At 41.9% G+C, this 144,179-nt stretch overlaps 8 protein-coding genes and 2 long non-coding RNA genes across 20 annotated transcripts in view; 6 read left to right on the top strand and 4 right to left on the bottom strand.

Moving 5' to 3' along the window:
- Window positions 1–10,059: 10,059 nt before the first annotated feature.
- Window positions 10,060–14,200, top strand: LOC118217938 (E3 ubiquitin-protein ligase TRIM21-like). The gene is made up of 4 exons (XM_035400187.1): window positions 10,060–10,431; window positions 11,725–11,820; window positions 11,987–12,217; window positions 14,168–14,200. Exons 1-3 carry the CDS (start codon window positions 10,198–10,200, stop codon window positions 12,212–12,214), a joined length of 558 nt encoding a protein of 185 aa, XP_035256078.1. The 5' UTR covers window positions 10,060–10,197; the 3' UTR covers window positions 12,215–12,217; window positions 14,168–14,200.
- Window positions 14,201–15,945: 1,745 nt separating this feature from the next.
- On the top strand, window positions 15,946–20,163 carry LOC118217087 (zinc-binding protein A33-like). Its single transcript, XM_035398889.1, has 2 exons — window positions 15,946–15,967; window positions 18,520–20,163. The coding sequence occupies exons 1-2, from the start codon at window positions 15,946–15,948 to the stop codon at window positions 19,131–19,133; spliced, it is 636 nt and encodes a 211-aa protein (XP_035254780.1). The 3' UTR covers window positions 19,134–20,163.
- Window positions 20,164–24,205: 4,042 nt separating this feature from the next.
- gpam (glycerol-3-phosphate acyltransferase, mitochondrial) lies at window positions 24,206–59,188 on the bottom strand. The gene is made up of 21 exons (XM_035400028.1): window positions 58,774–59,188; window positions 50,077–50,209; window positions 48,681–48,800; window positions 48,146–48,219; window positions 47,092–47,205; window positions 46,188–46,337; window positions 45,961–46,060; window positions 42,912–43,048; window positions 42,089–42,188; window positions 41,525–41,737; window positions 39,824–39,937; window positions 38,871–38,956; window positions 38,493–38,605; window positions 37,387–37,457; window positions 36,308–36,572; window positions 34,884–35,026; window positions 34,110–34,187; window positions 33,437–33,568; window positions 31,765–31,954; window positions 29,321–29,379; window positions 24,206–29,119 (listed from the first exon to the last, which is right to left on the bottom strand). The coding sequence occupies exons 2-21, from the start codon at window positions 50,173–50,175 to the stop codon at window positions 29,003–29,005; spliced, it is 2,475 nt and encodes an 824-aa protein (XP_035255919.1). The 5' UTR covers window positions 50,176–50,209; window positions 58,774–59,188; the 3' UTR covers window positions 24,206–29,002.
- On the bottom strand, window positions 44,472–45,751 carry LOC118217967. 2 transcript variants are annotated; one of them, XR_004763339.1, is made up of 5 exons: window positions 45,588–45,751; window positions 45,407–45,534; window positions 45,162–45,353; window positions 44,654–44,909; window positions 44,472–44,536 (listed from the first exon to the last, which is right to left on the bottom strand). It is a non-coding gene; the product is annotated as an uncharacterized LOC118217967 (long non-coding RNA). The 2 variants fall into 2 exon arrangements; XR_004763338.1 differs by having other exon boundaries at window positions 45,407–45,751.
- An 8,920-nt stretch (window positions 59,189–68,108) lies between the features above and the next one.
- Window positions 68,109–74,533, top strand: tectb (tectorin beta). Of its 3 annotated transcripts, none has more exons than XM_035402243.1 (11): window positions 68,109–68,217; window positions 68,786–68,860; window positions 69,652–69,842; window positions 70,476–70,627; window positions 70,708–70,810; window positions 71,174–71,277; window positions 71,596–71,679; window positions 71,880–72,042; window positions 73,012–73,090; window positions 74,027–74,059; window positions 74,217–74,533. In XM_035402243.1, exons 2-11 carry the CDS (start codon window positions 68,794–68,796, stop codon window positions 74,288–74,290), a joined length of 1,050 nt encoding a protein of 349 aa, XP_035258134.1. In that variant the 5' UTR covers window positions 68,109–68,217; window positions 68,786–68,793; the 3' UTR covers window positions 74,291–74,533. The 3 variants fall into 3 exon arrangements, with proteins under 3 accessions (XP_035258134.1, XP_035258143.1, XP_035258152.1); XM_035402252.1 differs by having other exon boundaries at window positions 70,738–70,810; XM_035402261.1 differs by lacking the exon at window positions 68,786–68,860 and having other exon boundaries at window positions 68,122–68,217.
- A 430-nt stretch (window positions 74,534–74,963) lies between these two features.
- gucy2g (guanylate cyclase 2g) lies at window positions 74,964–100,276 on the bottom strand. Its single transcript, XM_035402233.1, has 22 exons — window positions 99,812–100,276; window positions 99,020–99,368; window positions 96,451–96,560; window positions 95,058–95,243; window positions 94,087–94,231; window positions 92,182–92,317; window positions 91,536–91,639; window positions 91,172–91,338; window positions 90,925–91,071; window positions 90,296–90,379; window positions 88,573–88,677; window positions 85,500–85,571; window positions 84,613–84,778; window positions 83,024–83,179; window positions 82,465–82,642; window positions 82,044–82,184; window positions 81,241–81,433; window positions 80,448–80,622; window positions 79,376–79,474; window positions 78,594–78,685; window positions 78,181–78,282; window positions 74,964–76,862 (listed from the first exon to the last, which is right to left on the bottom strand). The coding sequence occupies exons 1-22, from the start codon at window positions 100,256–100,258 to the stop codon at window positions 76,743–76,745; spliced, it is 3,474 nt and encodes a 1,157-aa protein (XP_035258124.1). The 5' UTR covers window positions 100,259–100,276; the 3' UTR covers window positions 74,964–76,742.
- On the top strand, window positions 96,207–99,896 carry LOC118219254. Its single transcript, XR_004763676.1, has 3 exons — window positions 96,207–96,318; window positions 98,517–98,736; window positions 99,809–99,896. It is a non-coding gene; the product is annotated as an uncharacterized LOC118219254 (long non-coding RNA).
- A 3,709-nt stretch (window positions 100,277–103,985) lies between the features above and the next one.
- On the top strand, window positions 103,986–123,133 carry acsl5 (acyl-CoA synthetase long chain family member 5). The gene is made up of 21 exons (XM_035403242.1): window positions 103,986–104,068; window positions 105,882–106,050; window positions 107,059–107,167; window positions 108,955–109,019; window positions 109,468–109,569; window positions 110,691–110,790; window positions 112,117–112,295; window positions 112,789–112,821; window positions 112,910–112,961; window positions 113,464–113,537; window positions 113,943–114,020; window positions 114,395–114,529; window positions 115,428–115,562; window positions 115,954–116,049; window positions 117,393–117,465; window positions 117,946–118,034; window positions 118,744–118,860; window positions 120,115–120,258; window positions 121,280–121,381; window positions 121,934–122,005; window positions 122,127–123,133. Exons 2-21 carry the CDS (start codon window positions 105,892–105,894, stop codon window positions 122,262–122,264), a joined length of 2,052 nt encoding a protein of 683 aa, XP_035259133.1. The 5' UTR covers window positions 103,986–104,068; window positions 105,882–105,891; the 3' UTR covers window positions 122,265–123,133.
- An 849-nt stretch (window positions 123,134–123,982) lies between these two features.
- On the bottom strand, window positions 123,983–134,009 carry zdhhc6 (zinc finger DHHC-type palmitoyltransferase 6). Of its 5 annotated transcripts, none has more exons than XM_035404567.1 (11): window positions 133,864–134,009; window positions 130,410–130,960; window positions 129,412–129,503; window positions 129,005–129,164; window positions 128,494–128,655; window positions 128,302–128,355; window positions 127,520–127,687; window positions 126,936–126,977; window positions 126,453–126,598; window positions 125,975–126,021; window positions 123,983–124,871 (listed from the first exon to the last, which is right to left on the bottom strand). In XM_035404567.1, the coding sequence occupies exons 2-11, from the start codon at window positions 130,674–130,676 to the stop codon at window positions 124,768–124,770; spliced, it is 1,242 nt and encodes a 413-aa protein (XP_035260458.1). In that variant the 5' UTR covers window positions 130,677–130,960; window positions 133,864–134,009; the 3' UTR covers window positions 123,983–124,767. The 5 variants fall into 5 exon arrangements, with proteins under 5 accessions (XP_035260458.1, XP_035260460.1, XP_035260459.1 ...); XM_035404569.1 differs by having other exon boundaries at window positions 133,860–133,914; XM_035404568.1 differs by lacking the exon at window positions 133,864–134,009 and adding an exon at window positions 133,666–133,853.
- Window positions 134,010–134,340: 331 nt separating this feature from the next.
- The window catches only part of vti1a (vesicle transport through interaction with t-SNAREs 1A), a 190,297-nt gene continuing 180,458 nt past the window's right edge, over window positions 134,341–144,179 (top strand). The window contains exons 1-2 of one of the 4 annotated variants that reach the window (XM_035404572.1): window positions 134,341–134,555; window positions 144,161–144,179. The exon at window positions 144,161–144,179 is cut by the window's right edge and continues 40 nt beyond it. In XM_035404572.1, coding sequence (XP_035260463.1) covers window positions 134,462–134,555; window positions 144,161–144,179 — 113 coding nt within the window. In that variant the 5' untranslated portion in view covers window positions 134,341–134,461. The remainder of the gene's footprint in view (window positions 134,556–144,160) is intronic. The other 3 variants (XM_035404574.1, XM_035404573.1, XM_035404576.1) reach the window with 3 other exon arrangements.

The following is a 144,179-nucleotide window of genomic DNA, read 5'->3' on the forward strand; positions in this document are numbered from 1 at the left end:
TTCCCCCCTTGTCTGTGTGGGTTTCCTCCCACTGTCCAAAGCAGGGGTCCTCAATCTTATCCAAAAAGGGCCGGTGTGGGTGCAGGCTTTTGTTCCAACCAAGCAGTTACACACCTGATTCTGCTAATCAAACGCTAGAGTCCTCTTTGCAAAGGATCTTGATTAGCAGAATCAGGTGTGTAACTGCTTGGTTGGAACAAAAGCCTGCACCCACACCGGCCCTTTCTGGATAAGATTGAGGACCCCTGGTCCAAAGTAATGCAGGTAGACCTATTTTGGAGACTCTAAATTTCCCATAGGTATGAGTGCATGAATGGTGTGTGTGAATGGTGTGTTTGCCCTGCGATAGATTGATAGCCTGTCCAGGGTTTATTCCGGCCTCTCGTGCAATGCATGCTGGGATAGGCTCCAGAACCCCCCTGTGACCCTTCCCAGGATAAGCGGGTATAGAAAATGGATGGATGTATACTACTGTTCAAAAGTTTGGAATCACAGAGAAATGTTTATGTTTTCATAACTTTTATAGAAGTGATATTATTCACCAAGGTAGAATTACATTGGTCACAAAATACAGCCAAGAGATTGATAATATATATTTTAAAAAATATTGTTTGAAAGAACTGTTTTTTAATTCAGTCTTTACAGATGATTGCAAATCCCCATTTTCAGCAGCCATTACTCCAGTGTATTGGCAGCACACTGTGTTGCCTCATTCTTAAGTATTTATGCTCATGTGCTAATATGGTATGAAAGAAAGTGCAGCTGAAAACAATTGTGCTGTTTAATTAAGCTAATAAATATATTTCAGAATCAGAATCAGAATCAGGTTTTATTCCCAAGTAGGTTTACACATACAAGGAATTTGTTTTGATCTGTTGGTGCATAACAGTGAACATAAAATAAAATAAATAAAATGAAATAAAATAAAATAAACGTAGTGCAATAACATAACATAAACATAACATAAACATAGTGCAAATGTAAACAGTAAACAATAAACAATAGTGCAAGGGGACAACGTGTTTCTTTAAGTTACTACAGTATCTAGTACACTGGCATTTCTAAAGTTCAATTTTGGTTTAAAAAATGGCCAAAAAAGCAACAACTTGTCAGTCAATTGTTGTTTTGAGACATGTAAGCTATTCCACTGAGATGGCCAAGAAACTGAAGATTTCATACAATAATGTGCACTACTGTCTTGAAAGAAGAGAGCAAACTGGATCTAAGCAGGACAGATAGAGGAGTGGAAGGTCCAGATGCACAACTGTGCAAGAGGGCAAGTACATCAGAGTCTCTAGTCTGAGAAATAGACACCTCACAGGTCCTCAGCTGGTAGCTTCATTGAATAGTACTCGTCAAACATCTGCAACAGTGAAGAGACGACTCCAGGATGCCACCCAAAATACTCTTTTCCGATCATCTACCATCCAATCTTTGTGTTATTTTGCTCATTTTAAGCTCTTCTTGTTGGGAAGTTTCAGAAGTGTTTTTTTCTTTGAAACTGCATCCTGTAGTCATCTCTTCACTGCTACAGATGTTCTGGAAGATTATAAATTCTACCAAGCAATATAATACCACATCATTGCCTGTCCATGACAAGTCTGGCACTACTAGTATCTAGTCAAAAGGAGATATGCACAGCTTCTAATAAGCACTTTGCAGCTGCCAGTCACCTCATTTATAATGTGTTCACAACTGACATGCCGGGGCCCTCTTCCTTTTGTGATCAGGACTCTTTTGTCTTGTACTCTTTGAGAAGGTATCAAATATATCATTTTTTTTAATATGAAAAAATGATGGACTGAAACTTCAAGGCTCATATAGTAAGTTCTCATGAGGATCTCATTATGTATTCCATAGTATATTTTAAATTATTTCCATTTAAATATTATATAAATATAATAGAACACAATCGAATATGCCTGTAATGTTATTTGACCGGTCGCTGTAGTTTAACACATTTGAAGAGGTGACTCACAGCATTAGCTGTGGAAACGCAAGCTAATGTAAGGTGCCAGGAGCAGTAACATTAGAGTAATGTAACATATAACATTATAGATTGAGCTTCAGAATAAATATTAGTGAACAGAAACAGAAATAAACTCTGGCGCTCAGGTGGTTCCTTCAAAACTGCCCACATCTACAATTGTCTTCTATTGTCTATTCACACACAACCACGCACGCACGCACACACACTACTATAGCAATGCAAATATAAATTGGGTCTACATACAAATGTATATTTACCAGAGGGACGTAAAGATCCACTGGATCTATCTGGATGTCTGTCTTTAAACTGCAAGAAACCCCTCACATACACCAAACGGCGCATGGAGGTCACCAGCTGTAAGAAACCAAAAATTGTCACATCAAAGTCACTACTGGAATGGGATTAATTTTATGTTATCTTGATTATCTGACTCACAGTGACAACACAGTGTTTTAACCTTTCCTCTGTGCTAGCAGTTATGCCCAGACGGTGGAGACTACTGCCCACCAGTAGAGTGGCCCCAGTTTCGTGCGTCTAACTTGGTAGACGTGAATAGTGTAGCCTGCATAAATACAATTGTGTATCCTGCTACAACACTAGTGTATAGGTGAGTGACTACGGGGTGCAGATATCCTGAGTCCCATGTGTATGTTAGGTGTGCAGTGTCAACGAGGAATGACAGGTTAAAATGAATGCAGTTTATTGTTCAGTGTGTTCAGTAATAATGACAATATACAATGGTGCAAAATGTGAGTGGTGAAATGGCTATACTCGTGATGCGTACGAGACTGGGCTGCCAAGTCTCTTGGAACCTGCAACTCTCTCCTTATATATACAGGCGCAGACAAAATAGTACAACAATGAATCCCACACTGGGCTAACCTTTGCATCCGAGACACCCAACTTGTTCCCCATGACATTGGCTTCACAACAACAGAAAACATGATTACACTGTATTATGAAGAACCTAACCTTAAGTTTTACATAATGCTGACCCAAAAGTCTCCTAGTCACTATTGCTGACTCCCTGTCAGCACAGAAAACAGTCTGTTTTCCTTTGGGGTGTGATAAGAGGCAGACTTCTGTGAATTTCCCGACGAAATCAACACGGTGTCCTAAAAATAATACAGTGGAAGAAAGTCACAGCCAGGCCTTGTTGTCTCTCCAACATTAATTTATTTAAAAACAAAACAATCCTCATAAGTGTGCTAAAACATTGCGTTAAACTACAACTGGTGAAAATGACAATGAAGAAATGCATTTACAGTAAACAAAACCTGGAGATAAATTAATAAACCTATTTAAAACAAAACCAAACAAAAACATACATGTGCGTCACCATGATTCTGTAATCAGAGGTACAGCTCTTTTTGTTTCAGGGTTACCTTACAGCGCATTGTTTTAACCATGCAGAGAAAAGGAAACATTGACACAGCAGTTAATTTTCTGAAGATTAAAATAATAGAATGTAATGTAACAACAATTGACTGAATGAATGAACACATCATTGTTTTCGGGGCGACTCGCGTTCACTGTGACCAGAGCTCTTTACATGACGAGAGACTGGATTGGTCACGTGCTGCCAGAGAATGCCATTTAGCACACACTAACCTTTCAGCTCAAAATTAGAATGACTTTTTCAACTTACTAACTACATCATACATTATTTGCCTACAGTTTAGAGTGTGTTCAGTGAGTGCATGTGCATGTGTGTTTGCTATTTAATTTGTGTGTGTGTGTGTGTGTGTGTGTGTGTGTGTGCATAATATGCCGAAAGCATGTGTATGCATGATGCGTTTGGAGTGTGTGCTATAAGAAGAGGACACAGTTCATTATTGCTTTGTCTTTTTAATTTTAAGTGCAAGAATAATTACATAAGGAAACAAGATGAGCACTGCAGTTGTTTTTTTTGTGCCTACTGACAAGAAAGGTCCCTTCAGCAAATACGCAGATGAGTGTATTTCTTTTCCAAAGTTTGTGTTTAATTGAACGCCCCCCCCCCACCCCCCGTGCCTGATCAGCAATATCACACCCCTCTGCCGAGTGTTCAACTCACTCCATCAATCCAGCTCTCAGCCAGCCAGTATGGGCCTGACTTACTGAAACCTTCAGCAAGTGCAAAACATTTTAGCACTCGCAAAATTAATAACACAACCATTGATTGGCGCAAAACAAATGCCATGACCAATCACTGGTTGCGTTGTTGGTTTTGCTAAAGGTGTCAATAAATCAGGCCGTATGTCCGTGAGGGGAAATAAACCTGCCCTGTTCAAAGTTTCAAGGATGTGGTGAAGTTCTTCTGCGGAGCTGGATTTGTTAGTTTGGTTTTCGGCCGGATCGGCGAGCTTCTCAGGGACCGTTCGTCTGCGCTGCCGGATGTTCGTAAAAGCGGCTTCAGAGACGCGGCGGCAGAAGCCCGTTTCTGACTCGGTGGCTCAAGCGCAAAGAGAGCGCGTCTCTTTCATCGTTCAGCAGGAACGGCTTCAGTGCTATGCTGCTAGCTATGCTCACACACATTTTTTAAAATTAAATGCACGGGAGTTCCTCTGCCCTCTTCTTCCTGGAACTGGTGTGGTTAGTTTAACCCTGATAATGTCCCAAACCCGAGTTTAATAGATTCAGTGGCATTCGGTACTGCAGTGAACTGGACAGTAAAAACAACGGCTGTTTGCGGACGACTAGAAACCGCAACTGGTCATCTATCTAGTCTCTACCTAGCATCCATCCAGTCTACACCCAGGATCCACACAACAGTTCCATACGTTAACAGCAGACTATGCTAGAAGTCAAGAGGAGGCGCACGCTCATCATTTTGCTGAGATAAGATGGACTAGTTCGCAGAAATGATTTGCGTGATGGATATAGGTTGCATAGCATCAGTACCTTGAGTACCATTCATCAAACCAAAACCAACCCTTTCTTTAGACAACAATGCAAGTATGGGATAACACATTGCTACAGTAAGCTCATGCTCTCCAGGCATACCAATTATCAGAAGCCCTCCCACACAGACCAATTTTACTCCCAGTTTCAATCTGTAATCAATTTCCAGTTGTGCCCCCCGACCTTGTGCGGTCACCTGTACCCCTAGCAAGAACAACTGCAGTTGAAGCTTTTGCTCTCCTCAAACGCACAAGTCAGAGATTTTGCCACACACTACAGGTGTACTCCATGCACTACCTCCAACTAGAGGATTAGCATGGCTCTCACTGGTGACAACAGGTAGCATTTGGGCACTTGGTGCAGTGGAACTAAATTGGTAGCCTTTGGAAACCTAATGGACTTACTCGCACAACATCTTCAGGGACAAGACCAAGTGGCGAAAGCTAACAAGTTTATAGTTTTTGTTGCACTATGGTTTGGTGTAAATTCTAAGGTGTGAGATCAAAAACATTCTATAGCTGATGTAACAACTGTTAGTGGTTCTTGAAAGCAATGGAGTTCTAGAACACTGTTTTATAATTCTGCAGAAAGCATTCCAAAAACCTACTCTTCTATCTAAAGGTAAAATATGGAAGAATGGGTTCCTGTTTTACAAACACAAACATGTTTGTAACCCAGGTGGGGGCTTATTGGGTATTGTGCTCAAGGAATCACTATTGTGAGGTCCAGATTTTAGTGACTTCCAATCAGGCCCACTTCAATGACAAAGTAAGTCCTTTGTAAATGTAAATGCGGGCTATTGTCAACGAAGGACATCAGTACTGAAAACTCTTTTTGAATATTTAATGGATTTCACAGTACTAAACATAAATGCAGGCATATGTCATAGGACAAACCTCACTCAATCACAATTTTTTTTTCTTGCAGGATCCTATGGGCATTGTATTCCTACAGTTTATTGTGTTTAAAAAAAAAAAAAAAAATCAAACATTAAACCAACCAAAAGCCTATCACAGCCTTCCTACTGAAGCAAGCTGGGAAACGGGGGGGGAAAAATCTATTTTCACATCTCTTTTTGCAACTGAGAGTCAACATGTGGTTAAACATATTATGTGTAATAATTTTCATTATTATCATTATGCATAACAATTATCGTTATTGAAACTACAAGTTTCCATGTTGCCTCAAACCTTTACTGACATAATTTAGTGAAATAGATGTAAGGGGGAAAAAAACAGTATTTTCACAGATCACTAATGACTACACAGGCACATCTACGACATTCAAATGTACACTTCATCCAATCCAATTATTCTAATGATTTACTACCTATTTTCAAGTTAGGGTTAGCTGAGGGTAACCTAGGTTTACCATAGCTTACACGGTTGTGCCGATAACTGAAACGTAATTGCAACAGCAATGTTACAAAATATAACACATAACTTTGTTTTTTTTGGACACGAAACGGGGGCCATATTTTTAAATTTTGACCACCTGGCTCCTCACTGTGTGGCGCTGATGACAAGTTGTACTTATGTGGACAATGTGCATCTTCAAACTTCACATTCATGGGAGTTTTAGCCCGCCTTAAGCAACACAAGGCTATGCCAATTTTATCAAATGACTTGCTTCAGTTCGCCTTATGGGTGTAGCTCTCCTGTAGTCTTCCCTTTCACACTTCAACCAATCAAAGAGTACTACACTTAACTCGTAGTATACAGTGCAAAATGGAAAGACAGAAAGCTGTGGGTTAAGTTTAGACTTTTGTCAGGGATTCCATCCATCTTCAGGAGCTACAGAATGTTTAATGCAACAGTGAAGCGCAGTAAGGCTACTCTGACACATTTAAAACTGGAAAAGAAATCCCAACGCTGCTAACACGCTCTTCTCAAACATACAAAGGAACCACAACATTGACTGTTCAATGGAAACCTACACATTTTGCACTTGCTGAGAAATGCTAACAGGTCACACCCAACGGCATTGTACAACTGTTTGGGTGGTTACATAGCATTGTAGCAAAGCTGACAGAATATAAATCTGATCTGCACACTTACATTGTTTAGGTAACATTGTAGCAACATTGACAGAATGCACCACCATATAACAAACTCACATTGTTTTTGTACTGCTGTACCACTGATAGAAAGTACACCCAAACAACACACATTGTTTATGTAACACTGTGGCAAGGTTGACTGAATGTAATGCATTATTTGGGCGTTAACTATAATGACATCACTCGACAGACGGGTAGAAATAATTGGATAGCGCAGTCAAACTTGAATGTTTTCTTCAATGGACAATTCTACAGATCACTGAGAATACCATATTAGAGAGAATACCTCCGAGGAGGCGTTTATAAGAGGTGGGCTCACCGAACACGGCCACCTTCTTCTCCGTGCGGGTCAGCAGGTATCTGAACAGCTGCTGCGTGTACTCGCTCTCGGCCACGGGGCGGTGGAGGCCGTGCACGAAGATCGCGGCCCCGCTGTACGCCTCCAGGACCGGGCTCAGCAACCGCTGCAGGAACGTGAAGAACTCCTGGTGCTCCGCAGACATGCTGACCTGCAGCGATCGGGAAACGGTCGCGGTTAGGAGCGAGGTCGGGTGTCGGTCACCTGGGGCGGTCGGAAGACAGCAAGGTTTCCGGTCGTGTGTAGAAGGCCGGGGGCACAGTGCTCGGCTGGGCTCCTCTCAGAGATATAAGTGCAGTGGTTCTCATTAAACTACTGAGCCAGAGCCTTGAACATGACATGCAGGGTTTTACAGTGAAGCAGCCAGCTGAACCTAATCAGTACCCAATGGTACATACACAGTGCATAACTAAAACTAGAAATACCGCCACGCGGTTGTATGCCTCCGCCAACCAGTAGCCAGTTTGGATGTAAAATGTCATCACTTCATCATTTTATCCTATTAGACATTTTTGTGAAACTTTGTCATAATTAGCATATGAACTCTTGACTTATAGCCAAAAACATGATTTGTGAGGTTACAGTGACCTTGACCTTTGTCCTTTGACCACCAAAATCTAATCAGTTCGTCCTTGAATCCAAGTGGATGTTTGTGCTAAATTTGAAGAAATTCCCTCCAGGCGTTCCTGAGATTCACAAGAGAATGGGATGGACGTGAGTTCACAGTGACCTTGACCTTTGACCACCAAAATCTAATCCGTTCATCCTTGAGTCCAAGTGGATGTTTACAATCTACACATAAAACCCCAACCCCAGCTTTTTTTTCTGAACACTGTGAATTCTTATGTGCCAGTCTTGCCTGGTTCAACCCTCAAGGGGAGAGATGACCTCACACCAAATTTAGTGGGGCATTTATGAGTTCCTTTTGGCTTCCTCCTGCATCCATGTGTGGTCAGGAACTATAAGAGCCAGCAAAAAAACTAAATGATGCTGGTGTTTCATATCCTTGTCACTTTTAGAGCACAGGGCAGGGGCATAACTGTCACTCCAGAGGGTAATGTGCTTGTGTGACATGTAAGCAGTACACTCAAGAACAAAAATGCATATAAATGCAGGTAATTTTGTCCCCTCGTACAGCAGCAGCCATTTCCTATTTGTGTTTGCAATGAAATGAACACTGTTGAAAACAGAAATGTTTTTTTCACCAATTCAACAACTACCTAATTTCAAATGCCCATTTTTACAACTTTCAATGTGGAATTAGGCTCCATCGTACAGTAGCACTGAGACAGCCCTTATTAGGATTCTTAGTGAAATTCATAAAAACACATATTTAGGAAATATTGCCATATTTGAACATATGGATCCGAGTGCTGCATTTGAAACTGCTGATTACACAATATCATTAGACAGACTATTGGATTGGCAGATTATTGGTCATTTTGTCTCTGAAAGAGCCAGACTGTCATGTGTCATAATCAGTGCAAACTGAAGTAAGATGCTTTGAGTTATTATGTATGGATTTAGGACCCTCACTGCAGGAATAAAAAAGGAGGCTAAAAATTAAAATACACCTTGATTCCCTGTCTCTGAAGACCAGGATGGGAAATTTGGTGTTATTATATATTCTAATCTCACCTTTAACACCCACAGCAATAGCATTACAATTTCAGTTTTTATCATCTCAAAAATATAATGAGTAATAAGAGACTTCATGTCCAAATCTGACTTTTAAAAGCTGATATCATCCCTTTATTGCAACTAGGCTAGACTACTGCAATGGTTACTACAGCTGATCCAGAATGCTGCTGCCAGAGTACGACTAAGAGAGCAGAACACATTATACCAGTCCTTAGATCACTGCATTGGCTTACAGAATAGATTTTAAAATCCTTCTGTTTGTCTATAAAGAAAAAAATGACTTAGCACAGTACATCACTGACTTACATTTTGGGTATGAACCATCCAGGCCGTTCAGTACATCAGGGAAGGGTCTGACAATTGTTACCAAGGTGAAACAAAAACTGGCAAAGATGCTTTGAGTTATTATGTATGGATTTAGGACCCTCACTGCAGGAATAAACTTCTGGATGACCTGAGACATACCCTAACGCTCACTTATTTTTAAAAGCAGGCTCAGGACAGTCCTATTCTCCATGACATGGCACTAATTTATTTGAATTTATTATCTATTGATTTTTATTATGTTGTTTTAAAATCACCTGTATTTATTTTTTGATCATTACTGCAAATGTTTTTAAAATTTTAATTTTATCTAATTTCATTTAGTCTTATTTCTATGTCACCTTTTCTTTTCCTCTATATGCTTTTGTGGGGAATGAGTTGTTTATTTGTCCTGTAAGGACTTTCTTAGAGGGCAGCAGTTTATTCTTTCTTTTAATGTTTTTTTTTTTTTTTTGTGAAGCACATAGAATTTTTCTTTTGCATGAAATGTGTTATATTAACAAAATTAGCCTTTACCAGTGGTACACTACTGCATCCCGTAAATGCCTCCAGAGCAGTCAGTTCAGGTGCATTATCATCTCTGAATGTAAGAGAGGACAAACACTGTCAAGGATTTCCTATTGACTGACAACAGCAACAAGTATGTTCAGCCAGTTTATTCCAGTTTTGAATGCCATGGCAACGCCCCATAGGGTGTGTTCTGTGCTCTTTTGTCTGTTCAAAAAAACTGAAAGTAAAAATATCAGAGTGAGGGACTGTGTCTGTAAAATGGCAGCAAAACCTTTGATTCCTGAGGATGATCTCTGTTGCTCTGTATGTTGTGATATTTTTAAAGAGCCTGTTCTCCTGAAATGCAGCCACAGCTTCTGTAAAATATGTCTGCAGCAGTACTGGGAAGAGAAGAGCTCTCGAGTATGTCCTATCTGCAGGAGAAATGCCTCTATGGAGGATCCTCCTGTAAACCTGGCTTTAAAAAACATTGTGGAGTCCTACTTAATGCAGAAGTCTATAAGGGAAGCTGCAGGCAAGAGTGATGATCACTGCAGTCTTCATGGGGAGAAACGTTTATTCTTCTGCGAACATGACCAAGAGCCTCTTTGTGTCGTCTGTCAGACTTCAAAAAAACACAGAAACCACCCAGTCTGTCCAGTGGAAGAGGCTGCGTTGGATCTGAAGGTAATTTATTTTAAATGACATCTATTTCATATTCTCAAGACACAATCAAATATGTGTAAAATGTCTCTGTGTAAAACATTCAGTTCTGACAGACGGCTGTGGTATGAGGTCTTGTAAATACAGTCAGTCTGGCCTCCACTTCCACTCGCAAAGACAGCAACAGGAACAAACCTGCTGATCAGGCAAAAGCAGGAAGAGGCAGCACTGTACCTAAAAGTGTCGTTTCAGCCATTAAAACATCACATATTTCACACTTTCAGTAGAAGGCTTTATAAGTAAAATGCTAGCATGCTTAAATTTTGACAGACAGTTGTGCTTGGAGGCCTTTTTCAGAGAATATGGCTCCAAACATGAACACTGAAATACGCAGAGCCATTTTAGAAATATGCAATAATGATGTGTCAAATTATTTGTACTGACAGCACAAATAGAGATATCACGTTACCTTTAATGTAATAAAGGTCCAGACCTAATAAAACTATTGTTATATACATTGTAATGTGCTGGGGGAGAGAACTGAGGAACAACCAGGAAGTACAGAAGTCCACAATGACTGTGGTGGAGACGAGCTACACATATGCGCAAGAGAATCTTGTACTAAAAAGTTAAATCAATTTTATAAATTTTATGCATAAACATTTCTTGCAGTCTGCTATAAATTATATGAAGTACAACCCAGTAAAAGTTATTTTGTAATAATCCTGTACATGCTGAAAAATTGATGAAAGACTGGTTTACTGAACACGCATAACATAAAATGGTGTGTGTGGCAAACAAGCCTGCCACAGGCCACCAAAGTAGCTTTCCAAGGGGCCCTCCAGCACAGAGACACAGGGTGATGATGTTCAAACTGTCCACGTTTATTTACGAGGGTGGCAAGATGTTACAGCCAACTGAGCAGATGTAAAAACTGTCATGACAGAGGCTTTCCTCGTGTGAGTGGGGATGGCAGATTTAACCTGTGCGCACTGATTGCCTCACTATGCACAGGTGCAGCCACTCCTGTTCCCGGGTCCAATTAGCCTAGCCAATTATCTAATTCTTAACCAATTATCCAATTGGCCAGGTCCAATTAGCTTGACCCAGGGCAGGTGTGGCTGCTTAAACCAGCCATCCCCACCCCACAGTGTGCTATAAGTATGTTTCACTGACTTTGACTTGAGTTGTAGAAGGCTGTTTTCCCTGCCACATTTCTCATGTACTAAATAAGTTATGCTGACCATTTCTTGAATTAAAGCATTACCGTGCCAGTTGTGTCTTTCTGTGAGTGATAACTGATTAATTTAACTCCAGGAGAAACTCAAGCCTGCACTTAATCTCATTAAAGAAAAACTGAAGAGGTTTACTGATGTTGAAGAAGAATGTAAGAAAGCAGCAGAACACATCAGGGTGAGTAAAGCATTTAGGAATACTTTACTGCAACACAAAAACACAAAAACATTATTTTTTGGTTACTACTGCATGTGACAGGCATATCAAACACACTGGCTCCCATACATAAATAACAAAACATAATTCCACTATTCATGTTTACAAACGTGTGTTTGAATTGCAGAGTCAGGTCCAGCACACAGAGAGGCAGATAAAGGCAGAGTTTAAGAAGCTCCGCCAGTTCCTGCGAGAGGAAGAGGAGGCCAGACTAACTGTACTGAGGGAGGAAGAGCAGCAGAAGAGTCAAATCATGAAGGAGAAGACTGAAAACATCACAGGACACATCTCCACCCTCACAGACAAAATCACAGCTATAGAGAAGGCCATGGATACTGAAGACACCTCCTTTTAAAAGGTAGGCGCTTGATTCACTGTCATTAAAACTCAACAAACAGTTATTTTAATGTGCTGGTTCTTGGTTTTTGACAGTATTTGGCTGCATTCCAAAGTTCCCTTGTTCCGCACAAATGCAGCAGTGGCCTAATATAACAGTGTTAGACTCGGAGTACAGGAGTTCATAGAGATGCATCTGCTCATTTAAAAATGTCGTCATGCATGTTTCTGTGTGACAAAATCAGACTTGGTGTGAATTAAGCATTTAGTCTATCAGAAGCAAGAATGAATAATTTGTGAATTGTTAATGTGATTCAGTTTGGGCGCGTTTGGTGGGATTAGTGTTGGTGAAATCAATCGTAATGTTGTGTGAAGATGCAGATCTTTGCACATTTTAGTTGAAAAGTATCAACACTGCATGGGAAGACATGTCCTGTATAATTTACAGAAAGCTTCATTTTCACCACAGATCTATCTTTGACCATTCTTTTCTCTGTAATAGTAATTGGGGTGTCAGGTTGGGATGGCAGGTATGCCATCCCGCCAAGTTACGCCTTGGCGGGGGCATGCCCCATACGTATACAGCACCGAGAGTTTGGCACTTTTCAGGGTTCCCCACAGAAATAACCACAACAGCCACAGACACTCAGCCCTTAAAAAACATTAAATTCTGTACATTCTGACCCCATTTCAACAAACAGATTTCATAAACAACTTCACATGTCCACACAATAAAGCCCCAAACTAAGAGGATTTTGCGTTTTCTCCTTCTTCTTATTTTTCCTGCCGCCTATCCCACTAACAACATGTCTCCCCATTGGACACTTTACCGACACCAGCCAAATCTTCACCTACACGGCCCAATCAAAAACTCGCATACACACGCAAAATACCCATACCTTTTTATTCTGAAACATTTCTGGTTTAAACAGCTAGTCTGCTAGTGGCCTTGTGGGCAAGGTTGCAGTCTTGGGAACATGGGGTCCTAGGTTCAAGCCCAACTAGGAACATGTTTCTGTAACCTGTTTTTACCCTCACTAATAATTGTCTACTACTTCTCAATCATTGCTTTTGCACCATATCTACCCACCGTTCACCGAACGTATACACTGCATTATGACCTGCCGTCTGCACATTCAGTTATTATCTGGCTACAATGTTGCAAAGCCATATGGACTCAACGGGAGCTCTTCTATGCTTATTGGCCTGTGTTCTTCTTTAAAACCACGGACAGGTTTGCTAATGATATTTCACGCATTGCATAGCTATGTCATGGTGCTGCAGGATGCAGCAGCAGAATCCTCCGGTTGAAGGATTGAATCCCGCCTCGTCCTCAAGCAGATTATTTCTTCTTTTACACTAACGTTTTCTTACGCTTTTATATTTTCTTTACCAAAACTCACCCACGGCCACCCATATGCATTTCTTGACGGCAAATGTATTCCTTTTATTAAAAAGTTACACCAGTTCACCGCTGTGCCATTTCTACTAACTATATTTCTTCACTTGGCTACCATACAAAACCTTTTTATCAGCAAATGCCACATTTCTACATTCATGTTACCTTGCCCTGTTGTCTGTCTAGCCACATACAAACAATTACTACGTATCTACGTTCTGCAACTCCCCATTGAAACATTACATTTAAAATCATGACTCACTCATTATAACTACTACTACTGAACACGAGAAGAGCACATCAGTGCAATAGATTTCACACATTACTTAACCCTCAACTTTAACAATTAATGCTTTATAGAGACTGTTATATATACGGTTCGATTAGGAAACTAAGCTTGCTCATGGTCACTTCATTTACTTCGCTCTATAGTCTGTGATCATGTCATCCTTCACCTACATGCCCATTCTGCTAAAAACATATTGTTTCAACTGCGCAATTTCATCATTTCATCCTAATTTCTCTCACACTGTTGTTATTTTCTCATATTCAATGCCTCTTTTCCGGTTCTAGCTTCGCAAAACAGCAAAGAGGATTCCCACCTGCAGATAAGCCTATCAAAATGCCTTATAAACCTTACAAACACTAAAAGTGCATCGCCACGAAATAACAGACAACGGAGCAGGGCAGCAGGGTACACAAATTGCGACCTAGGGAGCTCTAATTCTATGGATTTGCTGATTTTTTTCTCAATCAAGGCTCGTTGGATGGCATCAAATCCGTGAGTACATACACTGCCCATATTTCACCTGCGTTTCTGATGCGTTTACACTTACGCCACCACACCCTTTGTCACAGCCACTGTTTTACATATATAGCAAACTGAAACTGCTAAACAGTACACGCTCATCAGACTGTACAAATTCACACAAGAATAGCCATAATCCACAACCGTTTCTTACAGGGTCACTTCGCATTTCTCATTCTCATAATAAAACGCTTTGCAAAAAGAAGTGATATCTCATATCACTTGGCATTTTCAATGTACAAAAATGCCAAGTTACTCACACATACAAGACCAGTCCAGGCCTGCCATTAAAAGTATTGATATCAAAATGAGGCCAAGTTACGGTACTACAAACAATATAGGCTATCTTGCCTCACCGAAATTAAATAAGATGTATTCCAAAGCAATGCTACCCAATATTTCCTCAATTCTTTCAAGTCACTTGGCCCTGTGTTTTGTAATCTTACCATTTTACAATGTCATGCAAACTTTGTGTCAGATCAAAGTGTCAAATATTTCGAATTGCCTCATGAAACACATTGAAATTAATGTACAAAACTGCTGGTGAGTAATTACAGGAAGCATATTTCTCCAGAAAACATATGTTTATACTTGCTTCTGAACTGAATTTGAGTACATGGACAAGTTATTGTATATTTGCTATGTACAATAAAAACTGCATGTAAAAATATTGTACATACATACATAGAGAACTTCTTTATCCCCATGGGGACATTTCCCTCGCAGCATGTTACATTCACATTTACAAACACACACTTATACCAAGAAACATACTATCATTCACGCAACAGAAAGACTGGGCAGCGAAATACATACATACCAATACAAATTGGACATATACACGCCTATTCAATCAATCTTGACTGTGAGAAAGCCATCCACACATATGTTTGGCCTGTCCATGTAGTTCATGCTTATACACACAGGGCCAAGTGACTTGAAAGAATTGAGGAAATATTGGGTAGCATGCTGATGTTCATTGTTTTAATAAACCAGGAATCACACCTATGTGGAAGTTTCTTATTTCAAAATGCTTTATATGTCCCTCATTTACCCAAGTTCAATGCAATTCAACATTATTTGTATAGCGGGTTTTACAGAAGAATGTCACAAAGATGCTTTACAGAGTAGCAAGGCAAGAGACGGATTGTTTCCTTAATTTTTAGTTATCTGTACATTACAGTACCTTCATTTATGTGTGTATACTGTTCAAATCTGCATCATGTTCATTAGCATGTTTCTTGTTTTTCACATTGTTACTTTTCTCTCATAATGGTTTCTACTGAATACTTTTATACATGCATCTTATCACAATTATGCTGTTATTGTGTTTTTTCAGAGCTACAAGAACATCAAGGAAAGGTATGTAGACACTCACCTTTTCATCTTTTTTGTTTAAGTCACTTCAAACCCCAAATCTTGAGTGACTCCTGCTTGTCATTACAGAGCCCAGTGCACACTGCAGGATCCAGAGCTGCTCTCAGGGGCCCTGATAGATGTGGCCAAACACCTGGGAAACCTGAAGTTCAGAGTCTGGGAGAATATGCAGATGGTGGTGCAGTACAGTGAGTATCTGGGGCAGCCGGTGAAATTATGTTTTTTGCATGTATTTAATGAACAGAGGAATCTGAAGAAACAAGCTGTATTCTGAAATGGTGCTAAAGATAAACAATACGGAGTCACCCAGTCTCAGTTCCCTCCAAGTTTAGGAAGGTCTCATTGCTCTTCTCTCAATTTGAAATTAGAACCCAGGCAAACACAGAATTAGTATTATATATAAAACCTAATTAATAATATGAATATAATATAAATTTTTTTAGCTGTGTGAATTGAATTTTGAAATGTGTTAGTTGATTTATTCATTTTCATATTCATTTCAAGTATGAATCACTTTAACTACAGTATATATGAATCTGAATAAAGACATGTTTTCAATGTACAAAAATGCCAAGTTACTCACACATACACAGCACTATAAGTCATTAAGACTTGCAAAATCTAGGCCTGCCATTAAAAGTAATGATATCAAAATTAGGCCAAGTTACAATAAACAATGTTTATATTTATCTTAGCTAAGACAAATTAAACATTTTTTATGTGATACTTTAATGTGACACTTAAAAGTTTGAATGACCACATTCCCTTCAAATGGTAATATGAAATAATGCAGGGCCAAGTTACTTAAATAATTTAGGTGGTCCTGTGGGTAGCACTGTCGCCTCACAGCAGGAAGGTTCTGGGTTCGAATCTCTGCTTGGAGTTTGCATGTTCTTCATCGCGTCCATGTGGGTTTCCTCCCGTAGTTCAAACACATGCAGGTAGGCCGATTGGAGACCATAAATTTCCCATAAGTGTGAGTGAATGGTGTGTCCCCCCTGCGATAGATTGGTAGCCTGACCAGGGTGTATTCCTGCCTCTCGACCAATGCATGCTGGGATAGGCTCCAGCAACTCTCGCGACCCTGCTCAGGATAAGCAAATGTAGATAATGGATGGATGGATAGGTAGCAGCATTGCTTTGGAATACAGCTTAATTTGTGTGAGCTAAAATGACCAATATTGTTTCTTGTAACTTGGTGCAATTTTGATGCCAATAATGATAGGTATAGATTTGAATGATGACTTATAGACAGTGCTTTGTATGTGAGTAACTGGGCATTTTTTGTATGTTGAAAGTGTGTTTTTCTTCAGATATCATTTCTTTTGTACTGTGTTTGTTATGAGTTAGTGATAATAGTAATTCATGTAAATGTTGGTTGAGAGACATGCATACACATACACATGCATTTAAACACACATTCTAGCTGACAGAAACGCATATGGATTCAATCATTTTCCCTTTAAAATGAATGACAAATAAATGAAAGTGTATTTCATATTTTTCAATGGAAGCGTTTGTAATGGGCTATTGTACATAACTTACAATTTTTTGTATGTCGGTAGAGGATATATAGAGCTAGCTAACTTGAAAATTAAAAAAGTGGCGTTGCAGTGTAGTCATGGTAGCCTAGTTAAAAACTATTGAACAGTAGATATGGCAGAGCGATGTATTTGACATTGTCACTTTTTAAGAAAATAGATATACATGCCGTGAAGAAGTCATTATCCTGTGTCAGTTTCTATACGACCGGTAACATTACCTACCGGACCGCAATGCAGCGCTGATAGGTAGCTAACATTACACTCAGTCAAAATACCGAAGGCGGAACTGTGTAAAGCGTGGGTATATTTATTCTGTAGTTGTATACATAATAATATAAATTACTTTCCCACAAAGATTATTGAGATGCAAAAATATAGTTTCAGTGTTTTATTTTTAGTTTGAGTGAGAGGTTTTTATGAGTCCGAGGTGGGGTTTGAACGCAGCCTGTTGCTCATCCAAAAGTGTCCCCGAGAAGCTACTAGTGAAGAATATATAGATAGATAGATAGATAGATATACTTTATTGAACCCCGTGGGGTAATTTGTCCTCTGCATTTTGACCCATCCTAGTTACTTAGGAGCAATGGGCACCCACATTGCAGCGTCCGGGGACCAACTCCAGTTCTGAGGCCAGTGCCTTGGTCAAGGGCAACTGCAGGAGTGCACCTAACATGCATGTCTTTGAGCGTGGGAGGAAACCGGAGTACCCGGAGTAAACCCACGCGAACACGGGGAGAACATGAAACTCCGCACAGAAAGGCCCCAAGCGGAGATTCGAACACATAACCTTTTTGCTGTGAGGCGACAGTGCTAACCACTGTGCCACCGTGTCCGCCTCTGTTGCTGTTTTAAATGAGTGCACTGTTATATATGTCCAATAGGGAGACATATATTCTTTTTGGGCCTGGAGTATTTGGGATGATGTAATCAGGCAGGAAAAAGAAGGAAAAAACGCAAAATCCTCTAGGTTTGGGTGTTAGAAGTTACAGAAATGAAAGTTTTTAAGGGCTGAGAGTTTGTGGTCATTGTGGTTATTTCTTTAGGGAGCCCTGCAAAGTGCCAAACTCTCAGTGCTGTATTTGTATGGGGCACGCTGCCCTGCCAAGGTGTGACTTAGCAGGATGGCATACCTGCCATCCAAATTCATAATTCTTATTATTTGTATATTTCCTTTGTATGTGACCTAATCTAAATAGAGTATTTGAAATGTTTCTCTTTTCTCAGACTTTTGAATATCTTTCCTCTTGAAATTTCAGCTCCTGTGTTTCTGGACCCCAATACTGCATGCCCCTGGCTTTCTCTCTCTGATGATCTGACCACTCTGAGATTAGGTACATACCAGAAATATCCTGACAACCCAGAGAGGTTGAGCTACCATATGAATGTGCTGGGATCTGAGGGGTTTATCTCAGGAAAACACCACTGGGAGGTGAAGGTTGGGAATATATCTAAGTGGGATATAGGAGTGGTGAAAGAGTCCATCAATAGGAAGGGACAGATGACACTCAGCCCAGAGAGTGGATTCTGGGTCTTAACGCTGAGGAATGGTAATAAGTACGTTGCATCTGGAGCTGCTGGCCTCACACTGAAGAGGAAGCCCCAGAGCATCAGAGTGCAGCTGGACTATGACAGGGGTGAGGTGTCCTTCTTCGACTCCAGTGACATGTCACTCATTTACACTTTTAAAGACACATTTACTGAGAGAGTGTTCCCATTCTTCTCATCCTATGTGAACAAAGATGGTAGGAACGAAGGATCTCTGCAAATATGCCCAGTTAAAGTTTCCATAACAGTGATGTCATCCCAGTGAGCATTTTCTTTTCTTTCTTTTTTTTTGGAAGAAGAGGTGTAGGAATTTTGGTTGTTTCTAATCTGCTTCAGCATGCCTGGTTATTGACTTGATCTGGGGCAGACTAGACATGTGAACTGATCAAAGGGTTGATGGCCTACCAGAACCAAATGGGAGGCACACGCACAGAGGCCTATCGCATTTGGTCAGTGTGATTGGCCTCAGTATGCATGAATGTTGATTTAGGATGGACCAGCTGGAGATGTGGAAGTACAAAGGGGGGTGTTTTAATAGCCTATCAGAAGAGAGCAGGCATGCATACAGATGTAACAATAACCGTTTGGTTACCTTGTCGGTACATTTTGTTCTGGTAGAGGAGTATAAAGCTGGTGCTTGAACAGCACTCTGTTGTAATTGACCAGCCTTGCTTTGACCTGTATGTTTCCTGCAGTAACAGAGACTATTTTTGTTCTTAATATAAAATGTTATTGATCAAAACTTTGGAACTATAAATGTAACTTTACAAAGAACCACATTTCTTCACACAGATAGGGTACTATAGGGGAAATTCACTTAATAATTGTAATCATTTTTTCTTCATTATTATTTTATGAACTGAACATGCATTTGTTTTAAGTACAGGCAAGCAATATCTTTTTGGTTATCCTTTGATCTGAATCATTAGACAAACCTTAATTTCATATGTTTATGCATAAAACAGATGCACTCTTGTGGTTAAATCAAAGGCATGATTGATGTCAATCAAATACCGGATTGATGTCATTCCTGTCTAGTTGGGTTTTTAAGGTTATGTACAGACTTGAAATGTCAGCATCATGAGCTCTTGTTAGTTTTAATCCATCAGTCTCCTGTGATATTTTCAGATTTTACTTTGCAATTCACCCTGTCAGCTCCATGCTGCAGGATTTACATCTGAGCCATCAGTAGCCTCACCTGCAAACCTGCTGTTGTTCTAAAACTCTTTTCATCCCTTTTCCTTGATTGATAATTATCACATGAGAATTATTACAATAATAAAGCATAATGAAATAATTGGCATTAGCAAGTAATCACAAAGCTTTCTCTGATTGTATCTCTCATAGCATCACTATGTGTCCCACTCAGGGAGTTTTTCTTTGCCACCTTCTCTCTAGGTTTGCTCTTGTGGGTGTTTAGGCCAGGGTTTACTGTGAAGTTTATTGTGACAAATGTGGATTTGATAGAATTCTCTTTCATCATACCGTGTTAGAGAATTTAAATCACAAAAAAGGATTCCAATGTGTCAAAACAACATAATTATTTTAAAGAATAAAGTATTTTCAAATAAAATTTTCAAAATAAAAATATGAATATTTTTCTTTAAAATAATATTTCAGTATTTTCTCAATTCTGGCATGAATTCAAATTGTTGGAACATTATCATCTCTGTGCACCCAGTGCCTTTTCTGGAGTTCATTCTGTGAGAACGTTCACTCACACATTTGATTTTTTGTTAATTAAATGAATCTTGGGAAATAGAAAACAACTAAAACATGTTGCTATTTGTGTTAGTCTGTATTATTTGAATAAATATATAAATCACTGCTTTTGCATAATGTGTCTAGGTTCTGTATTGGTGTGCTGGGGGATACTTGGGGAAGGTGGGGAGTCAAGTGGGCAGTGTGGTAGTTTTCCCTGGGCGACATACTGTATATTCATAGAAGACTTTTCAGCAACATATTCTGAAAGAAATATGACATTTACGATGTATGATATTTAGGGTGACAAACACTGTAACAAAAACATTTATGTACAAGCAACATACCTTAAATTTCACATCTACCAGGTGGTACAGTGGGTAGCACTGTCGCCTCACAGCAAGAAGGTCCTGAGTTCAAAGCCTTAACCTTTCTGTGTGGAGTTTGTATGTTCCCCCTTTGTCTGTGTGGCTTTCCTCCCACTGTCCAAAGACATGCAGGTAGACCTATTTTGGAGACTCTAATTTGCCCACAGGTATGAGTGCGTGAATGGTGTGTTTGAGAAGGCCCAGAAAGCAAATGAATCACCTTCAGTCCAAAAACCCCTTAACTGCATCTATTAAATTACAATAAATTGACAGCTCTTTCAAAATTAAATAAATCTTAAATCTTAATGAGGAGATAACAAATCAGCCGTGTTTCTATGACATTTGTGTCAGTTATATTATATGAATAAGTGTACTAATCACTGCTTTCACATACTTTGTGCAGGTGCTGTATTGGTGGGCTGGAGGATATGGGTTTCACAGGGACCGTTTGTGAGCTCCGCTGGATATTCGCACAGCGGTTTCATAGACGCGGTGGGGAAGGTGGGTTTTCAAGGGGACAGTGAAGCAGTTTTCGCTCTGCGACATATACTCATAGATATAGGCACATATTCTGGAAGAATATGAAAACATTATTTATATTTAGGGTGTGACATACACTGTAAAAAATACCATAAAACCTTTTTGTGTGTCTACCCGTAATTTTTTGGTTTCGATGGATTTAGTGACATCTGTGGTCACAACAGTTTGTTTTCATACTTCAAATTATAGAGTTACATTACATTACATTACATTACAGGCATTTAGCAGACGCTCTTATCCAGAGCGACTTACACAACTTTTACATAGCATTTTTACATTGTATCCATTTATACAGCTGGATATATACTGAAGCAATGCAGGTTAAGTACCTTGCTCAAGGGCACAACGGCAGTGTCCTTACCCGGGAATCGAACCTGCGACCTTTCGGTTACAAGTCTAGTTCCTTACCCACTCTGCTACACTCCGTTAAATTATAAATGAAGCTACACCTCCAAACAAAGTGGCATGGCTTGCTTGGGTGTGCAAGCCTAGAAACAGTGAGCAATGTCATCCAACACAGAAATATTGAGCAACATACCAAACCTAATTTTAAAGTGTCAACACGTGGTCACATTTGATCATTTTTTGGCAAACTGTGAGAGACAACAACTGCGACAAATAAGGGAGCTATAGTAAGTATAAGTATGATGTATGTAGATACACTCACTTTCACATTTTTTTTTATCCACAACTCCGTAAAAGCAAGAAAAGGAGGAGGTTACATTCGGTACTGATGTTAGGCTGTTAGAACTGTGCCTTCTGATTGTTGGGGGTATCCATTTTTTTTAGTCACTTCAGCTGGTGGGTTATTATCTGAAGATGGTGTTCTTTCCATTGATTTTTCAGCCATTTTGAATGTGTAGGCCTATGCAACCCCAGCCAGCTTTGTTTAAAAACTTTGCACTGCCGGTGCCTCTCTTTCTCAGTCTTCTCCTTTGAACAGATAGCATCGATCCTGGGGGAGGGTCCCCGATTTTAAGCACATGCACGTTCTGCGGATGCATCATCAAATCTGTATACGTAGCGAGAATTTTGCACCTGACACAACCAGTGGAAAACAGCATACAGAAGAGCAATTTACAAACGCAAACACACTGAATCGATATTGCTACAAAAATGCCACTTGAGAAGGTATCAAATATATCATTTTTTTAAATAAGAAAAAATGATGGACTGAAACTTTAAGGCTCATATAGTTCTCATGAGGATCTCATTATGTATTCCATAGTATATTTTAAATAATTTCCATTTAAATATTATATAAATATAATAGAACACAATAGAATATGCTTGTAATGTTATTTGACCCGTCGCTGTAGTTTAACACATTTGAAGAAGCAGAGGTGGGTAACCCGACTTCAAAGAGTAAAAAGACTGACCATGTATTTGCTCCACCAACATGCACTAAACCAGCTGATTACAATCATTAGTTCTCCTATCATGCTGTAAAGTTGTGCTAATTAGAATCAGCTGGTTTAGTGCATGGTGGTGGAGCAAATACATGGTCAGTCTTTTTACTCTTTGAAGCCGGGTTACCCACCTCTGTGAAGAGGTGACTCACCACATTAGCTGTGGAAACGCAAGCTAATGTAAGGTGCCAGGAGCAGTAACATTAGAGTAATGTAACGTATAACATTATAGATTGAGCTTCAGAATAAATATTAGTTAACAGAAACAGAAATAAACTCTGGCGCTCAGGTGGTTCCTTCAAAACTGCCCACATCTACAATTGTCTTCTATTGTCTATTCACACACAACCACGCACGCACGCACACACACTACTATAGTAATGTAAATATAAATTAGGTCTACATACAAATGTATATTTACCAGAGGGACGTAAAGATCCACTGGATCTATCTGGATGTCTGTCTTTAAACTGCAAGAAACCCCGCACATACACCAAACGGCGCATGGAGGTCACCAGCCGTAAGAAACCAAAAATTGTCACATCAAAGTCACTACTGGAATGGGATTCATTTTATGTTATCTTGATTATCTGACTCACAGTGACAACACAGTGTTTTAACCTTTCCTCTGTGCTAGCAGTTATGCCCAGACGGTGGAGACTACTGCCCATCAGTAGTGGCACCAGTTTCATGCGTTTAACTTGGTAGACGTGAATAGTGTAGCCTGCATAAATACAATTGTGTATCCTGCTACAACACTAGTGTATAGGTGAGTGACTACGGGGTGCAGATATCCTGAGTCCCATGTGTATGTTAGGTGTGCAGTGTCAACGAGGAATGCCGGGTTAAAATGAATGCAGTTTATTGTTCAGTGTGTTCAGTAATAATGACAATATACAATGGTGCAAAATGTGAGTGGTGAAATGGCTATGCCCGTGATGCGTACGAGACTGAGCTGCCAAGTCTCCTGGAACCTGCACCTCTCTCCTTATATATAGACACAGACAAAATAGTACAACAATGAATCCCACATTGGGTTAACCTTTGCAGCCGAGACACCCAACTTTTTCCCCATGACATCGGCTTTACAACAACAGAAAACATGATTACACTGTATTATGAAGAACCTAACCTTAAGTTTTACATAATGCTGACCCAAAAGTCTCCTAGTCATTATTGCTGACTCCCAGTCAGCACAGTAAACAGCCTGTTTTCCTTTGGGGTCTGATAAGAGGCAGACTTCTGTGAATTTCCCGACGAAATCAACACGGTGTCCTAAAAATAATACAGTGGAAGAAAGTCACAGCCAGGCCTTGTTGTCTCTCCAACATTAATTTATTTAAAAACAAAACAATCCTCATAAGTGTGCTAAAACATTGCGTTAAACTACAACTGGTGAAAATGAAGCAATGCATTTACAGTAAACAAAACCTGGAGATAAATTAATAAACCTATTTAAAACAAAACCAAACAAAAACATACATGTGCGTCACCATGATTCTGTAATCAGAGGTACAGCTCTTTTTGTTTCAGGGTTACCTTACAGCGCATTTTTCTAACCATGCAGAGAAAAGGAAACATTGACACAGCAGTTAATTTTCTGAAGATTAAAATAATAGAATGTAATGTAACAACAATTGACTGCATGAATGAACACATCATTGTTTTCGGGGCGACTCACGTTCACTGTGACCAGAGCTCTTTACATGACGAGAGACCGGATTGGTCACATGTGCTGCCAGAGAATGCCATTTAGCACACACTAACCTTTCAGCTCAAAATTAGAATGACTTTTTCAACTTACTAACTACATCATACATTATTTGCCTACAGTTTAGAGTGTGTTCAGTGAGTGCATGTGCATGTGTGTGCGCTATTTAATTTGTGTGTGTGTGTGTGTGCATAATATGCCGAAAGCATGTGTATGCATGATGCGTTTGGAGTGTGTGCTATAAGAAAAGGACACGGTTCATTATTGCTTTGTCTTTTTAATTTTAAGTGCAAGAATAATTACATAAGGAAACAAAATGAGCACTGCAGTTGTTTTTTTTTTCGTGCCTGTTGACAAGAACAGCAAATACGCAGACGAGTGTATTTTTTTCCAAAGTTTAATTGACCGCTCCCCCATGCTTGATCAGTAATATCACACCCCTCTGCCGAGTGTTCAACTCACTCCATCAATCCAGCTCTCAGCCAGCCAGTACGGGCCTGACTTACTGAAACCTTCAGCACGTGCAAAACATTTTAGCACTCGCAAAATGAATAACACAACCATTGATTGGCGCAAAACAAATGCCATGACCAATCACTGGTTGCGTTGTTGGTTTTGCTAAAGGTGTCAATAAATCAGGCCGTATGTCCGTGAGGGGAAATAAACCTGCCCTGTTCAAAGTTTCAAGGATGTGGTGAAGTTCTTCTGCGGAGCTGGATTTGTTAGTTTGGTTTTCGGCCGGATCGGCGAGCTTCACAGGGACCGTTCGTCTGCGCTGCCGGATGTTCGTAAAAGCGGCTTCAGAGACGCGGCGGCAGAAGCCCGTTTCTGACTCGGTGGCTCAAGCGCAAAGAGAGCGCGTCTCTTTCATCGTTCAGCAGGAACGGCTTTAGTGCTCTGCTGCTAGCTATGCTCACGCACATTTTTTTAAAATTAAATGCACAGGAGTTCCTCTGCCCTCTACTTCCTGGAACTGGTGTGGTTAGTTTAACCCTGATAATGTCCCAAACCCCATTCAGTGGCATTCGGTACTGCAGTGAACTGGACACAACGGCTGTTTGTGGAGGACTAGAAACCGCAACTGGTCATCTATCCGGTCTCTACCTAGCATCCATCCAGTCTACACCCAGGATCCACACAACAGTTCCATACGTTAACAGCAGACTATGCTAGAAGTCAAGAGGACGCGCACGCTCATCATTTTGCTGAGATGAGATGGATTAGTTCGCAGAAATGATTTGCGTGATGGATATAGGTTGCATAGCATCAGTATCTTGAGTACCATTCATCAAACCAAAACCAACCCTTTCTTTAGACAACAATGCGAGTATGGGATAACATATTGCTATGGTAAGCTCATGCTCTCCAGGCATACCAATTATCAGAAACCCTCCCACACAGACCCAATTTTACTCCCAGTTTCAATCTGTAATCAATTTCCAGTTGTGCCCCCCGACCATGTGCGGTCACCTGTACCCCTAGCAAGAACAACTGCGGTTGAAGCTTTTGCTCTCCTCAAATGCACAAGCCAGAGATTTTGCCACACACTACAGGTGTACTCCATGCACTACCTCCAACTAGAGGATTAGCATGGCTCTCACTGGTGACAACAGGTAGCATTTGGGCACTTGGTGCAGTGGAACTAAATTGGTAGCCTTTGGAAACCTAATGGACTTACTCGCACAACATCTTCAGGGACAAGACCAAGTGGCGAAAGCTAACGAGTTTATAGTTTTTGTTGCACTATGGCTTGGTGTAAATTCTAAGGTGTGAGATCAAAAACATTCTATAGCTGATGTAACAACTGTTAGTGGTTATTGAAAGCAATGGAGTTCTAGAACACTGTTTTATAATTCTGCAGAAAGCATTCCAAAAACCTACTCTTCTATCTAAGGGTAAAATATGGAAGAATGGGTTCCTGTTTTACAAACACAAACATGTTTGTAACCCAGGTGGGGGCTTATTGGGTATTGTGCTCAAGGAATCACTATTGTGAGGTCCAGATTTTAGTGACTTCCAATCAGGCCCACTTCAATGACAAAGTAAGTCCTTTGTAAATGTAAATGTAAATGCGGGCTATTGTCAACGAAGGACATCAGTACTGAAAACTCTTTTTGAATATTTAATGGATTTCACAGTACTAAACATAAATGCAGGCATATGTCATAGGACAAACCTCACTCAATCACAATTTTTTTTTCCTGCAGGATCCTATGGGCATTGTATTCCTACAGTTTATTGTGTTTAAAAAAAAAAAATAAATCAAACATTAAACCAACCAAAAGCCTATCACAGCCTTCCTACTGAAGCAAGCTGGGAAACGGGGGGGGGGGAATCTATTTTCACATCTCTTTTTGCAACCGAGAGTCAACATGTGGTTAAACATATTATGTGTAATAATTTTCATTATTATCATTATGCATAACAATTATCGTTATTGAAACTGCAAGTTTCCATGTTGCCTCAAACCTTTACTGACATAATTTAGTGAAATAGATGTAAGGGGGGAAAAAAACAGTATTTTCACAGATCACTAATGACTACACAGGCACATCTACGACATTCAAATGTACACTTCATCCAATCCAATTATTCTAATGATTTACTACCTATTTTCAAGTTAGGGTTAGCTGAGGGTAACCTAGGTTTACCATAGCTTACACGGTTGTGCCGATAATTGAAATGTAATTGCAACAGCAATGTTACAAAATATAACACATAACTTTTTTTTTTTTGGACACGAAACGGGGGCCATATTTTTAAATTTTGACCACCTGGCTCCTCACTGTGTGGCGCTGATGACAAGTTGTACTTATGTGGACAATGTGCATCTTCAAACTTCACATTCATGGGAGTTTTAGCCCGCCTTAAGCAACACGAGGCTATGCCAAGTTTATCAAATGACTTGCTTCAGTCCGCCTTATGGGTGTAGCTCTCCTGTAGTCTTCCCGTTCACACTTCAACCAATCAAAGAGTACTACACTTAACTCGTAGTATACAGTACAAAATGAAAAGACAGAAAGCTGTGGGTTAAGTTTAGACTTTTCTCAGCGATTCCATCCATCTTCAGGAGTTACAGAATGTTTAATGCAACAGTGAAGCGCAGTAAGGCTACTCTGACACATTTAAAACTGGAAAAGAAATCCCAACGCTGCTAACACGCTCTTCTCAAACATACAAAGGAACCACAACATTGACTGTTCAATGGAAACCTACACATTTTGCACTTGCTGAGAAATGCTAACAGGTCACACCCAACGGCATTGTACAACTGTTTGGGTGGTTACATAGCATTGTAGCAAAGCTGACAGAATATAAATCTGATCTGCACACTCACATTGTTTAGGTAACATTGTAGCAACATTGACAGAATGCACCACCATATAACAAACTCACATTGTTTTTGTACTGCTGTACCACTGATAGAAAGTACACCCAAACAACACACATTGTTTATGTAACACTGTGGCAAGGTTGACTGAATGTAATGCGTTATTTGGGTGTTAACTATAATGACATCACTCGACAGACGGGTAGAAATAATGGGATAGCGCAGTCAAACTCGAATGTTTTCTTCAATGGACAATTCTACAGATCACTGAGAATACCATATTTGCTCTGCAGCTGATGTCACCACATTAATATCCCAGCCACAAACTGAATCTAATACCACTTGGGCAAGCACAATATCTAGAACTCTGAATCTAATTCTCAGAAAGCAAAACTAGTCTCTCACAAGACACAATGTAGCGTCTCAGAGAGTGAGATGACCTCAAATTTAGCGTCTGCCTTACAGTTCCTGGAGTTTCCACGATACTGGAAATCCTTAAGCCTTAAGCACTTTGTTTTACTCCCCTAGACACATGCTTCAAAAGCAAACAGAATAAAATGCCCTTGATAATCGCCGTTCATTATCACCATTCGTAACCGTCACGATCATCTCCCGACGGTGGTGTATGTTCGGTCTCACCTCACTTTTTTGACACCTGAAACCTGCTGGGTGCCAAGCATGACATTCGTGCCCTATTGAGCGAGGACAAACAGCGGAGATGAATAAAACCCCATTCTCATGGTTAAAACAAAAAAAAGTGATTAAAAGCTAGGGCTTTCACTGGCGAAAACGCTCAAATGTACATTCAGGGATTACGGGTGGTGCGCAAGCACTGCTCTGAGCGATTAGCTGCACGTCACGTGTTAAATGTCTAATCCGGAGGAAGACTGAAGAGAAGCCTATTATCCCGTAAGTTCATTTTATGAAGGCACTTCCTGGTAAAGCTTTGCCATAGAATAGCACCTTTTTTTAACTAGCCAGCAAAAGCCCTTTTTGCAGAGTATCTGTGTGTTTGTGTACTTGCATGTGCGCATATTTGCGTGTGTGCGCGTGCGTGTGTGTGTGTGTCACGCTTTACAAGAGGCTGAAACCCAGGATGTACTGAAGGAGCTTTGTTCTGTTTGCTTGAGGTAGGAAGGTGCTGCTGACCTCCAGCAGCGTGACTTTCTTCTCGCGGCTCTCTTTCAGGACCTGCAGGACAGGGGGTGGGGTTACGCTAGTCTCCTCCTCCTTCACAGGGCTCAACAACCACATAAGGAATGGTTAACTCCCATCTGCTTAGCTCAGCTGAGGGGGGTAAACTTGTTTGACAAGTTTCATAAAAACGGGGCCAGCAGAAGAATAGACTGGCGGAAAAGTTCAGCGAAGGCTAGGCAGACACGTTTATCTTACCCCCAGTTCCTTGAAGGTTCTTATTGTGTTCTTCACGAGGTAGTGTGTCGCACTTTCCCCTGTGAGAGGGAGACAGCGAGAGAGAATTATCAATATCACTATTATACCTGCTAATCAAATGTCCTTTTTGAACACATAAATGATTACCAATTTGTATTGTATGGCAGGCTTATGGTAGTTCTTATACAGAGCAGCCGGTCATAGAAAGATGGAAGGACACAAACATAACACAGAAGCAAGCACAAAGCTGACAGATGTACAGAAATGAAAAATAATCACTACAATATGTAAATACAGTCAGCTCCGTTATGTTTCTTAATCTGGCTCTGTACTCCACCAGAATTCTATGTTTGTAATCAAATTTCCATGTGATTAAAGTGTACATTCTCCGCATTAATTTAACAGTATTTTTATACACTTGTTTCACCATATAGAAATTACAGCACTTAATATACATAGCCCCCCATTTCAGAGTACCATGATGTTTGGAACATATTTGTGGCATTCGGTCCGCCGGAGAGGCGGATTGGTCTCGGCTGTGCCGGCTGGTGGAGAAAGCACACACACCTGGGTTGCGTTAGCTAATCAGCCCAGGTGCTTAAAGGTGTGCTGCTCTCCTCAGTTCGGGGCAGAGACCGGGAGTTCACACTGAGACCGGGAGCTCACACCGAGAGCGTGTTTATGATTTTTGTTTCGTTTTTGTTTGAGCACAAAAGTCCAGAAAAGTAATCCTAAACTGGGATGCTGGAGGAGGTGGGACCTGGCCGGGAAGGCGGGTCAGCTACGGGCGGTGCATGGGAAAGTGGCACACCGTTTTACTTAATTTTGTCTTCGTTGTTTTAGCTTGTTGTTTTAGTTTATTGTTTTTCGCCCGGAACCCGTGAGGGGTTGGAGTCCTGATCGATGTGGTCACTTCTGGCACTACGATCCTTACTTCACTCTAGTGTGTTTCTTTTGCACCTCTGCACCGTGAACTAATGCACTTGTTGTACGTCGCTCTGGATAAGAGCGTCTGCTAAATGCCTGTAATGTAATGTAATGAAGAGGATTGTTTATTTTATTTCATGTTTGTGTGGGAGCGCTCTCTCTCCATGCAGCAACCAACAGCACCTGCCGCATCTCCCTCCCAGGGGTGTCAAGCTGGCGTGTGACAATATTAATGTTACGTAAATGAAAGCAGTCATGTTTAGTACTTTGGCACATATCAATGACTGCTTGAAATCTGTGACCCACAGACATCACCAAGTACTGAGCATCTTCTCTCATGATGCTCTGCCAGGCCTGTACTGCAGCCAACTTCAGCTTGTTTTGGGGGACAGTTGCCAAACATTTTCTCTTCAGAATATGAAACACATGTTCAATTGGAAACAGATCGGGTAAATGACTTGGCAAATAAAGCATTTTTCTAGTTTTCTAATCATTATCTTGCTGTAAGATGAAGCACCGTCCAATGAATTTGGAGGCATAGGGTTGAACCTGAGCAGGTACGGTGCTTCTGAATTAATTCAGAATTAATTCTGCTATCAGCAGTTACTGTACATAATCAATAAAAACAAGTGAGCCAGCACCTGTGGCAGCCATACGTGCCTAAACCCTAAAATCCCACCAGGTTTCACAAATGAAAGGGAGTGAATTGGGTCTTTGGCAGTTACTTTGGGCCTCCACACTTGCTCTTGCCATCACTCTGATACAAGTGAATCCTGGTCTCATCTGTCAATAAGACCTTTGTCCATAACTTTGCAGGCTGTTTTATGTACTTTTTAGCAGACTGTAACCTAAGTTTGTGAGGTCTTCTCCGGACAGTAGTCACTGCCACATGCACACCTGCCTCCTGAAGAATGTTTCTGATCTACTGAACAGGTTTGTAGGGGTTTTTCTTCATTATGAGAGCCAGATCAAGTAAAAAATATGCCTTGGAGTCAAGCATTGTGGAGATGACTGTATATACTGTAGTAATATAAACATATAATATTAAATATCTTACATTATATTGCAAAGACTACTCAAACTGATTGTCACCAAAACTGAAGTAGGGGGGTGAAAACTCATCTTTGTTTAAAATGGTAACACACGCACAGTTAAGTGCACACACCTACATGCAACGCCCCGCTATGCAGGCCTGCACGCATTATCATGCACTCACTCACTTTTCTCCATCTAGGGCATAAGGATAGTGACTCACTGGGCAACGGCTACGAGTTCCCCAAGCGCCAGCTGTCGGCTAAATGGCCGTGTATAGACATATAGTTAAGGTTTGCTAATTAATTCAGTTAAAACTGTCTATGTACGTACAGCTCCGGTTCATTACACTGTACACACATACACAGTACGTCACTAAATCTCCATTGCCACCCCAATATGACCCCGGTTGAATGTATCCAGCCAGCACCAACGCAAGGCTTGAGGAACGCCTCCGAGGAGGCGTTTATAAGAGGTGAGCTCACCGAACACGGCCACCTTCTTCTCCGTGCGGGTCAGCAGGTATCTGAACAGCTGCTGCGTGTACTCGCTCTCGGCCACGGGGCGGTGGAGGCCGTGCACGAAGATCGCGGCCCCGCTGTACGCCTCCAGGACCGGGCTCAGCAACCGCTGCAGGAACGTGAAGAACTCCTGGTGCTCCGCAGACACGCTGACCTGCAGCGATCGGGAAACGGTCGCGGTTAGGAGCGAGGTCGGGTGTCGGTCACCTGCGGCGGTCGGAAGACGGCGAGGTTTCCGGTCGTGTGTAGAAGGCCGGGGCACAGTGCTCGGCTGGTCTCCTCTCAGAGATATAAGTGCAGTGGTTCTCATTTGGTCTTGGGGTGATTTTGTAGGAGTCCATTACACTACTGAGCCAGAGCCTTGAACATGACATGCAGGGTTTAACAGTGAAGCAGCCAGCTGAACCTAATCAGTACCCAATGGTACATTCTCAGTGCGTAACTAAAACTAGAAATACCGCCACGCGGTTGTATGCCTCCGCCAACCAGTAGCCAGTTTGGATGTAAAATGTCATCACTTCATCATTTTATCCTATTAGACATTTGTGTGAAACTTTGTCATAATTAGCACATGAACTCTTGAGTTATAGCCAAAAACATGATTTGTGAGGTCACAGTGACCTTGACCTTTGTCCTTTGATCACCAAAATCGAATCAGTTCATCCTTGAAGCCAAGTGGATGTCTGTGCTAAATTTGAAGAAATTCCCTCAAGGCGTTCCTGAGATATCGCGTTCACGAGAGAACGGGATGGACGTGAGTTCACAGTGACCTTGACCTTTGACCACCAAAATCTAATCAGTTCATCCTTGAGTCCAAGTGGACGTTTACAATCTACACATAAAACCCCAACCCCAGCTTTTTTTTCTGAACACTGTGAATTCTTATGTGCCAGTCTTGCCTGGTTCAACCCTCAACGGGAGAGATGACCTCATACCCAATGTAGTGGGGCATTTATGAGTTCCTTTTGGCTTCTTCCTGTATCCTTGTGTGGTCAGGAACTATAACACTCAAAGAGGTCTGGGTGAAGCTTATAAGAGCCAGCAAAAAAACTAAATGATGCTGGTGTTTCATATCCTTGTCACTTTTAGAGCTCAGGGCAGGGGCATAACTGTCACTCCAGAGGGTAATGTGCTTGTGACATGTAAGCACTACACTTAATAACAAAAATATATATAAATGCAGGTAATTTTGTCCTCTCGCACAGCAGCAACCATTTCCTATGTGTGTTTGCAATGAAATGAACACTGTTGAAAACAATACTGTCATTGGGCTTTGCATTCAAACTGAGACAGCAACTTGGGGAATTTCTGAATGAAAGTCAATGGAAGGGGCCTTATTCAGTTTATCTGTAAGGGGTTGTTCATACATTAAAAATCCCCAAGGTATGAAACGCCTTTAGAGGGCTCTGGAGTTGGATTAGAGATTCAGATTACTACAGAGATCTTCATTAGTCATCTACACTAGAAACTGTGCCAGATTAGGACAGTTGAAAATGAATCTGAATAGCAATAATCTGCGTGGAACAGGGAAGGAATGTACACCTCCGCTGATTGAGGGGCGTTATAAGACTGGTTGCTTCATTCTTGCTGGAGTGCTAAAGCTCTGACATGTTAACAGTCACAGGACTTGGCCTACCTTCAGGTAGCGGTCTCTCTGCTCCTCGCCGAAGTCGCTGTCTTCGTCTTCCTCATCGCTGCGCCAGGACAGGGGCTCCCCAAACTTCTTGGGCCAGGGCTCCTCAGTGGGGCTGAGCTCCTCCTGGTCCTCCTGAAGCAGGGGTAAAATCACACGCTCAGCAGAGCACAGTGACATGACCGTATGGTCATCAGGGCACAGAGGAACCGTGTTCAAATTAGGGCACAGACCACACCACCATTAACACTGAGACCACAGGGTTATTATAGGACTGACATGACCACACAGTCATTACAGCACAGGTATGACCACATGGTCATTACAGCACAGACATGACCACATGGTCATTACAGCACAGACATGACCACACGGCCAATACAGCACAGACATGACCACACGGTCCTGACAGCACAGACACGACCACAAGGTCAATACAGCACAGACATGACCACACGGTCATTAAGGCATAGACACGACCACACGGTCATCACAGCACAGACATGACCACATGGCCAATACAGCACAGACATGACCACACGGTCCTGACAGCACAGACACGACCACAAGGTCAATACAGCACAGATATGACCACATGGTCATCACAGCACAGACATGACTACAGGAGAGCGAATTTGTGGCAGAAGGAGCAGTAGTAAAAGAGTGGGCTCTGTACCTCTGCCACGTACAGGACTCCATACTGGATCAGCCGGGTCACCGCATCATGGAACACCTGATATATCATCTGACAGGGCTGCAATCAGGAGAGAAATCAGACATTACGCATACTGAACACGCAATACACAAACACACAGGACACCCTACATGCACACACGCACTGAAAACACTATGCACACTGAGCACACACACACACACTCATACAGGACATTTTACACACACATATTCATACTGAACACACTATTCACAAACACACAGGACACCCTACACACACTGAACACATGCACGCACACACTCACACACATGCACATTAAACATACACACTCATGCTGGACATATTTTACTCACATAATCATACTGAACACACTATGCACAAACACACAGGACACCCTACATGCACTGAACGCACGCACACACACACTCACACAATGTACATCTGGACATATTTTACACACATATTACCATATTGAACACACTGCACCTGCTCGATCACGTGCACACACACACCCTGAAAAACTATCCACACTGAACATACACACTCATACGGGACACATTTTACACACACATAATCACGCTGAACACACTGCACATGCACAATATTTTTGTGTGTATGAACTGAACACATTGGACACACACCAAAAATATTTATCAATAAATAATAAAAGTGTTGTGATATTGCTCGATTTGTACCAGTGAGGCTGCAGTTACACACAGTGCCAATAGGGGGAGAAGGAGCTGCACAGTAAGTCTTAAGCAGTGAAGCTGCACTCACTAACGCCACAGCGACTTCGTTGGACAGGAAGTGGGAGAGCCCCGCTGCCTTTCTGACGAGCTGCTCCTGACTGACCAGGGTCCGCAGCGAGCCCTGCTCCGCCTCCCCAGCCGGCTCTCTCAACAACGCCAGCACACTGCATGCTGGGAAAAAAACAAAACAAAAAGGCAAACAAAACGCAATGAGACCGTAAATATGTGGTGAAAAAAAAGACTAGGGCCAGACAACACGACCTCAGCTCATTTTGTAAGAGAAACATTTCGGAAGCGTTGTGTAATTAAGATTGTGACCAGTCCACCCATTGTTTGCAGAATTCCACCATTTTACTGCTTACCTCCCATGATGTAGTTCCTGCCTTCCCAGTTCAGATGCACAGCAAAGGCTAAAACTGCATAATGCAACTCTCAAGGATCACCATTCTGGTGCTTTGTGTTAGCATGATACATGCTAATCCTCCCTAAACTGCCAGCTATTTAGTAATATGATGACTAACACAATAAGATAATAACTGTGGTTTGGTGGTGCTGCTCAACCAGCTACTCCTGCAGGTTTACGTTCTAGCCATTTTCTCAGCATAATGCTTATTTACGGCTACTGGTCACTCAAACATATATTCTGACCTACAGCTACAGTGGATCAGTGGAAGCACTTCAGGCATAACTGACCTACAGCTACGGTGGGTCAGTGGAAACTCTTCAGGTATAACTGACTGGACGGAGTGTGGCACAGTGGGTAAGGAACTGCGCTTGTAACCGAAAGGTTGCAGGTTCGATTCCCGGGTAAGGACACTGCCGTTGTACCCTTGAGCAAGGTACTTAACCTGCATTGCTTCAGTATATATCCAGCTGTATAAATGGATACAATGTAAAGTGCTATGTAAAAAAAGTTGTGTAAGTCGCTCTGGATAAGAGCGTCTGCTAAATGCCTGTAATGTAATGTAATGTAATGTAATGACCTACAGCTACGGTGGATCACTGGAAGCACTTCAGGTATAACTGAGCTATAGCTAAGGTGGGTCAGTGGAAACTTCAGATATAACTGACCTACAGCTAAGGTGGGTCAGTGGAAACTCTTCACGTATAACTGATCTATAGCTAAGGTGGGTCAGTGGAAACTCTTCGGGTATAACTGATCTATAGCTAAGGTGGGTCAGTGGAAACTCTTCAGGTATAACTGATCTATAGCTAAGGTGGGTCAGTGGAAACTCTTCAGGTATAACTGATCTATAGCTAAGGTGGGTCAGTGGAAACTCTTCAGTTATAACTGATCTACAGCTAAGGTGGGTCAGTGGAAACTCTTCAGGTATAACTGATCTATAGGTAAAGGTGGATCGGTGGAATATGCTTCACGTATAACTGATCTACAGCTAAGGTGGGTGAATGGGCATGCAGACAATGCTGCTGCTGCAATGCGGACGCTGGTACCAATGATGGCGTCGGCGATGAAGACGTGGAACAGGCCGTTGCTGTAGAAGTTGAGCTCGAACAGGGCGTTGACGGTGGCGTTGGGCGCGATGATGAACTCGGTGTTGCGGTTGGCGCTCGTCACGTTGACGCAGTTGCCCAGGAGCTGCAGCGCGTGCATGACCACGTCCTCCGAGTTTCCCGAGAAGCCGAGGTCAAAGTCCCGGGACAGGATTTCCTCCTTCATGTTGAAGAAGTCCTCCACCAGCTTCGACAGCACCACGCCCTGCAGCGAAGCCACGCCTTTAGCCACACCCCACAGGGCTCAAATTTTACCTACTCTGGCTAAAAAAAAATACCTGTGTGACAAAAACTATGACCCACAACAATACCACAAAATTTTCTAAATATGCAAACATTCTGGAAAGTATCAGGGTTAATATATTTCACAGCAGTGTAATATATTGCAATACATTTAAGCGGGAATAATGTCTATATTTGCCTTTTTACTGTGAAGTTTTGCAATACATTGAAAATATATCTATTCCATTCCTGCAAGGTCCACATGTGTAATGCATGGCGTAAGGCATATAAACAAATAGATGCAACCATGCAGTGTTTGGTGTGACTGAGCTGGGGACAGCCCACAGCCCATAGATGCCAGGCTGGTAACTACCCACAATGCTCCTGGGGCCAGATAAAAGCGCATATACCCAGCAGGACAGCATGGGCCTCCGAGGAAACTACAGCTACATGAAAACACACGCAAAGCCTCCGGCGGCACGGCAACAAAATACGTGGAACAAAATACTGCGGAGGACTTTCACTTCTGAACCTGAAAGATGAAAATCTATGAACGCTATTCCATAGTAAGGGCAATATGCAAAGATGATTTGTCTCATTAAGCATTTTAAGAACAAAAATCTGAACTACAATGCATTAGAGAAGTGAATAATTGTGTACATTTAAGTAACTAAGCGATCAAAATGCATATTCATGTAATAATGCTTGGGGAATTTCTGTGCAGGTCCAATGTTTCTACACACAGTGGACAGGACAGACAGAGCGTATGGGGAGACAGGCAGATGAGAAGAACTTGCCTGTCTGTGCCTGTACAGGAGGAGGCAGGCCACGATGTGTGTAGACATGACGGCCGAGGACTTGTTCGCGGCTGAAAGGACAGAGCAGGAGATCATTGTTTCAAGATAAGAGGCGGAATAAATTTAAATGATTAATCACAAATATCACAGAAAACGTGTTTCCCAAGCATGTAAACCAATTTCTCAAGCACGTAAAAGGAATGTCAAAAGTTGCATGCATTTCACACCCAGTTCTGTTTACAAACAGTACCCTGTGTTTCCATATGCAGCACTCAACCAATCAAATTGAAAATACAGCTTTAGTCCCACAGTGAAACGGAGGATGAGATCACAGCTTTAGTCCCACAGTGAAACAGAGGATGAGATCACAGCTTTAGTCCCACAGTGAAACAGAGGATGAGATCACAGCTTTAGTCCCACAGTGAAACAGAGGATGAGACCACAGCTTTAGTCTCACAGTGAAACACAGAATGAGATCATAGCTTTAGTCCCACAGTGAAACAGAGAATGAGTTCACAGCTTTAGTCTCACAGTGAAACAGAGGATGAGATCACAGCTTTAGTCTCACAGTGAAACACAGAATGAGATCATAGCTTTAGTCCCACAGTGAAACAGAGAATGAGTTCACAGCTTTAGTCTCACAGTGAAACAGAGGATGAGATCACAGCTTTAGTCTCACAGTGAAACAGAGCTGTGATGATAAACGGACACAGAGAGAATACTCCAGCAAAGTGTCCTAACAGGCCGAGCTGTTCTATTAATCTTTTACAACCAACGTCACTGATACTGCAATTCCACCCTTGCCCTATGGATCCTGCTCCGGTTCACTTTGTGCCTGAATGAGACTCGTCCTACATTCTGGAGAATGAAAAGACAGCCTGTGATTCGTCAAAAAGTAACAGACCATCTCAGCCAAGCACGTGATTGGCTGTAAATATGTCAATGTGAACTAGACCCACTGAAGAACACGCAGCTGGCGGTACAGAGATTGTGTCTGAAGTGGCAGGCTCAAGATGCAAATACACCATGTAAAAGAAACTGTGACTGGCTGAGTGAGAATGATGTGTCACGATGAAGTCTGATTGGCCCAAGAAAGAAGTTCTTACTGAAGAGCACGTGCTTGGCCAGGTTGTTGATGACCAGCCTTCTCCAGTGCTCGTCCGACAGGTCTCTGGACCCATGCTCCTCTTCCTCACCGTTGAAGAGAGCCTGGTCAGGCCTGGGCACAGACATTAGTCAACCTCAGTTGCAAGCAGCCAGCAGCAAACCAGTTACAATGTCAGTTGAATAATTATTAATTAGACTGCCTGTAATGACCTAATTTATTAACCACATTGAATTCTATGGTCTAACCATGTGACCTATGGGTGTGCATTGGGCCAGAAGAAGCTTGATGCCCTCTAGAAACCTCCTGAGGCAACGGGAAAATCGTGTGCTGCCAAAAGATACTGGGGTTGCGGTGTACTGCAGTGAGGGGGACGTACTGTGCGGCGATGATGGTGGGAACCAGGATATTCTCCAGAGAGAGGGGAGCTGGGAGCTGCCGACATCGCTGCGTGTCCAGGTACTCCTGCAATCAATCAATCAATCAGTAAAATGTACGATGTATAAATTAAACCATAATCTAACTGTAAAGGGAACAGTGACATTTAAGCAGTGTAAAAGGAACAGTAAAATGGATGCACTGTAAAAGGAACAATAAAGTATAAAAAGTGCAAAAGGAACAGCAACACGTGAGTAGTGTAAAAGGAACAGTAAAATGTGAGCAGTGTAAAATGAACAATAGCGTGTGAGCAACGTAAACGGAACAGTAAATGGGAGCACTGTAAAAGGAACAGTAAAGTATAAGAAGTGTAAAAGGAATAGCAACATGTGAGCAGTCTAACAGGAATAGTAAAATATGAGCAGTGTAAAATGAATAGTAAAATATGCAGAAGTGTAAAAGGAACAGTAATATGTGAATAGTGTAACAGAAAAATAAAAATATGAGACGTGTAAACGGAACAGAAAAATATGAGCAGTAAAAAGATCAGTGAAAATATTAGCAGTGTAAAAAGATCTGTATAAATGTGAGCAGCATAAAATAATCAGGAAAATGTAAGGACCATGCAAGGAACAGTAACGTGAGCTGTGTAAAATCTGAAATATGACTGTTAAAAAAAAAATGGTACAATTTGAGATGCATAAAAGGAACCGTAACATGTAAGCAGCCTAAAAGAAACAGTAACGTGAGCAGTGCCAAAGTGTCAGTAAAATATGAAAATCATAAAAGGAACAGAAACCTGTGAGCAGCGTAAAAGGAACAGCAACATATGAGCAGTGTAAAGGGAACAGTAAAATGTGAAAAGTGTAAAAAGGATCGTTACATATGATGTCCATGTTGACCAGCAGAGCAGGTTTCCGTCTAGAGAGAGCCGTAATGCGTTGTTTCTCTCACCTTGAGGGAGAAAGGCTGGGTGAAGTCAACCCGGACACACCCATAGTTCTTCCGAAGCATCCGGAACACTCCGCAGGCCACGCCCCACAGGCTCTCATTCTTTTTGGGCTTGCCCTGGGAACGGGGGGCAGATGATTTGAATTCACAAAAGACTCTAGTCAATTTTGGGCTGGACCAGCACTAAATAGAACCAATTAAACTGTTTTAGGGATGCAGCAGTTGTGATTTGTACCGGTCACCTTTGTATGTACAAGTGCACGTGTGAATCATTCAAGCGTGCGCATGCGTGTGTGTGTGTGTGTGTGTGAGTGCCTGCTTGCATGTGTGTGTGTGATCTCACAATGCCACAAATAGGTTTTCCTTCAGTGAGGTTGTAAATGTCAACCGTCATAAAATATCTGATACTCCGCTGCGCCAGGAAGATCACCCATCTTTCACTGTCTGCCCCCATACACTGAACAGTAAGTCTTTGGACCCAGCTGACAAAACAAAGATTAAATGAGGAACAGATTTTCTGAATGTGGTTTATGGTCGTTTGCTTCCTGTTGTTTTATTGACCGCACCGGCCTGCCCAAGTCATATTCATTGACACAGCATTGCCTCCAGCTCACCGCAGGAGCAGTGACTATGTATCCTTACGGAACGACAATAAGGTAATTTCATCTGTGTGATCAGCTCGGTTCTGCAGTCGCACCGCCCTGCAGCCTTCTCAGGCCTGGTGTCTAAAGCTAAGCAGGGCTTTGCCCTTGGAGGGGATTACGAGCAAAACCAAGCTGCCGCAGGAAGTGGTGTTTGTGGGCTAGCGGAGCACCACGCGCCACCAGAGTGGGTGCCACACATCGGGCACGGTTGATGTGGGGTTTCTCCCCCCCCCATGCTATAAAGCGCTTTGTGATCGTGGAAGGTACAATATAAATACAACCCATTACTACTGTAAATCTGTTACTATGAAGACTTCAGGGGGCAAATAATTTTTTTGGCGTTATAGTTATAGAAATGAATATGAAATACGTTCAGTTTTTCACCGAAAATGAGACTTTGAATAAACTGGAAATGCAATGTCATGTCGGCAAATGCAGTACGAATACGGCTAAAGACAACTGTGTGAAGTGCTCACACAAAGAACCAAAGCTGTGCATTTCTGTGGACTTCATGAGTAAGAGGAGAGGCAGTGCGTGTGCGAAAGCGCACTCCAAACAGTGGAAGTAGGGGAAGGGAGAAGCATAGCCTACAGAACTTTTTTTATGGTGGAAGAAATTACTTATTTTAAAATATTACACTTTGTATTACTTTACCCATGTTTTTCACATTTTATGTATTGTCTTGTTTTGCATAGTTTAGCGCTTTTCTCAGTGTGCCTGTAGCCTAATATGCCCAGATATGTTTTTCTCTTGCCTATATAACAAAACCACTGTATTTTAGAAATAAAAATGTTGGCATTGACTCATCTGTGTCCTTTATTTCAAAAAAATAGTTTTGCAACATATGGTTTCATAATCTTTATGGAATTTGGTCGCTGAGGGTGCCGTAACAAAGGTTAAGTAACCGGAATTTTTTTTAAAGATGGCCTTTCTTGTGTTAAGTGTAACGCTCTTTCGGTTTGAGAAGACAACAGTGTTTGTGTTAGGACTAGATGTGTGGCTGAGGTTGCTGTACGCCGTTAGCGTCGTTAGCACTAGCTCGGGAGCGCGCGTTCCGTACCAGCTGCTCACTGTTGTAGTTCCCCTCGATGATGCGGTCGTAGGAGATGCCGATGGGGACGATGAGGACGTCGGGGATGGTGCTGCTGCAGAGCGAGTCCACCACGAAGGACAGCATGCCGGCCCGCGCCGGGGAGGGCTTCCCGCTCCGAGACCGCGTCCCCTCCAGGTACACCTCCAGGAACTGCTGCTGCCGGAGCAGCTCCTCTGTGTACTGAGAGGGAGAAAGGGTGGGGTACAGAGAGAGAGAGAGAGAGAGAGTGAGAGAGAGAGAGGGGGGAGAGAGAGAGAGAGGAGGAGAGAGAGAATGAGGGGGAGAAAGATAGAGAGAATGAGAGGGGGAGAAAGAGAGAGAGAGTGAGAGAGAGAGAGGGAGGGAGAGAGACAGAGAGAGAGAGGGAGAAAAATTGTAGGAAAGAAAAAGGGTAAATGGGTATGTGAGGTACAAAGAGAGATATAGAGGGAGAGAGATTGAGAAAGAGAAAGAGTAAGTGAGAAGAGAGATAAGTCGATACATACACACAGAGAAGCATATAAAGCATGTTTGCGTGTACACAGCACCTACCGCATGTATCAGAGATCTGTACAGCACATCCTTCTTGCCATCAGCAGGGTCGTCCAGCTTACGACGTATGAAGAAGCCCCCGAGTTTCCTTATCAATGTGCTGAAAAGACAAAGGAACGATTTGGACTCAGAAGTTGCAAGTTCAGGGCATTACTGCAGGCCAAGGTGCTTGAAAAGAGTTATTTCAGGAAATATTCAGCTGTTAAAACAGATTATGTCTGACCCATCCAAGCTGTGCGACCCATTTTGGGTGTGTGTGTCTGCAAAGTGACTAAGTAGCATCCAGTATCATACTGTACACGCCTTAAAAAAATAAATATATCTTGTCATGTAACTGAGTAATCTTCCAAAAATGAGGAACCACAGTTCCTCATGCCAAGTTAATCCCTACTGACATATCAGGTACCACAACATATGAAACCTAATGAGGACGACACAGAAAACTAAATTAAGTAAATGCAGTGTGGTCTGGTTCAAACCCAACCAATCAGGAACATTACAGTGTGGTCTGGCTCTCACCCAACCAATCAGGAACATTACAGTGTGGTCTGGCTCTCACCCAACCAATCAGGAACATTACAGTGTGGTCTGGCTTTCATCCAACCAAACAGGAATATTACAATACGGACTGGCTCTGATCCAACCAATCAGGAATATTAGTATATGGTCTAGTCCACTTATATACGTACAGTTACATGGCGATAGCTCAGGAAATCTGTGCTCGACCGAAAGGTCAGTTTTTGTTCAATGAGCAGAAGACCACAGAACTCTCATCTAGTACATTTAAAAACTCATTATCTGATCCCGGCACAGGCACCCTCACCTGAAGATGGGGATGTTGAGGTTGTTGCCGGCAGCGATGTGTGGCGCTTTGATGTTGTGGCAGAAGAGGATGAATGTGATGAGCAGGTAGTCTATGTGGGATTTGTGCACGGGCAGGAAGACTAGGGGGGCATTGTGCTGAAAGAGAAGAAACGTTCCTCCATCACACTGTACGCTGAGTGTACAACCGTGCCAAACTGAACAACCAGGGACCACATCCTACTGTACTAGATTGCATTAGAGTGTACAGAAGTGTACCACCACTATTCACCCCCCAACTGTGCTATTAGACTGTACAGAACTGCACCACCAATAATCACACCCAACTGTACAACACAAACCAAGGTCCCTGCACCATCAGGGACCACACCCAACTGGACCCCCAGAACTGTACCGTTTTTTTGGCCACATGTCCTCACGAACATTCAAAACGGAACGGGAAATCGTGGCACTTCAGTAACGGCACAGAATTCTGAACCACACCACGCTCGGTATCTACCCGGCCTCCCCGGCAACAGGGCTGCGTTCGCCCGCCCTTGTAGAGGCGCAAGACGCTCGCAACTCAGAGCACAACGAGGCTCAGAGGAAGCCCGGAAAGCCAAAATGAGGACTCCCTATTCCCCAGCTAGCAGGATTAGCATCCCTCCGCTGCTGTCGAGAGGGTAACGAAAGGCAGACAAAGCTGTCAGGGGTCCGGGGAGAATGAAGCTGACGCAACATTAGCGTCGTGTTTAAATCAAAGCGTTCGACGGCAGGGTTCCACCGGCGTGATTAGACACCAGCACCAGATGCATTTTGCCCGGATTCCGGGCCCAGCAGGCAATGGCTACAAACCATTTAGATAGAAATATCCAGCAGTCTCGACGGGCGATGAAGTACAACCAAAAGAATAAGTGCGGGCGAAGAAGCTGTGGCTTGACGTCGTACTATTCAGAGGAAACCGTACGACGTCATGCAGCAATGAGCGCAGCCAGCGATCAAGACTGGGATTGAAAATTAGGAAAAAGATTTCACTTTCCTTATTTCACCGCTTTTTATCAGTTCTTCTACTTTATTGTGAAGCACTTTGTGTTGCGCTAAGACATGTGAAATTGATTGATTGATTGATTTATTGAAAGGCAAAACATTTTTTTATGATTTAAAAACATTAATAATCAAATAGATCTGTCAACCGTTCTTTTAAAATTAAACTATAACTGATTTTTAGTAAGTCAAGGCAGCAGCCTGCAGCCAGACAGAGCTCTACTTGCTCTCCTCCTGCACATTCTGTATTGGAGCAGGCTGGTTACACGCTATGCGCCGCGGTCTGTGCGCTGCCCTGGGGCAGCAGCTGTGGCTCAGGGCCCCTCGCCCCTGCAGAGAACAGCAGGAAACCCTGTTGGGCGCCGAGAGAACTCGGTTCAGAAGTTCAGGGGAACGGGATTGGCTGCGAAGCAGCTGCACGTAACGAACACGACAGCAAGGGAGGCAGGGAGATCCGAACTGGCCGCACGGCTCTCCGGTGAACTGTCACTGCTTCACCCTGTAAGGAGCCTGTTACAAGTTACAAATCAATAACATACCTGTCAGTCCATCAACACTTCACCCTGCTACAAGCCTGTTACAAGTTACAAATCAATAACGTACCTGTCAAACCAGCAACACTTCACCCTGCTACAAGCCTGCTGCAAGTTACAAATCAATAACGTACCTATCAAACCATCAACACTTCACCCTGTTACAAGTTACAAATCTATAACGTACCTATCAAACCATCAACACTTCACCCTGCTGCAAGCCTGTTACAAGTTACAAATCAATAACGTACCTATCAAACCATCAACACTTCACCCTGCTGCAAGCCTGTTACAAGTTACAAATCAATAACGTACCTGTCAAGCCATCAACACTTCACCCTGCTACAAGCCTGTTACAAGTTACAAATCAATAACATACCTATCAAACCATCAACACTTCACCCTGCTACAAGCCTGTTACAAGTTACAAATCAATAACGTACCTGTCAGTCCATCAACACTTCACCCTGCTACAAGCCTGTTACGTTACAAATCAATAACGTACCTGTCAGTCCATCAACACTTCACCCTGCTACAAGCCTGTTACGTTACAAATCAATAACATACCTATCAAACCATCAACACTTCACCCTGCTACAAGCCTGCTACAAGTTCCAAATCAATAACGTACCTATCAGTCCATGAACATGTCACCCTGCTACAAGCCTGTTACAAGTTACAAATCAATAACATACCTGTCAAACCATCAACACTTCACCCTGCTACAAGCCTGTTACAAGTTACAAATCAATAACGTACCTGTCAAACCATCAACACTTCACCCTCCTACAAGCCTGTTACAAGTTACAAATCAATAACGTACCTGTCAAACCATCAACACTTCACCCTGCTACAAGCCTGTTACAAGTTACAAATCAATAACGTACCTATCAAACCATCAACACTTCACCCTGCTACAAGCTCCAAATCAATAACGTACCTATCAAACCATCAACACTTCACCCTGCTACAAGCCTGTTACAAGTTACAAATCAATAACATACCTGTCAAACCATCAACACTTCACCCTGCTGCAAGCCTGTTACAAGTTACAAATCAATAACGTACCTATCAAACCATCAACACTTCACCCTGCTACAAGCTCCAAATCAATAACGTACCTATCAAACCATCAACACTTCACCCTGCTACAAGCCTGTTACAAGTTACAAATCAATAACGTACCTGTCAAACCATCAACACTTCACCCTGCTACAAGCCTGTTACAAGTTACAAATCAATAACGTACCTATCAAACCATCAACACTTCACCCTGCTACAAGCTCCAAATCAATAACGTACCTATCAAACCATCAACACTTCACCCTGCTACAAGCCTGTTACAAGTCAATAAAGCACCTGACAATCAACACCTCACTCTGTTACAAGCCAATATTGTACCAAATGTACCTGGCAAACAGTCAACGTCACGCCATTACAAGCCTGTCATAAGCAAATAATGTACCGTCAACATTTCACCCTGGGGAGACTCACCTCTATGGCTGCCTTCTTCACCATCTCTAGCTGACCTTTGTGGATCTGGATGCTACAGAAGAAACCATTAAAAAGTTTCAGCAGCACCCATCCGGTCAACCTGAGAGAAGGGAGAAAACCGAGGTTCAACCATGGTGCCGAAACGTATGCTTGGAACGAAGACAGGTTCTATTTTAAGTTGGCTCACACCCATTTGCAAGATGCAGATGCTGAGCTATGTGGGGTACCTGATGAACGCAGGGGATATATTGGCCACCATTTCCTGCAGGATCCCTCTGGCCTTTTGCCGCACTTTGCCGACAGCCTTTTGTTCCGCCCCCGACTCCATGGCAACCGGGTTGTCTCCTGAAGCAACCATCGTGGTGGCGCTCTCCACCCTGCACGTGCACGGACAGGGGGCGGGGTTAGACCCGAGAGCTGCGCCCTTTTTCTTCAGCCCGTGAACAATGAGTAAGGGCTGCTTCAACTGTGTAAACCTCTGGCCGCCACCAGTGAAATCTAAAACTAAATCTAAAGTTACATGCTAGAGAATAAATAAGAGAAATGTATGTATGTTTTTTTTTTTTTTATTTGTATGTGAGATTCGCCCTGCATAAGAGTGTCTACCAAATTCGTAAATGTAATACAACCCTGGGAAAATTTGTACCACACACTGAGGTCTAACCCTTTCAGGGTGTTAAATGTCCTTGTTGCTTTTTTAAAAATTTAGTTTGACGAATGACTCGCTCAGTTGTTTCTGTACTACTGAGAACAATACTGATGAGAAAAGGACTGAATGGAAACCGTGAACAGTGTCAACAGAGACAGGTGTTATTGTGAACGGTACTCATGGGGAATAGTGTTATTGTGAATAGTGCTGATGGGGAACTGCATTACTGGGAACCATACTTATGGGGACTAGTGTTTCTGTGAACAGTGCTGATGGGAAACAGTACTTACGGGGACTAGTGTTTCTGGTAACACTGCTAACAGAGACAGGTGTAATTGTGAACTGCACTAATGGGGACTAGTGTTTCTGTGAACAGTGTTAAAAGAGACAGGTGTTATTGTGAACCATACTTATGAGGACTAGTGTTTCAGTGAACAGTGCTTATGGGAAACAGCATTACCAGGAACCATGCTCTCTCCTACCTGCTGTTGTTGAGAACATTCTCCACCACATTCCTGGCAAACATGTCCTTTCGTACATCACGTTCCAGGACAAACAGCACATAGCTCAGCCGCCTAGCCAGCCAGCCCCGATGCCTGCGGTACAGAAATGCACAAAGTGTAAAACACACACACGCACACTCTCACACACTCATGCACACTCACACTCATACACACACTCACTCACAGTCACACCCATACCCACACTCACACTCACACTCATATGCTTACACACATGCTATCTGCTACCCGTCTAGTTCATGTAACTCAAACGGGATCAATACCATGCGCATCTGACTTATTCACCGATTTTGTGGATTTAATCACTAATTAAAATTTGACAATAACTTACTTTTCCATGATCAACGGCTGGATCTGAAAGCCAAGATCACGGGACCTGCACACAGTAATCCCCCAAAAGAATTCCTGGCTAATTTAAACCATGTAGGTTCTAATGTATTAGCTAATGTTTTGAGGGAAAGCCCTTCCCTGGGTATTACACTGGGAGATCAGTAACTGAAATGTGGGAATGTCCATATACGTCTCAATAGATCCACCGTGACCTCTCACGAGCCAAAAACAGGAGTAAGAATAACTGTACGTTTATCTCAGCAAACATTTGACTCCACGAGGGGAGGCTTTAAAAACAGGCAGGGTTTTTACTGCGGTGGCTATAGAAGACAAAGCAGAGGTCAGTCACAGGATACAGGCAGAAGGGTGTCCCCTAACAAACACGCTCAATAATTCAGCCGCTTCAGGTTACCAGAGCTTCACACAGGTACAAGCACCAGGGTAGACTGCGGCCTGTTCGCTTGCTCAGATCCACACAAACACACACACACACACACACACACACAAACACACAAACATATAGACACGCAAGCACACACATACACTTGCACGTGTGGACCCTCTCACCGGCATGCACACACGCACACACGCACACAGACACGCAAGCACGCACATACATTCGCACGTGTAGACACTCTCACAGGCTTGCACGCACACACACACACGCGCACGCGCAGACACCTACCTGGTGTGCGTTTCATTAATGTAAATCACGTTACGCAGGCCAAGGGAGGGGATGCTAGGGTTGAAGAGCCTTTCCTGCAACAACAAGAAAAAGTCAAGCCGCGAGGAGACTGTGTTCAGTAAGGAAGATACAGAAGGTCGGTACAGAAGAAAGCGTGTAAAATATCAAGGGGATCGTGTTCAGTATGGAAAAGAGCGTGTTAAGAATGCAGTGGAGTATGGTCATATGAATGCACGAGTCTGTCATTGAACTGTAATAAACATGCTCCAGTTATCAAATGTAATGAATTACCAATCTCAGTAAAACTCAGAGCAGAGATTTACTGCAGATTGAGCACCTGTGTGAGCATCTCTTTAAGCCAAGGCAAAACTGCACAGCCGTTTCCTCTTCAATCTTATCAAGACAACCACTTTATTTCAGTAACAGCTTTACTTTGATGAAATTAATAGCATAATGAATTTTTGGGAAAGGGTTCAGGGTGCCTCCCCGTGTGATGCAACATGCCGATTGGCGGAGGAGTAGGGGTGGGAGTTACCTGACTCTGAGGCGTGCATGAGTGACAGCACCTGCCCACGAATGGCCGCTTCCTGTTCAGAAGGCCCTCCTTCCAGGTGGTAGCAACAGAGCGAAGGACATAAGGACTGGAGCTGCGATCCTGCTGGGCGCACGCGAGCATGCACGTACGCACGCACACACAGACATACACACACAAATTATGGCATTAGCTATTAAAAACAGCCAGCGCTGCAAGCTCGTGTGGGCGGATCAGTTTTTTAGTTTGGGGTCAAGATTACGGTTCTTTCACGCCTTCAGAGAGAACCTGCTTCCGTTTCCACAGCCTCACTCGCGGGTGAGAAAGTCTATGTGCCCGCCTCCGAGAATCATAGCCAATGACGATGAAAACAGCTGCCGTCACAGTTGACACGCCCCTCGTGGACCCTTGCTGAACATACATGTCAGCTGAAGCAGCACGGAACTTGCCAGAAATATCCCCACAGTCAGACAGCATGGAACTCGCATTCCGGGACAGATATGTCTTTACACAGCCGACCGAGATAAATTTGCATTACAGAAGAGAGGATTCTTTTCAGAGTATGAAAAAAATCTGTGACTTTCTGTTTCAAGATAACGGAGTTAAGACCGGTTCCAATCTAGAAAGCCAATGGCAATCACAGTGTGCAAGCACACTGTGTATGTCAAAGCAAGGCCACCATGTGCGTCCTCATATTTCTCAAGGCCATTCATGGTGGTCCTCTCACAGTTCAAGCACACAAACTGACTGATTCAACCGGTATTGGGAAAAAGTTACATCTGCATTTACATTTTGGGGGGAAGGGGGAAACCAGTCCAGCAACCCTGGTCTCAACAGCTCTCTTATCACAGGAAGCGCAACTGCTGCTACATTAGTGTTGTTTTTGCCACCAGTTTTTGATTTAGTCATAGTCTTAGTCTTTTGACTAAAATGCATTTTAGTTTTATTTTTACATTTTAGTCATGCCTTCTTCATTAATTTTAGTCAGACAAGACAAGAATGACTAAAATCATATTTATTTTAGTTTACGGAAATAACACAAGTATTTTAGTCACAGTTTAGCCCTACTTAATTTTTGTCACGTACTTTCCAGCCTCCAGTAGTTAAATGTCTACAAAGGTAATGACTGGTACTCACAGATTACCCAACTAATTTGGAAACAACCTGTTATGACAGGAGCGTCTGCCCCTTTAACACAAGTGAACTCTGCTTCAAATGCACATGCGGCATTGTCTGCCTGCAGTGTGTCGCTCTGTAACAAAGCAGCTTTACTTTTTAAAAAGACAATAAAGACATCAGCTATCATGTAAATCATGATAGCTAAGAGCATGCTACTAATAAATATGTAAAAATGGCCATTTCCTCCAAGCGTATTCGTGATGATGATAAATGTACTTACGGAATCTTCCCCCGGGTGCTTCCATCGGTTGGCCCCCTGCTCCGAGCTGTTGGCCAGCAGAACGTTGTCCTGTGCTCCGAAGGACACCACAACCTCCATCCCTGCTTTTCTATATGACGCACCAGCAACGGACCTGAAAGCAAAATTAGAATTTCAGATTTCAGTGCAACCGCACGAAGACACTGTGGATCCAGAAAAAAATCAAACACGTCTGCAGTACAATCAGACCATTTCCACTCTAGGGTCAGAAGGCAGAAAGAGACCCTCAGTCGCATGTGCTTGCAGTAACACGGTTGACAACAGAGGCATGACTTAGAACTGCTTAGCTTTGGAAAAGGGCTGTCGGCCAATTACTTGAGTTGTGTTTGTGTAGTATTAGTCTGAACCCATAACAGCCATGTATTTATTCCACTCATAATATCAAGACAAGATGAGATGCTTAGCTCATTCCTCACTAATTCCATCCAACCCTTCCAAACAATTAGTTATATTATGCTCAGGCAGTCAATTAATGAAGAGTCAGTGTGTCCCTCACTGGTCTTGGGACACAGTGAACTGAAATGAAATTAAAGTTACTGACAAAGTAACATACCAACATAAACTGATCAGATATAGTAGCCATATCCGTTCTTTTCTTCCCACGTTGTCACACCTGACTGAACCACTGAAAAGCCACGATGCTCAGAGCATTCTGAACTGACCAGAAGTCTTGATGTGCGCAACCCCAGAGAAACGTGGCATCTTCCTCATAATGAACAAGCTCATTCCTCCAAACTCGACAAAAGAAAAGCAAAACAGGCTAGCAGCCAGAGACTGACATTTTTTCATCAGTTTCGGCATGGTTTACTCATTTCTTCCAAACTGGAAGGCCAAGCCATATTGTGTCTTGTCGTATAGTGTATGCGAGCATGCAGCCTTCTGCAAGGTGTCACGTGGCGCAAGGTCTCCTCCAAAGCAGCTAGCCTCGGCTAGCATGCAGTCTCTTCAGGAGCAGCTAGCCTCGGCTACCGTGCAGTCTCTTCAGGAGCAGCTAACGTTGGCTAGTGTGCAGTTTCCTCCAAAGGTGGCTAGTGTCAGGCAGCGCACGGTCTCATCCGAAGCAGCTAGCCTCAGCTAGCATGCATTCTCTTCAGAAGCAGCTAGAATGCAGTCTCCTCCAAAGCGGCTAGTGTCACCTAGCACACAATGTCCTCCCAAGTGTCCAGCGTCCGGTAGCGGCCGGTCTCCTCTGAAGCAGGCGTTCCCCAGTGACTGTGGGGGAAGAGCACACTTCATGCAAGGCACCCACAGCCTGACTGCAGGCGGCCAGTGGGCAGAGGAAGCAGCTGCATGATGAAGCGAGACCGGCAGACTGAAACCCTCCCTTAGCCATGCCTCAGGAATCTATACGCCAGGATTCTCACCGCGCAATTGTTAGGCTTTGCCATTCATTATTTTTAGTCTCTAGTTTTCACTATTATATGAAGAATTTTATTTTTTAAAGCAATCTCATCTCCCATTCAAGTAATATTCTTATCATTATTATTATTATGCAATCTCTTTTGTCTCCCAGTCAGTTCTCCCTAGTGCTGCAGTACCACAGACAATGCAGGTCACATGACGCACAGATCTCTAATGCTGCTCCGGCCTGCTCAGTCACTCTGGGCAGACACACTGAAGGAAGTGACCTCTTTTTTTTCCTCCACACTCCTCCTAATGCTGTCGGTTAATTCCCTGACCTTTCTCTGCGCCAGACGTCGTCTTCCGTTACGGGCAGTGCCCTGCAGTCTTGCAGAGCGCACACTGAGCCCTTTTCGGATCCCTCCCACCGCACCCCGGCCCCCACCTGACCATCCCCCCCTGTCCCCGTCACCCTGTGTGAGCAGCTGTTCAGTGCAAAACCTGCGTTCTGCGGGGCATGCAGACAGAGACGGGGGGGGATGGGCGCAGAATGAAGGATTAGCCAGTGAGGTGACGGAGCTGTAATCCGCAAATGTCGCCTGCGTAGCATTCCTGCTCTTAGCGAGAGGAATATTTATAGCGCCCGTTCCCTCTGCGTCGTGCCCACCCGATTTGGGGGGCGATGTTGGCCAGATAACTTCTGAAGTTACTGAAGACCATATCATAACTTCACAATGCCAACATCAAGCACTCCATCATTAAACCTGACACTCCTGCCCTCCCCCAATTATATGATGTGAAAATGAAACTGTCTAGTACAGAAAATTGTACTGGGTTGCATTTCTCTTTATTCCTTCCTATCTCTCTCTGTCTTCAGCGTCCCTTGTGCCCCGCCCCCTGGTTGCCCGCTTCAAGAAGCTGCCACGTCCCTTCTTGCCACCTGGTCACTTCTGGACATTAAGCTGGAGGCGGGGCTTGATGACACAGGGATATTTACCCCTCGCGACGCGATGGCCTTGCAGACAGAAATGCTACGCATCTCTCCTGTGTTGCATAATGACGGACAAAAGCTTGTGGCTTTTGCCTTCTAAAGGCAAAGCAGACCCCAGAAGCGACTGCCACCAAAATGACCTTCATCTAATAGTAATATGAGTCCACTGGGAAAAATATGGAAAACAAAGAGGCTGTGATGAACTGCTGCGTTCTGACAGTGGAGAAGTAATTTCTCACTGTAACACCTTCCTGCAGCTGAGTTTATCTTGGAGCATGAGGGTACCAGCGTGTGCTGAACAAGCATAAAGTCACACCGATGAACTTCCACACCTAGGGTTGGGTTCCAAATTGGAGCCGGTTCTAAAATGGTCATCTGAACCGAGGAATTGATAAGCACCACGCCTTTTAGTTCCGTGTGTTTATTTTGTTTTGCTGATTCAGTAAGAATCATCATTATTAAACTTTATTTATACAGGGTAGGGTGACTGAGCATGCATGCTCTTTTGCAGCAGTCCTACTATCAGCATACCATTCCTATTAACTTACAGCTGCTGAAGCATTTCATGATTCAAACAAAGAATGACAATTTGGAGCCGCCCGTTAATTAGCCTCTCTCTTCCTCACCATGTCTGTTTCCTGCATATAACTAGCTGCCATTACATCTGGCGGACGCTTTTATCCAAAGCAAAGTACAATAAGCCTTGAACACGTTAAGTCCCATTCACACGGTAAGCATAGGCTAGGTTAGAAAGTTATGAGAAGTCAAACTAGGAGACATGACGACAAGCTGCACCACCAAGACAACGACACAAGAGCAATATAAGTGCTGGATGTAGATACAGGTGTAACACGAAAGTGCTACAGGAACAAATTAGAAGGATACAAGTGATGAGAGTGGTCCTAGATTGGGCAGAGTAGTGATAGTTAGTCCAGGTACAGTCTGAAAATATGCGTCTTCAGACCACAACAGAAGATGGGCAAAGACAGAGTGGATCATAGGGGAGTTGTGCCGGCCCACCCGGCCCATACCTCCTCCTTCTTGGCTTATCACCACCGTTCGCAATACCCCCCGCCCCCGCCCCACCACAATCAAGGCCCCCTCCACAGGGGGGCCACAAATACAATTCTGCATAGACCGCCCCCCCCTCCCCCCCCCCGACAGCTCAGGGGCGCCTGCGTGGCTCAGAGAACTGAACGCTCCGAAGCCCGCGCTCGTTTCAGCCGAGCTGGCGGGACGCGGCCCAATGGAATGCAAGGAGAAGCCGCGACCAGCGAGGTAAAAAATGTGCAGCGGCAGCACCGCATTCATTCAGAACAATGCGCCGCGTTTAAAGGCGACGACCGCGCCTCCAACGGCCGCCAGCGCCCGAGCTGGTTCGCCGTCATCAGGTGGTGCGTCACTGTGAGCCGACAACCTGTACTCTTTTTGGTAAGCCCTGAAATACACAAAAATAAATACATTTGGAAACTGTGTGGCCTATTTTTCACAACAATGGCTGAATAACCAGTAAAATTACTACAACTCCTTGCTGGCTTACCCTTATAATGCTGTCAAGCAGTAGAACCATTTGTAACGACATTTACGCACGATAGAGATGCTATCTTCTCTACCTTCGGTAAACTGGCTGACGACAATGGCTTTCAATTCAAATGAAAAAAAAACAAAACAAAAAGGGCAAAACAAAAATGTTCACTTCACTATATTAAAATCTGCACAACATTTACTGCAAATCTATCTCCCCAATACAAAGAAAAAACAGGCTCATCTTCCAATCCGTTACACACATTGATAAAACCAAAACTACACTGTAAATGTGGGTGGGATCAGGGCCAGATTGGTTCATATGATAGGCCTAATTCTTATAACACAAGCAAAAGAACATTTCATAGCAGGAACTAACTTATTTGCCCTTCTAACAACTTTACCCAGAGCTTCTGCATCTTCCTTACAGTGTGATGACATGGACTGCACGCAATACACTAAGCGTGTGCCTCTCCCAGGAAAAGGAATTCAGTGTGGAATTCAAAGGCAAATAATCCTTTGGGTGAACCACGATTATCACGAAGTGAGAAGAGATGGCAATACACCCAAGAATGGTCCACACAGGCACGCACACGCGTACACACAAACACAAGCACACACAAACACACACACACCCACACACACACACGCACACAGGCAGGTTCAATGTGGATATCGCATGTCTGAAGCTCCCCAAATGGGCGGGGCATCACCTGAGGAGCAGGCAGAGTAGGTCACGGGGGTGGACGGTACAGAACGGACGAATCAGCTGCACTTAATCACCGGTCATTTTATTCAGCTGGGAGGAATCAAAATAGTGTCCAAAATAAATTCCTTGGATCGGATTTGCTGGCATCTCCAGCTTGGACCAATTGCAGCTGCCAAAGCCAGCCACCAGAGCTCCACTTTGCATCAGCTCCGTATGCTGAGCACAACATGATTTTTGTGCTAAATTACCAACAGTTTTGAGAGTTCTTATTTTTCAGCTGCCCGTGACAGGTAAATAGTGCAGAACTTGTGAAGTAGTCATAATACTTTTTCTATACATAATCTCCTGTTTTTGAATCCCAGAAATCATTATGCAAATGAAAAATGAAATATGTATCAAATGCAAAGACACTGACCGAATGCAACGGTTCATCAGCTGTGGTTTTCACTTACATGTCCAAATGTGAGATTTAATCCTGGGTATAAAGGTTTGTGTGCTGTTACCTCCTCACAACAACAAAAAGAAGCAGGCACATTATAACGATAATCATTATCATACCGTCAGCATAATTACTATTCAGCATGAGGTCGTGAAAAAAACTGGGCGTCTAAAAATATTGTGCGGCTTGGCTTGCTCGGTTCTTCCAAAGTCAGCAGCAAACAAGGTAACTAAGCAACTGAGAGAGAGAGAGAGAGAGAGACAGAGAGAGAGAGGGAGAAAAATTGTAGGAAAGAAAAAGGGTAAATGGGTATGTGAGGTACAAAGAGAGATACAGAGGGAGAGAGATTGAGAAGGAGTAAGTGAGAAGAGAGAGATAAGCCGATACATACACACAGAGAGACTATATCCGCTAGTCTATGTTCATGGGAATTCTGTATTTTGTCTCTTAAAGGTAATGCAAAATTTAACTCATTTTTGTTGCATTTCATGAATTGGCCACAGATTACCCAGGGCTTTACAGACTCCTTAGCCTGTCATAGCTAAGGAAATTAGGCATACTGACTGGAACATTATGAAACAAAGCAGGAAAATCAACACAGTCCAACTGTCATTTCTAAGACCAGCTTTGAATATTTTTTTTTTTTTTTTTTTTGTTCGTGATCTTAGAAGACAACGTTGATAGTGAATAGAATTCTGAAGTTTTCCCTGTATGCTTTACAGCTTGCACACAATAACTCCATGCTGAACTAATACGTCCTCTGAGGGCACCCTAGATACATAAATTTCAAATGTTTCTGGGAAATGGAACAAGGAAACTATACAGTAAACTTAGGACTTAAGACAAGCATTACTGAAACAGCAACTGCATTTTAACACCATCCACTCCCAATGAGATTTCAACAACATAATTTTATCTGCTCCAAATGAGACCCCTGCAACATAATGTCCTCCATTCCCAATTCCTGCACCCCAATGCCCTTCATTTCTAATACGACCCCTGGAACATAAGGCTATCCACCCCCAAACACATACCTGCAACATAATGTCCTCCATTTACAATGAGACTCCTTCAGCCCAAAACCTTCCAGCCCCAATGTGTGTTGAGGAAAATATAGGGGTGGGAGGGGGGCTTTAACCATGCTAAATGTGTCTGGGGTCACTAAGCATCATGCTGCTTAATATGAATTTACTATTGTCTATTTCAGGGCGCAGACTGTTACTAACTGAATTTAGGTCACAGACTGCTACTGACTGCTAGACAATATGGTGTGGTATTGTCTGTAGCAATTATAATACGGTAGTGCAGCTAGTGCTTTGTGTAAAAGAATGGAGCACATTATTTTTCCAGGTCCTCATGAGAAGCTTTGCAGTTGTTTTTGACCAATTTTATTTTTCATCACACAACCATAATCCATAAAGTCTAAATACAACAATGAATGCATGCAGTGAACATGACATAAAACTGTCCAATCAGTTGTACTCATAAGACCTGAAAGGATATATTTGTGAAATTTAACTCTATTCTGTGAAAATTATGTAATCTCACATTTTCAGTTCTGATGAATAGCAGAGGCCTACAGACTAGATGACCTGGGTAATGTGCATAAACTGTTTTACACTTAATTCATACATATATACATTACTGTAGTTATGCTAATGCTAATAGTTTTTGATAAACAGTTAAACAGTTAATGAGTAATAGTTTCACATGAAGATTAAAAGAAACAAAAATCAAATCTTATTTAAAACGGGTACACACACAGAGACAGGCAGCATCAATATTTAAATACACCTCATGGTGAGCCTGAATTGATTACAGACCAGGTCAGTCACGTGCAAGAGGCATGTATTACAACTGGCTTCTGCTCATAATTATTTGACCAGATAAAACTTTCGCTGTATTATTATTATTATTATTATTATTATTATTATTATTATTATTAGTATTATTTGCAGTTCAATCGCACGGGTGTAAATGCACACTGAGCTTATTGCACCAGCTAAACTGCTGAAACAGCGCAGTATTGCAAAAATTGCATCACCTGTCATACACACGTGCAGCTTTAATACTACGAAGAAAAAACAGTAAAATGAAGAAGTGTTCATGCAAAGTGCTTGCTGCAGTGGGTATACGCAAATAGTGTTACTTCCGCAACTAATTGCGTGTCCTGGTTTTGTAGCTGCTTTGCAATATTCCAAACTTACCTAAATCACATTTAACGTTACTGCTCATATGCTGCGTGGTACTGAAATTATACGAAGGAGTTCGGCTACAGCTGTCTGTAGTTGTGTTTTACACAAGACATCTAAATAACCATTTAAAATTTTTATTTTCATGTTCACTGTATTCACGCATACTGACTGAACACACTAAAATGTCAATATCAACAGTAATGGATCTTTTCCATAGATCTGAATGATCAAAACAGGACTCTACACAAACATCTGAAAATTGTAGGCGTACACAAATGAATCACAATTAGTAGACGTGCTCCTACATTATTTTCTCAGTTAATACCAATTTTCATGAGCACATGCCCCTAAAATGGGAATGTTGTCAGAGTCCTGACAAAACGGATTTTCCTCTAAAGAAATCACGTTATCTGGCTGGCTGTCAGACACAACTGTCTGTTCAAATTTCTGGTGCTTGCCTCGCAGTAATGCGCTAGCTTGCGGAGTTAAGCCGTCTCACAAGCGGCCCAAATTTAGCAGACAACAATGCAAAGCCAGGCTTGACAGATGGAGCAGTTGTAACGTTAGTAGATTAGCTACGGTGAAGTCACCAAGATAAATCTGGCCAAATAGATGAACCGCGTCTTTTCAAGAATACTAGCTAGCTAGTAGTAGTAATGCTTGCAAAACAAACTGCACATCGTCTTATAGTTTTAGTCACCTCTGACGCTTAATGAACGCAAACTGGTTCCTGATTAGCCGGAGCTGAGTCGCTACCTACGCTCACTGGTTCGATACTGAAGGCTAGTACATTCTCGAGTCCGACGGCTTTTTGTTCGTTGAGTTGGCTAGCATGCTAAGTGCACTTGCTGACGTTAATTCACATTTCTTAGCCAGTAGCGAGCTAACGTACATTGTTGCAGTTGCATTTGTTGTTTTAACTGCAAAAACATGACAGCGTGTTAGGCATAACCGGAATAAACAAACGAATTGATAATGCTAATTGAATAACAGTTGTAGTGTATAAACGTAGCTAGCCATGTCGTTTGGTGTCGATTGCAGGTTGTTTTGCAGCCGTGTCAAGGGCAGCGTTTCTGTTAATGTGCAATTCGTAGCCAACTAGCTTGCTAGAATGCCTAGTTCGGCAAGCAAGTTCATGTACTAGACAGGTAACTTAACGTCAGCATTTAACGATATGTTGCTAGCTTGTTGTCTATCGTTACATTAATTCAGTTCACGATTAACGGTGCCAAACTAACATATAATTTTATTACAACTTTATCAGAGTTGTCACCTTGATCTGTTGGCACATGCACATCGGTTCTGACTAGGGTGTGTGTCAAAGCACGCGGAAGGGCCACTGCCGTCTAACCTCCAGCTAGCTATAAACTGACGGACACGTTTTTATGAATTCAGATTATTAGCTGGGCACATTACACAACTACTACTTAAATGTTACTTTACGAGTTAAAATCCTTACCTTTGTGAAAACGTCTGGTTGCACCATGTCTGATGAATTTACAGAGGATGTCACCGGTTTTCGTCCTTGAAGACACAGTATGCTGCTCGCTAGCTCACACAGCTAACAACAATTCAACATCAGCACTGCCGCAGCAGCTCTACACCGCATGCTTTCACTGACGTCCGCGTCGCTGCAATTTACCAACGCCCGACGGCGCTGTTTCAGTTGGTGACTGTGGTTGCTGCATGCAATTTCATTGCCTTTATTTCGGCACCTTCCTTCGTCTGCTCGAAGCTTTGCGTATGCATTTACCTATTTGTTATTTTAAAAAAATCTAAACTGCCCAATCACTATTTCTGTTCCTCTCTCGGCCTGCCAAGCACAGTGCCGCCTGGACTAGTGGTGCTTTCGTGGCCAGTTACCAGAGACCGTTGTCCCCAGTATTTCTTTGTTCAGGCGACTGGAACCACATGATCTGCGAAAGGAAACCATGATGCTTGCCAGACCGTGTACAAAAAAGCTGTCAGATGTGAAGACTCACAAAAGAGACTGAAGTGATCAGTATTCAGTACACTTTCATTGCCTAAACTGAAGTAACCCTCTTCACACACACACATATGCACCTCACACATACACACAGAGGACCAGTGTATTTGCATATAATCATTACATTATCCACCTGTGCATTAGGTGTGTGTGCGTGTGTGTGATTATACTTACTCACAGTATGTATCAATATCATTCTTGTTGCTTTATTTGTTCTTGCCGTTTGCAGAGACAAAGAATGTGGTGAAATCAAAACAACACAATCTTGAAATTAATCCTTATATCAACACTATCACACATTATACAACAAATATACAAATACAGTGAAAACATAGTGCACATACAGTTAAAAGCAAATCATGTAAAAAAAAAAAACAATCTGCATAAAAGGGTGTCACATTTAGATGCTTGGTGCATACCTTAGACCTCAGACAAAAAGAAGTGGCTGATGGCAGGCTGTTCTTCCCCTCAACAGAATGTTATATATAGAACTCATTTATCGCAATGACTACGTTGTTCAGTAATCTGCCATAAGCACCTGACCAAATTAGCAAATGCAGCAAAATAAAACAGTAATTTTAATTAATTGAATGAGTGAATACAGAACATTGGGAGAATCTGTTTATTAGTGAGGGAACCCTATCAAAGGGTCTGAACTGCATCCTTTTTTGACCACACAAGTCCCCCCCCCCCCCCCCCCCCAAATTTCCAAGAAGTGCCACACACATCTTTGTTGGGGGTATGTGGTTGGCAGAGTTGAGAAGCCCTTTGCAGCAAGTTTTCACAGTGCATCACCAAACAGCAGGTTTCCTAGACCTAGACAGCCACTCTAACCCAGTGTTATACATTTGGTAATGTATTTTATTCAAACTTGGAGTACACAAGTGCAGTGCTGCCAAATCTCGTACAAAGGCACACTGTGCAAAAACTGTTTTATTTGTTAAGGTGTGCATTCCATCTTGTTTGTATTTTGTGCAGACACTCACATGTCCCTAAACCACTGCAACCAATGCTAAAATCTTGCATAATCATCAGATGTTATAAAAAAGTTATTTATTACATTTTCTATTTGTTCAGCTGTTGCTCCTAACCCTTACATTACCTATTCTCATGGCAATTATTCAGCAGTAAATGAAAGTAACTCAGGTTAAATACATTTCTGAAGGGCTCAAAAAGAGCCATGTCACAGATGGGGATTCTGGGTGGAATCTTACGAGAATTAATCATGAATCATGAATCATCATGAATCTAGCTTCATGTCTAGCTAGACCAATTTATTTCCATGAATTCTGTTTGACATACAAAGGACTTCAGTCTGCCCCAAGTGGTCAAAGTAAAAATAGCTGGGTTTTGGTTACACTGCATCAGTGGTACTATGAAACTCCAGGGATGCACTTTGCCAATAAAACAGTGATCTGTGACATCTGATTAATAATGGTGCTAATATATTGGTGGTGCCAGAAAATTCTCAGCTGTAGCATGATTAAATACACTCTGATTGGCTGATGAGAATGCTGGTGAAACTAACAGTGCTAGGCAAGGACAGTCCATACTAGAACATCAGCACAGAGAAATCTTAGACTGGAAACAGTAACAGCCCAGCAGACTGCTCTACTCACCATTAAATAATGTACGAATATATTTCAAGCAGGGGTTCAAATCGTGACAAATACCTGAATACGGATTCTTCTAAACAGCAGCCTTAAAATATCTGTATAAATGACCCATGAACATTCAGCCAGATGTTAATGCACAGGTTATGGAGTAATAGATGTATAATAGTACATGTAGTCGACTTGTTTGAGATGTCTGCTCTCCAATGCCCACCTGTCAGTGAGGGCATGTTTCATCAAAGTAATTATGTTCTCTAAATTCATTATTATTCTTCTTATTATTATTATTATTTTATTTATGATGTACCCCTGCTCCTTCACACAAATAGCCTGCACCTCCAAACAGTAAATCATGTGGCTGCAACTGTTGGATGGTTTACAGTTGTGTTCCCATTATCAGACCCCCAAAGGACAACAGACTGAGTTTACAGTGCTGACAGGGAGTCAGCAGGGTTTGATAAAAACACAGTGCCACAGTGATGGCAGTTCCTAAACATTCTACTAGATCAGCATTATGCAAACCTTAAGTGGGTGTCTTTGATGGTGTTGTACAGTGGGCGCTGACTAAAGAACACCATTCAAAAGTGAACAGTTATGAGTCAGCAGCCAACTACAAAGGTTACCTCGGTGTGATAGGCTTACAGAAATAGTGCAAGCAGGATCAATAATGTTTTGTTATGATTGTTTCTTACTTTGATGACTTGGGTTTTTCCTTCGATTCTTGAGTATATAGGGGGAAAAGTGGAATGATTCAAGGAGACTCCTCAGTATGGTCTCCTGCGTGCCATTTACGTGTAGCCATGGCACTACATACACATTTTGCAACATTGTGTATTGCCAGTATTCACTTTAACCTGGCATTTGTCTTTGAGTCTTTCTACTGCACACCTAACCGTTTTAAGCTCCTTACATACACTTAGAACTCAGATTATCAGCACCCCTTAGTCACTCACCTATGCACTAATGCCATAGCAAGATACACAATTGTATCTATACAGGCTACACAAACCAGAGGCATCTCTGCATAACAGTCTGTATTGAGGCACACTACTAGCAGATCATTTGCAGTCTCTTTCTATGTAAAACTGTTAGTATAGAGGAATGGTTAAAACATTATTTTGGTGTCAGACAACCGAGATATCATTAAATTAATCCTGTTGCAGTACTGCCGGGTAAGGCTACATTTGTTCCTTCGCCACTCAGATACTTTGCTACACTGTTTGGTGTATCTGAGGGGTTTCTTACACAACTCAGTATATAAAGCATGAAGACATGGTGAAGAGGTTTAGCTGTTGTTCAACCAAATATTATACTGGGCAAGACACGTGATCTTAGCAACTTTGACCGCAGTATGATTGCTAGTGCCACACATGGTCGTTCCAGCATCCAGCAGCTGCCCACACACTGTGTGATAAACAAAGAAATGAGACAAACAATCCTGTGAGTGGCAGTTTGGTGGGTGAGAACCGCAAATGCTCAAATAACAGTTGTTTACAACAGTGGTGTGCAGAAGGCCATCTCTGAACGTACTGAATGTTGAACCTTGAAGCAAGTGGGCTACAGCAGCAGCTAAGAACAGGAAGATGAGGCCACAATGGGTAAGTGATCACCAAAATCAGACAACAGAAGATTAGAAAAACGTTGCCTTGTCTGATGGTAGGGTCAAAATTCTGCATAAATAGCATGACTCCATGGATCCATCCTGCTAGGTGTCAATGATGCAAGCTGGTGGTCATGGTGTTATGGCAAGGGAAATGTTTTTTTGCCGCACATTAGGGCCTTTAACATCATCTGAATGTCATAGCATACCTAAGCATGGTTGCTGACCATTGGCATCCCTTTATGGCCACAGTGTGCCCTTTTTCTAATGGAGTCACATTATCTCAGGCTGGTTCGGCAAGCATGACAGTGATTTTAGTTTGCTCCATTGGCCTTCCCAGTCCCCCCGATTTCAGTCCAACAGAGCACCTTTCGGATGCGGTAGTATGAGAAGTTTGCAACATGCGTGTGTGGCTGAAAAATCAGCAGGAACTGCATAATGCTGTTTCCACCACCTTATTGAATCAATGCTGCAAATAATTCAGGATGTTCTGGGGGCAAAAGGGAGTCCTATCCTTGTCTAGAAAAATGAACCTAATAAAGTGGCCACTGAGTGTATATCATCATTCAAGATTGCAAGTTATAAAACATGGCTACAGCTAAAAAGAAAAACATTGTAACAGCTGAAATATAATTATGCCCTCAAATAAGTGTACGCACTAATGGACCAATTCACTTCACCCCCTACAAATATACTCTTTTGTAGTAATCTTGTTACAGGTCACAGACTCAATTCCCAAGTGGGACACTGCCATTGTGTAGTTAAACCTGCATTGCTCCAGTATATATCTAGCTGTATAAATGGATACAAAGTAAAAGTTACGTAAAAAGTTGTGTAAGTCGCTTTGGATAAGAGTGTCTGCTAAATCCTGTAATGTAATGTAATTTTGGATTTTTAGGTTAAAAGTATTTACCACTATTGCCTTCTGTTGCTGGAAACAGCTGTAGGGTTCACAAAGGTTTGTTGGTCATGCACCTCAAGATTCCTCTTGCGGAAGACAAACATTTCAATAATTAAATTGGGTTAATTTTTTATGACTTTCACAATATTGTGCATTTTATAGAGGCTTAGATTGCACATTGAGGAACACTTCTTTAGTAACGTTCACACATTTTATTGATTTCCCAATATGTCAACTCAACATAAATTCTTAATTCTGTCCCAGTTGACTTCTGGAACAGCTCAGAACCTCTGAACTGTATATTAGAAATCCAGTGTTAAATTATGATTATATAAAAATAAATGCGCAAATATGATAAATCAAGAAAATAAAAATAGCCAGAATTGTTATTCTTTATCTCATTGGCCTACACACTAAAATCCTTATAGTTAAATTAACTCTTAGAGAGTACATATGGTACCTATTGGATGAACACTGGCCATTTTCCTGTGTTTTGTGATGTACTTCTTTTTTATTTGAGACATATTGCAAACATGAATACATGCATTCACACTGTGTGAACAAGTTCTCTTGACACATGGACATGGGTCCTATACGCTAAATGCCTTCCACCAGACTGACCTTTATGATGCAGATTCCACCAGTTTTGTTTGCTGTCACTACAAGGCAGGGGTGGACAACTCCAGTCCTAGAAATTCAGTCTGCATGCTTATTTTTGTTCCAACCAGTTACCATTTTAGTTTTCTGACTGCTCTATACCCTATTCTGGCTTGTGGCTATACTTGAGCACAGTGAAATCTTTAGGATACGCTTGCAGTCTGTGGCTGTAGCTGGGGCTTTTATTTCAAATGTCAGATCAAGACATGATTAAGTAAATGAAATATTTAAGAGGAGAAGTTGGCACAATATCCTGAAATGGATCAGCCCTTGTTGTGCACCGTTTCTATAAGAATTCCATGTTTGTTTAATTAGGTAAGGACCTCTCCTCAGGCACAGTGAATTAACATCTAAGACATGTGATTGGTTAAGAAACTGGAGCTTTTTTATTTTCTAGAAATGGTTGTCATCAGGAACAGTTCTTCATAATAGTGTTTGTGTGGATTTGCATGGATATATTGAGTCAAAGGTAAAAAAAAAAATGAAGCTAAAAAATTTGAACGAGCATTATTATCAATCATCGTGTTCGTTTGGAGCACCTCCCACAGAGATCATCACCTCTGACACGATAAATTTGAATGACCTTTATTATCAATCATCATGTTTGTTTGGAGCACCTCCCACAGAGATCATCACCTCTGACACGATAAGACCGAATGCGTAGCCAAAAGCACCGTGCTCAGATAAAGTACGGGGGGGAGCGCAGGCTCTTAGGACACGCACCCCCTCTGTGGACAATACCCACCTCTCACTCACTGTGGCACAGCGGGGATGGGGGTGTAACTGAATCTCTGTGAATTTTGTGAGATTAAGAATCTCAGCCAGTCCCACAGGCTGAGGTGGGGACAGGGGGGAGGATCAGAGGTGTGGGGGCTTGAATTCTGCCGTCACGGCTTTATCGAAGCGTCAGTCTTGGTTCGTAGGCAGCCGTACCTGCTGTTACCTGCCCTTGTCACTTCCTCATACAGGAGAAGATCCTCCTTTATCTCTAATTCAGTCCCTTCACCCTGTCTGCTCATCTCAGTTTCCATGTGGAGATATCCATCTAGGTGTCTGTACTCTCTGAACCTTTACTGAAAGACAACTCTGAATGAACCAGCTGTGAGTTTGGTGTTTAATGCCAAAATGGAAAATGATCCAGAAGTTAATTTTCCAGTTTGAAGTCTGTGTGTGTGTGTGTGTGTGTGTGTGTGCGTGTGTGAAAGAGAGAAAGACAGAGAGAGAGAGAGAGAGAGAGTGTGTGTGTGTGTCTGTGTGTGAGAGAGAGATCCATCTGTGTGTCTCCACTCACTTAACCATCACTGAAAGACCTCTCTGATCATGACAGCCTTGTTTTTAATGTCAAAATAGATAATTACCCAGAAGTTTGTATGTGCATGCGTATGTGCATCCTCCACCTGGGTGATAACATCCATTTCACTCAGAGCTCCTCAGCACATAATTAGCTTAAAGAAAAGTCAGCAACCTGTACCAGTTACTGAATACAACTGCACGGAGACCAGCCAGCCTTACACCAGGATTACCACCTCAGTTCATCCCTCCCCTACCAATGAAGTAAATCATTTTGCACAAAACACTTGGAAAGTGGTGCCTTTGGTTTAGTATGATTCAGAAACAGTTCATTAATTAACAAAATCATCTTACTGGACTGAGACTGTCAGCAAGTGTATCGAAACAACTAGAGAGAGCAGGGAAAACTTTGTGGAAAAAGCAGAATAAATATTCTGGAAGGCAGTGAAAATCTTGAAACTCTGATCTTAGATTTTTGCACCCTTGTGTCCAGTAACCTAAAACATCTCATGTAAAAACAAGAGTAACTACATGCAATAGAACAACATAGGCAGTAGCACAACGGGAATTAGGAACAAAGGTAATAATAATAATAATAATAATAATAATAATAATTGTTATTATTATTATTATTATTATAATAATAATCCATCCATCCATTCATTATCTATACCCTCTTATCCTGAGCAGGATCGCGGGGGGTGCTGGAGCCTATCCCAGTGTGCACATGGGCGAGATCAGGAATACACCCTGGACAGGCCACCAATCAATCGCAGGGCACACACACCATTCACTCACACACTCAGGGGCGACATAGCTCAGGAGGTAAGACCGATTGTCTGGCAGTCGGAGGGTTGCCGGTTCAAACCCCGCCCTGGGCATGTCGAAGTGTCCTTGAGCAAGACACCTAACCCCTAATCCCTAACTGCTCTGGTGAATGAGAGGCATCAATTGTAAAGCGCTTTGGATAAAAGCGCTATATAAATGCAGTCCATTTACCATTTACCATCATACCTATGGGCAATTTTAGATTCTCCAATTAGCCTACCTGCATGTCTTTGGACTGTGGAAGGAAACCGGAGTATCCGGAGGAAACCCACGGAGACATGGGGAGAACATGCAAACTCCACACAGAAAGGCCCCAAGCCAAGATTCGAACCCAAACCTTCTTGCTGTGAACCGACAGTGCTACCCACTGCACCACCGTGCCGCCAATAATAATAATAATAATAATAATGACTTGTATTTTTATAGTGCTTTTCTCACTCTAAAAGCGCTTCACAGTGATGAGGCGGAAACTCTCCTCAACTGCCACCAATGTGTAGTACTCACCTGGGTAATGCACGGCAGCCATTTTGCGTCCGAATGATCAACACATCAGCTGAGGTGGAGAGGGAAAGAACGATTTTTAGCCAATTAAACTAGTGACGATTAAGTGACAGGCTAAGTGAGCCAGGCTAGAAATTTAGCCAGGCTAACGGGGAACCCCCTACTCACTGCGATAACTGTTGTGGGATCTTTAATGACCACAGCAAGTCAGGACCTCAAACTAATGTCTCATTCAATGGACAGTTGGTTTAGTATGATTCAAGGGTGATAGAACCCAGCCACAATGCACAAAAATAAATAAGATTTCTCATTCCAACCAATATTGGAATAATACAGAGTTAACCTAAATGAAATAAGTTAATAAATACTTCTTATACTATAACTGCAGAACTGAGGTTTCCGAGGCCTTGAGGAATGCTTACATCACATAAAAGGGAAAGAATGTCTTTCCGCTCTTTAATTCGCTCAGAGGTGGCTTCTTGATGAGGGCCAGCCAGGACTCTTCATATATGTTTGTAATGGCTGCTCTGGACTACAATATGTTTTTTTCACTTTCAACCCATGAAGCAGACCAGGTTCTTTGGGGGTTTTTTTAACAGGCCGTATTGTGGGGCATAGTCCTTTTCTATCTTGGCCTTTAGGCGTACTGAGGACGGCAAAGTAACATAAAACCAGATTCCTAATCCATTTTATCATGGCCGTCCTCAATGGTTAAAGAAATCTCTTTGTCCTCATCTTCTACTGTGATGAGATGAATACCTGGTCCGGGGACTGCATTAAATTGGCCGTACCTTTTGAAAGGTGGACAAAGGCAAGCTTAATGACATGCACTGAACTTACTTAACCACCCCATTGGTTGTGAAGTCCTGGGTGGGTGGGAATGGGCTGCAATAGCAGTTTAAACCCTGTGACACTGTTCAGTAGACCCTGTAGACTTGTGACTCACCTGGGGGGGGGGGGTTATATATCCTGAGGTTTGAAAAACGACACTCTCTTTTCAAGGGTTGGACATTTGGACTTTCTGACTCACTGAATTTGATTATTCCCCCACCCCTCCACCGCCCACCACTCAGGCTGTGAGCATTTTGTGTGTCATCTCAATTCGTTTTCATGCTTTCAGAAATAATGGGAATTAAAATTTTGTGGGTGATATGAAAGTAACGCCCAAACAACATTGAGAGCAGAAAAATGGGAAGAGTGAGATAAAAGCGCAAAAAAGCAGTTTGCCAGTAATGTACGGCCTAAGTGGTGCCATCTTCCCTGGAGAGCATTGTAATTTGAATGTCAATGACTGACAAGCACAGAAACCTTTTGTGCAATGACCCACAATGCCACTCTCTAAGAGTAACCACACAGGGGCTAGATTTATCCAGCAGGCTATAAAAGCCTCACAGTGATGCGCACAGATCTCAGTGCTAAGGTGGGCCAGCTGTGGACAAGGGTGCTGTCACAGGGTCACCGAAGACATGCGTCTCTGCCACTAGACAAATCCAATTGCCGAGGCTTCTCTTCGTGTGAAGCAGCTGGTAAAGTATAACAAGCTTTTATTCTGAATGTTAAAGTCTGTAGTTATGAATGTTTATTACATGTTATACCTCACGGCTGTCGACCTTGTTCCTGGAGATCTACCGTCTTGCAGGATAACTGTAACCTAACTGTAATTTGTCACACTAATTATTAGCTCTTTGATATCTCTAGCTGTTGAATGAGATGTGCTTCGTGCTGAGTTGGAGTGAAAACCTCCAGCACAGCCCTGTTATACATAATATGTATCTGAATATCTGTCTTGATTCATGTTGCCACTCATCAGTCTTATATTGTTGTTAGTAACTATGTTATCTGTGTGTAAATATGCAAAACATGGTGCTGATATTTTTCTGTCTCTTTTAATGAGCCAGCCATGTGGAGTAGCTGATAGAGTGCTGAACTCTGAATGAGGGTTGGGTGTTGGTTGAACTGGTCTTGAAGTGTTGAGTAAGTTATTGCAGCTGTTAATACAGTTCTTTGCGTGAGTTTCAGGGCAGTAGTGTGAGAAGCACCAGGCATCGTAAAGTTTTCAGAATACAATAATCTTGGACTTGTGCTCCTTTGCAGGGTAGAAAATGGCTGCCATCAGTGTATTAATGGTACTCCTGCCTGTTGTGTGGGCCTGTTCTCCACAGAAAGCAGGCGAGTACTATGACAGCAAAAAAACTTGTGCACTCATCTTCCTTTTAATCTGTTAAGGCATTTTTTAAAAATCAGCTCAGATGTTCAGAAGAGATTGCTGATTGTTGAATACTGCAGGTGCATGGGGATAACAATCAGCAGTAAATGAAGAAGCAGGTCTGTCAGGACCAGTACTATTTCTTCATGAAGATCTCAATTAAATGCATACCTTTTAATGCATCAACTCATTTTACACCCTCTCCCCACCACTCGGTTTACTGTGCTGCTCATAGTAATGGTTGTATTGTATTTACTCACATGTTTTGTATGTATATGTATATGCATCTATGAGCATTGCTATACTGCCTGTGAAGTGACCTTAAGGATGAGATATTAACAAAAATTCTTCAAATATATATATGAATTTACAAATAAAAATGATGACGGTGGTGACGTTGATGTGAAGCAGCTGATAAAGCATAACAAACTTTTATTCTGAAACAATGGTAGTCCACTCAGGTAAGTCCTGACCTTTTTGCTGTTTTTGTTATTGTTGTCATTGTTATTACTGCTATTCGTACACTGAAAAAAACATCCAGATATAACAAGAATTTTGTTCAGGAGGTTGTCTTCCTGGGTAACATGAAGATCGAGTAACACCATTTAAGTAGATTCAGCTCTTACATCATTTATGCAAATATTTCCTTTAATTGGTCTCCAGAGACAGTGAAAGCATTCTGGCCGTGTCACACGCGAGGCATTATTAAGCCACGTTCAAATTAACTCCAGGCTTTCTGTTTGTTTCTTTTCAGATTACGTTATGATCTCCTGTTTTCCCAACACCATTATCGCCAACGTGCCCGAGTGTCCGTACGGCTGGGAGGTAGAACATCTGTCTCTAGGGGGGGTGTGCTACAGCGGCGTCAACATTCTGGGGTATTACCGCTTCACCATTCCTGACCTGACCCCCAAAAACCACTCCTACTGCGGGACATTGTCAGAGGTGAGAGACTTCTATTTTGGGATACAGTCAAAGGTTGTGTAGCTGACCCGCCAGAACTGTACAGTATCTCACTGTCAGAGATGCGATAATCCTTGCAGTGTGATATAGATAGCTGCTGGAAGATCTCATTGACTTAAACCATAAACGCAAATGGAAGGCAGATTTGTTTCACTAAATACATGTTCTTGCTTTTGGTTCACAGTAAAATGTTCAGTGCTAAATCAACTCTGTGGTCCCTATTGGACTCATATGTGCTCAGTTAGAGGTAAATTTACCCTGGATCTTACTGCGTATGTGCTCTCCTCATTACGATGTTGGGGAAGTGTGGATGTATTTATAGAGCAACCTTATTCACTCAAAAACCTGCTTATGGGCACTAATTGATTCAGCATAAAACAACCATGTTGGCTTTATTTAAATATAACATGTTTCTAAGCATACATATGTTTCACTCATTAGGTTAATGTAAATTTAACAGGTTGGACATGTAATGAGCATGGTAAGATACAGTTGGATTAATCTAATTATTTTACATAGAAACGTGCCACATAATAAAAATACATTGAACCAATTAGTTATTTTTTTGAGTGTTGGCAAACTCCCATTACCTGGTGTTTTATTTTCTTTTCTCAGTACATGGGGGGTAAGGACCCCAAATACGTGTTCTATAACTCAATAGTGTCCAACGACACTTCCCTGACAGTCAGGAACCAGCCTGTCAACTACACCTTCAGCTGCACGTATCGAGCTGCGTACTTGGTGAACAACGCTGTGTTCAGTCAAAGGTGAGACCTGCAGGCAAAACTGCCTCACTGGCACCAACACATTGTGGAGAGCGCCTGCAATCTCACTGACCGACTGGCAGTGTTTTTATTGACACTTTTGCTTTTTCCAGAGTGGCAACAGTTTATGTCAACAACGGAAGTATAGGCACATTTAAATCTCAGTTATCTATGAACGTGTTCACCGTGAGTATTGCAACGCTGCTCATTATTAATAGCATCTCATCTTTGTCATTCATGTGCATATGATCTGAAATCATCTCAGTATCTGTGTGGTCTTAAATCAATGCATTCAAAACTACCATAATTTCAGGCATAAGCAAGTGTAATTTGAATATTTTTGAACTGCTGTAATGAGTCCTGCATAAAGGTATGTTTTAACATTTTGAAACTAGTCAGTGTTAAAACACTGTAATAACAAATGCTTAGCACTCTGCTGACCTCTAATGGAGATACTGCAATACCTGCTGATAATTGCTTTGTGTTTAGTAGCAGTTTGATTATTGAATAAGATTCGGTGGGATTTCATCTATACTTTTATTTTTAAAGAATTCTAAGTTCCTGTACGCTAAGGACGCTCCCTTTGTGATCGACACATCAGAGATTGGCTCTGAGGTTTTTATTGGGATTGAAGCAAAGGGACTGAGCAACAGGTGGGGAATTACGCCTCTGGACCAGACATTGACCTGATTGGCCTCCTCTCACATATTGGCATGTGAAACAAGCATGATGTGCTCATGATGTCAACATAAAGAAATGCACGCGTTATACGTGAGATGTGATGTAGACATAATGCGCACAAGAATGCGCACACCTGAGTATTCTGTGAGTTCAGTCAGTTTGTCTGTCTCAGGTGGAGCAGAAACTATATTGCATTGACATAGCAAGAAAGAATGTAAATTATAAACTAAAGTACAGTTATACGCATGTATATCTCCCCTCTAAGTAACGGCAGACTTCTGCATTTTTAGATTCAAAGTTGTGATTACCAATTGCTGGGCCACACCTTCACCCTATTCCACTGACAGGAAGCGCTGGAGTCTCATCATCAACAGGTAAACAGCTTCTTCCTGATCTTAGTTTGTCAATGCAAATGCTAAGAGTGGTGAGGGACATGGGCAGTCAGTCAAACCTTTAACAAAATGTCTAAATATAATTATATGAGTTCAAATATGTATGTACAAGAATGCAGTATAAAGTTTATATGTTTTCAAAACTGCTTTTCACGAGATTGCTTTCTGTCACGTTTTTTAAGCTGTTCGGCAGATAAAACGGTCACCATCTTCGAGAACGCCAAAGACAGCAAGTCCATGTTCAAGTTCCATTCCTTCCGTTTTCAACGTCTGGAGAAGGTGTCAACGGTCTGGCTTCACTGCGAGGTGCACGTGTGCGACAGTGAAAAACTCTACTGCCTACCGGTAAGTGCAAGAAAAACACTGATACAGCTGTTGGTTTGAGAAGGAAAGACCCACCCAATCCAGTAACAAAAACACTGTGCACTCCAGTTACAGTGGTCTTTATTTCTGCAGAAAGTGCACACCTGCTGACAAAGTCAACACCATACTAAAAAAAAAAAAATACAATGTAATGTTTCCACCATCCGGCTGCATACTCCTTTTTTTTTTCTCAAGGCCTGGAGGAAGATTCTGGACTGTTATATATTGGCACCTGACTCACACAGTTAGTCAGTCAGCCCATTTCAGATAGAAGATAACAAGTAATGTTGAATAGGGCAGAATACATCCTTTTATATAACCTGTATAATAAAATATAATAATATGGGTAAAAACATTTCAACTCTTAACAGCTATCACTGATGATTGAAGTAATGACGATGTTTGACATATGTACGCGTACATTAGAATATACAGTACATCTGTGTGCATGTGACTAATATTAATACTAATATTTGTGTTCATGAGTACATGACTGTCAAAATAAAGGAAACACCATCCATATCTCTCTCTGTAAAGTTCTCAATGGACTATTCCTGTTTTATCGATATGTGTAGTCTGTCATCTGATTCAAGGTTGCTCATCTATTCCTCGCCTGTTCAGCAGTTTGTCACTGATGCCCCTGCCATTCATGCCCCAACACCCACCACTCTTTCAAAGTCACTGATATCTCTTCTTCTTGTCATGGTAGCCAAAATAATGGTCAGCTGGGCCTGCCCAGAATTTTTATACACAACTGTGGGCATCGCGGGATGGTAGTTTGCTAATGAACTCATGAATCATGCCTGAGGAAGTACGTACTAAAATTTGTAAGATTTTAAGATTTTCTCAATGGTTTCCTTTATTTTGATTACCTGTACATGTATATTTGTTTGTGCAAGTGTTTACAATAATGTATATATTTTCAAATGTATATATATAAATATTTTAAAGGCTCCGTGCAGTTCAAGACATTCAACATTAGAATCAGACACCAGTGGTGGCGTCCTGACCATGGAGTTTCAAATTAAAGGTACAATTTTGAACTTTGAACACTCAGAAGCTGTACAGGTGTAGTGGCTGCTGGGTTACTTGTCCTGTTAGTGTGAAATTCTGGTGCATGGATGGGACAAGGGTTCGAATTACGAGAGAGCCAGGGGGAGCTCGTAAAAAGGAGCTGAGCCCTCCCCCTACCCCCCCCAAAAAGTAATACAAGTATTCAGCAATTTCCCCAGCAACCCCCTTTCCCCTGATCTCACAGTCCCCCCAACCCTTGATGAGAATCAGACTGTGAATACATCCGGACTGCACCAGTGCTGACTGTGGCCGATTGCTCCCCAGGCCGACGGTCACTTGGCAGCAGCGTCATGTTAGGGAAGGTGCAGTCGGCCAGGATCGGCGTGTCACTGCTCCCTAGCAACCCCAGCTGGTCGACCGGGCACCCTGCTTGCCAAAAGCTGAGCAAGATGTGTCTTCCTCTGACTCACATCTGCGTGAGCTTGGCTGCAGTGTGATAAAGAAGCAGCCGGCGACATCACACGTTTTGGGGGAGGGGGCGAGCGTGCTCGTCTACGCTCTCCTGCGATGACGGCGTAGACTGCAGCACGAGCACGGCCATATATGATTGGGCATTCCAAATAGGGGATAAAGTAGGGGAAAGGCCTGAAAAACTGAACAGGAGTGACAAACTCAAAGCACAAGTATATAAATGGTAAATGGACTGCATTTATATAGCGCTTTTATCCAAAGCGCTTTACAATTGATGCCTCTCATTCGCCAGAGCAGTTAGGGGTTAGGTGTCTTGCTCAAGGACACTTCGACATGCCCAGGGCGGGGTTTGAACCGGCAATCCTCCGACTGCCAGACAATCGGGCTTACCTCCTGAGCTATGTCGCCCCCAACAAATTTACCATTTACCATTTACAAGTATATAAATAGACATTAACTGTGTTTTTTAAACCTTTTATAGCTGAGGGCTCCTCCAGTCACAGACACCATGCAGGTAACAAAATATTGTATGGAAATTAAAGATATAATCATGAGAGTATATCTGAGCACAATGTTTGTTCTGTAATTAAATTACATGCACTTACAGTATGTCTTGCATACTATGAAGTTTTACTGAGAGTATCACTGTTGCGTCTCCTTTGCTGTCCCAGGTACCTGGCTGTGTTTGCTGAGTTTATTCCTGGTGAATACCTTATTGGGGTGTCTTCACTTACCAAACGTATAAGGAAGACCTGCTTACACCTGGACAGCACATCCGGACACCTCACTTGCTCATCACACCTGTATGTGTGGAAAACTGCTCATCAGACTGGGACAGCCAACCTGCTCATCTCATTCTTTCTCTTTCACATAGAAAAGATAAAAGGTCTGCAGGTGTATCATATAGCCATGTAAGTTGTGGGAACTATGACACACAGAGACATATAAACAGAGAGAGTGTGAGAGAGAGAGAGAGAGAGAGAGAGAGACAGAGGATGAAAGTAAAGTATGCTCACATACACATACATGCACATATTCACACCAAACCTTGGTCAAATATGTATTTTCAAATATTATTTTGAAATATTTAAATTACTTTCAAATAACACATTTAAAAATACAGTATATCTGAATATTTTAATGTATTTGGGAATAAATTTTATGTGAAAGTATTTGTAATTGAATATATTTGTTTAGTAATATTGAAACATGTAATTTACTTAGATTATTTGATTGATGGATGAATACTCATATGTATGCCTTTACGCAAAATACCAACACACCATTGATTGTTCTTTTCATTTTCTTTCATTTTTTTCAGTAAAGGGTGAGGCCACAATAAAACCACTGCAGGATCCATCCCAATGATTTGCAAAGTTTATTGTTAAATAAGCAACAATTATCCATGTTTTAGCTTTCAAAATTAGTCAGCAGGAAAATAAAGAAAAATAGGTCAAAAAGTTGAAATGTTAAGCCTTATTAATGATAAGAAATATTTATTTTCCATCAGTAATCTGTTGACTTTCACTTAAAGCTTTCATTGCTCTTACTGACCTAAATTCTTAGACATTATAATTGATCAGGGTATTTGTAATTTATTTGAAATACTGTGCAAAAATATTTAGTAACTTTCAAGATTTAAGAATTTTAAATACTTCAAATATAAAGCATTTGTTTGGGCCAGTGTAAATTATATGACCAAAAGTATCTGGACACCCCTTGGTCTGGGCCTGTTTTTTATGGTCAGCACAGAGCCTGCAGAGCCCTGACCTCAACTCCATCCAACACCTTTGGGATTAATTGTAAAGTGAACTACGAGTCAGGCCTAATTGCCCAATCAGTGCCCGACCTCACTAATGCTTTTCTGAATGGAAGCTAACCCCTACTGCAATGCTCCAACATCTAGTATAAAGCCTTCCCAGAAGAGTGGAGGTTGTTATAGCAGCAAAGGGTGGACCAACTACATATTATTGCCCACAATTTTGGATGAGATGTCAGATGTCCACATATTTTTGGCCATGTAACACATTTGTAAACACTTGAATTATTAAAAGTAGAATTTTCAAATGTAAATATTCATGAATCTGACCCAAGTCTGACAAGTGCATGCACACTTACACACATAAACACGCAATGAGTATAATAACTTTACCGGACAGTTCTCAGGAAGATCTCCTGTACACTTTGAACCCTCTAGTTATGCCCATAAACTTGGAATAAACATTAAAATGACAGACCTGTCATTCTATTCTATATTTCATAATCAGTAAGATTCACATTTGGTACAGAGAAAATAATTGTTATATATTATCTACAACTGTTCAGTTAAAAAACTGATCACATGTTGAAAATAAGGACGGCTTTTCCTTCATTTTGACTGCACATAATTGGAATAATAAGTAAATAAATAAATGGAAAAATAAATATTCAGGAAAACTCCTCATAACATCTTTCCAGATATGGTGAGATCTGCTCTTGAAAAAAGGGATTACACTCTTTTATTCATGAATCAAACAAAACCTCTAAAATAAACTGATTTGTTGTTCAGACAAAGAAAAAGAGACATTCATATAGTTTCTAATCTTGGGAGTAAAAACCATTCTGATCACATGGGGCTTCCATGGCCCAGACTAAAGAATGTTTATACCTGTCCACTAAACACATCAGCAAACTTCAAACTATATTGATCCTTTCTAACAGAAAAAAGGGTCAAATAAACACACCCACACATGCACGCACTTTGTGTAGACCACAACAGTTTGTCCCTGTAAACCTGTAAATTGCTCTGGTGAATTGAATTTTGGATATTTAAAATGGCTTGTTTCAGGGGGTTTAAAATGGCTTGCTTCAGGGGATTTAAAATGACTTGTTTCAGAGGGTATAAAATGGCTTGTTTCAGAGGGTTTAAAATGACTTGTTTCAGGGGGTTTAAAATGACTTGTTTCAGGGGGTTTAAAATGACTTGTTTCAGGGGGTTTAAAATGACTTGTTTCAGGGGGTTTAAAATGGCTTGTTTCAGGGGGTTTAAAATGGCTTGTTACAGGGGGTTTAAAATGGCTTGTTTCAGGGGGTTTAAAAAGGCTTGTTTCAGGGGGTTTAAAATGGCTTGCTTCAGGGGTTTTAAAATGGCTTGTTTCAGGGGGTGTCAGGAATTGATGGCTTTGATGGTGGAAACTGAGGCTTGACACAGCAGAAGTCTATAGTATCACTGGAGGTCGTCTGATGTCATTGACTGCAGCTGTGGACATCCTCAGTCCCTTACATTGCTCACTGTCGATTGCTCTGGATGTGCTGACAGCCACAAGCCTTTTCTTCTCCTCAACAAGAGACAAGCACACTTTATCAGATATCGCAACCCTGCATATACTGCATGCAGACCTGCATCAAATACACATTTAAAGTATTTTAATTACTTTTAAATACATTTTTTCTGTAGAAATTATTTGAAAAACAGCATTTGCAAATACTGAGTATTTAAAAAATGTGTTTGAAAATACATTTAAGGAGCATGTGCATATATTTGTAATTACATTATTTGTAATTTAAAATATGTTTTAAAAAACATTTAAAAGACAGAATTTTCAAATACAAAGTGTTTGATTTAATGGGATTATTTGAAATACCTTCACAACATAAGGCCAGTGGTGCAACATGCTCAATTGCACCAAGCTGTTGAAAGACTTGATAAGCACTGGATATGCGAGAACCTATCAGCTCTGAAAGTTGAGCATTTTGTCTAAGTTTTGATGAGACCGCGTCAGGTGACTGCTGATGGCCTCAGTCCAATTTTACCAATTCCCATTTTTAATTGGTAGTGAATATGCATGGCTGAATTCTATTTTACCAGTGTCTAATCTGAGAAAATGTAAAAAAAAAATAGAACAGTACATATGGCTGTCATATGGCTCGGACAACAGAAAAAAAAGAGGAAATACAGACCACTAACTTTATAAAGATTGCATGGGTACAAATAAACTGGCAAGTAGCTTATCAAGAATTCTGAGTTTGCCATCCCCCATGCAAATACATGTACGGGCATTTAGGCTACTGTCAACGTAGGCTACCCTTGCCCAAAATTCAACCCGTAGCCCTTAGTAGTTCCCCTGCAGTGCTCTCAGTATTATAACTCACTAACATCACATCGAGGGCCACTCACAAAGATTGTACAAAGAACTCTGGGATACCCCTTCATCATGAAGCCTACACTGTTGCTGGCTCGGTCATTTCTGTTGTCTATCACTGGGGTCCAGAGTACACTAACACTGTAGTAAAAGGTAATACCTTTATGTATAAAAAACAACAGAACATTATTGTATTTGTATTTTAATGTATTTTAAAAGGCTCGAAATACTATTTGAAAAAGTAGTTGGTTTCCCAGGAAAATATTTATTTAAAGGAATGTATTTTTTAAATACTATTTGAAGTATTTCATGTGTAAATGTATTTGAAAATACTTCAAATATGTATTTACATACATTTACAAATACAAATACGTATTTGCATTTGACCCATGTCTGAATGCATGACATAAAACACAAAGCAAAATTTCATTGATTGTCTCAAAACTCATCTAAACGCAAGTTAAGTACTCAAATACATGGTAGGAAAGGTATTACTGAATTACAGCATTCATACCTCTACTTTGGGCAGTAGATGAGCAGGTGAGCTTGGTTCCACAAGCGATGGCTTAAAGCCCACTTTACTCTTCAGCCAGAAGGTCTTTTGGAGTCCTTTTCCCTTATAACACACACACACACACACAATGTTACTGATGAAGGAGAGTGTCATGCAATTTATGTTAGGTTGTGTTACCAAAGTTTTTTGTCACATTAAATTTTGTAGTTTATACTGGTTGAAAAAATAAAAATGTGTTACTGCATTTAATAGATGAATGTGATATAGAAATGACACTTCCATTAAAACACATTTAAAATCTATTCATACTTTTAAAACAGGTTCAGTGTAATAATCTACTGTTTTGTGTTTCTGGTCATTTTTTAAAATAAATGGTTATGAATATGAATATAAATATGAATATGATATTTTACCTTTATTTCGATATCGCCCCTCTCTTCCATTTCAAAAGTGCCTATCTGTCTCAGAATGTCCGCTGTGCTCTGGGAAATATGGATCTTCAAAGCTGCACAGAGACACAGTGCATCAGAGAGAGCCTGGCTAATGTTAACAGAGTAGAACTGGGAGGGGATCCATGATTAAGGTTGTTAGGTATCAAGGGTGTGGATGCCACCCTGGCAGGTATTTTTCCACCCCCTCTGTCAGAAAGCCTCACTCCTCTTACACAACGCAGCCAATCAAGCCTCACTACACTGTCAAAAATACATTTTGGAGGTACATTTTTGTTCTTTTAGGAAAACGTTTCTAAAATGTACCCAGAGAGTACAATAATCTATTTGGATGCTAATAAGTACCTTTTACAAGCAAAACATTCACAAATTAATTATGTATTGCTGGCTAGGGCTATAATTCTATGCACCTATAAGGTACCACCCTTTTGTAGCTTTTTAGGCAGTTCATCCTATCTTTTTCCTGAGAGCGTAAGGGCAAGATAGTAAATGGCCCAGGTGAATGGCAAAAGAGTGCGTACATGACATTAAACTGTCAACAATTCCCTGTAAACTGTCTGAGGGGAAATTGAGTATTCTTGTAAAGTTCTGGAATCTGTCCTGTGTGAACACCTTTATGAAACCGACCAGGAATAAGGAATAATTTTTTCCTGTTTTATTTCTTAGAGACTTCTGCTCTTCACATCATTAGTACAACATTGTACAGAGCTGTACTTGTGGGAGGGGAGCAGAGGTGGAACACTAACGCAAGCTGTTGCTCTCCATCCTGGATGCCATGTTCACGGTGTCGCCGAAAAGGCAGTACCTGGGCATGGTGGTGCCCACCACTCCAGCGACCACTGGGCCTGCCAGGGAGAGGAGTGAACAGGAGAAAGAGTGAAACACTATACTGCACTGTCCTGTACAGCCAGCCCTTTACAACTGCAGTATGTAGATCACATTGCATTCAGCAACTGCTGGTATCCACCGCTTATTAGAGCTCATTTTTTTATACATCACAAATTTATACAGCTGGATATTTACTGAAGCATTTCAGGTTAAGTACCTTGCGGTACTGTGGCTCTCAACTTAGCCAGGATCCCTAACCATTACGCTACACTGATGCCCCATAGATATATGCACACACATTCATGATGAAATAGGCTAGTTGAGAGAAGTTAGCTATAACTTTTTTTTTTTGATCAAACATTTCTTTGTAATTTCTTTCTTTGTAAAGTACAGTTTCTAAATCTAGATGGCATCTTATTAAGTATCTGTGACCTAATGGGTCAAATGTTGGACATGGATATTGCGGGTGACGGTCACCATCAGATGTCAGTTCACACAGGTTTTTGACCATTACTGTAATCACCTGACTACTGCTAATCAATCAGGAACCATTTTTGGCTCAATACTGCAACTCTATATTTCCCCAACAGAAGACTGTTGTCATTTTGAAAGTATGAATTTATTTCAAAGCTGATTTTGTGGATAACCTCTGATAGGGCCAAACTGGTTCACTGCCAACACACCTATGAGCACAATTTTGACATGCAGCAACAATCAGTTAGCAGCCTATTTAGGATTTCCCAGCACTTTCTCACCAGTTCTTTGCTAAAGAGCAAATCACAGTAATGGCCAACTTGGTTGGTTTTCGTTGTGTCGTTGATAAAGGTCAATGTCGGTCCTTTGGTTTGCCAGTGAACAAATCTAATGCTGACCCACCCAGAAGTGCAATAGGCTACCTCAGGCCAACTGAGTCATATTTGCTTGGATATTCCTCTATTGGTTCTGAATGAAACCCCTCAACCAAAATGTGAAACAGCGACCAGGATGTACCTGAGTTTATCCCGATGCGAAGTTTCAGCTTCTCGTTGGGCAGGTGCTGTATTTTGAACAAGGAGATGGCATAGAGGAAATGCAGTGCCATGGTAGAGATTTCATCTGCGTGCTTGATGCCATTGCTTATGGGCAGGCCGCTGGCGACCATGTAGGCATCACCAATGGTCTCCACCTTGTTTTTGGGTTCAAAACAACATCCAAGAGTGTTAAAATGTACTCTGTTAGGCAGGTACTGAATACACTATCCAGTTATAGACTAAAATGTCTTTAGAATTTAAGAATGAAACCATAACCTTACTGCAAAAGACCTCCCAGGTGTTTGACTATTTATTTTATTTTATTTTTTTGCATAAAATGTAGTTCAGCAAAAATAAAGGCAAAGGCAATTTTAAAAGATCAATAAGTTGTAGTAACAAACTTATACAACGATTAGCATGGTCTATCTCAGTTGGCACTGGCATGGTCTGCCCTCACATCAGTTACTACACATGGGCGGTATTTGATGTTAGGGTAAGGGCATATCTGTATTTAATTGCTTTTAAAGTCACAGCACCTGGTGAAATAACTAGACTGTGGAGCAAGGATTTCTGAAACTAACATTATTACCCATAAAATAGCAAAAAGCTGCCATGTAAAAATAAAGAATGAAGCTAAACATGTTAATTCGCCTGAATTTATTTTCAAGTAATTTTTCCCCAAAATACTTGCTTTTTAAACAATTGATGAGTGTCAGTACAAAATCATAAGCTTGCACATAACTGTGAGGATGTCTCTGAAGATCCGAACGCACCTTGTATACGTCGTACAGCTTGATGATCTCGTCGAAAAGGCTGTAGAGGTCGTTGAGGAGAGAGACCACCTCCAGGGCAGAGCTTATGCTGCACATGGTGGTAAAGCCCACGATGTCGGAGAAGAAGATGGTCACCAGCTCGTAACCCTTGGGCTCCACAGACTTCCCAGCCATCAGCTGCTCCGCGATGTAGCTTTGGATAAATTACCCAAGCAACACTGTAATGTGCGTTTTATCTCAACAAGGAGTGCTGTAAGCTTGTAGCTCAATAGAGATTGCTGTAAAGTGCTTGTAGCTCAATAGAGATTACTGTAAAGTGCTTGTAGCTCAATAGAGATTGCTGTAAGGTGCTTGTAGCTCAATAGAGATTGCTGTAAGGTGCTTGTAGCTCAATATAGACTGCTGTGATGTAGCTCAATAGAAATTACAGAAATTTTCTTTTTTCTGAATGTGTATAATGAGTGCTAGTTTTGTACTTGGCAGGATTGTTTGTTTGTTTGCTGAAAAGGTTACCCTACAGGGTTGGAGTCCTGATCTGTGTGGTCACTTCTGGCACTACAATCTTTACTTCACTCTAGTGTGTTTCTCTGCACCTCTGCACCTTGAACTGATGCACTTGTTGTACGTCACGCTGGATAAGAGCGTCTGCTAAATGCCTGTAATGTAATGTAATGTAATGAATCTAGATTTTTTATTCAGGTATATTTATATTAGATGTTAGTGCTGACTACATATAGATCATTATACCCCAGATATAACAGAATTCAGAAAGGTAGGCAGATCCAAACCAAGAGTTTATTTACCTTGGCAACATACTGGAGAGAAGCCTGTCTGCTCTGTTTTTTTCTATTGTCAGCTGATTGGTTCTTTCCTCCACCACTTCCTCCAAGTGATTTGCATATTTCTCCAACTTGTTCACCATGTTGTCAAGTATATTAACATGACTAAAATGTGGAATAAACAATGCATATTATTCATGTATTATTACTACAGTAAACCACAACTACCATCACTCTGTATTCCCTAAAGTGTTGTTATCTTGCTTTTTCATTCACTGACTTTTACACAATCTCTCTCTCTCTCTCTCTCTCTCTCTCTCTCTCTCTCTCTCTCTCTCTCTCTCTCTCTCTCTCTCTCTCTCTCTCTCTCTCTCTCTCTCTCTCTCTCTCTCTCTCTCTCTCTCTCTCTCTCTCTCTCTCTCTCTCTCTCCTCCCCCAGACAGACCTGTCCGGGCAGGCTTCACGTAGACGCCGCTTGATGGTGCTGAAGGGGGGTCTGTAATCGGGGTTCTCGGACCAGCAGTCCTTCAGCAGGGTGATGAGGCCCTCGTTACACAGCTGGGTGGACAGGGAGGGGCGGAGCGGCTCGCCCAGGGCGGGGTTCCTGAGCCGCTCAATAATATCTGAGGAAGCACACGCAGCACGGCCATACTGCTCAGCAACATTCAGCTGGGCTCGCAACCAAAATGAATATGCAGAAGACTCTTTGAACGAGGCTTCCTGCCTTGCAAAGCAATTCAATGTACTTGCTACTACTACTGCACCTACTGTAACCACTGTTTATTTTAATAATAATAGTACCATAGGTGTAATATGTGTAATACAGGTGTAACAACTATAAGTAAAATGTTAGGTTCATCAAATTATGCATTTTTTCATAATATTAAGAAGAAAAAGAAAAAGAAGAAAACAATCATAATCATAATCTTAATCAAAATAATTTGACACCATTATCATCATTGTAACAATTCTACAGTTAATGATCCTGTTAGACAATTATTTACCTTTGGGTTCCATGTCGACATCATGGTATGGACCAATTTCACAGTTGTAAATGAGTTCTCGCATTATAATGCCAAAGCTGAAGATGTCGGCCTTGGGAGTGCCGTTGAACAAGAGAAACGTTTGTCTCAACAACTCCGGGGCAGTCCAGTACATGTCTGAAACCAAGGTGACAACGAATGACCATATCATAAAAACCTTACCACTCAATTTGAAATAAACTTCAATTAAATATTGACCATATGCTTAGTTTTGTCCATCACAGTCGCATTTTGCAAATGATTGGCTTATAATATGATTGCGTTACTACTGTCAGGAGTTGGTTGCTTACAGGAGGGACCTGCAGCATAAATTTGGGGGGTGATGCAGGGGTAATGTGGGAATGGGGCACACCTGTATGCAGCTGGTATTTGGGGAAGGGCTTGTTGGCAGAGGTCTCTGGGGAAGGAGAAGGGGACATTTCTGTGCATGTGAGTTTGGCTTCCTTTCAGTTTAGTTAGTGACTGGCTGTAGTAACATTTCTCTTTGGATTTTTATTCATGACTGATGTATGGATTTTTGTTGATTTTCTCCTTTGGTGTGACTGAGTGTAAGCATGTCGTGGTAGTCTGTTCGGTAGATTCCAGCAGAGCCAGAGGCCAGGACCAGTGTGGGAGAAGCAGACGCGGTTTCACCATGAGGAATACGAGGCTGTGCTGGCTGTTTCCTGGAGTGGGAGGTTGGGGGGGGGGGGGGGTGGAATTTTGTATTCTCCAAGCCCAGTCGTGACCAGCTGGCCAGACGGAGGACCCAGACCAGACCGGACCAAACCGGGACCCAGCTGGCCGTGAAAGCGGGCGCGGACGCGTCAGTGGAGTGGGTTTTTCTTCAGCTGGCATCACCGCAGTGATTCCCCCGACACCTGGCCGGGAGGGCTCGGGGCACCACATCGCGTGAGTGTGGTGTGCAGTGAGCGCGATGCTTCTTAACTGGGCTTGCCCGATCGTTCCTTAGCTAGCGTGGCGTGTGTGGGGAAGCTCACCTGTTATGAGTACTGGGGAGGGAAAATAGCGCAGGTAGCCAGCCAGTGCGTGGGAGAAGGGGAAAAGAAAGGGCCAGTGTGAGTGCACACTGTTCATTCAATAAAGATTTCACTTTGCTTTCTCTTTTATTTACCAGTCCCTTTGAGATTTGCGGTGGTGGACACCCGTGAGAGACACAGTTGTCGTGGACCATTCTCCTCAGGCTCTGACTCTACCTCCGTACACAATCTTGAATATAATTTGAGTGAGCACATGAGTGCCACCAACGAAAGACCCAGACTCAGAGTACAATTAGTTCCTTTGGCTAGGAACTATGGTCTTTATGCCAGAGAGCTACCAATGCCCCTTGCTACAAACACTGACCAGACACTGCAGTTGAGAGACCATAACAGACCCCAGTCTGTTTACGAACTGTCTTTAAAATAATGAATATATTGTAACTAATTCATTAACCTACACTAGTGTTATTATGCATAATTGTTTTCACAGAATTAAAAGTCCCATGAAGCAAAATGACCGAGGGGAAATAAAACAGAAATGCTGTAGCGTCATCCAGAAGAGGAACTGACCTTCATATTTTGGATCCAGATCAAATACTTTGTGTTTGGTTCCGTAACGGAATTCCCACAGGCCGAATCCGGAGATCTTGACCTGCATGCGGCTGTCCACCAGGCATGTGGTAGGCTTTAGATTGCCGTGGGACTTCAGGTTACTCTTGTGAAGAAATTCCATGCCCTGGAAACCATTCATCAGTTCAGTTGGTTATTTGTTGAATCCTATTAAAAGTTATTTAGTGACATCCACAAAACATCCATAAATGAGTAAAAACATATTTGTTCATTAGGAAGATGTTACAGGGAGTGGAACACCATCCTTCTCATAAACCCTAGATACTGAAATCTGGTGTCTGAGGACAATAGAACTGATGGTTTTCATTCGTTAAACTCTTATCAGGGACTGATTTACACCTGGGACATCAGTGATATCTCGCCAACCAGCTATAATTAACAATCAACTATCTGTCAGGTAGAACAGAAAACTGGTCTTGAGGGCCAGATTTAAGTGTCCCAGTCATAGGGTGTTTGAGGCTGTCAAGTGGCACACCCCTCGGCTTGAAATCAAATTCTGACTACACCCATGCCGTACACAGGATCGCTAAGATGGGATAGGCTTAGAGGTATGACTGAACATTCAAAACTGAGTGGAAAAAAACATTGTTGTGTTTATTGCACCCATGACAACACACTGGGCTTCATTACAAGAATCTGTCAACTAAAATGAATGAAGTGAGTGAGACTTCATGAGATGTAACAGTTAGTCTGATTGGACAGTTAGGAGGGAGAGAGGATGTGACCACCTGTGTGATTCAGACAGTAGCATTTGTTACCAGATGGACCATTAAATCTGAAAAATGACCCAAGAGAATTCTGTTTTCACAAAATGTTACAGGACTCACGTTGACAATGTCAAAAGCGAAGGACAGTTTGAACATCCAGTCCAGATCTATGTCAGAGTTTCGCAACACATCCTGGAGGGGAACAGAATACAGACTCCGTCATTCGATAATTCCGTTGCTGGATAATGTCCAGTCACTCCATAATGCTGCTGCTGTGTTATAACAGTCTCTCGCACTGATCAAAGACCTGGCTATTGTGCAATAAATGGTGTTGTGTGTTTGTACGGTGCAGTGTGCGACGGCCTCCAGGGAGAACTTTTGGAAAACTTCTTTCTTGTTCTCCGACCTCCCCCTCTCAGCTATTGGTCCAAATATCACATAGTTGGTTACGTGACGATTGAGAGTTCAGGGGGCAGACTTCACACGCTAACGGAGAGTCAACGCCAATCTCTCTTCTGTAGAGATGGGAATTCTGTGAGTTTGCGCATGTTTGATGAATGGTGCTACTCGTTTCAGCAAGTCATCAAAACGCCTGGCACACATTCGGAAATAAGAGAAAGTGGACCGCCTCGTCTAAACTCCGCATTTGCCGAATGTACCGACAAAACTCTTCATTCTCTGTCCTACTCTGATTTAGAGGGCGAACGTACCATCTCCTTCGCCTTTTTTCTTCTTTTGCCTAGCTAGATAAACTAAAGCCACTTTAAACACTTTAAACTTTTTGTTTTGTGTTGAGATCTCGTTTAGCCCTTCTCTTTATACATCCATGGCCGCGAGACGGAGGTCTGGGCGAGATTCCAGCCCCGGTTAATAGCTGCCTTGTAATTATTCGTAATTATTCACGCCCCAGCGGTGTGGAGTGACTTCAAACGGTGCGGTGTTCTCACTGAGTATACCGACAACAGTGTTCGTGGACATGTTCACCGGTGGTTCTCAATCCTTAAGTTCTTTCTTCTTACTAAGTATACTGCCAGCTTAACTGTAATTAGGCAAGTAATTGTGTTATGCTGGTGCCTACACAGAGTACAGAAAAATCATTTAAAATGTAAATGTTCAATAGCAATAACACAGCACAGCACAGTCAAAGCAATGAATAGTCAATCCACCAAAACATTCAGAGAAGTTGTGGAGAAACTGGCAATCTACTGTAATTAATTTTTATTAGCCAACCCCTGCCACAAACCATTATCTGCTTATCATTTTTGTCAGGTGATATAACTGAACTATGTGTGCAGGCTTCTGCCCACAGATAAAAAACAATGATATGGCACACTATATGCTATGACCACATCCCAGTGTTTTATAATTACCACACTGAATGCAGCACATAACAGTGTGGCAATTGAGTTATCAACGTGGATGACTGGGGAGGTGTGATGTGATACTTGTCGAACACGTGCGATCAATAAACGTGATCAACCTACTTTGAAAAAAAGTGCCCTTAATGATAGCATTCTGTTACCCAGACAAAAGGGCTGCCACGACACAGTAACATCCAGACAATCAGACCAAAGGGCTGCCTTTGACACATTAACATCAGGCCAATCAGATCAAGGGTTTCATTTGTGCAATAACATCCAGCCAATCTGACCAAAAGCTGCCAATGATTCCATGACTCGGTCATTACTTCACACGGCTTCTCTTATCACTGTTATGCTGATGCACAATTCTTCTTCTTTTCCCTCCATCTGCCTCCATCAATGAGATAATATCTGCTTGCCTGGCAGACTTCTCAACATGGATAGCCATGAATCTCAACGTTTACAAGACTGAGCTGCTCTTCATCTCTCACAAGACCTCCCTACTACAACAGCTCTCCATCACTGCCGACGGTACCACAGTGACTACCTCTCACTCTCAGGAGGATTCTACCACACCTGACCACATACTCCACCCAGCTACTCCTCCAGGCCTTGGTAATTTCGTGTCAAGATTACTGCAACTCCCTCCTTGCAAGCCTACCAGCCTGTGCCATACTGTACAGCCATAACAGCTCATGCAGAATGGTGCTGCCAGACTTGTCTTGAACCTTCCAAAGTTCTCACATGTCACTTCGCTGATGAGGTCGCCGCCAGGATCAGGTCCTGACTCTGGCCTACACAGCAGGTGACAGGACAGCCCCTGCCTACCTACAGGAAATAATTCAACCCTACATGCCAGCTTGACCGCTCCGCTCTGCTGCAGCGGAGGGACCTGCACTTCCTGCCATCCAGGTGAATGGTTCTTGCTTGTTGCCAAAGACAGAGCTTCTCCACTCTAGCTCCCAAGTGGTGGAACTCGCCATTCCTCGACCAACCACTCAGTCACTGCCCATTTTTCGTGGTCTGAAGACGCATCTCTTCAGACTGTACCTAGACTAACTAGTCCAAATCTCGTGTCACTCTTATATCACCTGTATCCTTGAATCTTCATCTTCTAGCACTTTCATGTTGCACTTGTATCGTCATTGCACTTGATGCAGTAGATCTTTATCATATTTCTTGTAATCATGCATCACTTCTCATTTGGTTTGCCATAATTTTACTGACTTAGCCAATCCTTACTGCATGAACTAGAATTGATGTTCAAGGCTATGGATAACAGAGGCTTAATGAGAATTGTATTTTATTGGACCTGTCTTCTGTAGTTGTTCCACTGACCTTTAGCATGCAATTATTGTGCCTTGCTTTGTATAAAATTATCTGCCAAATAAATGTAATGTAATACCATAACATCCAGTCAACCAGACTACCAGGCTGTCTATGACACGATAACATCCAGCCAATCAGATCAAAGGGCTGCCTATGATACCATCACATCCAGCCAATCAGACCTGGCTATAACTGCAACAAGTCTCTTAACTCTAACTTCTGGAACAACTGTCAGTCCCCCAATAACAATAGCTAACATGCTGGATTGCTTATAGCCCATTCAGGAAATGAAAAAACCTATGGAAAGTAATTAATATCTAACATAACCATGTCATTCAGACTGAAGAACACAAACATTCAAAATATCATCAGTTGGGGCAGTATGGGAGATAGGACTTTTTAAGAGCTACATTAAAGACTCTGTGCACTCATTTGTACCTTGCATCTAAAGAGAAAAAAGAAAGAGAGAGAGAGAGATGCATGGCATTCACAGGGCCACATACCTTTAAACTTCCTCTCTTGCAGTACTGTGTGATAACACATATATTTGGTGGCTCAATGCAAACTCCAAAAAATTGCACTAAATTCTCATGCTTCAGTTCTCGCATCTGTTGATGAAGGATGAATTAATGAATGAATGAATGAATGAATGAATGAATGAATGAATGAATGAATTGTTAATAATAATGGGATTGGGTCAGCGTGACAGTTTTTGACAGAAACCTTCACAGACAAAAGATAAAAACAGAAAGCATAAAGCAATGGTAATAGGAATCATATGAATCGTGAAACCTAAATGCAATTTTACAAAATGAAATGAGTAGTCTCAACTTTTAAAAAAAGAGTAAAAATAATTTAACTTTACTGTATGCTAGAGACCTGGGAATACTTAAATTAAATAACCCTATTGAAACCAACTGAGTAAACTGAACTCTTTTGTTTTACAGTTTGGCATCCTTTAGACACAAATAGTTTGATTGCTTAAAAAAGACATTACATTAATTCAATTGATTCAAATTTCAGTTCTGGCATTTCCTACCCCTAGAATGAGGAAGGCAATCCTGGTTCTAGAGTGGCAGTGATGTTTCTGGTTTTTGTTCCATCTGAGCGTGATGGGTGACTAAAAATCTGAGCCTGAATATTCTGAATGGTGAAATGCTGAGTACCTCCAGCTCATGGTCACCTTCATTCATTAAACCTGATTATTAAAAAAACGGAATCCAGTCATGTCCTTATAGGTTTGGATGCAGCAAACACTATAACCATCTCTGGCACACCAGGACCATTTTGCCTACCCCTGCCCTACAGGAACAGCACAAATCATCAATGCATCACACAATTTCAAACTGAAAATCGTAAAATATACATAGGAATAATATTACATGCAACTGTCTTTTGTGTATATTGTAACTTTTACTGTAAATTGCAAATGTGTTTGTACTCTCTCTTTTTCATAGCCCAAATTTAAATTGCCCCTGGGAGTATGAATATATCATATTGTATGGTATGGTATTCCACTGCACTATACTGGTAAATATGATATTAAAAAGGAGGCCCCAGTTTCCATATTGGCAAACACACAAGGGTAATATTTTGGACTGGAGCTAAAGAACGCCCATCTCAATCTGCATATCATAACCTATTGCAGGGCTGCCCAACCCCTATTCCTGGAGATCTTACATCCAGTAGGTTTTCATTTCAACCCTAATCTGGCACACCTGATTCTACTAATTAGCAGCTTAATGAGATCTCTACTGGTTGAATGAGGTGTGCTTTGTCAGGGTTGGAGTGAAACCTACAAGAAGACGGTAGATCTCCAGGAACAGGGTTTGGGCAGCCCTGGCATATTGCTTCCTCAGTATGGCCACCCTGACTTGCCCACTCTAAAAAGAGGCATTGGTCGCCTTAGCAAATGTATACTTCCTAAAGATGGCATACGCTGATTGTGTACTGTACATGTTTCATGACTTGTCTCCAGATAAAGTGCAGGTTAATTGCATCTCTGTCCATGTCTTTGTGCACCTCCTCAATTCCCAGGCACTTAATGCTTAAATTAATTGGAATCCACTAACCATCAGCAATTAATTTTCAATAATGTATAACACAGTTATTAACTGCACATTAATTGCTATTGTAGACTCGGGTACCATTGCCATAAATATTAGTAAATATAGCAGCTGACGTGGATAACTAAGGAAATATTCAGAATAGACACTTCATTTTTACCACTTGAAATTCTAGAAGAATCGTTGGTTTCTTGATGTCGCTGAGAACCTGTCGTTCGATGTACTTGATGGAAACATGATTTCCCTGTAAGGAGAAAAAGCGCATACTTTGAATGTGCAAAACACGCATTGAAAGAAACACCGAATGCATTCCCGGAACCACAATGGCTGTTGAAGCCGAGAGGTCGTCTCGGGTTCACGGACGTTTTTGTCCTTGTCTTTGATCTCCTTTGTATTACTTTAAAGGCCTTTCCCAATCTGAGATTACCAATTGTGTCCCTCAAGTTGCCATCTGCACCCCACATAAGAGCCCTGCAAATGAAGTGTCCGCAACGTCCCCGATGCTCTTGCCAACAAGCCATTGACTCTTTTTCCGGTAATGAATATGGGACAGCCCAATTATTGTAGATTTTTGAGACTGTGCCACAATTTTGTACAGTACAGAGCTCAGGAGTCTTGGAAAGGTGCCCTTGAGGGCAAGGCAGTGTCTCACATAACAAGCAGAGGTAAGAGTGGATTTGGACAGGGGTACTGTGAGACCAGATTGGGGCCCCCCGGGGGAAGTCCTGAGAAGCGGGACAATGGGCAAGGGCCAAAGGCCCTGCAGGAGAAAGGCGGCTTCTCACACACCTGGTAGAGGCCAACGGTGGAGTAGATCTGTTCACGGCCCGTGTTGTCTTTCAAGCCATAGCTGTGGCTGGAAGCAATAGTCTGGGAGCCACTGCTTCGGCTCCTGTAGGTACTGCCACCTGTGCTATGAGACATAGTGTGTGTTCCCTGGATATTTGGACAAACAGACAAGCAGATATAATAATAGTAAAAATAATAATAATAATAATAATAATAATAATAATGTCAGCGTAGTTTACTCACAGACCTTTCGCTCGTTAATGATGACGATGTCATTGTAGTTTATTCGCCACCAGTTGGCGTCATCGAGCCGGTCTTGCAGCCGGAGCTTCTGACAGGTGAGGAAGGTGATGAAAGCGAGGGCAGATAGCATCAGCAAGGGCAGCGCCACCAACAGGACGACAAAAGTCACATCTGGGGACAAGAGACACGCCGTAGTTTTAGTTACTACCTCTTCTGTGTATGTTCACCTAGTGCCGCTAATTTTCCCGAGCCGAATAATCGATGTTCCAGTAGAGCAAAGGGTGTTTTCCAGCAAGTGGTATGCACTTATATTTCCCATCACATCGCCAATTGCATGGCTTGATTTTGTTCTGCTTCTTTTTAGTTACCCTGGTAGACCCATTCACAGAGCTCGTTGTCAAATCCGCAGTTTGGCTTGTCCTTCGGGGGCCTCCCTTTCGGCCACGTCACAAAGTGATACAGAGCGGTCGGCCTGCGAAGAGGAGATGGGCGGTAACACTTTCTTTTACAGTGCTAGGTATTTACCAGGTAAATATGGTGTAAGAAAAGCTCATCTTTTGATTATTACCACTGATAAAAAAAATAGATAACTACTAAGAAACTAAAATTTAATTACCTAGAAACACCTCCTCTATTACCCATCAATTCAAGTGACTATCTTGTAGTGATCAAATGTTTAGCTTGGTTATATCCAGAGTGTAATTACATGTATTTCCAAGGAAATTAGACAATACTCACTACAAATATTTCCAATGTATTCTTATCTGTATATGCATGAAACGCTTTAAGCTAAAGATTTATATTCTGTGAGGAAAGTTTCATATTAATATATTTATACAAAATGAACATTTCACAACATGGAAGATGAAAAAATGTTATACTTGAAGAGTAGAACTTGCTACATTCGATCAATAATCATCAAGCATGTTCTGTTAGAAAGCTATTATGGACAGTGAAGGTTAAAACAAATGTTTGTTTAGCAGATTTGATTGGGGCAGCTGTAAAAAGTCTTACCTCACTGTTTTAGTGTGACTATCAAATGTCAGCACAGAGACGAATTTGGGGATGCCATCGGTGACCTGGAGGTTATACACAGAGTAGTCGATGTTCCTTTCTCCTTCTTCATCAAAGTGCACCAGCCCTGTCGCTCCTGTGGTAAGGACATTAACCATTACTAGCCTCTATTTTTCCAGGGTTTGTGCTTTTTATATATTTTTAGATGGTAAAACTTTTAACCAAGAAGGTTTCAAATATAGTTTTACGCAGTTTACACCACTTTTTAAATGTTTTTATTTAACCATTATTTAACAAGGAAAACCCCATTGAGATTGAAATCTTTTTTGTAAGGGGGACCTGACATGAAACACAAAGTTACCCAACAAGACTTATACCTAACAAAATGTACAAACATCAAATGTGGAATGAGACAGGTGTAATAATTAAAAGTAGAGAAGAGGTTAAAAGCAGGAGCATACTTCAGTCACAGAGTCATGAATTGCATGTTTAAAGTCCACAATTGAAATTAATTTGTCAAGTTTAAAATTCTTTTGCAGATTGTTCCAGCTGTAAGGTGAAAAATATCTGAAACCCATCACACCAAATTCAGGAGAGGGACGAGGGACTTTAAAGAGTATCACGTCCCTAGAGCAGAGGTGATAACTATGTGAATTTCTAATTAGCAGACAGCTGAGGTAGGAAGGGAGTAGACCAATTATTGTTTTGTAGATGAATATGTACCAGTGGGTCAATCTGCGCAGATGTAAAGAAGTTAACCCAGACCATTTATATAGGAGACAATGATGGGTTAAAATTTTTGCACTGTTTCATTTTGTAATGAAATGTAAAGCGTTATGGTAAACCATATCCAAGTCATGTAAAGCAGAAGAGGAAGCCTGCATATAAAGTACATCTCCATAATCTAAAACAGGTTTAAAAAAGGTAGCTGTGATGAGTCTCCTCTTAATTTTATAACTAAAACAAAATTTATTCTTAAAATAGAACCCCAACTTTGTTCTCAGTTTCTTAATTAATTTATTGATATGCAATTTAAAACTAAGCTTATCATCAAGCCAGATTCCAAGGTATTTATAGCAGGAAACTCTTTTAATACACTTGCCATCGACAGTGGCTTGTCCCTCAACCTGAGTCTGTTATGATTACAAAATCATGTTGCATACTTATGACCATGAGTATGACAATGTTAATGATTATTATTGTTATCCACCCAGCCTATCCAAGACTCACCAATTTGTCTAACCTGCTTGCCATTGGACTGAGGGAAGAAACCAGAACTAATCCATATGGACACTGCACACCAACATAACATAAATGATGTTATATTATTTATATTATTTAAAAAAACTATTTATTGTGCTTATCGCAAGTTCTCTTTCCGCAGCAAATGAACAAATTTTTTTTCCAGATATCACTGGTGAAATTAGGCAAGAAAAACATCTGCATACAATGCCTTAACTTTTGCCAACTGCTGCTCTTTGAAGATGTCTTTTAAGGACTGCCCCTTGCTAGCTTTAAGTTCACAGACCCTAACTTATGTTTTTCAACAGCAGCTTTCAATTTCAAAATGGCAGACGTCTTGGCACATGGCTCATGCTCACAAGGATTTAGCTTTTTGACACTGGTTTCAGAAAATGTAATGCCAAATTACTTGAGTGTTTCATGAAAAACTACTTTTTCACTCATCTACTAAAGTAAATTTTCAGTGAAGAAACAGTATTTCAACTTTCAACTCTTTCCACCACTGATGCTAGTCATTTGCTTGGTTATTACCAGTTAATCCGCCCAACCCCTTAATGATTGCAGTTCATCTTCCATGTGTACATAACGTGACTCAAACAGGTAAATGACAAAAAAGCTACCATAGATGTTATGCTTTTAACAGAGCGTGTTTAAATAGATTACCATAGAATCTGAAGCTGCTCTTGTCTCTTAGCTTTTGCAGCAGCTCCGGTCGACTTATGACACTTTGGCCGGCTTTCAACAGCTCTTGTAGGCCCATGGCGTAAAGGAGCACAGCGTCATGTAGGTAGGCTGCATAGGGGCTCACCTTAAAGCACAGAGATAAAGAAATGAAACAAGAGAGAGACAAGTTGACATCAGCATAACCTGAGCACAGTGCAACATCCACAGCAACATGGCATCTTTGCAGGCAACACATAACTGGCTAGTCCCCCCAGGTATCGAAACTAACCCACTTGTGTCTACTGCAGGAGGGTTTGCATGACTGTCGGCAGCGAACTCAGACTGTATAGAGCGAGATTTGTTACATATTACATATAAAGGATTGATAATTATGAACAAACAATACGCTTCCCCTGACAGGTACATGTCTAGGTTTGTTAACATCAGGGGGTGGGGTCATATGCATTATTAATACTGCTGTAGCCTATTTGATATCCACTTTTATATATGTGATTTAAATACATATATAAAAGACACAGGAAGAGGTTTCAGATTGTTTATGAAATTTACGTTAAGTGCACAGCAGGGTTGGGAATAAGCAAGCTCTCAAATGAGTACGTCACACTCAATCATGACACACTTCATCACAATAAAATTTAGTTTTTACTGTCGATGCCAGCTACTGTGCAACAATATACTTAAAAACATGGTATATACAAATTGTTGTGTAATGGTAGAGTTTGTTTTAGTTATGTAATTACAAAGATACAGTTTACGGACTGCTCGATAATATTTACAAACAAGAAAACAATTATTTCACCGTAAAAGGTCCAGTGTTAATTCCACTCTAGGATGCGGGACCAAATGTCATCTGTTGATAACTCTCTAAGAGTTGAATTAAAACTGTTAGAGTAGAATTAACACTGTACATGTTTCAGTGTTCTTAGGCATGGATTTATTACTTTAATCACCTCTCTCTCTGATGACAAGTTGCTGTAGAATGGGGCTTTGATCAGTCTCTCATAGACTTTCTCGTTGAAGTCATAGTATTCATACCCATCATAGACTTTCTGGGCAATCACAAACGTTGATTGGCTGAAGGCTCTCAGGGTGGTCTGATTAGCCTTGTTATTGAGCATATTCTTGAAGTAATTATCCTGGTCGATCAAAAGATTAAGAGGGAAGCATGTATATTTGAATACAAATGTGAACACCAACTTCAATACAGTTTTAAAGTTTGTGCACTTGAAAAGTTCTGTGCACAAAACCACGTACAAAAAAAAAAAAATGTTATGTTTTGAATAAAACTTAAGGATACTTGTGGTGTGGGGATGGCTGGCTGGCCCTCCTGTGCCTCTTTCCTGTGCAGGAGCAGCCCCACGTTGGGCGCCACTGTGGCAAACAAGCCTGCCACAGGCCACCGAAGTGGCTTTCCTAGGGGCCGTCCAGCACAGAGACACAGGGAGACGATGTTCCAGCAGTCCAGATTTATTTACAAGAGTTGGCAAGATGTTACTGCCAAGGAGCAGATGTTAAAACACTGTCATGACCGAAGCTCCCTGGTGTGTGTGGGGATGGCAGATTTAACCTGTGCGCAGTGATTACCTCACTACGCACAGGTGCAGCCACTCCTGTTCCTGGGTCCAATTAGCCTGGCCAATTATCTAATTCTTAACCAATTATCCAATTGGCCAGGTCTAATTAGCTTGACCCAGGGCAGGTGTGGCTGCTTAAACCAGCCATCCCCACACCACAATACTGTTGTGATTATTTCGTTGTTATATCATAGTGTGCTATTTAGCTACAGGTTTAATGCAAAATTATAACTAGGCTATAATAATTGTACGTTAACGTAAATAATTGTAAGTCAAGGTTTTTTTTTTTTTTTTTAATTTTGCCAAAAGAAATTGCTCTTGCACAAAGCACACGACTCACTATGACTCAATCCAGCTGCAACACACTCGCTAATATATCCTAATCTGGCCCATTTTCTACCTGCGCTGCACGCTTTGAGTTGCGTGTCCCTCACCTCCAGTCGTGAAAATACCAAAAATACCGAACACGCCCAGTGTGTCTATGCATACTGTGCCCATGTGCCGTGCGCTATTGATTCTGGAAAGCAGCACTAATATGATACAGCATAAAACATTAATGCTGTAGCAACACATAATATTAGCATAATTCCCCATTAAAACTGCAATGGCAACGTGACTGATACATCCCAACAAGGCTGTGAGTATGGAAAAGAGTGTTTTTTTTCAAAATGCATGTCATGTATTTCAGATGATATATGAACTGTAGCAAGGTGTAAAGACGCATTGCCTGTTTAGTTTGATACAGGTTACTCACCACTGAGCCACTGACCTCAAATTGCTGAACAATGAGAAACACATACTCTCCATCCAGTAGGTGCTGTTTCTCAGCCTCCAACATCAGCACGACGGCATCCAACGCATTGCAAATTATGATGATGACTGCAAAGACAACCAGAGCGGTCACTACCACGCCAATATGAAATGTTCCAAAAAGGCTGGGGAACATCCCCGTGAGATTCCCATTCCACTGTGAGATCGTGTTATGACAAAAATGTTCCCCAGTCTTACAGTATACATAAGGCTCACTGTTTTCAGTTTTTATTTTTCCAAAAACAAATCTGTGAATGTATCAGTGTTTATTTTGAACATTAAAAAACGGGTGAATATCAGTTGAGACAATAGCCTAATGCAAAAATTCTAGGTGGAAATCGTGGAGTCCCTGCTGTCGACATCTGGGTGGTTGCTAACTAGCTAACGTTAACGATAATACGCTTTTCCCTGTTACATATAGACTACATTTTAACGTTAATTGCGAATTGTTGACAGATTCATATCGGTGAAAACAACATCAAATACTGGACTGGACTGGAGAATGAAAGATGCAGTGCGTTAATGCAGTGCGCTGTAATGCGCCTAGAAAGTCGCTTGACTAACAAGGGTGTAGTCTGTTAAATCTTACAAAGTCCATACACATACAAGTAAATATCACTGAGAAGCGACACCTTGATGGAGCAACAGTAATCAATGAGACTTTGGCGGGGCTTGACAAAGGGTCAATTTCACCAAAAGAGGACACTGTTTACCTAATCTAATACAAACATGCGTGGAAACAAAATCCGGGTTAGAATCTGTTTAACCCGATCTCCTCTTTTTTTAAATTCGGGAATTTTTTTGTGGTGAAAATTGGTTAAAAAATAATAAAAAACCGAAAAGAATGAGCCTGAACACCATACAAATTACTGGCAGTTGAACTTCTTGTCATGATAAAGTAACATGGAAAATATGCCAATAACATTTCGAGAAGGATCTGAATGCAAGTATGGAAATAGAAGATTTGTGCAACAATCACTTTAGGAATGACAACACATATTTAAAAAAAGGAATGATATGCCCACAGTACCTTGGAACTTGTCAACCCCCTCTCTCAAGAAGACTGCCGAAAGCTCAGCTTAGCTAAAACTAAGATATTGTACTTCCAAATCAAATCCTCCCCCGCTTGACTTTTCACTCACCTTGCACGGCACCACAGTATCACGTTCTTCATCTGCAAGGAGTGGTACTGACAATAAACTCTCCACTTCCAAGAACATCATGGCAGTACTTTGGGTGTGCTGATTCTTCCTGTATAACATCCGAAGGATCTGTCCCTTCCTCATCACAGACTCAACCCAGCTCTAAGTCCAGGCACTGGTCATCTCCTATCTGTACAACTGCAGCTCCCTCTGTCATCAAACTCAGCAGCTCATCCAGAATGCTGCTACTCATCCCATCTTCAACCTTCCCCAGCTAACACATATTTGATCCCTTCTTATCTCCCTCCACAGCTACATATATCAGCTCACATCAAATTCTAAACCTTGGTGCTAGTCTATTGTTAAGCTAAAGGGACAGCTCTGTATTATCTTCTAAAGATCATCAGACCCTACATCAGACCTCTCTATTCTGCTACCTCTGGGCACCTGCCCCTCCGCCTGCCTGCATTTTCAGGTCATGTGGTGGTTGAATGATCTTCCCACGGCAGTCATGACAGCAGAAACCCTACCCATCTTCTGACTCAGACTGAAGATCTACATCTTCCGATTTAACCATGGCTCCCCTGACTCCCTTTAGATATCCTTTCTTTCGTTCTTTCTCTGAATATGCTATTAGGTATAGCTGTCATTTGTCCAGAGGTATGTTGTTACTATACAGATTGTTGTTCGTTAGGTTAACATCCCACTTATTGATTCAATGAGCCTTCTGTTCCTTCCTGGCGAATTTGCACTTTTGTATGAAAAGTGCAAATAAAAAGCTACTCTGCTGATAACCACTTCTGTAAGTGGCTCTGGATTCAGCCATCTGTGAAATGATTGTAATGTGACGTAACACAGTGTTCTTTGTGACTTAAAAATAAAGGTTGGTGGACATCCCGGAAGGTGGTACAAACCCAGAAAAGGTACCCAGCAAATCCTACAGTCTGAACCACCTGAGGCATAGACTGAAGAGGAGAACTTGCGGCACATGCTTCTGTGCTTTTCAGAACTGATGGAGGACCTGTAGTCAGCAGAGACTATACAGTTCCCACCACTATGTTCTCACTATCCTAGAAGAACCTTCAGCTAAGAATTCTCATAAGGTAAGCTTCATTTGCACACACAATAAAATTATTCCTGGTAGATCAAATCAAAGAGTACATTCAACATTCAATCCCTATTGGACTATAATTATTGACTATTAAACTATTGCATCAATACTGTTCCATCAACACTGAACATTTTCCTGTGTAAACATGAACTATTTGTAAACGCTATACAATGAAATTATCTATCTGCCATTACGAGATAAGACTTAGATTGTTCTCTGTTTTCTCAGAACTATTAAAACATCAAAGCTTAGCAAGTAAAGTAAAGCTAACTTACTTCTTGCAGATTTTGAGGCGTGTGCAATGTTCTTATGGACAAGGTCAGGCTGGCTGGTGTCAAATTTGATGCTGGCAGTTATGGTGAACCGGATCCTGAGTTGGGCTTCCAAAACCCTCCAGGCCTCATCAATGTTGTCCCATGTGTTAAAATCGCCACCCCCTCCAATCAAGGCAACGTGTTTCCACCCAAAAAAGTCCAGTATTTTAATCATCACCTCTCCTATTCTTTTGACAGGGGGAATTAGCTTTACATAGGAGTCGTAAACAGCTAAATTTTCCAGCTTTGGTGTTGTTCCCACAAAGCCAAACATTGGGATGTTCCATTTAGAAGCCATGAGACCAGTAACCTGGAAATATACACATCAATACATCAGTAAAGACATACACACACACCCCAGTCTTAAAATTTTACTGAGATTTGAGATAAATGTAGTGCTTTGGAGATGTTTGTTGTTCATCAGCCTTACTGTACTATCTTCTGATGGCCAATTATTAACTGAGAAATTTCTCAATCTTAAGATGATTTACGTGTTGTATTATATTAAAATTAATACACGTTATATTATGAAATATGAACCCCAAAGCTCCATGGGGATAGAATGGAATTGCTCTGTTTACTTCACTGCATATTTCACTGTCTGCATGCCTGTCTGTGCATTTATCTGCATCATATGGGTGCCATAACAATATTTTACCACTAGAGGTCACTGTTAGATCAAAGGAGCGAGCGTCCACAGTCCGTGACCACAATACAGTAAACCGTTGACTGTCTTATATTCCCCGTCAGTACCTCAGCTGCCTCAGGGCAGATGGGGCCGAAGATGGCCGAGATGTTCTCCTTCCACACCTGGTCGATAAAGGCGGCGAGGGAAGACTTGGCATCACATTCGGTGTCAGCATACACAAAGTCCACGGTGTGGTTGCCCAGGATGTTGTTGGAGTTGATCTTATCCAGGGCTACCTGAATGGCCGAGCCCAGCCTGAGGGCGCTGAAGGGATAGGACATGTTTCGGGGGGCATGGAGCCCCAGCAGCAGCCTCGTGCTGGACGAGGCTCGGCCCGTGCCCGCCAGTGTGGTGGCGAGGAGCGCCGCGCACAGCCACAGCTCGCCGCCGGCCGACCGTCGACCCCCGCAGAGGATGCCGAGAAAGCTCCAGGTCTCCATCGTCCGCCCTTGGCCAAAGGAAATGCGCAGAGCTGATAAACCCTTTATAGAGAGAAGAGCGTGACACATCATCCTCTGGGGGTCGGTGGCCTGCGTTCCTGGGGGAAATTAATTAGCACCATCACTGCCCCAGAAAGACCAAATGCACAGATGACATTTTTTTTTCTAATATTGAAAAAAATGTGTACATTACATAATCATATTGCACACCACCAGAGTCACAGACCAGATTAAAAGATTTTTTATCCCACATGTTCCTGTTTTCATCGTGTTTTCCCCTCTTTTTGTAGATGAAAGACCTCTTTTTTTTGCTCTGTGAGGAAAGAGAAACCTAACAACCTGCAATTTAGAGCTTTTTAATACTTTGTTAGAACAGGATTTACATTTATTTAAAATCTAAATTAAATATAACATAGTTGCATATTTATTATAAATACATATTTCAATTTTCAGAATTTATTGAATGCAATCGCATTCTTACGAAGGATTATTTGCAAGCTTGTATGTATAAAGTAGACTAGGCCTTCACCTGAAATGCCCTTTTAATCTATATCATATAGAGGACAGTACAGTGCTGGAGGGAGCAGAATAGATTGGTGTTTGGAGATAAGGGTCTATTCTGCAGGCTTATCAGAGCAAAGACCGAAGGCTGTTGAAAGAACCAAAGTGTGTAATCACTGCTAAGGGACACATTTTCTGGAGCCTTCCTATAAATCCCAGTTTCCCTGACAAAACCTGGTCCAAAGGATGGTGAAATATGAAGTGAAATAAAACATGCTGCGTCCTTAGCTGAATATGAGTGAATACAAGAATGCATTTATTTGCCTACAAACCTGAATGTAACAGGGCAAGAAAAACGTATGCATTCAGAGGCATTAGAAATGTTTTTTACTACAACATTTATTACCTTTATGACCAAACCATACCAATCCTGTAGTACCTTGCATGCAGTTAGGCATGCTAAGAGCCAAAAATACAGCGGTCAGTTTAATCACGTGTACACAGTATTATTACTTCAAACAATGTGCTGCAGATCAACTAAATGGTTGGCCAAGGTTATTGCCTGATTCAACAGACTGCTATACAGTGCAGATACTTTGATTTAAGTAAGTAAAAAATAAGCAGGCTCAATCTTACCCAGCACAAAACAAACTTACTCACATTGAGTAAAAGTTAATTGTGAACTACGCAACACTGAAAACAAAACATAAACTAAGCCTATTATCAAGTATGACTTCCTCCGTGTGTTTTACTGTCGCGATGCTGAAGCATAATTTCTTTATGACGCCTAATGTAAGTACTGCTTTAAATGGGGGCCAGCAATGCCTTCCACCGAGGCCTGCAGATCTCCAGGCACCAAGTGCAATAAGGAGTTGTTTTTTTGTGGCAGGATATATACTGTATGTATGTGTGTGCGTGTATGTGTCTGTCAGGCTTTCACTTGTTTTCAGGAGTCCAAATTGGATTAATTTAGCCCTTCCTTTGAATCCCCCCCCCCCATTAGAAGAGAGGAACCAACACCATGTTCACTAGAATACACCAAAATATATGTTGGTTAAAGTTGGATTTAGAGCGTGCTTAGGTAGACCTAGAGAATATGGGATACGGTTAGAGGCCATTGTGTGCTTATTTGTTAGACATCATTTACGTTGTTGAATTTATTACATGCTTGTGCATTTACCATTTACCAATCATGTTTAGGATTATTCATGTTAGTAGTGGAACCAATCATGTATTAGCATATTTTGATTATAAGGAGTTGGGACTGCCCCTACCCCTCAGTTCAGGCATATCCACTTTGCTGCTCCTAACTGCTGGACTCTTTCTGCAGAAATATCTTGTATGGATATACCTCCTTTTGGTGGGTCACTAAAGGGAGAATTCTCATCCAAAGCACATGAAGCATTGCTGAACCAGTTCCTTGTTTTAGCAACAAACTGACCACAGAGAATGCCCTACTGATCCATTACAATGGCTGACCTAAAATGTTTGCTCTTGGCAGTAGCATTAAAAAACCTGCCTACTGCAGCCTACTGCATAATGTCTTTTTGTGATTTTGTGGCCACTAAGTACAAACACATTGTTCTCTCTCTCTTTATCTGTGACTCCCCCTCCTCCAGATCAACTGCCTAAGTCACACTTATCCCTAGTTGTTACTCCACTCTTACCTTACTTGTTTTATTATGTATAGCTTTCAAGTGCCAATGCATTCTGTCCGTGTGCATATTATCTATGGGTTCATGCTCACAAGATCACATCAGTGTTTTCATATATGTATTTTTTACATGTGTTCTTCTGCCCTGCAAATGCAATATTCCTTTTAAATGTTTTGGAAATGTTACTCTCTGACCAAATAAAGGTAGTCTTGTACCATGACTGGATTGGTCTTTAATGAAGAAAACATAGAGGTGTTGATAATGCTTGGCTTGGCCAGGCACAGGTGAACATGTTGTACCTTGTCACACTCTGAGATGTGTTAATGACTAGTGAGAAACTCACAGGTGCTTTGGTTAAATTAACAAAACCTCCAAAACTTCCCTCGGGACCTGAGCTCCTGTGTTTATTTATCAGTGAAGTCCTCTTCATCAATAATCATCTGTCATCACAACCACAATCATCTAGACCTTCTTTATGGCCACCATCTTCATCACTATTATAATCAATACACCCGAAATCATCATCCTTTTGATAATCATCATGAACATCATAAACATCATTGTCGTCATGTTGTCATAAGGAACTATAGTATAAAAAAGATAAGTTGAATAAGCAAGGGTGACACACGTGGAACTCTGCAAGTGGTTCCCTGGAATCCAGGCTGCTGATTGGTTCATGAAAAAAAGACTGCCTATTGTATTCTAGAATCTTCTTCAGCAACATTCTCTAATTACTTCCCATAGAAGAACTAAGCTCTGATTTCAGGCATCTGTGATGCATAACCAAAGCACTGGGAACCCAGGAAGAGGCAGGTCTTTTATAGAGCGAGAGTGGAAACTGCCCCCCACTCCATTCTCAATGGTGCCTGTGACTCGACTCAAAGTGGCCTTTGTGACTGACAACGACATCTCCATGTTATGCTACAGCTGCACCTCGACCCTGTTGTTTTTTTCTATAGTTTTATTGATCCACACAGACGCTTGTACATGACTGAGATTCACAGTTGCGTAACTGGTACGGAAAGGAGATCTTGTGAAATAGGCTCCAGTGTCATTGGTGACACAGAACACCACTGTCTCTGTACAGGCAGCTGAACCTGCCAGTTCCTGAAGAGAGAAAATATTCATTAAGTTCAAATTTTTTACTCCTGTGACCTATTGCCATATTTATCAATTGTAGAATGGATTTACAGTGGAATTGTATTTATGATAAGAAATACCAACAGGAAGAGACAGAGAGGGGGAGAGAAAGAGAGAGGGAAAGGGAAAAGAAGTGAGAAAGAGAGCAGTAGTATGAGAATGTGGAGTAGAGTTATGGCTTTGTCAGTGCTTCAGGTTTGAATGAGTGGACAGCAGGCACAGAGAGGCTACAGGTTTGAATCCTGAGTGGTACATTACTGCCACGCCCACACACATCTAATTTCTGCAGTACAACTTCCATCAGTGTTCTGGGTGTTAGTCTAAAATCTTATACAAACAAATAAACCAAGTGTGAACATCACTGCACGGAACACACTCCTCAATGTGTTGTACTATGAGTACTTTTTTGGTTCTTTATCTCAAAGAATATTGCAGCTAAAGTTCAAAGGTCACCTGTGAGCCGTCAGCCCCTTTATGTAGCCTTGAGAGGGCACTTCCTCCCCCTCTGTTTACGGACGAAGAGCTTCGATAAAGCATGATCCACTGGAGCTGCCATTCCAGCCTCTAACAAACCTGCAAGAAACAGGTACGCTCATCTCCGCTTTGTCTCTTTCTCACCTGTAAGGGTTATATTCCGAGAGCTTGACCTGTGAGCATTCTTATTTTGTTGGTAAAAGCCTGAAACTTCTCAGACAGATTTTCTTGGAGAGTAGTGTGCTATTTCTTTATGACTCCGCACAATGCATTAGTATAATGATTAGAAATGAACAAAAAAGAAAGGTTGTGTCAGCGTGTGTCTGTGTTTGCATATGTGTGTGTGTGTGTGTACATGTTTGTGTGTATATATATATTTACATGTGTAAATATGTACATGCACCAGTGCATAAAAAGTGATAAATTTGTGTGCTATGAGTTTACCAGAAGAATAGTCAAAAACTGAACACCCCATCTTTATAAAAGGAGGTGCTAGTCACAGTTCAATCAATGAAAGCAAGTTCAAGTACAGAGCATATAGCACAAGCTGTTCATATCTACACTGTGTCAAAGTTCAGCTGAATACTGTGAAGAATGGTGAGACAGTACTGGGTTTGAAATTACAGCAGAAGTATTTATTTTCACAATTCCAGCCAAGTGGCATTGAAATCATAATGCAAGGAAAGTATACGCTGAATCCATTTAGTGTGGGTATCCATCAGAGGATGAATCTTCCTACTGTATTTATTATGTCATTATCAAATGCAGCAGAAGACTCTGACCTCTGGCCAATCTCACTCACGTTCCCTGCCAAAGGTCAAAGGTCACTGATAGCACAATCAGCGTTATCGGGCCTGGGTGCACTCCGGTACTCACGGCGAAGATAACTGCTCACACACAAATGCATTTGTTCTCTCCCAGACAAATGTGCACGCGTTGCACTTACATTCACACTAATGCACACGCTCACACACTCACAAATTCATACACGCACAAACACACGCAAAGGAATGACGTTTGCAAATGAACGCGATCGGCAACGAACATGGCCTCACATGCTCAGGTGCAGACGCACTTGAACATGCGCATGTATACGCAGGCAACGATTGCTCTACTGTTTATTTTGACTGAAAATGGAAGGCTCCCCCAGATTAGACCCACCTGAGGTTTAACGGTTGGCCAGGACAATGTCAAAAGCAAAGGATGGCATGAAGAAAGGATGGCGGAGATTGGCCAAGTAAAAGGCTGAGTTAGACGACAAAGTTCACATTTTTCCCCTATGCGTTTTCTCTTTGTGCTCCTGGTGCTAGAACTAGATTGATTAGATTCACGAATGAAACATGTCAACATTTGTTCTGCCACTAGCTAATTTGTATAATAATGCGGGATCTGTTGGTAATATGATTGGAGAAATGTATAACTTGGTTCGCTCATTATTAAAGCAAAAGCAAAGGTCAGTGAAGCTAAAGGTGAAAGTTATTCATAACATGACCTTGAACCCAGCAATTCATTGTCTCACTTCCTCACACATACACATACACACACAGACACATACACACACACGTGCAAACACAAGGACATGCATACGCACATGTATTTCTTTCATTTGAGAATACTTAGTGGTTGCAAACTCATCACTGAGGCCAGACTGTCTCCTATTGACACTGCAACATCAGTATTAGCTTATGATGTAATGTATTTCACTGTCACTGTGATGCATGTAACATGCATAAAGGCTGTAATGTCCTTAATGTCTACAATATATATAGAATAATAATGTTTCTAATGCTTGCAATATCTGCCATAATATCCACTGCTTGTACAGTGTGTCAGATAAGTAGTGCCCTAATGTCTGTGATATCTGTAATGTGTAAAATGTCTTTAATGAGGGATACACATTATCTGTCCTTTTGTTCCCTTTGCAGTGGTGTCCTCATGATGGAAAGCCTTCTCCAGTTTCTGTTCTCACCCCTGCCCACCCCAGCCCTCGTTTCCCTCTTCATCCTGGGGGGTGCCGCCCTCCTGTGGCTCAACTCCCGCCCAAAACCGGTCAGATCCCCAGTCGACCTCAACCGGCAGACCATGGGAATCCAGGTGAGCAGTCAGCAGCTATGTGGTCACCTGTCATCAATACGGTTACTGTCTACCTGACTACACAACAGACGGCAAAGAGTTCTCTCCTGGAACAGGATTAGCACTGGAGTCAGCAATGCTGAGACCGCTTCTAAGCAATACTTTTGACAGCAACGGATCGGTGACAAACGATTTTAGCAGTGTAAGCTGGAAATGGCGAGGCGGTTGTGGGGGGGGGGGGATTTGTTAGAAACTCAAATCCTTAGATTCGTACAACTGCACACCTTTAATTACCCTGGCACCTGCCTTACTCATCACTTCTGTGTCTCCAGCCTACAGTCCCTTTTGCTATCTGGATGGTTCATCCATCTCTGTCACTGTTATCCATTCTTCCAGATAGCATACTAATCAGGGAGTCTCCAGAAGTCGTTTGAAGATTAGTTACAGCTGGAAGGTGCATTTTGCATGTAGCTGCTTTCCGATGGGAATCCACAAGCCACTGCAGCAAACTGCAAATTAACACATTTCATGAAGCATAATTATGACATATGATATATGACCTTAACCCATAATGCCCTGTAGTATATTAGAGAAACTCCTGTGACCTGGCAGTCTTGAAACTACCAATGAACAAGACTTGGAGCTACTGGAAGCATTCTCACCAATCAAAGGCCTGGGCTCCAAATCAATTGTGATTAATTTAAAAGGACAGTAATCAGTCATCGGTGATCTGTACAGAACCCTGTAACCAGTGGACACTACAGGTACTTCTTTCCAAAGAGAATGTCTAGTTCCAGGTATCAAACATAAATGTATTATGATTCTGTTTATTCAGACTATAAAGGGAAACTGTGGAGGAATTTGATGATGCATTTAACATTTTTAAGGTATTAATTGTTTGTTTAAAATGAATATAGTGGATTATAGTGGATATTCCAGATTGTATTCTGTCTGGAGAATAAGGGGTGCTGTTTGAATGATGTCAGTGTCCATCCCCCAGAGGAGATGAACAACGTGTCTTCTTCACAGGGTGGAGCCAGGAAAAGCGCCTTAATGAAAGACAACAATCTGATGTCATACTATTACGACGATGCGCGAACACTGTATGAGGTTTTTCAGAGGGGTCTGCATGTTTCAGGTAAAAAAAATTTTAAACACAGTGAAATAACTGAATCACAAAATTGCAGCATGATTTCATGGTAAATAGTGCACTACCATCAACTAATATTTCATTAAAGTTAAATCGTATACACTACCGGTCAAATGTTTTAGAACATCTCAATTTTTTTCAGTTTTTATTGAATTTTACGCAGATGTCTCAATGTACTCTGAAATTAAAGCATAGAACAAATAAACAATTGGAGATAAAAAGAAACCATGGAATTGTTCTGTTTAACACAATTTAATGTAAATTTTTGACTCATCAAAGTAGCCACCTTTTGCAGATATAACAGCTCAACACACTCGTGGCATTCTATCTACAATGGAAATCAAATATTGTTTGAAAAGTTCTCCCCAACACTGTTGCAGAAGTTCCCACAAATGTGTTGCACTTGTAGGTTTCTTTTCTTTCACCCTTCTGTCCAGTTCATCCCAAACCAGCTCAATGGGGTTTATGTCTGGAGACTGTGCTGGCCATTCCACGATTTGAAGCCTACCGTCTTGTTCTTTTCTTCTAAAGTAGTTCTGACATAGCCTGGAGTCATGATTTTGGTCATTATCTTGCTGTAGGATGAACCCCTGACCAACTAGATGTAGACCAGAGGGTATTGCATGGCACTGCAAAATGCTGTGGTAGCCCTTTTGGTTCCGGGTGCCAGTCACTCTGTGCAAGTCGCCGACTCTAGATCCTGCAAAAGAACCCCAGGCCATCACGCTTCCTCCTCCATGTTTGACAGTTGGTGTCACACACTGAGGAACCTACTCGATGGCGTACAAAAACCCTGCGTGATGAACCTAATATTTCAATTTTTGATTCATCGGTCCATAAGACCTCTTCCAGTCTTCAGTAGTCCACTGCCGGTGCTTCATGGCCCAGGCAAGCCTGTTTTTCTTATTTTGCCAATGTAGCAATGGCTTTTGTACTGCCACTCGACCTGTTAAACCTGCAGCTCGAAGTCTTCTCTTCAAAGTTGAAACTGAGACTTGCTTACTTCGACCACTTGAAGCTGTTGTCCTGTGAGCCGCCTATCACGCAAGCTGTAGACTCCCAGAAACTTGTCTTCTGATTCTGTTACGGCTTTGGGTCTGCCGGAACTGTTCCTGTCAGAGTTTCCTCCAGTTTCCAAGTGCCTTTCGATGGTGTAGGAAACTGTACTCATTGATACCTTGGCTTTCTTTACAATTTCTGTAAGGAAAGACCTACACTTTCAAGGGTTATAATTGCCTGTCTTTCTTCCTTTGTTAATCGCCTTTTTCTCGCCATTTTGATAGCAATATACTACTTCCTGCAGTGCAATATTATCTAAATAATGCTTCAGGGAGTGTAGTAACACAATCTGTTCCAACACTGATTTTACACAGACAGAGGGTTTGTAAGTAGTCAACAAATGTTAGGACACCTGTAGGAATTGTTTGCATCAACTTTCAAGGTGTAGTTTACTTCCATTGCTGCAGAAAAGCTGTAATTTGTTAATCCATTACTTGTTCCCTGAAAAAGGCCTTTTTTATAACTCTAAGAAATGTACATTATTCTTCAGTTTTTGGTAACCTAAACTTCTTTATTTAACCTCTGGCAGTTTATTGCTTACCTTTGTACCATTTCAGGTCATTCACTGGACTTGAACTGCTTAAATTTCAATAAAACTGGAAAGATGATGGTGTTCTAGAACTTTTGACCGGTAGTGTAATTTGGGTTTTTGCTAGCACTAGCAGCATCTATAGCCAATATTGTAAGTTAGACTTGTCTAATATTTCGTTCTATAGGTAATGGTCCCTGCTTGGGCTACAGGAAGCCAGGACAGCCCTACCAGTGGCTGAAGTACAAACAGGTATTTCACTCACTCAGATGTCCAGAGGGCTATCCACCTCTGAGGAGGGTGATTGGTGAAATGTTCGAAAAGCCAAAGAAAAAATGAGTACTGGAAACACAACAGAAAACTCTTCAGCAAAATGAAACTGCCAATGTCAATATATTGCCATGTGAGAAAAGATTGAGAACATTTGTATATTAGGGGTATTGATAAAATATTTGGTCATGATTGGCAACTGGATTTTTGTCCTTGAGTAGACCCAAAAATACTCAACACTCTATTAGCACTGTGAGGTCATTATCGCTACCTTTTTGTCTCCCCAACTCCCAACAAAAAATTGCCAATACCTTCGAAATATCAAACCAATTTTTTTTGCTCAACTTGTTGATATGGCCTGCTGCACCTATCTTAAGCTGAATTAATGCTTTGACCCTTTGACCTGTCCTCTGACCCTTGACCTCTCCAGGTATCAGATCGAGCACAGCACTTGGGCTCAGGGCTGCTGCACAGGGGTCTCTCTCCCTCCCCAGATCAGTTCATCGGCATCTTTGCCCAGAACAGACCAGAGGTGAGGATCTTTACGACCCTTCAAGATTTATCATGATCTAGGACAGAGGTGGGCAAGGAGAGCCGTATCTGTTTCTGGTTTTCATTGCAATTTCTGACCCTAATTATTTAATTAGCCGTAACATTGACATCATATGGCGTTTTAGCTACATTTCTTGATAAATTCATGCTTAACGCCCACAGACTGGTTTTGTGTCTCTATATGAAATGTTTTACTGTGATCTAATCTACAAGTGAACCAATATTGGTGTATACTGCCAATTATCAAAAAACATTTAGCCTGGGCAATTGGTGAAAAGAAAAACCTGCATATCCACCAGCCCTCCTGGAACAGAATTGCCCACCCTTGATCTAGAGATCTGGAATAATAAAGGGCAATGAACAGATAAACACAGTTCTCAATCTCAGGGACACCATATCTAATGGGACCCCATAGATTTGTAAACGTCAGTCTTGATATAAGGTCCTGTATTGAAGTGATGCTATGCCTTTCTTAATCTTAATTTCAATCTATGGATCTATAATGGCAAGGCACAATATTTTTATTAACTTCAATACCATCTAAGGACCGGCAATAATGTTTTGGTAGGCATACTAACACAAATTTCCATCTAAGGAGACCAGGTCCACCAGGCCACAATGTCTGCAATTGTTTGCTCCAACCATATGCTACACCTCCTGATTTCACTAATGAGCTTACCTCCTGAACCAAGAAGGTAAACTAATTTGTGAAATTAGGTGGTAGGAGCAAATTCCTGCAGACACTGCAGCCCGTAGGACCTGGCGTTGAGTAGCACTGATCTAAGTATTCCCAATGACATGAGCCTATGGATTTATTAACATTCACAGAAATTAAAATGAACACTCCTCTCACAAATTCTTATTGTTTATTCATCTAAATTCCTTTTCAATAATACAAAATGCATGGTAATTTTGATCAAGGAACAAAATGATGTTGTGAAGTATGAGAGATAGGAATAAATTTTCATAGTGTCTTCACTGTCTACACTTTGACTGTGTGTAAAGTGTATGTGGAGCTGAGGGATATATGAAGTGGGTAATATTGACCTTGAAGTGTCCTTGCTGTGGAAGTCATTCTTATTTCTTATTCTCTCCCCCTAGTGGATCATATCAGAGCTGGCCTGCTACACATACTCTATGGTAGCTGTTCCACTCTATGACACATTGGGCCCCGAAGCACTGGTTTTCATAATTAACAGAGGTAATTAACCCGGGTCACTGGGGGTAATAATTAACAGGTAATTAGCTCCAGCACAGTTGGTCCCACACTCCTTCAATACACATGCTTAGTGCTGTCGGAGCAAGAGGGGATTGTGAATAAATGTACAAGATGGGAAACAAGAGGGAGGTTGAGAGGGGGGAAGACAGAGAAAGAGCACAAGCAAGAGAGAGACATGAAGATGAAGAAAAGTAACGGGCGACATAGCTCAGGAGGTAAGAGCGGTTGACTGGCAGTCGGAGGGTTGCCGGTTTGATCCCCTGCCCTGGGCATGCCAAAGTGCCCCTGAGCATGACACCTAACCCCTAATTGCTCCAAATGAGTTGATTGGTACATTGCATGGCAGCCTTTCACCATTACACCAATGAATGGGTGAATGAGAGGCATGTAATTCTGATCAAAACTACATTACGCCGATAATATTTCCTAAAATGGCTGCCAGCGTTCACAGTTCTGCCCCGTTTAGAAATTATATGGCTACATTTTTTTTACCAGAAACCAAAATCACATACTCTGATTTCCTTTCCTGCACCCCCCGAGGATAGAGCATCTGACGTGGCATGTACGGGAATCCTGACCAAGCCATTGGCTGATGGCTCCTCAGAGCCACGCATAGTTAGCGATAGCGTTCCTAGAGAGGGAAATGGTTCGCCTGCAATCTGACCACTCAGCTCAGCTGTTGGGCTACAGACCGGAGGAAGGGCTGGCCTGGCTCAGAGACAGAACTGCCAGATGATTTCTGTAGCGAAGGGACAGGCATACAAGTACCATTTGGAATTCAGAACTTGACAATATAGAAAAACGGGAGGATAAAGAGATGCTATAAACCCAGTGAAACAGCACCTTGCATCGCATGCGAAAGTATAGGCCGAAAGTATTAGGCCACCTGCGGTTTTAAAAAAAAACCTTAGGTGGAGAAGAATTCAGTTGATATATGCGCATTTCTTGAATAACAAACTAAGGTATGAACATTTTTTCATCTTTTTGTTCTATTGTAGGTAGAAATTGAAAAAAACATTCATACTTTGGTTTATTATTCAATAAATGGACATATATTAACTGAATTCTTCTCAACCTAAAATTAAAAAAAAAAAAAACCACCGGTGGCTGCCAGTTTCTTATTTTTGCGGGTGGTGCAGGGTGCTGTTTCACTAGATTTATAGCATCTCTTTATTCTGCCTTTTTTTTTTTTGTTTTTTTTTACAGATGACTACTTTTGGCCCATACTGTATCTATAATATCATAAATAATAATTTATAATAATAATAAATAATAAATAATTTTCTGAAAGCCCTCTTGTTGTTTCAGCTGACATTTCTACGGTGCTGTGCGACAAACAGGAAAAGGCGGACATACTCCTGAGTAACTGTGAAAAGGAACTCACGCCAGTGCTCAACACCATCATACTCATGGACGCCTTTGACCCGGATCTAATCGACAGGGGGTCAAAGTGCGGGGTGGACATCCTGTCCTTAAGGGAGGTGGAGGTGCGACCAACTGAAAATAATCAATGAATCACTCGTGAAGCCGATACCATTGCTCACTCGCCACACTGAGGCTTGAATCGGCTGATCTCTCACAATGGCCAGGCCAGAATCTACAAATCATTAAATACACTGATGTCTAGATCCCACAGTCAGCACTGAACAACTCAGTGTCTATGACTTTCAAGTTCAGTCATTCGAGTCGCTCAGTCTTTATCTAGAATCCGTGACTCAGCCAGAGTCTGACTTCATGTGGTCCTGCCAATGTGGGGAATTCTGAATACAGACTCCAACCCCCATCCTCTGAACACAGAGGATGGATCTTTCTAGGAAACCAGACAGATTTGTCTGCTGTCTCTAATCCTGTGGTTAATTAGATCCCTACAGTGACAGAATTGTTAATCCTGGTTACTACCTGCCCACTGTAGGTCCCTATTCTCTTCCTCTCACTTTCCATGTCACGTAAAAATAAAATTAACGGTTCTATTTCTTTCAGACTCTGGGAAAAGACAACAAAAAAGATCCCATTGTGAGTAAATGATTTAGTATTATTTTTATCCCAGTTATACACATTTCTGTGGATGAGACACTGACTCCTGTTCTTTCCCATAACTTAGCCTCCGAAGCCAGAGGACCTCAGCATTGTGTGTTTCACCAGTGGGACTACAGGTATCATTTTCACCCTCCATCTTTACTCTTCCCTTCTCTGCCCAAAACTCCATCGTCATGTCTTTGCTGTTGAGCCCAAATCGATTTAATGTCCATCTCCTCATTCTAAAACCTGACAAACTTGTGTCTGGCGGAGCTAAGAACTCAATTCTGCTGGAAGGTTGAAAAAATAATGAGAGATAATCGGACTGGCTGCTGTTAGTTTCAATGCCATGGTTACCTTCCAGTGAGGTGTGAGTCCTCTTACTGACCTCATCCGTACACTTCCTTGTGTGTGCGCAAAACTCTCCTATTTACTGATGCAGTCAGACATTCACAGATGCATTGTGATAGTTATCGATATTTCATTTCATTATGTGCAAGTTGTAATATCTTGCCGGGAACCATTGCCATATCAACATGAATAATTTCCTTTTAAAGTCATTCGGGCTAAGAACATCTGCTGAATGACTAAATGTAAGTGTAATGTACTGAATGAAATGTACTGTGACATTTATTACAGGAGATCCTAAGGGTGCCATGCTGACACACGAGAATGCGGTTTCAGATGCAGCCAGTGTGCTTAAGAGCTTTGATGTGAGTTACATTACATTTCATTTTACTGGAATTTCTGATGTCAAATAACCCTTCACATGCAGTACAATATAAGTGGGAAACTCATCTCTGCGTCGTCTCTGAACCCCGAGTTACCAGCTTGGTGAAAAACGTGCTCGTGTTTCAGCCAAAAATTGCACAAGTTGCACTCCCAAAAATTGGTATAACAGGTACAAGTGCACATCAGAAGAATAAGTTTCCCAGGAGCATGTAAAAGCAGCATTAGAGTGTTTGCTGACATCTAAACAGGGACATGCTCTGCAGCACATGCTGAAGGAGATGGACCAGCACACAGTACACTCGCAGGGTTATAGTGTCTGTGGGTAATGAAAAGAAACCTCATCTTTCCTGAGTACTGATTTTGAAACTGATTTCTCTGTGTCTTAGAGTGCCTATACCCCAGTTCCCCAGGATGTCTCCATTTCTTTCCTGCCCCTGGCTCACATGTTCGAGAGAGTTGTCCAGGTAAAAGCAGCAGGTTTTTCAGGGTGACACCAGTCACATCCAAGGCTCTGCCCCCTGTCCTCTTTCAGTGGAATGATACTGCTGTATCACTGGACTCAGTCAGCTCTAACCCACCGATTCTCCCCTGTAAACAGAAAAATTAACCTAGCTAATGCTAACGTGGTACGAATCGAAACTTTTTGGATTGGAATCTGGGTTGAGATACATACTTTGAGCCAGAAAGCCAAAAAAAACAAGCAGATTTGTCTGTGGTTCTTACAGTTCTCCCATTTCTTTGTGAAAAGCATGGGCTGGGTTTGAACCACTGTGCTGATGCTATAAGGAAAGAGGGGTGGGAAGAGAGACAGTCTTGATGTCTCTTTTCTGGCTTTCAGACAGTGATGTACGGTGCCGGGGCCCGGGTTGGCTTTTTCCAAGGGGACATCAGGCTCCTTTCTGATGATATGAAGACATTGCAGCCCACCATTTTCCCTGTGGTTCCTCGCTTGCTCAACCGAGTGTACGACAAGGTACAGCACTTTCAATCAGAGAGCACAACAAGACATGACACTCAATCAGAGAGCACAATATATGACACTTTCAATCAGAGTGCACAACAAGATATGACACTTTCAATCAGAGAGCACAATATATGACACTTTCAATCAGAGAGCACAATATATGACACTTTCAATCAGAGAGCACAACAAGATATGACACTTTCAATCAGAGAGCACAACAATATATGACACTTTCAATCAGAGAGCACAAGATATGACACTTTCAATCAGAGAGCACAACAAGATATGACACTTTCAATCAGAGAGCACAATATATGACACTTTCAATCAGAGAGCACAATATATGACACTTTCAATCAGAGAGCACAACAAGATATGACACTTTCAATCAGAGAGCACAATATATGACACTTTCAATCAGAGAGCACAAGATATGACACTTTCAATCAGAGAGCACAATATATGATACTTTCAATCAGAGAGCACAATATATGACACTTTCAATCAGAGAGCACAACAAGATACATCACTTTAAATCAGAGAGCACAAAAAGATACATCACTTTAAACCAGAGAGCGCAACAAGATACAACACGTTAAACTGCACAGACATAACAACGTACACTTTAAATCGAAGAGCATAAGATATGGTACTGCAACCAGAGAGATGGAAGGGAAAGGCTTGGGTGCTTAAACCAAAAATAACTGCATCTAGTCTATAGCAAAAAGAGTTGAAAGAATCTATGAAAGACTGAAATATTGTCTTTATCGTACGTTAACTAGATCAGCACAGTTCCAGTTTCAATGCAGTCGGGCTCTTTTAAAAGCACAGTTTGGATGAAAAACCTGAAAGGTCTTTTCATGGTTTGATTATCTGAACAGTGTTTTCATGTTGTTGTCCTCATAAGGTTCAGAGTGGAGCCCAGACTCCGTTCAAAAAGTGGCTGCTCAATTTTGCCATTGAGAGGAAGCACTCAGAAGTGAAGGAGGGGATAATCCGAAACAACGGTATCTGGGACAGGCTCATCTTCCACAAAGTCCAGGTGTAGTACCAACGCCTGTCACACCTGCACATCCGAGGTGAAACAATGCCTAACGCAATATAGCTACATTACTGTACTCAAAATACAGTAATACAACTATGCTAAAAAAACATAAAACCTAAAACCCAAATGTATTGTAAGGAATATTTGGAATATTTGATCAAAACACACGCCAGACAAAAATACATAAACCATTAACGCTTACTCATATACATACTATATAAGCAGCATAGCAATGCATATTTGCAAAAAATTTCATTCATTTTACAGATATCCTACATGTACTGGGTGGTATTTTAAGATGCAGCACTTTCTCAAAAGACTTAAGGCTTCCAGAAGTTGCTTAAATCTACGTAGCCTATGGTGACGGATGGGTGATCTCTTCCTGTAGGAGTCTCTCGGAGGGCGGGTCCGTGTGATGGTGACGGGGGCAGCACCCATCTCCCCCTCTGTGCTCAGTTTCCTCAGGGCGTGCCTTGGATGTCAGGTAAACCCACCTCAAAGCCCCGCCCACCCTGCACCCTCGAGCAAAATGAACTCACAGAAGACTGAGATTCATGATTTACTGCTGTTGAGAAAAACAAATGTGGCAACAATATTTAAAATGATCGCTGATACATAAGAATAGTATGTTTTTTCTGTACAATCTCAGTGATTAGCATCAATGAGACTAAGTCATAATAAAATAATGACAGTCGGTCCATTAAGTCACAAAGAATGGATAGAATCACAATGAAAGATAAAGAAAGACTACATAATATTGGACATCAAATGGTGACCTCTGGGGCAAATCTGGCTTTGCCCACCTTAGCTTTTGGCCCACCAGTGCCAGTATGATCATTAAGAAAACACAAGTTAAACTCGCTAAATGTGTGAAATGAACTGTTTTCAAACTAGCCCACTCAGAGAGGTTTTTCAACAATCTACCAATGTAACGGATTTTCAAAAACTAAAACAATCTGCCAGTTTGTCTTGTCTTGTAGTTGTGTACATTGAAAAAAGACTTTGGTTACTGTCTCTTTGGAGGCTTTTCACAGAAAATTAAAAAAACTTTAAAAATATAACACAATGAAAATCTTTGATAATGCTCGATGGGTGTGCTTAATATGAACTGGAATGGTCACGGTTCCCCAAGAATCTGAAACATTTCAAAATGAAGCACAACAGTGTAGTGTTTCCACCACAGCCAGACCTGCTCTATCTATAACAAGATTCACCGTCATGCACTCATGCACACCACACACCACAACAGCACAATGTCCAGTATTGTCCCTTTCTGGAACAAGAGTGGAAAATCAAGGAAACATCCCTCTACACCTTTCCTTTTCCTATTGTGTAATATTGTATTGTATTATTATAATTATCCAATCCGTGGACAGCAATGTAGTTGTTGAAGAAATAGTTGAAGAAATAATAAGAGTTGAAATAATACGAGTTGAAACCACTTCAACCACTGTAAAATTGAAGTGTTCATGCTTACTGAATATATTTAGTATTAATTAAATATATTTGACAGGGGAATATTTTTGCATTTCCATTAAAATTATGAGCGAATTCATGGCTGATTATAATTTGGCCTGGCTAACATCTGCTTGGGGATTTTTGCCTGGAGCTCAATGTAATATTTCAACTTGCTATTGAGAAAATTGTTCTGAGGACCCAGATTGTGATGTTACAGGACATCAGAATCCTACGTGTAATGTTATAGCACAGCTGTGCTCCACTTGTGATATAACAGCACAATAGTATTCCAATTAAGCTTTCTGGAATTTCAGTTGTGATGTCACAACCTGACCTCTTGTCTTTAATGACCCATGTCATCCCTGTCAGATTTTTGAGGCATATGGCCAGACTGAGTGCACTGCTGCCTGCACCATCAGTGCACCAGGAGACTGGACATCTGGTAAGTCACCAGTGACTGTTTTTCCAAGGTATTGCACTTCTTGGAGCTCCTTGTTATTATGTATATATATATACAAGACATTGCTTTTTTAAATATTCTTAAATTACCTGTCAGACTCGCAATATAGCTATGCACCAGTAGTCCTGAAGGTTACATCATCAACCCCTTGCATCCTCGTCATCCCCCACTAAAATTTTCAATCTTATCAATTCAGTTATGAAGCCAAACCCTAATACATACAGGCTTCATCTAGGGTTCATTATTATTTTAACCCCATAAAGCTTGGTTCTTATTGTTGGTTTTTAACAATAATATTTACCTTTTGGTGTGATGAAGTACCGCTCATGACTAGTGAAGCCTTGATCAATGAGGTTTACAGTGTAAATTAATATTTATGTAGTTATGACAGTAAAATATGGCCACATTATTATAACCATTTTACTATTATTAATAAAACTATATATATATTTCCTTATTCAGGACATGTTGGCATTCCTCTTCAATGTAACATTGTAAAACTTGTCGACGTCGAAGAAATGAACTATTTTGCAGCAAACGGAGAAGGGGAGGTAAAAAACAAAAAAACACCAAACAAATCTCATGTCTGTCTGTCACACACACACACAGACACACACACACATGCACACAGACTAAAGCTTATCCTGAAAAGGCAAAAAAGCATAGTAGCAGGTTCTCCCTTCCAGCAGACCATCATGAATAGGTAGTAAACATTACAGATGCAAACACAACAGTGTTCCAAATATTAAAAGAGTTCCAGCAGTTCCATAAGGGTGCACGTTTGCCTGAAATAGGTCGTCAGTCATGACTTCATAGTACCAAATGATCATTTTCACCAATTCTCAAAGCATTCTTTTCCTGATGTGAGGCGGCCCACAGAACATGAGTCATTGGTCAGGGGTTTGATAAGCATGTCACTCATGCCATCTATTTGTCATGGCCTTCCAACAGATCTGAATGCAAACCATTTTGGAACAATGCCTGCTTTTAACCATGAGTTGTTTAACCTACTTGTGGTGGCGTCCCATTTCTCCTGAACAATTCTTTATGCTGGAATTCTGTGCTATTCCACAGCACATACAGTACATGCTAAGTTGACCACACGTGCTGGCCCAACACGCAATTAAGTGACCTTATTGTTCTTGTTCATTACCTGTAGATTCACAGTGTGATACAATACCACAGAAGGTGACTAGTGAGAGAGGAGGACCCTATTGCTGGTTGCTATTGCAGAGCTGCAAAGCTGGTATTTTCTTACAGGTCTGCATTAAGGGCAAAAACGTGTTCAGGGGATACCTGAAAGACAAGGACAAGACTGCCGAGGCTCTGGATGAAGACGGTTGGCTCCACACGGGAGACGTTGGGAAGTGGCTGCCGGTAAGCCTGCTTAGCACCTGCTGACCACGTGCATAATGCCCCACTCAACTCTGCTCCAGTCGACAATAAACCGTAACCTAGTAACAGCAGCATGCCGTACTATTCGATAAAGTAGTGACTTTTATCAGGATGGAGACAGAATGTGTCATTATTTGTATATTCAGCATCAGAACCGCTTAAGAATAATGCTGTCATATCCATTTATGCAGAGAAGAGACTAAAATCCCTGTTTATAGGTTAATTCATCTGTATTACAGATTTTCTTCCTTGAGAGCGCGAGCGAATGAAAGAGTGAGTGAATCAGTGGTTGTTGGATGGGTGCAGGGGCAAGACGGGCGGTGGACCGTTAGAATATCTCATCGTGGGACCCGTGGAGTATTTGTTGCTAGCATGTGCCCTATTCCAAAAAGCAAAAGGGCTAAGCCAGGGCTGCCCAACCCTGTTCCTGGAGATTTACCGTCCTGTAGGTTTCCACTCCTACCCAAACAAAGCACACCGCACTCAACAGCTGGAGATTAGCCGGTCATTAGTAGAGTCAGATGTGCCGAACTAGGGTTGAAATGAAAACCTACAGGATGGTAGATCTCCAGGAACAGGGTTAGACAGTCCTGGGCTAAGCTGATACGTCCCGTCTGAATTTTCCCAAACCTGGTCACCTGACCTCGGCTCAGTTCTCTCAGACTACCGCCCTTGAAACACCTTCCCAAGTTTGTCTCTCCTGAAAACCACAGAGAAAGAGAAACGCAGAGAAAGCACTCTATGGTGGACTTACCTGCCTCGGGAAGGCACGTTTGTTGTTTCCGTGTGCCATCTGGTTATTGGCCGGTAAGTACGTGGATGTGGCACGCCTGCACGGACGTGTCTCTTGCCCGAGCGTCGACGAGAACCGGCTCGCCGGCTTCGTTCAGCCGCAGCAATCAACTAGCCCCGCCGAACCTCTGGAGGCCTTGGCTGAGAACCGTTAATTAATTTTCTGCCGGTTTTTTTTTTTGTTTTTTTTTTTCTACGGCCGCAGCCGCTAGCGCTCGCTCACGCCCGCGATGCGACGGAGCCTCATTAGGGCCCCTGTCCCAGCCTGCTCTGGGGCGGCTGTAATTACGCGCAAATCAGCCCCTCTCTCGCGGGACGGGATTTAGCGCTGACGCGCTGTTATCTTCAGCCCGCCGCGGACCAACGAGGGCAGGAGGGAGAGAAAGAGAGGAGGACGGAGACGCGGATAAAGGCAAAAAAAGTTACGCAATCTCTTCCCCACAGAGCGGGGTCCTGAAAATCATTGATCGGAAGAAGAACATCTTTAAACTGGCCCAGGGAGAGTACATCGCCCCAGAGAAGATTGAAAATGTGTATGTGAGGAGTGGGCCAGTGGCTCAGGTGTTTGTGCATGGAGACAGCTTACAGGTAAAGTCAATGAGCGCTCTTAAACATCCTGGAAATGCATAATTCATGGAAATGCATCATTTACAATGTAGACCGGCACACTACTACTCTAGCCCAATATCCTAGTTCCTTTATAACTTACAGTCCTGGACCTCAAATCTCTTCTAAACTATAGAACTATATTTCCAGTTTTTGTAGTCTATAGTCTATAATTTACCTCTCTTTCCTGAAATCTATAGTACTACATCTCCCATATCCCACAGTCCTGCATAGCCTCTTTTCCTGTAAACTACAATACTAAATTTCCAGTTTTCTGTGGTTATCTATAATCCTTTAGCTCACATTTCCAGTATCCTTGTGTACTATATCTCCCATTACCATCAGCCCTGCGGCATACCCTCTTTTCTGTAGCCTTGAGTACAACATATCCCTCTTCCTGTAACACACATTTAATCAGGTTTGCCTGGAGGCTCATGTCCTTAACAAAATCAAGCATAACAAAATAACAAATAACCAAGTTGTTTTTATACAGTAACCTTACAGCTATACTCAAATTTTCAGAATCCATATTGATTGATGATCAGATCAGAGCCCTAAACTAGGGGAAAAACTTGTGACATTCACATACCTTCTGTCAGTACACCACTGTCAGATGGCCTTTACGATCGATTTAACAAATCAGCCAAATTCAAGTGAGTTCAGTGGTGGTGACATCTGCGATGACCATATAATTGGCGGAAAAGAAAAAGATAAGAGTTTGCATGTGTATGTGGTTTTAGCACACTCATGTTCCATCTTCAGTGAAGCAGGATGGGAAGGATTGGGTAGAGGAGGAAGGGGAGGGGAGAAGGAAGTTGAAACAGAAAGTGCTAGCATTTACACGTGTGCAAATTACCTGCTAAAAACACATGTATGTATGTATGTATGTATCAAGAAGGTGGCTTGTTGCTTAAAACAATAAATAAAAATGAAGAATCTAATTGCCTGTGGGTGACATCACTACAGTGGTCCCACATAACCAAGCATCACTGTCTGGCTGCAGGCTTGCCTGGTGGGTATTGTAGTTCCTGACCAAGAAGTGCTTCCCAGTTTCGCTGCCAAATTAGGAGTGGAGGGCTCTCTGGAGAAGCTCTGCAATAATCAGGTACCTTACTTCTTTTTTTAGGCCCACTGCATCAATTTTCCCTGACACTACTAATCAGGAAATTTTCTTTTAAGCAGTCTTCTGTAACTATTATAGTCGTAACCTAATTTTAATAACATTGAACGTATTATTTTTTTGTTTCTCTTATTTTCATTTGATATATATATATATATATATATATATATATATACGTATATACAATCAATACAATCATTTTCCTCAAATAATGGCGAACTGATGCGGGTCTGTGGCAAAGTTTGCCTCCGGTAATGTTTTCCGGTGCACGTTTCAGACCACGCTTGGCCAAAATACTCTGATACTGATTGGTTGGGAAAATACAACTATCCCGGGAAGTTTGCCTCCTTCGATTATGCCTAGAACGTCAAGGCATTGGCCAGGCTCTGTTGAACGAAGTGAAAAAAAAGACTACTGAAAATGTAATACAGAATTTAATATGGAATTGGCCACTAGGGGGACCCAATAGGCAAACAACTAGAATGGAGGGGGCAAAGGTGATTATTATCAGGTATTGACTTCTGTTTCTCTCTGCAGGAAGTAAAAAAGGCCATACTCTCTGACCTAATAAGACTGGGTAAGGAAGCTGGGCTGAAGTCCTTTGAGCAAGTAAGCAACGGTTACTTATGATACACATCATTTGTTTTTCACTGTTGTTCTCCACCATTTCACCAGTGTTTGTTAGAGAAACACAGTATGCTAAAGCTGGATGCTGTTCTTCTGCGACCAGGTCAAGGATCTGCATCTTCACCCGGAACAGTTCAGCATCGAGAACGGCCTGCTGACGCCCACGCTGAAAGCCAAGAGGGCCGATTTGGCCAAATTCTTTCAACCCCAAATCACCAGCCTCTACGCCAGCATCCAGTGATGCATCTCGAGGATGCCGTTTCGATCTGCTGCTGGACTTAGGAGGCCTTTCACCCCTCTCAGAGAAACATCTATTTTTTTCCATAAACAGAATAATCTCGAAGTATGTATACAGATACAGGCAAATTATTGGGACATTTGTGTCAAATTGGTTGTTATTTTCCCTGTACTAATCAAATTTTCAAATTAAACAATGACTATGAGGCCAAATTCACAATGTCTGCATTTATTTCATGCGGGTTTATTTAAAGAGACATTGAACTATATTGCAACAATGCCGCTGGGGGGACTCTACTCATTACATATAGTTCAATGTCTGTTTAAAAAAACACACTAAATAAATTATTGAATATTTAACTTGATTAGCAAAACAACCAGTTTGACGCAACTGTCCCAATACCTTTTCATTTAACTGTATATTTTGTGTGATGCAGGAGACTGAACTGGAAAGAGCCCTCTGTTCTGGGTTGAGCTTTTGGGGTCAAAAGAAAACTTCCCCATTGGATGATGGACAGGATAGACTACTAGGTGGAGAAAGGAGCTTCTCATTGTATGCCAACAGATTTTGATCTTCCCAATTTAAGACAGAGAGAGGGATAATATCTGTATAATCACCTGTATAATCACCAGTGTCTGTTGAATGATGCCAATAACTCTCATGCAACACCACATTCCGTTTGTAATAATTTGCATAATTTTAAAAACATAAAAAAGTACTAGATTACTTGCCCATTAATCACTGCATGTAGATCCCAAGACTTGTCTGCTAAACCACCAGCACAGCATTAAGTTCATCAGGGCCTGTTGACTTTCCCTGAACATGTTACCTTTTTTATGTGGACATTTCAATAAAACTCCCTTTACCTGTAAGGCCTATAAGACCACAACTTCTTTAAATGCAAAGCCACCACTGCGGTCCAGCCCCTCTTTCGTCATTGCATCCACCCTGCCCACATCTGTCGCCACCTGCTGCTCCCCACCACCACCACCCGGCCCTGCCCATCATCTGAGCCACATCATGGACTGCATTTATATAGCAGAGTTATCCATCATAAACTCTGTAAAACTGACTGACATATTGGTCACCAGTCGGCACCCTGAGCCGACCAGAGGAGGATGGGTCTCCCCCTTGAGCCTGGTTCCTTCCGAGGTTTTGTTCCCATCTGCCGCAGGGAGTTTTTCCTTGCCACTGTTGCCTTAGGCTTGTTCCTGTGGGGGTTTAGGCCAGGGTTGTCTGCAAAGCGCACTGCTGCAATATACGCTATACAAATAAAATTTGATTGATTGATTGATTGCAGGACCACATCCACTTTACCTGTAAAGCCTGTAAGACCAAACCTTATTTACCTGCAAACCTGAATACCACACCTTCCTTACCTGTAACCCAGCAGGGCCAAACTCTTTTTAGCTCTACGTCCTGCAAGACCACACCCTATTTTTACCTGTAAAGCCTGTAAGACCACACCTTATTTACCTGCAAGCCTGAAGACCACACCCTCTTTACCTCTACTGACTGCACGACCACACCCTCTTTACCTCTACTGACTGCACGACCACACCCTCTTTACCTCTACTGACCTCATGACCACACCCTATTTAACTTCAAAACCAAATTTCACAACTGAACACACTGGGGATACTGAAGATCGGGGCCTCGTGTCATCAAACCCCAAAAGTGCTTTGATACTCAGTTTAGAATAACAAACTCGACGACGCTCATCTTTTATCCACCTCTTCTTTTAATGACTTTTCAGTTGCACAAAATTTTGAGGTTTTCATTCACCGAAATAAAATAAAAAAAACATGTACATATCAAAGAATAGTAAGGCTTGCTTAATGCAGGTCAAAATGAATAGGGATTTGGTGTTTAGTTTTAAATGGAACATGCTACCTAGATTACACACTAAAAAAAGAGGTTGCACTTCCTTTGTTTCACTTGGAATACAGAGATGCTCTTCAGCCTACAAATCTCAAAAATTCCCAGACTAAACACTTCTCTCTACAAATCAAATACTGCCACAGCCTGCATGTTCTGTTTCTCTATGTACTCAACCATAATTCTAACAGCACTGAAAATGACCCTTTTCAGCGCTGCAAAAGATAATATTTTGAAATGTCAGGTGAGCTGGTTTAGAAATGCAATGTTTAATGTAGCCTTTAATATAACGAGAAACATTATTATTATTGTTTTAATCCAAAGAGTTAAGGAGAGGGTCTCTCTTGTCTTAATACAAAATGTATTAAAATAAAAATGTTATTTCTACTGTACAAAGAATACGGAGACCCCCCACGGCAACTGACTTGCACGATTCAGCCGCATAGTAAAAATGGAAACAAGAGATCGTGGCTAGCATAATAACTACAGTTGGTTCAAGTAAAGGGATTGTTCCTGAACAGAACAAACCAAAAGCCCCCCCCAAATAAAACATGCGCCTGGCGCCCCCATTCTCACCGCCCTCCCAAAATTCTTGCTTTTCTTATCTAATTTTTTTATGTACAATATATTAGTTCTCTTTTTTCTCCTCGGTGGTGGTGGAGCTGCTCGCTGTGTCGTACAGGCACTTCTCCACGCATTTCCGTGGAAACCAGCCCCTCATCCGCGCTCCAGCTGAAAAAGAAGGGGGAGCAAATGCCGTGAAGCGAAACCCGCGAAAGAGAGACCCTACGCGCACGCGGCTCGGGGCGACGCGCGAAGGGGACGCCGCCGCCGCCGCCACAGAGAAACCCCAGCCTCACAAAACAACAACAACAACAACAAAAAAGAGAAACCGCACACTCGCATGCGATCCACCGTAAGACAGAAACCGCACACTCGCATGCGATCCACCGTAAGACAGAAACCGCACACTCGCATGCGATCCACCGTAAGACAGAAACCGCACACTCGCATGCGATCCACCGTAAGACAGAAACCGCACACTCGCATGCCATCCACCGTAAGACAGAAACCGCACACTTGCATGCCATCCACCGTAAGACAGAAACCGCACACTTGCATGCCATCCACCGTAAGACAGAAACCGCACACTCGCATGCGATCCACCGTAAGACAGAAACCGCACACTCGCATGCCATCCACCGTAAGACAGAAACCGCACACGCGCAACGCACCGTAAGGCAGAAACCACACACTCGCAATGCACCGTAAGACAGAAACCGCACATGCGCAACGCACCGTAAGACAGAAACCGCACATGCGCAACGCACCGTAAGGCAGAAACCACACACGCGCAACGCACCGTAAGACAGAAACCGCACACGCGCAACGCACCGTAAGACAGAAACCTAACACGTGCTATCTAAAACAACAGTGGAAACCAAGACTCATACAACCCACCGTAAAAAAAAATTAAAAATAAAATAATAAAGAAAACCTGACTGACGCAAGCAAATATAAAAGTGAAACCCGACTCTTATGCAACCCTCCGTAACAGAGAAACCCCAACTCATGCAACCCGCCCTGAAGAGAAACATGACACCGGGCTGCGACAGAAAAACCAGGCACACCCGAAATCAGAGAAACCCCACAACCCACGGTAACTTAGGAAGTGATGTGCCACGTAAACCAGCATCTCGGACGGCCCGCTCGCAAGCACCGAGCTTTAAAACTAACTTTAAAACCAGGGAGGGCTTTGCATTTTTAAACAGCGGAAGCGCGGAGAACAGAGCAGCAGCGGCGAAATGGCGGCAGACAGAAACTGAGAGCTGTACCTTTGATTTGCTCTTCGTTCAGGACTTTGTCTCCGTACATCCACCACCTGCGGCACACACACACACACACACACACACACACACACACACACACACACACACACGTCACAACACAGCTCAGGAGCGTGCCCGCATACATATGCAATCTATTCTTATCTTGCTTAGGTTCACACTTTTATCACAGACGTGTCACTTGCAGTTTTGTACCCACAATGCTCTTGCTTTCCCAACATTTCATGTTCCTTTCACCGAGTCTGTGTCTATGGTTCACATCAAAATTTAATAAGGGGGGGGGGGGGGGGGGGGGTTATTGTGTGGTTGCGTTCTAGATGTGAGCAGTGCCAACGGATGGGGACGATCCGGTCGCCCGTCACACCTCTCCCTAACCCCCCCCCCTCCCCCCCCGGTCCCATTTCCCCGTATTGCCGCCCTGTGGCCAGCCCCTGGTTCTCCCTCCCCAGGGCCCCGCCCCACTCACTTGGTGCCGCGGGTAGCGAACAGCACCTCCCCCCGGGTCAGCGTGATTCGCGGCTCCTCCGTGCAGGGGGTGCGCAGGAAGGTGCGGAGCCCCTTGCTGATTGGACAGCAGGCGCCGTTGTAGTCCTCCACCACTCGGTACTGGATCTGCCAATCACAGCGGCAGCGCTGCTAATCACTTGCACTGCTCGACCAATCAAACGCTCACAGCAGGCTACACACACCACAAAGAAAAAGCATGCCCTCCCACAAAGCAGAATGAGTGTTCTTCTTCAGTTTAACAGAAACTGTCTCTGTACTGTTGGCAAAATACATGAGCATACCTCTAGGTTCTCGTATTTTTTCTTATCACCTTCCCTTTGTTCTATAGATAAAATTAATTACAATGCCACCATTTTCACAGCTTTATCTGTTTCTAACAAATACCGTGTTTCATGTTTTTGGCACCACCTGCTGTACAACTATGAGTACTTCATCTACTTACGCTTCTCACTCTTTTATCAGCTTTTTGTTTCAGCTGCTCAATCTGAAGGGAAAACAAAAGAGGAAGTTAAAGAAAATTATTATCAAAACACCTTATAGCTTGTTAAATATCATTACTCCTTTGTGTTAAGTTCGTCAAAATAAAAATAACCAATTCTGTTCACACAGTTCTGTACAACTCCAATTTCCTCCAGACAACCAACTGTGTGGAACACTGATGCTCTCTTATGGACAGCTATACTTAAACTGCATGGAAGACTCTGTTCAGCACATGAAATCTGTGTAACTTCTGACTAGTCATGGCAACAATTTAAAGAACTGTTCAACCTTGAGGGAGTAAAGAAACACTATGACTAATTCTTGGAATGCAGAGGAGTTAAGAAAATAGCAACTGGGTCACTGTGCCCTGATACTACTATGAAAAGGTCAGTTTTTTGCTTGTTTTCCACCCAACTGTAGACAATGGTCACATGCAGTCACTTGTGTGGACCTGGTCATTTACGGTGATAATTAAGGTTGTCTGGGGTCACCTACGGTTACAGTCGGGGGAACACGCCCGTGGTCGCGGGCCGTGACCGTACTCACGGTTAAGGTGTGCTGGTGACACTTTTCGTGCACGGGCCACTCGACGCCGTCGCCCTCGGGCACGCCCGACCAGGTGAACACCTGCTTAAAGTTCTCCCATCGGCTGCCCAGGTCGTAGGGGAAGATGAACTCCTCTCCCGTTTGGTAGTACTGGATTCTGTCTCTGGCCTGGGAGGGGAGGGGGGGCCGGGAAGGGGGGGGGGGGGGGTTAACGCTCTGGCGGCTTTTCACAACTTTGAAACAAATAATCAACAGCCCAATTGTGCACCCTAAAGTTTTCCGCCTGGCTGTCAATCACAGGTGAGAATACTGCAAAATGGCGACAAACCTATTGTTTAATGTTCTGTTGCTGTCTGAAGTCCCAATCACAACATTTCAAAGAAGTCAAAGGTAGGAGCTCTTCTTTTAGTTTTATCTGAACTGCAGTCTGCATTAAATTTCCTAAAGTGATTCTCTATAAGGGGAAGAGTTATCCCAGGGTGACGCCATTATTTTGGGTGGGGTGTCCCATACATCCCAAAACACTGGGAGATTTTATACATCGGCGTGAGTTCTTTGGAGACATGGGGAACGAACAGCAGGACCGTTTCAAACTTGCAGCCCGAGCCGCTCTGAAATTGCACGGCCTACAGGGTGGGGATGAACAAAACGGCATCTGTGGCAAACCCGGTTCTGCGGGCACGCGTTTAGGCGTAACGTTCCACGTGCGCTGCAGGGGGGTCGGCATCGCCCGGCTCGCTGCGCGCACGCGGCTTCGTAGCGGGAAAGGAAGCCGCGCCCACCTTCTCCTCGATCCACGATTCGATCGACGTCTTGTTCCGGACGATCACCTTCATCTGGGGGCGAGGGGAACAAAAGCGGCGTCAGAGCCGACGGAGGCGTTCGCCTGCGCCTCCGAGCGGCTCTCAGGACGACGGGCCCGTCCGCGCGCGCACGTGCACGCGCACGCTACGGGGCCCGGGGCGGGGCCGCACCTGTATGACAAACAGCATCCCCACGGCTATGGTGGTGCCCAGCGCCAGCCCCAAGGCGAAAAGCGTGGCGGCGAAGGCGGGCACGCTGAACGGCATGATGGGACTGTGCGTCCTCCTGACGCCGCTCATGTCGATTTTCACCGAGCTCCACCCGAACGATATCTGGGGGAGGAAAGCACGAGGTCAGGGCATGTACCCCGCACCTTTCAAAAGGACAGCATTCACAAACATTCATCCTTAACCACACACTCCTACAGCTCATATAGCCTACAGTAAGCCAATCAGGGACTATATTGACACAGGACAAGCACCGCCCCTTAAAGGTAAAGCAGGAGCAACGCAAGACCAGAAATACATCGAGTACTCAAGCCAACATATCTCACGCCTAGTTCGCCAACACCCCTCCAAAAACTACTGCACTTGATATAATCAAAACCTAAACTTGTGACACAGCAAGTGGGAAGCAGTCTGCCCTCTGCTGGGCAGAGCAGGGGGCTGCAGCGTCACTCACTCGGTCGTAGAGCTGGGTGTACATGGTCATGGTGAAGATGAAGGCCGCGTGAATGCAGCCCAGGGGCGCCAGCAGGAGGAAGCTGGTGAAGTAGGCGTGGTTCAGGTGGCCGCAGCAGTTGTTAATCCACGGGCAGTGGTGATCCATCTTCATCACACACCTGGACAGGAAACATCAAACGTTCTCTCAGCGCCAAAATCGCTTCTCTTGCAAAACCAAGCAAAATGCATTTCAGAAATCGCTGACAAATTACCGCAGAGTACACTGAAGGCACGTTCAAGTACACACTTGTGGCATACACCTACCTGTCCCATTTGCTTGAAAACACAACCGTACTGAAAGATTATACTGCACTGAACTTAAACCTGTTAAACCAGCTCAAGAGCACACCAGTACGAGACCTGTACCTGTTACACTTCCGGCAGTGGTGGGATCTCGGGGCTTTGTATCCTTGGCATACTCTACAGAATTGTAAGTACACAGAATCTTGTGAATTTTCCTGTTGAAGAAAAAAAAAAACACCACAAAAACTCAAGTCATTTAAAAAGTGGTCATCACACATTGACTGCCCAAAGGTTACATACAGGAGCAAATCAAAATAAAACTAAAAAACAACACACAACTATCAACTAATATATAGAGCTTAGATTAAGCCTAATCCTAGACTAGTTTTTCCCCCAATGGAGATTTGATTGAATTTTTCTTTTAGTCTAGGACTAGGCTTAATCCATGTGTGGGAAACTGACCCATAATGTCCGATATATAAACTAAATGATATATAAATCTAAAAATGAACTATAGCCTTTCGACCCTTCATCCAGTCTGTATGAAGATTGCGGGACTGTGTCTGAGAAGGTGACGAGTTGGGGATGAAGGGTGACGTATTTTGGTGAGGTTTTTGGTGCTGTGATGTGCCGCACAGTCTGATATGAATCCTGGCGCTGGCAATGCCAACTGTACCCACAAAAGCAACAGCATGTAATGCACTGCCCAGCAGAGGGAGGGTTCTGGTCAGCAGGGCATTCCCTGACTCACTGCTCATACGTGACAACACAAAAAAAAAAAAAAACGTGAAAGCGATCAAGTAAAACCCAAAAGAACCCTCGTCAATAGTCATATTTTCCTCCCGACTTTTAGTGTATTGTCATATGAAGACATCTTTGCTATTAAAGACTTTGTCGCGAGGATACTCTTGTCCAGGCTCTACTTCAACACTGTACAGGTGAGCACTGAGCCTCCTTCGGGCCACATAACAATGAATGCCCCCACACGTCCTTTGTTATGTTCACATATATTATTACAGCTGGATACATACAGGCCAATCATCTCACCCATGGGAACGATGGCAGTTTGCCACATGAGAACACAACCTGCAATCCTCTGCTTCCCTTGATTTTATACGTACCGGTGTCCACCCCAGGGGGATGTAGCCAGGACCCACAAACATGGCATTGAAGTAATTGTAAAGGATGAGAACCGTCCAGTTTATCAACATGATAAAATTGACACTTCCACCGGTGGTGTCCAAGGGCCAATACCAGATGATGGAGTCCAGGACGGCGATGGTGGAGCAGATGGCGATGACGGACAGGGCGATCATGGGCCCCCAGTGGCAGAGCCTCTTCACCTCGTGAAGATTCTCGAATCTGACGACGGCAAACAGGAAACTCATTTTTTTGCTGGCTTCTCGTGCAACGGTTAGCGGAGAGCAGTCTCTAGGACACAAGAAGGTTAAAATCGTTTCCGCTCCTGGCAAATTAGGATCCCCCACAGAGGCGATGAGGACAACAGCGATGGCGGACAGCGTTTTTTCAATCGACGGAACATCCGGAGAGACAGAGCATCGCGGGTCATTGGAGTGGTCCCTGTCCCAGAGTCCTTTGCTCTGTCATGGTGACTCATCCTTTTTCAGTGCTTTCCAGAGCACCCTTTCCTCATGAGAGGTTGTACCTCCATCTGGAGTCAAAGAGCCAAAGATACATGCAAGAAAAATTATCAACGGTCTATTCAAATAACTATTGCATTACTGCTCGTACTAAAATTATTACAAATACACATACAAATATTATATCTGAATATTACCAATGCAGGCACCCTACTGTGTTATTATGTTATTTTTCCAAAAGCCATTGTGAGGGGGCGGCGTGGTTGTGGTGCCAGCTGCAGGCGGAGAGAGGGCGGAGTGGTTTAGGCGGCCGGCAGTCGCAGCTGTGGGCAGTTACGTGATCAGTGCTAACCTTTATCGGCACCACAACCACGCCGCCCCCTCAAGCTATTTTTTGCTATTCAGGCAAAACTGTCTGGTTGGTTATTTACCAAACTTTGCACAATGACTGAGGGGCACTCCAAATGGTGATTGAGCCCTTTGACCTAGAATCTAATTACTCCACTCCCCTGCACTCATAGAACAAATTAGTACTATCCCAAAAAGAATATGCGTGTGATCAGGATTTTCCTATATATATATATATTTTTTTTTAAACATTTCCTCCTAGACGCATTGACCTATTTGCACAAAAATTGGAATATCACATCTAATCACAAATCTAAATTCTCAACATAAAAAAAGTTCTTGCTCTTAAAAACGTTCTCACAATAAGTTAGTGAATTTGCATTTGGGCATGTGCTTTTTTCCAAAAGGTTAATAAAAAGTGACAAAATGTGGTAAAACCTGGTGTGTTTACTGACAACTCAATCAAGTGGACAGGCCCAAAGAACTGGCCAAAACAAACAACGGGGTGGTGCTATAGAGCTCGTCAATTTTTGGTGGCTAATCACCTCAATATTAATCTGATTATATATGGTACAGTCACCAACATCTTGAATTGGCAGCCATTTTGGATTTTGCTTGTTCATACTTTTCCTACTTTCACCTGGTTGATTCACATGAAACTGGGCACTGACAGAGGGTACCTTCTAACTACCACTGACCAAATGCCGACTGGCCATATGATGGAGCTATAGCAGTCTTTGAAATTTCCAAGAATTAAAAATAGGTAAGCCCTGCTCCGTTTGACATCCATTAGCCTACCATTATGCATTTATTTCCATTTCGAAAAAATTAAATAACACTTAAAATCTATCTCCACCTTAACGCTTTGACTGATTTGAAAGGACCTTGGAATGTAAAATCTACTCATGAGTATCTAAAATCCCAGCATAAAGAAACTTGCTATGCTTAAAAATATATCCGCAGTAAGCCAATGAATTTTGTACGTCGGAGTGGCTTTTGCCAATAAGAAAATAAATTCCAAACAGCTTGATAAAAAGTGATGAAACTTGGTGTGTCTATTGATACTTCAATCCAGAGGGCGACAGTAAAGAATTGGCGCTTTAATTGACAGGGTGGCGCTACAGAGCTCAATGGTTTTTAAAAATGTGACAATTCACTGAAAATAACTAGTTTTATGTGGATATTTGAAATTTGTTACAGTGACTAACCACATCAGTCCAAATATGAGTATGTGTATATGTTAACACCACCAAATGTCATTATATATAGGCCTACTTTGGGAATGGGGTGATGAACCGTTTCCACCAACAGCCTGTGTAAATACCCTAATAAGTGCATTACTGACATTTGTGCTAAACCAAGGACTGTAGTTTCAGTTTCTGCTAAAAGCCTAAAAACAGTGTAATAGAAAAAAAAAAAGGTCCAAGAGAGACCAGGAGACCAGGTAATGTCAGTGTGCCATTGAAATGGTGAAACCGCTCAAACAACAAAGGGTCATAGTGTTGTAGAGCCATGCCAATAGCCTATATATAAACAACATACTGTAAACGACCATGATAATTAATATATTGATTTATCACCGACAGATTAGATCCAGTCCAGGTAATATGCACCCAAAAACCATGCACACCAATTAGTTGAAAACGATAAACTATTAATGAAACTCAAATGGTTTCTATGGGTCGACTGCTTGCAGACTGCATACGTGTGCAATTTATGCACAAAAAAATTATATGAACTACTGTACATCATAGTTTTATTTATGTCTGTGCAGTTTATAACCTTGACAGTCACTCGTTTCTCACACATAATTAGGCCTATATACATCTATTGCGGTTCGAGACGTGTGAGAAACGAGTGACTGTCAAGATTATTAGATGTGAAGACACAAATTTGTCAATATATAATCGTTAGATTGTTTTCAATAACTATTTTCCTAATGGCATTCTGACTGAGCTAACCTGCTTCTCAATTTCAGAGGTCTAAACTGTCATGTGGGAATTTTTTATGCTGATTCTTTCCATAACCACACCATATAGGTACAGATTCATATCCTCAACTTTCGTTATTATAATAATTCTGATTACGATTTATATTCAGATCCCATATTACAGTAAAACTGATCAGGTAATTAGCCCGTTAGCTATCTTGCTAGCTGACGCCAAGAAATGAGCAGTTGTAGCGAGCCAGCTAACGGTTAGCTAACGGCGCTGTGTACCGATTTCCTAAATTCACAGTGGAGGGAATTCATCAGACAGAAACCACAAACTGAAATTACATATACGACTTTAGCCAACAGAACCCGCCCGCCAAAGTATTTAGATTCGCTAGTGATAAGTGAGCTTTCTCGATTTTTGTGCATTATTCTTTAGCGGATCATTTCCCTCCCATCCGAGCATACATAACCAGCCAGTCTCCTCGTTCCTACCTCATGTGATCACGCTTGGACACGGAATTCAGGGCTAGGCTTTTGACATGTTATTAATTAACGAAAAATAGCGAATGATTTTGAGCATCTTGGAAGATTCTGTCTTCAAAATTACACAATAAAGAATATTCAACGAGCAAATATTCGTGTTTTAAACTAATACACTGTTAACTGTCTCTTTAAATGAAACCCACCTACCTCGCTACTTCCTTGTTTGTTCTTCCACAGAAGCTTCCCTGCTTCTTCACCTGACACTTCCTGAAAGTGTTACAGCATTACTTCACCTCCGCTGTGTCTCCTCTTATTAAGAATGCGAGAGAGCTAATGTAGATACTAGTGATACTAGCGTTTCCCCTAACTTAACTGTTTTTATTCCAAGACACTACACGCATTACGTAGACTATATATATATATATATATATATATATATATATATATAGCAAATCATTAGTAAAACAAACTAAACAAAGCGGTATTAATCCCTCCCCTATAAGCCAAAAATTGATTACAGGGAATACTGCAATTAAACAGTGTATTTTAAGATTTTAAGTATTGGCTTAAACGTTTGAAAACGACTAAACAAACAGGGAAATTGATCATCAGATAAATTCACAGAAGTCACAGAAGACCGTAGAACAGAACCTCTGTGCTTGGAACCTAAACAAATTTAGTTTCGGTTTCCATATCGGACAGAATTAATTGTGCTACAATCAGGAAGTGACGGCGACTGAAACATATTTTGGGTTGTCAATTTACAGTTACTTCGCAATATTTTCGTAAAAACATAACTCCCACGATGTCTTCCGATTTTGAATCATACGAACAGGACTTTGGAACGCTGACAGCTGAGATAACAAATAAAATTGGCAGAATTCCTAAACTCGGTGGAGGTAAGTGTCGCAAACGTCCACTGACGTTCACAATAAATATAGGCTTAGTCTAGGTCTAACTGTGCTAACTAGACAGTGTCAATGAACATCATTATCTAGACTAAGTCTTATTTTGCTTGTAAAATGTGTCAAGGATGATGTCCAATATTGGAATCGTAGCATGGACTGAGTATGTGTAGCTTGCTAGCAAGCTAACACCCACATGATCCCACTCAATAAATTATTTAGTTTGAAGTCTGCGTATCACACTGGACTTGGGTACGGTTGATAATTTTAAAGTAAAGACCAAAATGCAATTTATTCGTGTTATGCATTTTGCATAATTTTGGACAGGTAAGGTACAGTTGCATACAGTATTTAGATATTATGCTTGACGGTCATTCATCAGGTACAGGGATGTGTACTGATGTTGCATTATCTGTAACATTTGATGATTGCATTACCGCGATTCGTCACGTAGCTGGACAATGAAGGTGAGTATTGCCATGTGAATAGGCAGAATGAGTAGCTAAGCAACGAATATGCTGTGTTTATCAAGAAAAACCTGCGTGTTCTGCTGGCCGTGTGTGATGGGGGACTGAATCCGAACTTACAGTCAGAAATGATCACCCCGCGTTACACTTTAAACTAAACAGCTAGTGAACAAACACAGGAACCCAACAGTGTTCTAGCAATGAATGGTCCTGGTGGTACCCTGAGGGTGTCAGTCTGTCGGCATGATTCTTCTGGTAATGCAGGAGTGTGCACATACCTTTTCACCAGGGCCAGGTAGCTGTAAATTGTTACTTAAGCCACTAAGTGTCCCTCACCCCATGGTAAGCTGTTTATTTTCTGATGCATGGTTTACTTAATTTCCCAATAATGATGATGTCTGCAGAGCAGAAGTAGTCGCCCAATGAGGAGTTGCCTTTCTGAGGAGCATGACACTGATGTTATCCATGTCATGGTCTTCCAGTCACCTGTTCTGAACCCAGTTCTGCATTCATACAGTATTATGAAATGCATTGAGACAGCATGTTCCGCTCCCATCAACAAAGTTGAGTTGACTGACTTATTTGTAAAAGTGCCGTGTAACATTCCAGCAGAATTCCAGAGGCTAAAGACTGTGCAAAGGCCTGCTATTTTCCACATATGGTGAATCAACACCCTAATAAGTGACTTTACGTTGGGCTTTCTGTTTTTTTATTCAATACATTTAGCTACCCGCTAGCGCTGAGCGATTAATGTTTTTGGAGTTCAGTTTCTTATTGGAGAATCGGTTTTCGATTTTATTTATTTATTTTTGAAATACTGTTGAGACCAAAAGTTTTCATACACCTAGGCTAAATATATTCAAACTCAATTTTTCACAACACAAATTTCATGTTACCAATCATTTCCTGTGTTAACCCAGTCAATCAGGGTATCTACTTTATTTCCATGAGAGGTCATTTTAAAATTATAGCTAAGAGACTGATTTATTTCAGCTTTTATGTACTATGTACAATTTTTCTAGAAAAACACCCCCACAAAATGATGCTGCCACCCCCATGCTTCACGGCTGGGATGGTGTTCTTTGGATTAAAAGCCTCACCCTTTTTCCTCCATACATAGCGCTGATCATTATGGCCAGATAGTTCAATTTTTGTTTCATCTTACCAGAGAACACTCCTCCAAAAGGCTAGGTCTTCCTCCTGAGGATAACCTGCAAACTTCATTCTGGCTTTTTTACGCCGGTCTTGGAGTAGGGGCTTCTTCCTTTCAGCCCATGGCGATGTAGGATTATTTTAATTGTGGATGTAGATACTTTGGTACATGATGCCTGACTTCTGTGCTAAATTTGTTGAGTTGAGTGACAGCTTTTTAAAAACTACAACTTAAAAAACTAGCACACCCAGCTTGGAGAAAACACCGTTTATCCACCGTTGTATTATCTGAAGACAATTCAAATAATCAAACTGACATTGATGGTTAATTGTTTAAACTTGAAAAAAACACCGATTATTCGCTCAGCACCACTACCTACAACACATCTTCAAAGGAAGTATTATTTCTTTAAACATTTAAAAAAATCATTTTTGGCTGACACCACAACCTTTCATTGAGAGAACACAGCTGAGCCATCACGCTGATTAAGCGTTGTAATTGGCAGCACAGATGTTGAGAAAGCCATTGGCCATTAGTCCTGTTACATGCTGTCCTGTTGGTGTGGGAGGTCACATCACGATGAGTGCACGGGCAGGAAGGGCACTAAGTGAAGTGCAAAGGTTTCAACAATGCAGCATATTGTACTGAGGTTGACATCAGCCACTACAAGTGGAGTTCTATAGACTTTAGACCACCACTTGTTACTGTTTTCCCATTGTTGAGGGGACCTCTGACAGGCCTTCCATACTAATGAGCAGATTGTGCTCCCTCACTGGGGAGTCATTCACTTGTTTTACTGACATCTTGCTTGTTTGCAGTCATCTTATAGCAGATCCACTACGACTCTTTTTTAGAGTCGTTAGATCACAAATAAAACCGTTCTCACTGATTTAGGCATAGAATAAAATTAAAAGAACCACACAAAGTACAAATATTGAAACGCATATTACATAGGCTAGAACAGGGAAACAAGGTTCCATTCTCTCTTGCACTTTATGCTGTTGGCTCTGGCTCATACAGTTGAAGGTCTTAATAACCAAATTAGGGTTAATAGTGCATATCTGTTCAACCAATAAAATTATCTGTTTTTCTATTTGAAAAGAAGACTGGGTGTGGGCCTGGCTTAAACCAGTACTTGTGTAAATGAGAGAAAATGCCTCTTTTCTAGGTGCATGCACTGTTGTGCTTTCAAAGCATCAATCTTTTAATTTAACATCAATGACCTTGATATTTTAAATGATTAGCTATTATACAACTACATTTTATGATCTGTCTGAGACACTGGCAATGCTGTGGGAACGGACAGCTCTGGCCAATTTCTACAAACCTCAATTACATAATTTTCATTGTGAACGGTCAGAAAAAACAATATCGGCTCTTCTAGCCAGCTAACGGTCACTGTAGGCTAGCTAAGCAAGCAAGAAAGCAAGCTAGCTACTGCTGCTTAGTGCCCTCAGATGTTCCTTCCCACGATTTATATTTGTGTTAAATGTCGACGTTTCACAACAAAATTGTAAATAGCTAAAAGTGAACAGCAAACACTACTGACCTTGTAGTTCCTAACCCTTATTGATTTTATGTAGCCAAAGCTGTAAGTAAGCTGGTAGATTTGAGCGGTATCGCTCCTTCTGTTTGTTTGTACCTCCACAGCAGAACATTAAAGCCTTTTAAACAGGCTCACAGTTTTAGCTATAAATCACTTTTAAAGCTAATAACTAATAACTAAAATTAATAATACTGGCTTAAAAGCAGGATTTTATGAGAATGCAATCATTTTTTAGAGGGCTTGCTTCGATAAGCCCACTCTTGATATCTTTCATATTTATTATTATTATCTGCACTTTCTGCCCAATTTTTCTAGCTCTAACTAGTCCTACAGTTTTTGCACTGCATTCAAACTTTTTACACCACAATGACCTGCTAGTTCCAGATATTGTTGCTTGTATTCAGATTTTTTAAATATTCAAAACGCTTTGAAATATTCAACTTTTTGTGTGCAATTTTTGTGGTCACTCCATAGAGGGTCACTCATGGACGTTTAGTAGAACGCTTTAGTAGGACGCGTGCGCAGGTGGTCACTCACTCATGGACGTTTAGTAGGACGCACTTCCAACAACACAAGATTTTGAAGCACTGCTTTATCGCCTAACATTAATTTAGCTAACCCTAACATGTTAGTGTTTTGCCTACTTTAGTTAACCTAGTTAGTGCGTACAGTTGCTATCCTGCACGCATGAGTAGGAGCTAATGGCACACAGCTACAACCACCGATACAGATGTATGGACACATGGAGGACAACAAATAACATTACGGAGGTGAGGACATGCTATAGCTAGCTAGCTATATAGTTAGCCAAGTTTTACTGATGGCACTTGTAGGATATGACTGATCCCTGGAACATAAACGCTACTTGCTGATCCCCGGCTGTATTTGTAACGCTACGGTGCGCCTGGACGGTTTCGTGCTTCTTCTGAGCTATGCGCCCTCATTGAAATGCATTGAGGCTTGAGGACAGTGTCAGTTGGAATTTGAAGCAAGCCCACACAATTCCTTCAGGAATTGTAACCTTTCTAGTTTTATGTTGGCTATCTGAAAGAGGCAACATAATATGACACAGTGAAACAATGCTCACAATAATGGCCTGTCTATTGTGGAGAATTACTTACAATTACAAAAATTCCGCCATTTTTCAGTTTTCAGAAATGTAAAACATTAGGCCTACAAATTGCCAACTTAGTTAATGTTGTATGAAATGTCATCTCTGCATATAGATAATGGAGAAACCAGGACGAGTGCCAGGGGGTTACATGGGGCAAGCTGTGAGTTCAGAGCTAGCTGGGGATGGCTTCTGCTCTGCAAAAAAACCATCAAAGACACAGCATCAGTGAGGGGTCAACCCAGCTGAGCTTAATCTGCATTTACGACTGTAACTGAAAGCATTTATAAATGTGTTGAGAAATGCAAAATCAACAAATAAATAAATAAAGGCTTGTTTTATTGCGTGTAAGAAAATTCTGAGTTGCTTTGGTTTCATTGTGCCACTTGTTCGGAACTAGCAGATTTCAGCCAGACCCAACAGGCAGTTATAAGGTGGGACATCTAAATTTGGTTCATCACTCCTAAAGGTAAAGCATATGCTGTTACTAAAAAATAGAGTGTTGCTTATCTTATATTTAACATTCAGTTCCTTTCAGGTCTTTAAGGTGCATTCCATACCTTTCTGCTTTGAGGGCTTGGTTATACAATGACCAACACATTTAGCAGAACTACTGTATGCTGTGTTTCGCTCATGAATCAAAATGTCATGATTTTCCACATTATGTGACAAAAAGGTACTTTTCATCTGGAAAATTTCTTTAAAATAACAGACTTTCTCAGTCATTGTTATTACATAGTAAATTACTTATCCAGGACGATGTACAGAAGTTGAGAGCATCAGTGTAACTGTCCGGCATACACAAAAGCGATAACAACATGAGGGCCCATTAATGATCAAATATTTAGTCGCTGTATTCCTAAAATACAGTTTCTTTAAAGACACAGAAGGCTGTGCCTCTCTAACTGGCCTAATGAAACTAATCGGTCGCTCCTGAGTCGATGGTTGAACAGTCTCAGGTGAGCACGCCTGAGGCTGCTGTAGGCCTCCTCGGCTGTGAGAACCAACCGGAAAGTGGCCAAAGACGAGCAGCGGCGCTTTCTGCTTCTCCTTCCACCCCTGCCAGCGCCACCGTCAGTCTGAGGGGAAACGGAGTCCCTCCAGCACCCCCTAGTGTACAGAGTGCATATTGCATCAAAATATGCATTAAAGCAAGATTAAGAATGAACAGTTAACTTTACCGTAAAAGGCGTTTCTTAAGGAAGATAGAAATTTCCATTCCACCTGGCTTAAAAGTTCTGAGGTTTGCTTTATATTTATTAGATTGGATGCTTACATGTAATTTTTCTCCACTGAAGGTGTATTTAAAAAATCATAGGGTGTCCCTTAGACAAGACTGGATTATAATTTTGGTATTTTGAGTTTTGCTCGATAATTTTAATTTACAAATTATGCCAAAGTAGTCATTTGAAAAACTATAATGGACTATAATGGACTATATACTATAAAGTTCACTCTTGTTAGTGTAAATGGTCATGGAACTTGTAGGGAAAAATACTTAGAAGAGAACCTGAATTCTAAGCTTGAAGAGCTTCTAAATTTCACTGGTTGTCTAGCCTGTAGGCGAAGGTCTATCTGTGTTTTGGCTTCCTTTCACTGTAAATACTGATGCACGGGTTGTTGTCACCAAGGATTCCAGATGCAGTGTACTGCAGCGGTACTGTGGTATAATGGGTAAGGAACTGGGTTTGTAACCCAAAAGTTTGATTCCCAGGAAGGACACTGCCGTCATACCCTTGAACAAAGTGCTTAACTTGAATTGTTTCATTATATATCCAGCTGTATTGGGGTGGCATGCCCCTGGATGGCTTGCCCCATGCCCAAAATAAGACCATTTTTCTTATGTGACGCTTTTATGTGACACAAACTTTGAATGACCAAATTCTCTTCAGATGGTTAGAAACACAGAACCAAGTTACATTAAATAATTTAGGAAACATTGGGTGGAATTGCTTTGGAATAGAGCTTCTTTAATTTGTGTGAGCTAAGATAGCCAAAACTGTTTGTTGTAACTAATCAGTATTTTTAATGGTAGGCCTAGATTTTGCAAGTTTTAGTTGATGACTTACAGACAGTGTTTTGTATACGTTGCTGCATTTTTGTATGTTGAAAATATGTTTTTGCTGAGATGCATGTGTAATATGTACAAATGTTAGTTGCTGTGGATCAGATTGCTGCTGAATGGCAGTAAAGTAAAGCACTTGGCAGGCAGAAACAGAAGAGATTGTAGATCAGGGATGGGCAGTTCCATTACTGCACGGCCGGTGTGTATGCAGGTTTTCTCTGTCCCCAATACACTGGGCAAATTAGCTAATTATCTGAATGCACATATACTGGTTTAATTGTAAATTAGACCTCTGTAAGATATTTCATGTTGGGACACATGACCATCTTCAGCTGTCATTCATGAACCCATCAATAAATGTAGCTAAGATATGTATTTATGCAGTATGTCTTCCATTGATGTGTGGAAGGAAAATAACTTTATACCTACCGTACTAAATGGCGGTGGATCATCTATGCTTTGGGGCTGTTTCACAGCCAGTGGTCCTTAGGATCTTGTTAAGATCAATGGGAATGCCTTATAGCCTACATAATATTCCAAAAATCTTGGTATCTCTGCCAGGAGGTTTCGATCAAGCCGTAGGTGGACCTTTCCGCAAGACAATGCAAGCAAGCAAGACCCAAATTATTCCCCCAAATATTACAGGGATGGAGAAGCAGTGTTTTGCAATGGCCATCGCAGTTTCTGGACTTCTATGGTGTCAATTGAAGAGGACAGTCCTTCAGTGCAAACCTAAGGATATAAGAATCTTGAAAGGTTTGCCATGGAAGAATGGCTGAAGGTCCTTTCAGATGTGTTCGCCAACCTTTTCAAATATTATAGGAAAAGAGTCAGTGCCGTTATACTTGGCAGGGGTGGGTGCACCAAGAACTGATTTTAGGGATTGCAATAATTGTGAAGCACATTTTAAAAATGAATTTATAATTCAAAAAATGTGGTTGTTGAGTCATTAACAACGTACAGTATTCTCCACATGTGGGGAAAATTACAATTCATCTCAGTAATGGTGTTATTTGTGCATGTACAGTGTTTTTGTCCTTATCTAGGGTGGCAGTAATTTTGGAGTGCGCTTCAAGTTCATGTATAATATCGTGAAATACAGTGGTGGATTTTTGATGTTATGGAATGTGCTGGGGGTCTTGTTAATGTCAGTGAAATCGTGAAATTAATTTTACGATGTATTCCCCATCGTATCCCCATTTTACGATGTATTCCCCAGGGAAGCTCAAATCTGGCTGTGTCTTAAATTAGGAACATAAGAACATAAGAAAACGTGATGCCGAGATCAGGCCATTCGGCCCCACTTGCCTTGTTTTTTTTTTCTTCTTTTGAATAAATGTTACATTGATTTCAGATGTGGGTTAAATGTAGATAAATTCTGGTTCATCTAAACCTTGTTCAACTATCCAAAATGGCCCCACAGTCAGTCACTCTCAATTCCCAGTACTTAATACTATAATACTTGTTTCTCATTAAAATGTATATCAAGCTAAAAGTAAACACCTGTTAGGTCTTTTCGGAAATGAATGTGAGTGAATTGTTGCTGGCATTGAAAAAGCATAACAATGTAAAATCACAGTACACAGCCTCATGTAATCAAGGAACATCTCTGTTGGTGAAAAGACACTCTTCTTTCTTCACTGCATTCACCAGGTCCTCCACCAGCAATGAAATGAATTGAAACAGACAAAAGAAAGTGAAGCCTATCTGAATAAAACAAAGATCCACAATACCCATTAATTGTGCCTCCCCCGCCCATGCTTCCACTAGAATACCCGGCCCTTCAAATTCAGTTCTGTCCTTAAAGAAATTGCATTTTCCTAAAGGGCCTGAAAAAGGTGATTTGTATGCGGTCCGCAATTGCATAAGACACCAATAGAGTTGACAAAGGGCTTTTGTTATAGTGTTGTTCTATTTCACATATGCTCTGCTACTGATAATAAAGAATGCGGTGCAAGAGATTAAATGACCTTGACGATTTTTTGCCAAAACACTCAACATTCTCTAAATCCAGTATACTGTTTTTTTCTCTCTATGGTTAAAAACCTGTAGGATGGAGGGGGAAAATAATGCAAGGTCTCATTCCATTATACATGAATATTGCTTTGGAAGCAGATTTACAAAACCTAGAAGGCTGTCAGTCACAGGCGATTAAAAATTGAGCAAAGATGTAAAGATGTGCTCGCCAAGCGGCACTGTTGCCTTGGCTCTCTGTTTACAAAACTATATGATTGCAAATGCTGTGTATACCATGAATGTTGACATACATTTTTTAAATGCTCGTAGCCTGAATTGGAGTCAGAGTGCAGAACTTTGTTTTGTTCTTTGCAAAGCGCCTCTGGCTGTTTATTGTGTAGGCAGCGAGACTGTACACAGGTTTTAAAAATGTATCTGATGACCAGGAAAGGCAGCTCACCCGAGGGCAAAAAATGAAGATTTTTGAAATGTGTGGGATCTGATTTTTTCCCCCCTATTTCTGAATTCAGATTATCTGTGTAGTGGTTTTTTTTTTTTTTTTTAAACCCAGTGGTTTAAGTGCGCGAAGTAGGCGTATTGAATTATGTTTGCTGTCTACAATTTCTTTTTTGAAAATTATTCCGCTTTCTGTGTTCTGAATCTAATTTTAGGGTGTTAAGCTTGCGTTTCACCTGCGATCAAGCATATTCCAGAATGTTCCACAGGAGGCCACACTGACGTCCTGCTGAACAGATCACTCGTATTTTACTGCCAAAAGGGTGCTGTAGTTCTATGTTTTGGTATAGTCAATTGAGTTGGCATCTCTGGCTCGTGAACAGTCAGATATTCTCAGAGCTATCCACTCATCAAGTTTAAAGGGCTTAGACTGAGGAAACCTCATATACAGCTTGCGTAAACTGGTGCCCGGGCGTTATTCAGAACCTGCCTTTTTCTGCGCAATAAGGTGGTCCAGTGCACCACCAGGTCAGGCCATGTTGAAATAGCAGCCTTACAGACGGAGAAAATGGAGGGGATTGGTGAATCGGGAGAACACACCGCTAAACCGGATGTTCCCCATCTCTTTGAGCCGCCGTTAACATCTCACTCTGCCAGGCTTGTAACGATGATAGTTGTGTCAGCGGAAGGGGACGTCAGAGACGGATTTAAACACAGCGAGAAGGTTTGAATATATCTTCAGACACTTACTCGTTTTGTTGGGGAGTTGGTTTTTTGTCATAAAGGAGTGCACTTTCATCAACTGATCAATGCTGTTTTGTTGTTGTTCTTCTTCTTTTTTCCAGAGGAGAAGACGCAGCTGGT

This window comes from Anguilla anguilla, chromosome 2 (assembly GCF_013347855.1).
Source record: "Anguilla anguilla isolate fAngAng1 chromosome 2, fAngAng1.pri, whole genome shotgun sequence".
Lineage (NCBI taxonomy): Eukaryota > Metazoa > Chordata > Actinopteri > Anguilliformes > Anguillidae > Anguilla > Anguilla anguilla.

Coding starts and splice junctions, on each gene's coding strand:
- LOC118217938 (XM_035400187.1), top strand. CDS start 10,198: ATGGAGGATCCTCCTGTAAACCTGGCTTTAAAAAACATTGTGGAGTCC. Junction 10,432..11,724: donor AGGCTGCGTTGGATCTGAAG/GTAATTTATTTT, acceptor ATTTAACTCCAG/GAGAAACTCAAGCCTGCACT. Junction 11,821..11,986: donor AAGCAGCAGAACACATCAGG/GTGAGTAAAGCA, acceptor TTTGAATTGCAG/AGTCAGGTCCAGCACACAGA.
- LOC118217087 (XM_035398889.1), top strand. CDS start 15,946: ATGCAGATGGTGGTGCAGTACA. Junction 15,968..18,519: donor GCAGATGGTGGTGCAGTACA/GTGAGTATCTGG, acceptor TAATCTAAATAG/AGTATTTGAAATGTTTCTCT.
- gpam (XM_035400028.1), bottom strand. CDS start 50,175: ATGGAGGTTGTGGTGTCCTTCGGAGCACAGGACAACGTTCTGCTGGCC. Junction 41,738..42,088: donor ACAGATCTCTGATACATGCG/GTAGGTGCTGTG, acceptor TCTCCCTCTCAG/TACACAGAGGAGCTGCTCCG. Junction 38,606..38,870: donor CCCACCATCATCGCCGCACA/GTACGTCCCCCT, acceptor GTCTGTGCCCAG/GCCTGACCAGGCTCTCTTCA.
- tectb (XM_035402243.1), top strand. CDS start 68,794: ATGGCTGCCATCAGTGTATTAATGGTACTCCTGCCTGTTGTGTGGGCC. Junction 71,278..71,595: donor GCAAAGGGACTGAGCAACAG/GTGGGGAATTAC, acceptor CTGCATTTTTAG/ATTCAAAGTTGTGATTACCA. Junction 73,091..74,026: donor CATGGAGTTTCAAATTAAAG/GTACAATTTTGA, acceptor AACCTTTTATAG/CTGAGGGCTCCTCCAGTCAC.
- gucy2g (XM_035402233.1), bottom strand. CDS start 100,258: ATGATGTGTCACGCTCTTCTCTCTATAAAGGGTTTATCAGCTCTGCGC. Junction 96,561..99,019: donor CGCCTCAAAATCTGCAAGAA/GTAAGTTAGCTT, acceptor TTGTCTTTGCAG/TCATCATCATAATTTGCAAT. Junction 91,072..91,171: donor TCATCATTAACGAGCGAAAG/GTCTGTGAGTAA, acceptor CCAAATATCCAG/GGAACACACACTATGTCTCA.
- acsl5 (XM_035403242.1), top strand. CDS start 105,892: ATGATGGAAAGCCTTCTCCAGTTTCTGTTCTCACCCCTGCCCACCCCA. Junction 120,259..121,279: donor TGCATGGAGACAGCTTACAG/GTAAAGTCAATG, acceptor GTCTGGCTGCAG/GCTTGCCTGGTGGGTATTGT. Junction 122,006..122,126: donor GGCTGAAGTCCTTTGAGCAA/GTAAGCAACGGT, acceptor TTCTGCGACCAG/GTCAAGGATCTGCATCTTCA.
- zdhhc6 (XM_035404567.1), bottom strand. CDS start 130,676: ATGAGTTTCCTGTTTGCCGTCGTCAGATTCGAGAATCTTCACGAGGTG. Junction 129,165..129,411: donor CACTGCCGGAAGTGTAACAG/GTACAGGTCTCG, acceptor TTTCCTGTCCAG/GTGTGTGATGAAGATGGATC. Junction 126,978..127,519: donor GTCACCAGCACACCTTAACC/GTGAGTACGGTC, acceptor TTTTCCCTTCAG/ATTGAGCAGCTGAAACAAAA.